At 47.1% G+C, this 142,539-nt stretch overlaps 2 protein-coding genes across 5 annotated transcripts; both read left to right on the forward strand.

The window, feature by feature from the left end:
• The first annotated feature begins 3,914 nt into the window (after positions 1-3,914).
• TNC (tenascin C) lies at positions 3,915-75,941 on the forward strand. 4 transcript variants are annotated; one of them, XM_039561517.1, is made up of 27 exons: positions 3,915-4,165; positions 28,204-28,796; positions 29,752-30,972; positions 32,240-32,503; positions 33,499-33,614; positions 33,695-33,851; positions 34,438-34,707; positions 35,730-35,915; positions 36,629-36,718; positions 37,355-37,618; positions 47,225-47,497; positions 49,460-49,732; positions 50,790-51,062; positions 53,344-53,619; positions 55,227-55,499; positions 56,877-57,149; positions 61,377-61,499; positions 62,696-62,839; positions 64,032-64,151; positions 64,690-64,833; positions 65,630-65,760; positions 66,689-66,821; positions 68,781-68,932; positions 69,767-69,863; positions 71,889-72,050; positions 73,286-73,449; positions 74,612-75,941. In XM_039561517.1, the coding sequence occupies exons 2-27, from the start codon at positions 28,334-28,336 to the stop codon at positions 74,720-74,722; spliced, it is 6,153 nt and encodes a 2,050-aa protein (XP_039417451.1). In that variant the 5' UTR covers positions 3,915-4,165; positions 28,204-28,333; the 3' UTR covers positions 74,723-75,941. The 4 variants fall into 4 exon arrangements, with proteins under 4 accessions (XP_039417451.1, XP_020440071.2, XP_039417453.1 ...); XM_020584482.2 differs by lacking the exons at positions 50,790-51,062; positions 53,344-53,619; positions 55,227-55,499 and having other exon boundaries at positions 3,927-4,165; XM_039561519.1 differs by lacking the exons at positions 47,225-47,497; positions 49,460-49,732; positions 50,790-51,062; positions 53,344-53,619; positions 55,227-55,499 and having other exon boundaries at positions 3,932-4,165.
• A 29,899-nt stretch (positions 75,942-105,840) lies between these two features.
• TNFSF8 (TNF superfamily member 8) lies at positions 105,841-128,054 on the forward strand. The gene is made up of 4 exons (XM_010397966.4): positions 105,841-106,305; positions 112,863-112,908; positions 123,518-123,589; positions 124,184-128,054. Exons 1-4 carry the CDS (start codon positions 106,111-106,113, stop codon positions 124,579-124,581), a joined length of 711 nt encoding a protein of 236 aa, XP_010396268.1. The 5' UTR covers positions 105,841-106,110; the 3' UTR covers positions 124,582-128,054.
• The last annotated feature ends 14,485 nt before the right edge of the window (positions 128,055-142,539 follow it).

Here is a 142,539-nt window from a genome sequence, read left to right on the forward strand (position 1 = left end):
AAACAATTAACTGGTCTCTTTTGGGCTTTTATAAATATCAGTATATTCCCGGATTTATCATTTATGCCTTTCCATAGATCTTTAAATTTCATCCCTAACACTGACTTGCAAGCACATAAAACCACAGCAACAAACTCCAGCATATTCAGCTCAGTATTCTTTTAATTTCTCCCTGTTCCTTTCACTTAAAAAAAAAAAAAAATCAATTTTGATCCACATTTATTTAATGAAAGAGGGCTCCGCAGGGCACAGAATCCAGCACTGGTCCTGCTCGTTAAGAGATCAGAACCTGGAGCCAAATTTCTGATTAAAATGCATTTCCCCTGTTCTTTCATGTTATCATTTGTTGCTGACTCAGTTAATGGTTCAATGTTTGCCACAGACTGTGATTAAGGATGGGTGAGCCCAAAAAGATAAAACAAGAACAAGCCTCAACTCTTACCTGGAACTTATCTCCCGTGGCACTTTTTTTTTTTTTTTTTTTTTTAAAGTCAGGTAAGTGGGTGGTGAATTATTGGGGAAAAAATTAGTTTAACTTTTGATTCAGCAGCTGTTGGTGGAAAAACTGGCATTAGCAAATGCTCCCAAAATAAATCCCACAAGTTGCCTCTCACAGTTCAACTTTCTCTTGTGCAGACTCATGTGTATGGACAGGGAAATAAAGTGTTTTTAAAATGTTTGTGAAAGAACAACTGAAATAACAGGTTCATTGTATGAGGAACTGTCTTTTCCTGGGTTCTGATTTTATTGGAAAAATTGTGTTACATCTCCCATGCAGGTTTTGGTCCTGAGCAGACTCTTCATTGAATTAAAAATCACCCATAAATCATGGAATATTCTGAGCTGGAGAGGACGGGCAAGGATCGAGTCCAGCTCTTAAGTGAAGGGCCCATGTGGGGGTCAAACAGCCCCAGGGTTATTTCACACCCTGAATTGGGGCAGGGCTGACACAGGAGCAGCTAGAGAAGATTCTGGGAATTGCACACAAAAATTGGGGGCCTCCTCACAACTATTCAACAAGCCCACTGCCTTTGAGATTGGTGGAGATGTCCAGAACAAGATCAACTTTTAAGAAATCAGCACTCAAGGAGGGTCCAATGCTTTTAGCAGGAATTAAGTGGCATTTCTGACCCTCTTTCCAACATAGGCTCATTTCTTCTCTGAGGGCATGACTGTTATGAAACACAGCATGTCACAAAATTAACACAGAAGTTGGAAATGGGAGGTCACATTTGGAAAAGACTAAAATTCGTGCCATGTGCTGGGAGAGGTGTGGGAACTTGTGCCTTCTGATCAACAACTCAATATGATTTCACAGAAGCTTCTTATTGTTTAAAATACCCCAGTGTTCACACAGCTCACAACTTTGACATCATACCTTACTTATACATTCTACCTACTTACCTTTTACTACTTATACACATCACTCTACTTATACATTTTCTTACTCATACTTTTTACAACTTCTGCATAGCGCAGTACTTATGCACTTTACTTACCCGTTTTACCTACTTTTACAGGCTACTCTACTTATACATTTTACAACATATCCATAATACAGTCCATATACATTTTGCAGCTGCTGTGTGTGAGATCTCACATTGCTTGATTGGTGTCTCTATTTTGTCCATGAGCTCCACACACACTTTTCTGATAACATGATTGGTTTTAATCCAGTGCAGCACAGTCCTTTTTATCTATTCCTTGCTGTCTTGGTATTTAGTTTTTCAACTTCTTTTTTCCCAGTTTAGCACAGTTTACCTTTCAGTCCTTGATGTATTCCTGAGGGCTCTAACAGGTGGGGCTCCCAATCCAGGCAAGCAGAGTCGAGATGATAACAGCAACAAAACCCATCCAGTGATCAGCAGCCAAGTTAGTCCAGGAAATCCAAACAAGACAGCAAAGGCCAGGGAAGCAGATATAAGCCTGTCCCACCTCTCACTTCTCTCCTCTAGCTTTCAGACTGGAGCTTAAAAGCCCTCTTGGGGCTGATGTGCTGCAGCTGAAGGTGGAAAGGCCAGGTGAAGCCGGTGAGGGTAATTCCAGCCTGGTGCCACTCTGAGGGCTCTGGTAAAAATAACTAAAGATGGTTTGGCTGGGGCACACTATCAAGGTTCAAATACTTTACAACAGGAAGGGAGCTTGGGGTGAGCTCAGTGGTATAATCAGACATAAGAGAAGGCACACAGGGGGTCAGTGTTATACATGGAAGCCACTGCTAGGAAATCTTAAGTAGCTCAGTGAGCAAAAGAGCTCTGTATTTTATGGTCTTCTAAAACAGTCAGAATTTCAGGGTTGGGGATACCCCCATCCTTTTCTAAATGTGTGGGATTGGTTGAGTTGTCCTGGTAGTGCTTTGAAGAAGCAAAAAGGAAAAATTCTAAACCACAGAACCATGGATATCCTGAGCTGGAGGGACCCACAGGATGATTGAATCCAGCTCCTGACCCTGCACAGACCCCCCAACAGCCCCACCCTGGGCATCCCTGGCAGCGCTGTCCAAACGCTCCTGGAGCTCTGGCAGCCTCGGGGCCGTGCCCATTCCCTGGGGAGCCTGGGCAGTGCCCAGCCCCCTCTGGGGGAAGAACCTTTCCCTCATCTCCAGCCTGACCCTCCCTGGCCCAGCTCCAGCCGTTCTCTCATAAAGTGATGTGCCCGTGGAGCCAGGGAAAAGCCAGCTGGGAGGAGATGTCTTCAGAGAGGAATATGATCCGAAATTCCCAGGCAATCAGTTTTACTCTCGTGAGCAGCTTGGCTCCTGAGCAGGATGCCAGGAGCAGAGGTTTGTGTTCTCCTGGCCCTCAGAGATGTTTGGGTCAGTGTTGCTTTCTAAACCATCCAACAGAAGAGTGATCTCATCTTTTATCCTGGAAGACAGACCTGAAAGTTCAAGATTAATCTTCCTCTTTCCTCCTCTGTCATCACCCCCCCAACGACAGAACCGAAAGGAAGCAGAAACCCAGAGCGCAGAGGGCTGGGGTACAGGCAGGGGAGAGTCGGGGTTTTAGTGTCAGGTAGGAGGGAAATCGGTGCTAATGAGAATCCTTTAACTGTGATCTTCTCTTTTATTGCCACAAGCCTCAGGTTCAAGGGTACTCAGAGACAACAAAGAGCCCTGGAAAGGTCCCAGCTGAGCGCTCTGTGTGTCACTGACAGCTCCGGGACTGGAAGCAGAGAAGCCCTGAGCCTCACAGAAGTGCTTGGGTTATCTTTACACACAGACAGCCATGTAATCACTTTTTATCTGATCTGAGAAGAAAGGGAATCCCTCCTGTGTTGTCCTCTTCGGGCTTTTCTCTCTCCTATTTCAGGGTTTTTTTTTTTACAAAGACTCAGGCTACGACTCTGCTCACTTTTCTCTTGAATTTCCCACTCTTCTGCCTGCGGCTCTTCAGAGCAGAAGCGCAAAAGGATGCAAAAGGGATCACAGGCTTGAAAAGATGGGAATATGCCAGATCCTCTGTGCAAATCTGAATTTTGCAGTTGATTCCAGTGCAGTGGGGTCTATTTACACCGAGATTAAACCCATTAATTTCTGTAGGAGTCCCTGGAATTTAAACCCTGCTTGTGATTCCCCTGATTTCATGTCACCTTGCTACTATTTCACAACGTTAAAATAGTGGGGGTGAGGGGATTAAAACTCCTGATAATGCACTCTGCTGATGCTGTAGGGAAAATATTCTGCTTTCTGAGTCATTTGCCCTGAGCTGACTTTCTTTTTGAATGGTTCAGGGGGTTTCCTTCTTTAGCCATAAATCGCATGCAAATTCTTTTTGTGTGTGTGTGTGCCTGTGGATGACAGCGTGTGCGAGTGTGTGAGTGTGTGTGTGCCTTTCAGAAGCCACGCCAGAGAGAGAGAGAGGCTGTTCCTTTAAAGCAAAACTGAAAAAAAAATGCCTTCAGGCGTCCTATTACAGTGGAACGAGCCAAGGATCAGGATTTGCAGCTCAGCTATATAAACCCAGCAGAATCTGGCTGATCTGACCAGTTTGCCTTGCTGTCAAAGCTCGCTGCCTTACGCGCACACACGGCACCAGACAACGCAACTCCGCCGAGTTTTGACAGGACGGCAACAAAGTCAGGAGCCCCGAGCTGGCTTTGAACAGCGTATTTATTTCATGGAGACTGCTCACAGCGGGATCTAAGCTCGGTCAGGGTCTCTAAGGTAAGTCTGCTTCCTCCCCTGAATTAAAGAGTCAGGAGCTCCTCTCGCACACAAGTTTGCAGTGACCCCGTGCTCTGGCGTCACCCTCGTGGTTGTGACTATCAGGTGAATGGGCAGGGATCCTGTCAGGGAATGGTTTTGGATTGGGGCATGCCTGCCCCGAAGTCTGTCTGCATTGTCAGGTGGAATAATGTAAGAAATGTCTCGGTGGCACCCATCTGACCCAAGGAATGAATGGAGCAGGAGCTGGTGGGATGCTGGACATCCACACAAGCACAGACAGAGGACCGAATTGACAGGAAGGGTAGGAAAGCAGATTTGGGATTTCCTCTTGGCTCCTGGAGTGCTATAACTGTTTCCCCCATCCTCACCTCGCGAACCAGACTAAATCCACTCGCAGGTTTTAACCCTCCCAGGCAACTCTTTCTGTGCTCCTGCCTGTGACCTGATGAGAGCCGGGCCCTCCCCGCTGCTAATTTGCTGTCCCCACACTTCTTTTGCACCGCAGCCTTTGTCACCTCCCTCCCAGCCCCCACTGGGCTCCGGTTTCTTTTACAAGTCCGGTAACATTAGTCTGCAGCGGGGAGCAAAGCACAAAGGAAGATTCAACTGGGTATTTTATTACCAGTGCTGTACTGGGTGGGTTCTGGGAGCGGGAGGGTGAAATTCTCCATCCTCATGGAAAAACAGAGGCACTTGCTCCGTGTCTCAGCTCCTTGCTCCCTGGTGCACTGAGATTTTCTGCATGACTGTGTCTGCACTTACCAGCGAGGCTCAAATTGGCTGAAAACAGAGCAGCTGGCTGGGAGAAGGTGAACACACTTAGATTCATTTAGGAGTTGAACCCGCTCACTCAAGACTTTGTGTTACATCACCTTTGCAGAGTTTTCCCTGCCTGATTTTCTGTCTGGCTACCAGGACAGAGAGTTTTTGGCAGTGCATTTAAACTTCTGAAAAGTCTGTCTCATACTGTGGAAAGGAATGACATGCTCAGGTTGAAATGATGGTGATGTGTTGTGTTGCACACTGGAGACATAAAATTTAAAAGCACAATAAAAATATGTATAAAGTTTTTCTTCATGGAAAAAATAGAGAACAATGAGATGGATGTGATTCTATGGTCTGGGTAAAAGCCTTGCTGTCTAGCTGTTGGGCTTGGTTTTCTCTCCTGGTTTAATTTTTTAAGATCATATTAAATATTGGGAATTCATTTTACACACTTCCTAATTAATGTTACACGTGGGGGTTGTTTTATTGTGCTGGGTTTGTGCAGTTGCCTTTTAAAGCTGTGAAATCGTGGAATGGTTTGGGTTGGATGGGACCTCAGAGATCATCCAGCTCCAACCATGGGCAGGGACACCTTCCACTAGACCAGGCTGCACAGTTCAAGGGTGCCGTAGTCCAAAAATGAGGTGGACAATGGGGACTGTCCTTTGAACCCTAGGAAAACGTGCAGAAATGTGATGTCTTTTGGGTTGTTTCTTACTGTTATAGGGAAGGCAGGGGCAAATCGAATCTGAAGAAGTTTGACCAAATGGAAGTATTTAGCCAAGAGGAGATAGCTCATCTGTCTGCAGCTCAGCTTCCCTGGCAGGGAATTTGGGAAGCAGCTGGAAGAGCTGTCAGGGTGTTCCTGGTGCAGGTGCTGCCCGGTGCTCAGGGAAGGATGAGCACCTGAACTGAGCAGAGTGGTGGGACAGGAGTGACGAGGGCTGTGCCCCCCGTCACTGACCCGTCATGATCACTCTCCCAAATACCAAATTGGCATTCACTTCCCATAGTTTTTGCTCATTAATTTCATCCTCTGGCTCCTTTCAGCCCAGAGAAATTTCTTTGCACGTTCCAGCCCTTAATCCTATCACTACAGTTACTTTATCAGTGTTTCCAGAGCTGTGGAAGAGCCAAAGGATCTGCTGCAAAGCCCCCAGCCTGCAGATGAGAATGTCAGGTCTCACCTGGAGAGAAAGCAGAATTCTCCTAAAGAAATCCCTTCCAGATACATGATGGTCCTGGAAAAGAACACCAACCAGACCCAAATCTCCTGCTGAAATAGTGATGCTTAGTGATGTTAGAACTTACTGGGAACATCCCTCACCACAGCCTAAAATGTGCTCCACAAATTCTGAGTAACTGTTAGCTGGAGACTTTTTGAAATCCATCCCCTTTTATTATCCCAGCTCTTTAAAACAGGATCATTTCTCCTGAGAATTCACTCAAACTTAACTATCATGTTGCTATAACATCATTTCTAAAAGTGTTTGACATTCAGCTTATTTTCCATATCAGCGCTTTTTATAAAATATCTATAAAAAACCAAAGATTATTCATGGGTGAAGATGTTCTGACTTGCTCTAAAGAGACTGTCAAAGTTTGTTCTTGAGTATTGTCTCACTTTTTGATAAGAAAATGATGTTAAATGGCAGGGTCGGTGCTTTTTGGGACTTTCTCATCCTTTTCAAGAGTCAGGCAGAACTAAGAAGCAAATGTTCATGTGAAACAGTGATGCTGCTTTGGAGCCAGAGCTTTAACCCTTTCATCCCTCCTGGCAAAACTGTTTGGAAAACCAGCTCGGGCAGTTCTGTGCCATTTTCCTGGCACAACACCACTGTGCCTCTCCCCACCCAGCTCTGCAGGCTCTGGCCAGAGGTTTGAGTGGTGCTGAGGGCATTTAATTCTCCTGGGCTGGACAATGGGTGTGTGGTGTAAATGGACGTAAGGGAGAAACAGTGTCCATCCAGTGCTGGATTCCTTAGAGAGCCCTGCTATCCCAGGTGGAATATTACATTTGGAAGTAAGGTTAATGCAGAGGGTGGTGTCTGCTACATTATCAGCTACACATTTACCTGTCCTACCTCTGTGCCACGAGAAATCCAGAGTGGTCAAATAATTACTCTCATTTGAAGCCTGTGACTTGATAAATTCCTCCTTGGCCTCGTGCCATCACAGTCTGCTAAGCTGAAGGGCCACTGACAGTTTTAAGGTCCAGTGGCTCATAAAACTCCAGGCTTAGGAGTGGATGATTTACATCCCTGGAAAGTTCAAAATCTCAGCTTTCCAGTAATAAAAGGAATTAGTTTTGAACTGCAGCAGTTTGAGATATAGGGCTTTAAAACTGGGCTCTGATTTACCAATGTGTGCTTTCTTAGCCTTAACTTCTGGTGTGAGTTTCACACACCATGCTCGAAGACTGATCTCTGATCTAACCCTGTGGTTATAAATGGCAGAAGTCTGAAACTACTGTAAAATGTAATAGCTGCCCTTAGTGGTTTTAAGGAAGCTGCTGATGTCATATTGCAGAAAAAATCATTGTTGCTGAAGTGGGAAACTAAGGAAAACAGCAATCAAAGTGAAGTAAGTTAGTATTTTATCATCTACCAGGCTCAGAAATCTTCAAAACTGCAAGCAATTATAGGATTAGTAACTAATGAGTTCTCGACAGGAAGCACCATATCCTGAGGTCAAGGGCTGAAAAATAAGGGACGTGTACAGATTGCTTATGAGTTTTTAAGATGCAATTTAGTTCCTTAAACTGCTTGATATTGAAGAGGACTTGTTGTCCGTGGCTTTGGTTGGTTGATGTTGTAATTCCTGCTCCTGCATTTTAGGGCCTCACTGTATTAGGAGTGAAGAGGTTTAATAAATGATGCTCTCTGCCACAAAGAACCTGCAATTCCTATTATTAGCTATTCCCAAACAATTCTTTGTATAGTGAACAGAAGCAAGGAATAAGAAGGCAGTTCTTTGAGGAAAGGGAGTGCTGGAAAGCAGAGAAATGAGCAACCCCGAGGGACAATCTTGAGCCGTCGCAGTTTCCACCAAGCTCAGGGCTTCTACAAGTGTGAAACCGCCCCTCCCTCGGTGCTCGCTGTCCACTCGTGTGTCTGACCTTCTGGCCAGTCGGAGCTGGAGTTAAAAGCCTTCCACATGTGGGAAAAGTTAGAGACTGGGCATTCTTCCAGCTCCTGAAATCCCTCAATGCATGATGTAACCCCACGGTGTGGAATGGGCAGACTGGGAGGAGGAGTCAGTGGGATCCTGCCTGAAAAGAGGTGGCTCTGGAGCCTGCAGGAAGTGTCTGGGCATTGAAAGAAGGAATAGATGGGGATCCTTCTGCTAAAAGGGCAAAGTTTGAATAACTTAGTGTCACTTTTTAGCATTGAATGAATGATAGACGTGCCCTTATAACTAGAATTGTCCTTAATGTAAGATTTTCCTGGATTTCTGTGTGCATCCCTTCTCTCTCTCCTATATGCTGCCTGTCCTGTTGCTGGCAAAAAAAAACCATCAAAAAACCTCTACCTATAGCTTCAGAGAGTATATCCAGATGCAGAATTTGAATAATAGTTACTAATATAAAATATTCCTCACAACACACCCCTCCCAAACCAATGTGAGATTTTGCTGCTCAGGCTATGGAGTCAACGAGAAATAACTCCCCATTTATGTTCTTGTTTGCCTTATGCATGAGCCAATCACCCAAGACAAATCCATCCTGAGCTGATCTGGTTGCAAGAAATTTCTCCAAGCTCCCATCCTTAACTGTCTGCAGTTTCAATTAAACTAAGGTGGGATGGTGCCAAGTTTTCAGCACTTCCAACGGGAGAGTCCCGGTGCCCGAATAGGCAGTGGCATTTTGTATTCTTTGGGGAGCGGAGGGCAATGTTGCCAAGTTTGCATTCAGTCATCCATCACATATTAGCCCACTGGAGGTCCATTCTTCCCGAGCAATGGGGGAGCTCTGCTTCCTACTTTGAAAGATTACTCACACAGAAAGCCCTTTCCCCAAAACCAGGCAAGAGAAAGGAAGCTTTCTTCGACTCATACAAGCGCTCGCTTTCCAAAGTCCCCACAAAAATGATATTGTTTCATGCTCAGAAAACATATTCTCTTCAGCAGCTGAGGAGAAAGTGCAGGGTGGTAGGACAGAAATCTTAAATACAGATTTTTCCAAAAGTGCTTGCTTCAATCCTGGGCTCAACAAAGGTCTATTGTAGTGGCTGCCTCTTCCCAGGGCAGGCTGGAGCATGGACTATGTGTGGATAGATATGGGCCAGGAGCCTCCCAGGAGTCTGAAACTTAGAGCCTGGGGAAATCCCATTGTAATGATTTTGGCTTTAACTCTGCCCAACATGCACCAGAACTTGATAAGCTCATAAGCCTGAAATTGCAAATGCTAATTTTGTTATGGAATTAGGATGTTTACCAGAGTATTAATCTAAAGAGTCTTGATTCTTCTCTAAATTTACTTTCTTTTCCACCATTCTGGCAGCACAAGGCTAAAAGGGAACATAAATTTCTTTTTCTGTGTATATATGAAAATTAAACTCTGAGATCCTTTCCCTCTGTGCCCAGCAGAACTGGCTAAAGAGTTATTTCCACCATTAAGGAAAGGCTGTGAGAGGGCTAAAAAAAGCTTTATTTCCAAGAAATAAATTCACTTTCCATTGCCAAGAAATCAAAAGACCTGGAAACAGGCAGATATTGTTGGTCAGTTTGGGCTTTATCTCAAACACAGGAGGCAGGGCCAGCAGGTGAGAGAGGCTGTGGGCTGAGCACTCTGGGGACTGTGGTTTTGTGCCTCTTTGCTGTGATGAAAAGCCTTTACTTGGACAGGAAAGGGTCACTCTCAGTGTGTGCTGAGCACTTCAGCACAAGCCCTTGGTGGTTATCTCCCTCCTCAGGATTTCGCCTTGTCAGGAGCTGTTTGTTGGCCCATCAAAAGGAGCTCAGTGGCCACTTTGCACTGGCTCTTTGTTTCTCCTGGTTCCTTTGGAAAGCCAGCCTCTTTTGGGTATGCTGAATCCTCCTAAATAGCTTCTCTGTGCTGTGGGACAAAGGTCTATGCCAAGAAAGATATAAAGGTAGCTTGTGATCTGCAGGCAGCCCATTCCTCTTGGCCAGAGCCAGTGTAATGCATATTTTCCCTTTACTTGTGGCTTGTACTTCCCTCCTGCATCGCTTGTACCACAGTAATTCAGGGCTGACTCCCGATGAATGCTGCACACTGTGGGCCACAAGGCACGGGAGAACAGGATACACATGAAGGGAAAGTTCTCAGATCATTTTTCTTATTGAAGGATTTTGGCCATGTAAACAGTTTCCAGGAAAAAAAAAAACAAAAACGCTGGCATTTCCCATGGTGAGCGCTCCTTATGAATGTCCTATCTATTTTTCCAGTTTGGTGGCCAAGTGGAGTGTTTAGAGGAGGATATACCACCTACAAGCCAGGGAATTTATATTTCCACTGCCAAGTGTTAATTATGATGTCGACTCAGCCACTTTACAGGTTAGCAAGTCAATCACAGGGAGCCAGCACTCCAAGTGCTGCAGCTCCAGGCTTGATGGGAAGCCTGCAGCACCCAGAGAGTGCCATTCTCAAACACATCAGCGTTATTTGTTGCTTTATTTGGCTCCTATTTCATATAGTGTTTATTTGTCTTAGAAAAGCACATTGGGATTTGACAGGGTTGCTGGCAGTAGGAAGGAAATTCAGTTTATTACCACCAGCCGTGTGGCAGGGACACCTTTTTGGTTGTTCTGATCCCTGACCTTGAACAATTCCAGAGATGGGGAATCCACAGCTTCTCTGGGTTATGTATGTCCTATATATCCTGTATCCTAACATCCTTGTAATAAACTGAAAAATAAGGGGTGGGAGGGCTTAATTTAACTAAAAATTAAATTAATAATTTAACTAAAAATTAAATTAATTAATTTTGAGTCTGTGGTGTCCAACTCCACCTGGGGCAGAGCTCTTCCTGCTGACAGGAGCAATATTTAATTCCCTTTGATACAGGGATGTCCCTGTAACACTCCTGCTTGGCATTGCCTTAATGAGATCTTTTTGCAGAGGATGCCTTGGGCTGCTCCAGTTTGGTCTGTGCTCATATAGGTCAGGGGACAAACCCAGGCTGACAGAGAGGGAAGCAGAACCCACAGAGTGTTTTCCATGCCCAGAGTGGCCCTGCATTGTCTGCCCTGTCCCCTGTCCCCTCCAGCCTGCCCTGCTGAGGGGATGGGTTTCTCCTGGGCAGACTTCAGGGGCCGCCAGCCAAATTCTCATGTGACACAATGGCATTGATTTCACTGGGGATCTGGTGCTGGATAATTGAGCTCCACGTCCCTCCTTTCATCATCCCATAGCTCAAATTGCTGCCAGCCAAGGCTTCAGCACAGTCACAGACAGGGCTCAAGTCACTGTGGGTTAAGAGAACGAGGTCAGAGGGGTGCTGGTGGAGGGCTCTCAAGCCTCCCATTAATGTGGCAGTGCCCAATTTGCTGACATTTGAAGCAGCAGCGCAGATTTTTGTCTGAGTTCAGTCACTAATCCCTGCTCAGGGCTGTGTTTATGGCTGCAATTTCCATTACATTACATAAGTGCCTCTGCTTTGCATCAGAGCTCTGCAAAACATCCCCAGACCGGACTTTTCAGAAGCAGCCTCCTCTCTTTTTCCAAACTCCTTGCACTCAATTTGTTTCAGATCTTGTGCATCTCATTTATATTTCATTTTGCCTTGCCAAGCCATGGCTGATTTCATTCCATCTTCTCTTCACGATGTATTTTGCTCTAGTATGAGTTTGCTACCCTTCCCTGGGTTGCCAAAGATGCAAATTCTTGATGCTACCACATGTGACAGAACTAGGCCAGGCAGATCTGCAGCCTGGGGGCGATTACTGGAAGTCAGATTTCAAGGAACTCCTTCTGTGGTCTTGTGAGTTAGAAAAATGTGCACATTCCTGTGTGTTTGAGGTGCTAGTACCAAGGACAGAGGAGCTCCAGCAGGGAGAAAAAGCTGCCCAGGGAAACTAAGGATTGGTTTAAAAGCAACAAACTGCCTGGTGAGGGGTTACCCATCAGCTTCCTCAGCTTCTTTTCAAACCATACTCAAAGTCTGCTAATGACAGGAGGCAAGGAATGATAATTCTGGTCCCCAGGAATAGTGCAGGCTTTTATGGCCTGCATAAAAGTCAGTTTTAGTGCTTGAATAAGTATATGGTTAAATCAAAGTAAAATTAGAAACCACATGCAAATATTCATAATGGATTCTGAAAGTATCCTGCTGCCTGCTGACCAATATCATCTGCAGCAATCCATACAATTAAATACTTTCTGTTACTCCAGACCAATATAAATGTAAATTGTCCGTGCTCTCAATGACAGCAAAGCCATTGAAAGAGAAGAATTCCACCTCTCTTGCCTCTGGACGTGACATTCCTTCAGCTAAAATGATTTTAAATATGGAAAAGTGTGAGGCTGGGTGTGTGGAGCAGAATTTTGGCTAATCTCTTGCTCCTGACCTCCAGGAGAAATTTGAAAAACAGCTTCCTCAGAGGTGCTGTACAAAGCAGTGCTGTGTCAGTGCCTGTTCACTGTGTATTTGTTTAGTATGTCAGTAGTTTATGGTTCTTATAAAAGATCCTTATTTCTACTGCACAGACCCCACCAATAGTTTTGGTAAATGCATTAATTTGGCATCTGGTTTTTTATAGCAGATCAGCTATTCATTCACCTATTGTTATTATATTTATCAAGAGTATTGATGGCTTATTTCCTATGTCTCATTATCAGTAACAAAGATGGTGTTTGATACCTAAATCATGAATTTCTGAGACAAATGACACTGGCCAAGTTCCCATCCCCAGGACTGGCTGCTGCTTTTTTCTCCGCAGCTCCTGCTTGGCGTGAAAGGAGTGGGAAGAAAATTCAGAAGTCTTGCATTTCTGCTCTTCCCATCTCATCCCAAAACCACCTAAAACTTTGAGAAATGGGCTCTGGAAAACATATAGGTGGTTTTGGAAGCAACAGCATGGAGAAGGGCCCGGAAACGAAGCAGAGCTTTGTGTGTGGAAGGAACACGAGTCGCTGTGATTCATGCGAGAGAGCACACGAACCCCGTGGTCTGAAACTGCAGCAGCAAAGCCCTCAAAATATTTCAAAGCAAAGTCTCCAGCGTCTACCCAGAAAATAATGAGCTCCTGACAAAGTGTAACTTGGCAGAGAAACTTTCCAAAGACAAGTTTAGAAAACCGTAGATCTTTTCCAGCTCTGCGTCTTTGCTGCGAGCAGGGAAAAGCCAAGAGCCCGAGCGAATGCTTTTGCTATTAGCAAAGGCTTTATTAAAAGGTACAGGACGTACTTAAGAGGCAGGAGGGGTTTCTGCTGGGAGACTGTGCACAGAAGTTGCTTTTGCTGTGAAAAGGGGTTTTTTTTATATTGGAAAAGGCACTAATTGAGGCTTCTGTGTCTGTGGCAACTCTGCCATGGCCCGCATTCAATTCCCTGTTCAGCAGCCCAGAGTTCTGCTCGTGTCTTCAGAGAGGGATGGGAAAAAGTCACTCCTGTGCTGGAAATGCAGACAGGGGGTTCAGGCAGAAGCCAGGCAAAAGGAAGGTGTGACCCATCCATTCTGCTTTCCACGGAGTCCCTCGGATCTGACCCATTTCTACAGCTCTGCTTCTCTTTTTAGAACGGCGCCAGTTTTGCTGAACCCATTGTTGTCTTTGCCCTTCCCATCTCTGGTGTGTCCTGCTGTTTCTAATCCACAGTTTTTGTCTAGGCTGTATCTGCCATGGGCTTTTTCTTCCCCCTCTGACAGCTACAGCAAGAACAGAGGTTGCTTTGCAGATGTGAGAAAAAAGTATTTAGCAGATGGCTTTTTTTTCCCCCTCCTGAGCTTGTAGCAAATTGCTCCACTTGGCTGATTGCTGTGCCCCCTGCCAGGAGCCTGAATGCAGCTCCAGAGCACCCCACTGACCTGCTTGTTTTGTTTCTCTTTTCTGAGCTCCCACTTCCAGAAACTGATGCTCAAGTGTCCGAGCCCTTAACAAAAAAACAAGCTCCAAGGGCAGACTGAATTCCCTGTTAACTTGTGCCTCATCCCAGTCCCTGTGAGAGAGACCAGCTGGGTTTGGTGTGAGTTCTCCCATGGTAACCTCTTGTAATGCTGTTTCTCTTTTCTTTCAGTTTATATGCGACAAATTTGAATGATCTGCTCTATAAAATAACCAGGCTGTTTCTTGTGGCTGCTGTAAAATTCCTTCTGTGGCCAGAGCTGGATGAAGGATTCTCCTGCCCTTCCCGTCTGCAGGGGTGAATCACTTGGGTTGTGTAACAGCAGCAAACCTTGGCACACCAAGGTGCAGGAGGATTGTGCACATGGGTGTGGGAATCATCCCTCTGATCACATAAAATGTCTAGAGATGAAAAGGCCTTCAACAGACACAAGAGAATGAGCTGAATCCGTGAATTTTGGGTTAGCTGCAGTTTTTTTCTCGAATTCTCTGGTGTCTTTCTCTGTGGGTTTTGGTTACCTTGTAATTTATTTCCATGGATTCATCTTCTCATTCTGATGATTGGCCTGGCACATCCTCTTGGCTTCAGAGTAAGGCTGCAGCTTTCTATTGTTACCCCAGAATTCCAGGCAGTCCTGTAGCTCTGTGCATTTGTGCTGCACGTCTGGTCAGACCTCCTTCTTCAGAGCAAAAGACATCCCAGAGAATCATGGAATCACAGAATGGCTTGGTTTGAAAGGGACCTTAAAACTCATCCCGTTCTACCACCTCTACATGGGCAGGGACACCTCCCACTGTCCCAGGCTGCTCCAAGCCCCAATGTCCAGCCTGGCCTTGGGCACTGCCAGGGATCCAGGGGCAGCCCCAGCTGCTCTGGGCACCCTGTGCCAGGGCCTGCCCACCCTCACAGCCAAGAATTTCTTCCCAATATCCCATCTAACCCTATTCTCTGCCTGATTGAAGCCATTCCCCCTTGTCCTGGCACTCCAGACCCTGCTCAACAGTCTCTCTCCATGGTTCCTGTTGGCTCCTTCAAGTCTTGGAAAGCTGCAATTACCCAAAACCTTCTCCTCTTCAGGCTGAACAATCCCAGCTCTCCCAGCCTTTCCTCCCAGCAGAGCTGCTCCATCCCTCTCATCCCCCTGGAGCCTCCTCTGGCCTCTCTCCAGCAGCTCCAGGTCCTTCCTGTGCTGGGCCCCGGGGCTGGGGCAGCTCTGTAGATTTCCCTTTCTCTCCTACATTTCAGGCCCAACATTCCAGCTTTTTTCTTTTTAATTGGGTATTTATTTTCTGACAATATTACAGCACTCCCTGGGAAGATGTTTAATTATGGAAATGAGGATTTGACAGCACCTTTCCTGTGAGGTCCTTGGAATGCTTAATTCACAGGGACACACACGGTCCCTGGAGGTTTTACCAGCGGCAAAACAGAGGCACAGCAGATGATTTATGAAATAATTTCAGAACAGGATGCCTGAGTTTCAGTCCTCACTCCTAACTGTGATACTGATGCCTTAGATCTTGACCTTGTGTTTTTCAAATCCTGCACTGCCTGGTGTGTCACTCTGAAGTCTCTTGTAGCCTGTTCATTTCTGCTCTCTCGTGCTGGGCAGACATAACAAAGCCTCTCCAGGCCTGCTCTCCAAGGACACCCAGACTGTCCTAGGCCCAAAAAGTATAAACCAAAGAGCTTCTAAGGGGGGCAAGCTGAGGGGAAATTACGTCATTAAACTGAAGCTTTAATTGGAGAATGAACCCTGCTATGCCAATGAACCAAACCTATAAAAGTGTGAAGAACTCGTGACCTGGGCTCCATCTTGGGCTCCATCTTGGCAGTGGCCTCTGGCTCCCCAGGGGTACCTTTGAAGGCCTTTCAGATAAATACCTATTTTATTCTTTTACTCCTGTCCAGTCTCTGGTTTTGGGAGGCCTCTTAAGGCATCAAACCACACCACCAACCCCAAGGTTTTGGGCACTTTCTGGAATCTCTGCCAAGAGCACAAGGTTTTGTGGGAATTCCATGGGTCCAGCTCTATTTAGCTCCATTTTCTTGTTATGGAAAAGAAGACGGCAAAGGGGATGGCCGACCCTTGGTCAGGAAGGTTTTATCTCAACCTTAATTGCTGAGATGTAGTTTTGCCAAGCCTGGGGAATCCATTCATGGGAGACCTGTTCATTCCCACTTTGCAATGACACTGCCCTATTGGTTCACCTCAAACTTTACTTCCATTTAGATTTGTATTGATGCCTTGAGAGGCCTCCTAGAAACAGAGACTAGACAGGAGCAAGGGAATAAAGGCAGGTATTTATCTGAAAGGCCTTCAAAGGTACCCCTGGGGAGCCAGAGGCCACTGCCAGGATGGACCCCAAGATGGAGCCCAGGTCACGAGTTCTCCACACTTTTATAGGTTTGGTTCATTGGCATAGCAGGGTTAATTCTCCAATTAAAGCTTCAGTTAATGATATAATTCCCCTCAGCTTGCCCTCCTCTCAAAGACTTTTGGTTTATAGTTTTTGGGCCTAGGACGGTCTGGGTGTCCTTGGAGAACAGGGCCAGAGAAGCTTTGTTATGTCTGCCCAGCACGAGAGAGCAGAAGTGAACAGGCTCCAAGAAACTTCAGAGTGACACACCAGGCAGTGCAGGATTTGAAAAATATAAAAGTTAAAACCTAAGGCATCAGTATTCCCAGATTTCACAAAGGTCCATCCTCACAGCACCACAAACCCAGGCTCTGTGGTAAAGCAGAGGTGAGCTCTGTGCTCCCTTGTCTTTGCATCACCTTCCACATGTCCCTGCAGAACAAATCCAGAAGGAATTTGCTTCTTTCCTTATGCTGCCTGAGAACCAGGATCGAAATCACACCCACACGTGTGCCACTGTTGGAAATGTTAGCTGAAATACATTCTAAAAAATAAGATTACTCCAAATGAGAATTTGTTTGGCTTTTCCAGCTCAGCACTCAGAGTTTCACCTCCTCGCATCCTAAAGGGAATAAACCTAATTTGTAAGAAAAACCCTTTGCATTTCATGGCTGCAGCTTTTTCATTTCCTGGGCTTTGCACCTCTAAGAGAGAGCAACACAAACCATGAGTGAGACATTACTTCAGGCAACCCACTCCAGGCTGCATCATTCCCTTGAACTCATTCAGCAGCATCCTTTTTGCATGGCCTTATCCTTTTTCTGCCTCCAACAAAAACAGTATTTTTAAAATCATACTACACAGGCATATTTTTAGCTGCTGTGAATCCCTGCAGTGCCACGGGTCAAATCCACCAGCTGGTCTAACATGTTTGGGAGGCAAAGGGGAAGTGGAGTTGTCTAAGACACCAGAGCAGCACCATCAAATCCCAAACCTGAGAAATCTCCGTGTCTGTCTCCTCTGCTGCCCCTCCCCAGCTCTGCTCTCTTCCCTTTCCCCGCTCTTCCAGGCTGTTTGTTTTACATCTCGAGCCAAGCTGACTCCCTGCCAAACATCCTGGGGGGGCAGGGGAGTGTTATTTATCCATAGTTACAATTCTTTGGTGGGTAACAAGCAGAATCCGCCTTGGGAACAGGAGAATCCCTGTCCTTGAAGATGGTAACAAGCTGAAGGTAATTGGGCAGAGCAGCCAGCAATAAGGAGCCCTCTGGCTCCTGGACCAGCATTTTTGAAGTATCTTGCTGCCTGAAAATTCAGTTTGGTGTTTGAAAATGCATGGATGTGTTTTACTCCCCGGTGGGCACAACTCTGAGCTTTTAGAGGTGGGAGCGAACAGATTAATTCTCTTTCTTCTGTCCTGGGGTGCAGGAGAGCACAAGCACTGTGGGTTCACTTTCATAAATTTTCACTTAGTAATTGAAGGCCAGGCTGCTCTGACTTTTATTAGAAAAAGGAGCAGGAATCCTTTGAAGAAATGATTGAGGTGGTTATTCTTTGAAACAGCCCACTTGGTTCAAAGCAAGCCATTACTGGTTTCAAAGATTTAAAAGAAAGATTTGTCAGGGAATTTTTTCCCAAGAATAGGAGCCCCTGAAATGCTGCTGACTCTCTCTTGGTGTCCTTCTTGCTGAGTCCTCAGAATCAAGTGAAAAATGGCATCTTTCAGTGACCAAATATGTGTTGAGAAAAAATTTCACTTGTACCTGTTATTTTATCATCACTTGGCTCCAGTTCTTTTGTAAAAACAACTTTTATACGTTTTTATTTGGACATCCTATGGAGAGGACAGGGAAATGCTGAATGAAATTGTACAGAATGAGAGGAACAAAGGAAATTTTTTTCCTCTAATATAGGGGACCACTAGTGCCACCAAATAGCTCATCTGAAATACTGTAATTCCAGTAAGTACAGCAGATATTTCATCATTTATAAACATCCTTGAGTGCTTACAGAGAAATCAGTGCAAACCAGCCAAGTCTTTCCTCAAGTCAAATAAAAAAATGGAGTGCAATTTGTTCCATAATGGAACAAAGTCCCAGTTTTGGTGAAGGATTTCACTACTGCAGAAGGTGGGTGCTGGGTCACTCCAGCAGGGAGAGTCCTGGGATGGTTTGTGCTGTTTGGATGGTGCATTGTGACCCTCCCAGGTGGTATTTGCCACATGGATGGGTGTAACTGGTGTCTGCCACAGGGCTGGGCTCTGTGCCACTGCTGGGCTCTGTAGAAATCTTGAAAACAGGTGAAGACTTTTGTTCTGCCATCTCAGAACAATGAATCCGTTTCTTATGCCCCTTTCCCATCTTATTCCTCTCTCATTTTCCTGTTGGCCAAAATGAAAAAACCAAAAAAAACCAAAAAAAGCCCAACCAAATTCAACTTATTTATTCACTTCTCAATTCTGCCTGAGCCTGTTGTTTAAAGACCCTTCTTTTGTGAGTTCAATCAGATGCTTGATAAGAGAACAAGCGTTGCTAACTAACAGGGCTACAAAGCAGCCCCTTCAGGGAACACATGACCTCATCCCCAGGATTACTCCAGCACAGGAATTCAGCCTCCAGCGCACACCCAAAATAAACCTTTGCAGGGAGGTGCTTTATCCACCTCCCCTTGGCCCGGCATCTGCTTTGCCAATGTCCTCCTCAGTGGTTGGGACGAAAGACGTATGGAAATTCCGATTTTCCTGCTCCCAAGCAGCCTGCCCCGCTGGCTGGAGCTGCCTTTGGGCCGCTGCCCTGCTGCAGCAGCCAGCCCTGGCACAGGGATGCAGTCATGGAGCGGGGCTGGTTTTCACTCCCAGCTCCCATTGTGTGCCCGGGTTTTGTTGGATGCTCGGAGCCTTGGCAGCCGGGAACGGCTCTGGGAACGCCTGTGGGGTCACACACAGCGCTCCCAAAACTCCCCCTCTGCCAAAAGGTGGCATAAATCCCTCCCTGATGGATGAGAAGTGACACCAGTGTGTTGTCTCGGTGCCTTTAGCCCCTAACACTGGACAGCACCAATGTCCTGAGGATATCATCCCTGCTTGGGAAGCTGGTGGGTTTCCAGCCAGCTGCTTTGGGATCTCAGTCTGGGTGTCAAGACTTAGCTCCTGTTGCCCCCACGATGAGGAAGAGGACGTGGTGAGCAGCTCCCCACCCTGGCACGCTTTTGCTGGACAAGGTCTCCAAGGAAAGGCAGAAAGGACTCCTGCAGTCCTTGAAGCAAAATGAACTGAAAGGCAATATCCTGTCAGGTCCCAAGCTGGTTTAAGTCCCGTTGCCCCTAGTCAGGAGCTCATAACCATGCTGGAAGGAAACACATCTGCAGCTCACGCTGAGATGTATCATTTATTTATTTCCAATTATGCACATTTAGCAGCAAGTTACATGAAAGATTAAACACCACGTTACGAGTGTGGTCTCATTAATTCTGCACCACGCATCTAAGTCACTCAGCAATTACCTTCACTCCTTTTTAATGTGGATAATTTTATTAAATGTGGTGATAGTAAAAATGAGTTAAGAGCTGTGGATTCCTGTTTTTCATGCGCTCTCTTTCCGAGGCTGGCTGGCTATATATAATTATTGCATAATGCCACGTTGGATGCTTCTCATTTAAACAACTGCTTAAATAGCTGCAAGGCTCTGACAGGGTTCAGCAGATGCCTCTTCCTTGGCCTCTGATCTTGTAAATGTGAATTCTTCATTGTGCCTGGGATACCTGTTGGTGACAGACGTTGCAAAGCCTCAAGATTTGAGTTTATTCTACAAAAAAATCGGCCTGAAGAGTAAATTCTGCACTAAACACCACAGTGGTGGTGTCAGAGCAGCTCTGCTCCAGCCAGGTTGTACCATTTCCAAAGGCATCTCCTTTGCCCTTTTCTCCACCAATCTTGTCCCCACCTGTGACCCATTCAGAAGGTGAATGTGATTAAACCTCATTAAGAGCTGCAGCCACTTGGCTCCTCTAATTTAACATGCTTGGGGCTTCCTCTAATCCAGGTGATATATTAAAAGAATTAAGAGATTCTAGCATGAAGAGTATAGAATTCAGGCAGAAAAACTGAGAGCAGAGGAAGCCTTTTCACAGGGGTAAACTGAAGAATCTTTCCAGAGAAGCAATTAGAAACATAGAATTAGGGAGTTTAGTTATTTGTACTTTGGTTAGACTTATTAGAAATCAAGGTGAGAACTGACTGGTCTGAAATGTCAGAGCTGAGGGGTGATCTCAGCTTTCCGAAGTCCCAGCTCGGTGCCATTCCCACATTCCTGGCTCTCCCCTGAGCTCCTGCTCCTTTGCTCCCAATGGAGTAGCAATAGCAGTGGGATGTTCAGGCAGGATTTCTTTGCTTTTCTCATCATCAGCCAGGTAATTCCTAAGAAACATAAATCAGAAGAGTCCGTAGGACCCAGAATCTGGAAGGCACCTCTTGGTTGCTGAGTTCCATACCCTGTTATGGCAGGCACCTCGTCACATAATCTGTTTTTCACTTCTGTGTAATTATTGCATGTTTTCAGCAGTCATTTTCTCCCCGCTGTACCTCTGCCAGCTGATTTAATTTTTCATTTAATTAATGAGATTTGCTCAACATATTTAATATTTCATTGACCAAAGGTGTCACTGATACTGGAAGAAGCCCACCTCCGATCCCTGAACTTTCAATCTGCTTTGAAAATCAGCCAAACTCATTGTTTTGTTTGGAAGGTTCTGTTCTCTCTCTGAGATCCTGAACAAGGATAGACCTGGAGAGATTTTCCATGGCTAAGAGGACAAAACTTCTGAAACAGAAGTGGTTTATAATGGAATAATCACGCTAATTTGCCTCCAAACAGTCACTGCACAACAGAAGGTTTAGCCTCTCATGGGTCTCCTTTTATGCTTATCATTCGGAATTTACCAGAGCTCTTTCACATTTTTATGGATGTTGGCTTCACTGGGTTATTTCTCCTTGCCTTTTGTGGCACTGTCATGCTGATGGCTTTGAAATATGAGCCTTTGCTAAATTCTAAATTGTACACAAAGCAATTAATTAAAATTCCTTCCAAAACAGCCCTGGCAAAGCCCTGTCAGTGCTGCTTTCCAGCCAAGGTAGGATGGGTGGAGGCTAAAATGCATCCAAGTGGTTTTAGTTCAAGATGATGTACAGTAGGATCTGTGAACCAGAAACCCTGCAGCTTCCCCAAAGCGGGAACATCATCTAAGAGCTGTGGCCAAAGGTGAAAAGTGAACTGGAGTGAAGAGTTTGGGCTTAGCTGGGTGATATTTAATGCAGGACCTCAGGGGCCGCACAGGGCAAAAAGCATCCATGAATTGTTTTAATTGCTGTTCTTTGAAAGAGTCTGAGGTATAAATGTGATCACAATTCCAGTGATCACCAGAGACTCTTGTAGGATTTAAGATAATCTAGAATTCCTTCTGTTTTTACGACTAATTCCAGTGGCATGGGCAAGGCCCTTGGAATGGATGATGGATGCATTCTGGGCTTGAAAACTCTAATCTGTGACAGCTCAGAAATCAATCCTGAATTAACTGTGCAGAGCAGTTCCCACCTCTGCACTCAGAGTGTTCTTGGTTGTAATTGTCCTCAGTCCCACGAAGTTTCACTGCTCTGAAAGGTGCAGTGCCAGCACCAGATGGGACACAGGTGGCTTCAGGGGGCATCCAGAGCCCTGAGCTGTGGCTGCTCACCCACATCAAACACAAACTGCTGGTTGGCCCTGAAATGAAAAGAATTTAAGTCACAAAGGCAGAGAAAAATGTGCTTTTATGTGCTTTAAGTGCTATAAATGCCTTCTGGGAGCTGCTGGCGTTTGAACCACTGTGGTGGGACTCAGCAAAGCTGGATCAGCTTCCTCTGTCTTGCAGTGGGTAAAACACCTCAGCAAAAAGGCAGAGGCTCCTGGGGAGCTTGGGAGTCTCAGTGTCAGCCTCTCCATGTCCCAGTTTTCCATATTTAAAGTGGAGGACTGTGCTTTGTTTATCCATCACAATTACAGAAGCTTTCAGAGAAGAGGCTCTTTGCCTTTCTCCAGCACACGTGGATGCCGTGAGGCTCCTGCTGTGGGGCCGTGGACATCACTGAGTCCCTTCTGTGACAGAAAATGTGGATTTGTGTCACTTGTATCTCTAGACTCCAACTCTTCTACTGAAACGAGTTTTCAACCTTCCTTCCCAGCTGTTTCCTCTCTGCCTCTTTCTCCATGGAGCTTTTCCAGAGGATGCTTTCTTGCTTTTTCCCTCTTTTTCACTCCCATTGCACTCCCACAGACAGCCAGATCAGTTTGGTTAATGCTTATCTCCCTTTGTAATTTCCAGGAAGAGCTGTAGTCTGAAAATCTGGCGTAGGTGGGGTGGCAAAGGTTTTCTATTCACATGTTGCTATTTATTAAAGGGAGGTCACTGAGCCTGGATCCACAGTTTTGTGTGGGCTTTCCAGATGTGGGATTTCTTATCTAGAAAACAGCAGAGCATTTGCAGGATGTTTATTCTTTATGACCTGGCCATGGAGGTAGAAGTGAAGCTGTTTGACTGTAAATTAAAGGTAAGTCCTCAACCTGGAACCTGGATGGATTCCTGCTTATCACTGTGCATTTTATCTGTTAGAACCATTTAGAAAAAGGCAATCAGCTTCTTTCTGTCCCCTTTGAAAGTTATGACCCTCTTTTCACCTCTTCATGCAGTTGATTTAAGACTTTGAAGAAAATTGCTGAATTATGAAAATTTCCCTTTGGAGTTTCACACCCTCAGGGTCTATTCATATCTGCAGGGTCTGATTGGGGTTGAAACAATTGCCACACTTCTTTGCACCCACAATCTCCGGGAGCCTTGGGGAACACAGCAGATTTTCTGAATTACTCTGAATGCAGCTGCCCTGAAATTCCTCTCCTTAGAACGGATACAGTGTAAATAAAGAGGGGGGGGAAAAAAGGCGACAATTTGGCTTTGATCATTTCTGCTGAAAAGGTTCAGGACTGATGGCTTAGGACTGTTATGAATTTCTGCTCTCCACTGTGATTTAATGTAGTTTGACCTACACTGAGTATCCCTGCTGATTCCTTTGCCCTGTTGGAATTGGGAATGGAAAGAAAATGATTTTCTGCAGTTATGAATGTGTGGAAACAGCAGTGGAAGATGATGAAGTCAGAGCTGTTCATGTTTTGGCCTCTCATGTGAAAACTTCCAGGGCCCCCCCAGTCCCTTGCTTTGAGAACATTTCAATTGACTTCAGCCTTAATCCACTTCTGCTGGAGAAGATTCCTGGAGCCTCGGGAGTCACAAGCTCTTGGCAAAACCACAGCAGCACTTTGGCTTTGAAAGGTTGCATCTTCTGAGGCCTTGCCTTGTGGAAATGCCCTCTGGCAGATGGTCTCAGTTTAGGAGTCCTGTGTAACAGCACTGCTTGTATTCCTTGCAGAAAATGCACCAATCCCCCAGGTGTGCAGAGAGGGAAAGATCTGGGTCAGAGCCAATCCTGCTGTGGCTCTTTGGTCTTTGTGGCAGTGGATAAGGAGAGGGGCACAGTGATAACGTGGTGCCAGTGCCTTCACGTGTGCTCTGCTGGGCACCCCAGGCTGGAGGGGACACATGGAGCACGCCTTGGTGGAAACTCTGGAAATGTGAAGTTCCTGCAGTTAACAGATCACAGAAAACTATTCTGGGGTTAGCAATCGACAAACCTCAAACTGCTCCTTGTTGTGTTCCCTGGAGAGGGCTTTGGCTCTTCTCCAGCAGAGTCTTCCTCCCTGTCAGAACCCAGCCCGCTGCTGTTTTGCCCAGATTTTAACAAGATGTGCTCAAATCCAGTATGTGCTGACAATATTTGATCCCCTCCTGCTGTAATGTTGGAAGTATCTGCTTAGACAGGAATTGCTTCCTTCTTTTCCTCTCTTTTTTCCCTGCCATTTTCATGTCTAATTTCCAAGTCATGACATGTAGAGAGTGTCTGAGAAAATCTAATCAGCCTTCTGCCTTCGTTAGGAAGGACAGCTGAGATCGTTTCTAACACCTCCATTCCTTCCTTGCTGCAATCTGTTTTGATTAAAATTGCACAGGGCTCTCATCTGCATATTTATCATCCCACATACCCACAAATCATCTCACAACTCTGCCACCCCTGAACGTTCAGGAGAGACTGGATTGCTACACCAGGACTTTAAAGTATGCAGACATTAATTTAGTTTCTCACACCTGCTGCTTTCCAGCAAATATGGCTTTGGGAAAGGGAAATATTCATACATTACCTTTGCTTAGTATTCCCCAGGAGTCGGGATTCCTGGGGCTTTTTTCAAGATTGATTGAAAATTTCCTATTAAGAAACAAATTTCTAATTAAATGGAAAGGTCCTGAAAAAGTTCTGATGCCAGGAGGGGGGCGAGGGGAAGGGGGGAATGTCTAAACAAAGAAATAACCCATTTTAATAACATTTTTTCAGCTTTTGACAGCCAGATTGTGATGTGCTTTCAGATCTTCAGATGAAAGGGCTGCAGTGGAAATGAAAATTATTCCTTCCCTTTGTGCAACTGACAGTCCATCTTACTTCCACCACATATTATTACGTGTATCACCAGGCAGTGATCAGGTTTTTAAGGAGTGCTTTCTAGAAATAGCCTTTTTCTGCTCTTTGGTTAAAATCTGACTTTTAAAGTTACTGTTTATATGACAATTTTTTTTTTTTTAACCTGAATCTCCTTTTGCCCCAGCTGGTACTGCAGAGATGCTATGATTTGCTTCTCAATTCATAATCTCTATTTTTTAATCAGATATTTAAGATGTGTGAGAGGCCACAACACCTTTTCTTCTTATTTATATTGAGGTTGTACTCGGGGAGCAGGAGAGCAGGAGATAACTCTGCCCAAGGAGGGTGGAAAGGTGCCAATGATCAGATGGGGAGGACATGAGCTCCAGATTTATTGTCCTGCGTGACAAGCAGAACATTTTGCACACCATCCACATCATCGTTGCCAGGATTTTTGTACTCAGGGTAGCAGGAAGACCTGAGGGCACAGCTCATTAGGATGAGTGGTGTTCTCTATTAGACAAAATATTTGTAAAAATAGAAATACTCTGGGTCATACAAACCTACCTGAGAGGTATCAGACATCAGCCAGCTCCTCTGAGAGACCACAAAGCCAAACTCATGCTGGGAAGGGTCATCTTTTGCCAACCCTTACTGCAAGACTTTTAGGTGCCCCTAAATAATTCAGCAGTTGATGTCTGCAAAGAAAATATTGAGAGGATTTCTCCAAGAGGCAGCTTTAAAATACAATCTACACGAGCTGTTTGGAAGGGAAGATGAGGAAAAATGAAGGGACAACAGAGCCTGGCAGTCGCTGTGGCTTCATTTCTCTGCTGCTCCCGGGTGGTCCATTGTGGTGGGAGCTGTTGTTTGAGGAGTTGGGGTTGGAGAGAAGGGTGTCCTCTTTGTTCTCCCTGCCAAGACCATGGACATGTATAAATAATTGGAGGAAGGTGTCTGGTTTTGTAGATGTCAGACCCAGGAGTGGAGCTCAGCTAATGCTGCTGGGCCCTTGGCAGATGGGATGGGAAACACCTGATGGGGATGAATTAAATTGCTCAGGCATCACACCAGGTGTCAAAGCATTGGGGTCACAGAGCAGGCACGGAATGCTGCTCCTAGACCACCACAACGTTTCTCCAGAAACTTCAAAAGGACATCAGCCAAGACACATTCATTCTTCCAGTATCATCTATGGGCTGAGAGGTTTGGCTGCCTCTAATGCAGCGCCACTCAAAGTTCTGGTGTTCACGTGGATTTCATCAGTAGTGAAGGTGACAATGACAGTGGCTCTTTCCAGAGCTGGTTTTTCATTTTCCAGGCATATTAAAGAAATCAGTTTGTACCATCATTAAGTGATTTGTCAGCTCGCACCGGTCAGCAGCAGAAAAAAGTGCAATTTCCTTGGTTTGGGAATGGCCCATATTCCTGTAGGCTGGGATTTACAAAAGCCATAAGGAAATGGATGCTCAACTTCCACTAAAATTCAGTGAGAATTAGATGCAGAGCTGCCTCCAGTTTGTTCCATTTTCCATTGGTGATCCATCTGTCAAGCTGCTTTTGCCTTTAATGACTACTTGAGGGTTAGGCACCAATTTTGGCTGTAATGACCTTGTCCTGGGGCAAAAAGTGCATAGCAGCACATGGAATTGCATGGGAAGCAGTTTGCAAAACCCAGGTGGGAGTGCTCGAGACCAAAATCCCACTTCAAATACAGTCCTGAACATGTTTCATGAACTGGCAACCCAGTTTAGAGATTGAGTCAGAAATGAGACCTGGACCATGTCTGTCTCTGTTACTCTTTATTAACAACCTTGTGATCTCTTCTGGTGCAGGCAGGGCTTGCAGAAATATTTGAGCAAACGGGGTAAGTGTTAGAAATGCCTTAAAGCTGAATGGTTTTCCATGACAGGGAAAAAGCCTTCCCTTCTGCTCGTTTAGTTCTGATTTATTCTCCAGTTAAAAGGGGCGAAGTTTGCCCTTTGTGAGCTCAACGTTGCCTACAAAACCCACTAAACTTCAGTGAAGTGTCTGATGTATGATTGTCATTCCCTCACAAAAGCAGCTGGGATAGCACAGGAAGAACAATCCCTCCATTTTGGGGCAAGCAGAAGGGTGGAAGAGGCTGGTCTCTCATCTGACAGATAAATTAGCATCAAAACTATGATGTTTAGAGAATAAATTGGTGTTTCCTCCGTTACTGGCATTTCACAGCTCACAACCACTGAAAGCACAGTCACCGATCTCACCATTAAACCAAGCCTTTCTGGGAGAGGGAAGGAAAACAAACGTTGAGATGACATTTATTAAGTGTGCTTGTTCAGACAGTCCATTACTGCTTTGGCTCCTCTCTCTACATGCTGAGGGGTTATCCTGCACAGAAGTCAATGGATGTCTTTCCGCTCCCCTGGCTCACTCCACTGAAAAGGAACAAGCACAGACTGAGGAGGAAGAGGAAATATCGGAGCTAATTGAAAAGAAAGAGGTTCAGGAAGAGCTGTAGAGCCCAGCCAGGTGCTTGTAACCATACACGAGTTATTGTGTTAAGGCTGAGGAAAGATCAGACAGTGGGAAAAGCTGCCTGGTGGAAAGGGAGATTGGCTGCTAAAAAGGCATTTTTACACATGTAGTTTTATTGCTGTCTCTGTCGTTGGAGTCTCAGCTTCTCCTGTGTCTCACTACTTTTATACTGAAATATCCCTGTGATACAAGCACTGACACCAGAACCTTCCACCTGCAGAGAGCTCCATTTATCTTCATGCTCTAGATAAATCATCACATAGTGGAACTTACTATGGAGCTACAAGCCCTGGAGTTCAGATTCCGCAGCAACTGGAGTAATTTAAAACATATAGAAAAGGGATGGAATGAGCTGGTGGTGTTGATGCACCTTTTGACAATGTGTCAAGCTTCTTAAACGGTCCAACCTTCAGCAAGCTTCAAGCAGTGGAGGGGTGAAGGAAATACAGAATTTAACATTGGTTAAACCATAACAGAACATGTATTTATTTTATTTACCTCTGTTTTCAGCTGAGCTGAGACTCAGCAGGTGTCTTTGCCCCAGTCTTCTGCTTGAGGCAGTTGAACTTTCTACAACACCCTGTAGTAGCTCTAACCTGGAAATAACAGCAGCTTTCTTCATGTCTGGTGGCATTTGCTTCAGAATCACAGAGATCCTGGAAAACCACTGTTGTTATATATCAGAGCAAGCTCAGCAGCTTGGGTGAAGTGATGGTCCTGTTCTCTGAGGATGCAGCACACGAGCAGTGTCACACCTCCAATAGGTGGTGCAGCTGCAGTTCATCCCTTACACTGTTCCTTCTTCTTTTAGGAAACAAACACACCGGGAAAGAAAAGGATATCCAGCGTGGTTTGACCTGGCTCTTCAATTTCTGCTCCAGATTACCAAGGCCAAGCAGACCTAAGACTCTCTCAGCCTCGAAAGGGAACCGGGCACCACAATGGGACTCCCCAGCTGGGTCTTGGCCTGCGCCATCCTCGCTTTGCTGTCCCAGCACGTCACTGGGGGACTCATCAAGAGAATTATCAGGCAGAAGAGGGAGACTGGGCTGAACGTGACCTTGCCAGAGGACAACCAGCCTGTGGTTTTTAACCACGTCTACAACATTAAGCTGCCCGTTGGCTCCCTCTGCTCTGTGGACCTGGACACGGCGAGCGGCGACGCTGACCTGAAGGCGGAAATTGAGCCCATCAAGAACTACGAGGAGCACACGGTGAATGAGGGGAACCAGATTGTCTTCACTCACAGGATTAACATTCCCCGCCGGGCTTGTGGCTGTGCAGCTGCCCCAGACATTAAGGATCTGCTGAGCAGACTAGAGGAGCTGGAGGGGCTGGTCTCCTCCCTGAGGGAGCAGTGTGCCAGCGGGGCTGGATGCTGTCCTAATTCCCAGGCAGTAGAAGGTAAGGCAGGCTGGGGAGCTGCTCTTGGGGGAAATTCTTGTGCTGGCTGTAGATGTTGTTTAGAGTGATACTCCAATCTGTTTCAAGAATGAGCACAAGTCAACCAGTTAAATTTGAAACGTAATCAAAACTGGGAATGTGTTTGGCCAGCGTGCAAGGTACATCCATTCACAGTTCCACGGCTTTACAGACCTGTGGGTCAGGAGTTGGCCTGGGACCCTTTGTAGCTGTGGCATTGAGCATGGATGGCACTTGGGCATGGTGACAACCTGTGTCAGAGTTAAGATTAAAACTCACACAGTCCAAGCTCTTGGCTCCACTTTTTGTCCCCTTGAGGAAGCTGCCAATGTAACCATTTTTGCTTCCAAGTTTTCTTTAGTAGAGACCAATAAAAATACGGCAGGACATAAGGCAATAGACAAGCACAAATAGTTATAGAAGAGGGAAAAATGTGTCTGTCTGGTTGGTTTTTAAATTGAGGGAAGGGGTTGGTCATGCAAGAGAAGAAACACAAGTCTTCTTCAGAGTGATGTGTCCCTCTGAGCTCAGAGTGGCCTCCCAGTTGCTGATACAGCGATGACACAAAGTGCTGCCTGGCTTTTTTGTGTTCTGGGGTGAATGGAGGAATGATGTTTCATGGTGCATGCCCTAATGAAGCAGTCAGGAAAGCTGCTCAGTCAATGGAAGAGGATTTTGAGAAGGGATGAGGAATCCAGCATGCTCAATTGCCAAGTCATTGGCAGGGGCTCTTCCCTGGCATTAGAGCAAATTAAAGCTTTCCTGGTAAAGTAAATCTAGCTGGAGGAAGCAAGAGATATTCTCATTTAAAAACTTAAAAAACTGATGTCCTGTAGGGAACTAGCAAACTCAGAGTCCTTTTAGGTCATATGTGCCGCGCTGGCCTAAGGCATCTTCATGCCAAGGGAGTAATGAGTTTTTGGGATCATTGGTACAGGTCGCCTGGACACCACACCCTATTGCAGCGGGCACGGCAACTACAGCATCGAGATCTGCGGCTGCGTCTGCGAGCCGGGCTGGAAGGGCCCCAACTGCAGCCAGGCCTCGTGTCCCTCCGACTGCAACGACCAGGGCAAGTGCGTGGACGGGCTGTGCGTGTGCTTCGAGGGCTACACGGGCCCGGACTGCAGCCAGGAGCTCTGCGCCCAGGGCTGCGGTACCCACGGGCGCTGCGTGGGCGGGCGCTGCCTGTGCCACGAGGGCTTTGTGGGTGAGGACTGCAGCGTGCCCCTGTGCCCCCACAACTGCCACGGCCGCGGGCGCTGCGTGGACAGCGAGTGCGTGTGCGACGAGGGCTACACCGGCGAGGACTGCAGCGAGCTCATCTGCCCCAACGACTGCTACGACCGCGGGCGCTGCGTGAACGGCACCTGCTTCTGCGAGGAGGGGTTCACCGGCGAGGACTGCGGGGAGCTCACCTGCCCCAACAACTGCCACGGCAACGGGCGCTGCGAGAACGGGCTGTGCGTGTGCTACGAGGGGTTTGTGGGCGACGACTGTGGCCAGCTGCGGTGTCCCAACGATTGCCACAACCGCGGGCGCTGCGTGGGCGGGCGCTGCGTGTGCCACGAGGGGTACCTGGGCGAGGACTGTGCGGAGCTGCGGTGTCCCAACGATTGCCACAACCGCGGGCGCTGCGAGAACGGGCAGTGCGTGTGCCACGAGGGCTTCATCGGAGAGGACTGCGGGGAGCTGCGCTGCCCCAACGACTGCCACAGCCGTGGGCGCTGCGAGAACGGGCAGTGCGTGTGCCACGAGGGCTTCACCGGGGACGACTGCGGCCAGCTGCGGTGCCCCAGCGACTGCCACAACCGCGGGCTGTGCGTCAACGGGCAGTGCGTGTGCGATGAGGGGTACACGGGCGAGGACTGTGCGGAGCTGCGCTGCCCCCACGACTGCCACAACCGTGGGCGCTGCGTGGAGGGACAGTGCAAGTGTGACAATGGCTTCACAGGAGAGGACTGCGGAGAGCTGGCCTGCCCCAACGACTGCCACGGGCGTGGGCGCTGCGTTGACGGGCGCTGCGTGTGCCACGAGGGCTTCGTGGGCGAGGACTGCCGGGAGCGCTCCTGCCCCAGCGACTGCCACAACGCGGGGCGCTGCGTGGACGGGCGCTGTGTCTGCGAGGATGGGTACATCGGGGACGACTGCTCTGATGGTAGGTGCGATGTCCCGCTGAACTGCTTCCCCCTGGGCCATCCAGCAGCCTTGGAGGCTCTCTGAAGCTTTTCCATTAGAGCTGGGCCCTCTTGCTGCTTTTCCAACATAGTCCAAACAGCAGGAAAAGAGATGCAGCAACACCAGCAGATTTTGGCATCCCTGAATTGTCGGGACGAAGCAGTGTAGCAGTTTCTGGTGACTTTTGGTCGTTGCCAAGACAACAGGCCGATGATGGTGTTGCAGTCCCTTTGTTCTCTCTATTTCTGTTCCCACCACAATGTCACTGATGCTGTAGCCAACACTGGCTGGGATTTGTTACCATGACCCTTCAGTTTCTCATAGCACCTCTTGATGCCAGAAAAAAAAGCTGAAAGAAGTTGTTCTAGCTAAGGGGAAAAGGGACATGTTCCAGAGTCTTCTTACTCCACATGTGTGTGTGTGTGTGTGTGTTTATATATATATGTATATATGGAGCTGTGTATATTAGATCTGACAGAAGCTTAGAGGAAAATCATGAGATCAGCTGGAGTGGAAACTTAGGTATAAAGTCACATGCTTGGTTTCCCAGGACCACTGACTCTATGGAAATTGATAGGAAATTCTGGCAGCCTGATAGTGACAGGCAATACACCATAAATGAGGTCGTTTTCTTTAGTAGATCCCCGGGGAGAAATTGGGAAACTAAATTTTGGTAGAGTAATCAAAGAGTACTTTGGGGTTGGGAACACTATAAAAGACAATGAAAAGCCTTTAAAAGAAATTCCCATCTTTCATCTCCACCTTCTGAAAGATGCCTAAGCCCCACTTTGTGATCTTACACAGGCAAATCTATTGTAAGTATTTACTCAAATAAAAATATTTTATTTTACTTTGGAAAATCTGTGCAAATCCCAGGACTTGTAGCTCTACATTCACGTGCTGCTGGCAGTTGAATTAAACATCTGAATCCCTCGGGACCCAGCTACAGCAGTCTTGTGCTGCAGCCATGAGAGGAGCAGCTGGAACACAGTCAGCCAGAGGTTGTGTGCAAGTGTGAGAGCAGAAATTGGCCCGTGGGTTCTGGAAATGTCTGTAGTCTCCATCAGCTGAGCATTCCTTTCCTCAGCAGCTAATTTGTGGGACATGCCTTCCCCATTCCCTGTGTGCGAGATGAGCCTTAGGAACCGCTGCTGGGAAAATGTGAAACTGGGCAAGTCATTATTTCCTGAGCCTTGAGAACTTCTTATAACTTCACTTTGGCTTCTTTTTCCCTCTCCCATTCCCAGTGTCTCCTCCAACTGAGCTGACTGTGACCAACGTGACGGATAAAACTGTCAATCTGGAGTGGAAGCATGAGAACCTCGTCAATGAGTACCTCGTCACCTACGTCCCCACCAGCAGTGGGGGCTTGGACATGCAGTTCACCGTGCCAGGAAACCACACAGCCGCCACCATCCATGAGCTGGAGCCGGGGGTGGAGTACTTCATCCGTGTCTTTGCAATCCTTAAAAACAAGAAGAGCATTCCAGTCAGCGCCAGGGTAGCCACATGTGAGTTTAATATTTCCTGTATTCATCCTTTTGTCTATTTCCTTTGCATCCCTATTTTGGGATGTTGCTTATTTTGTATTTTCTATTTTCGGTTCCTGTATGTTGACTTGCATCCCTTTTTTGGCTGTATTTATTTTGCATTTTCTATTTTCAGTTCAGACTTGATCAGTATTGATTTACATCCCTTTTTTGGCACATTAATTCTTTTGGTTTTTTCTACTTTCAATTCAAATGTTGGCCTGGAAAAAACAGCCTTCTGCACTTTCATTTTCTACTTTTTTCCAATGCCAGGGACTGCGTTAGAAGCACAGTTCACAAGCTCTTCTGCTCTCAGTGTCTCTCAATATGGGGTCTTTGTGAATTAAGGACCTTAGCTTCTTTATTATAATGCACATTTCTTTATTATAATGCACATTTCTTTATTATAATGTGCATTTTAAAATTCTGGTAAGTCTTCCTGAGAAAAAGGTAAAAACGTAGCAGCATGTAAATGAGCAGTATGAAATCACTTGAATTCAAACTATTTTGGCTAAAATGGAGGTTATATTTGTTTTGCATCTTCACTGTTTTACTGCACCTTACCTTTTATCTGCCTGTCTGTCCTTCTGTTGTTCATCTTCCCTTTTGTTTTGTGCACATCCCTGTCATATCTAAACATCCCAATATCAAAAGATGCTCGCCTTCTGTCACTGAGCTCATTTCTAGAGAGCTGGGGCAGGATTCAGCTCTCCTGACTGCCAAAGTCCACACCAGCCTTCTTTCAAGAGGGCACAAAAAAGAGATTTCAAGGGTAAAATTCTATTCTAAGATGACATGTAAACCAGCTCAGGAAAGTCTCTCCAAAGCCACAGTAACTGGATCTGAGGACAGTTTAACCACCTCAGCTGCAGATCCTACCTGGCAGATATTTCTAGTGGTGGAAATATGTCCCACCCCAGTGCCCTATTTATGGGAATTTGCTGTTCATGTGAGGATATCCCTTTTTTCTGCCACAGATCTGCCTGCTCCAGAAGGTCTGAAATTCAAATCTGTTCGGGAAACATCCGTCCAGGTGGAGTGGGACCCTCTGAACTTTTCTTTTGATGGCTGGGAGCTGGTCTTCCATAATATGGTGAGGAAGCACTTTCACATCCAGAGTGAGAAATCCTGGATTTTTATGTTTGTACTCACTGATTGTCCCATGTGTTCCAGAAAAAGGATGATAATGGTGACATAACCAGCAGCTTGAAAAGGCCAGAGACATCCTACATGCAGCCAGGTTTGGCACCTGGGCAACAGTACAATGTGTCCATCCATATAGTGAAGAACAACACCAGAGGACCAGGACTGTCCAAAGTCATCACCACAAGTAAGCACAGATCGTATTTGGTCTGGTTTTAGTTGGCCACCAACAAAACATCTGCAGTTTGGGGGTTTTTAAACAAGAGAAAGTCAAGTTCTACACTGTAAATTAATTAAAGGGAGAGGGAAGTAGTGGAGCTGCTAATGAAGAATACATGAGGAAAAAACAATTCCTCTCCACATTACCTGTTTAAAGAAGAAAGGAAATTTATGTCCAGCTAGAAGGTAGCAGGCAGTAGGCACTTTATTCCTTTTTCAAGATGTACATCAGCAGGAACTGAATTCTTACTAGAATTCCTTTCATCCTGGTGATATTTGCATGAAGAGTGTACGAAGGTGGAGAAGCTCTTAGAGCTCCTGCTCATCTTTCCTTTGGCAGCTTCTGGTGTGAAGGAGTTTTGATGGATTTGCTTCTGATGGATTGACTCCATTTGGAACCTAAAACTATAGGAAGAAAAGGAAGAGAGTAAATGAGGATACTAACTTTAATTTTGCTCTGAATCAGCAATTAAAGGCAGAAGAATGTGTGTGTGCTTTCATGGCAAGATTTCTTTAAAAAAACCCTTTTTTTTCTCTCTTTTGCTTGGTAACAGAGCTTGATGCCCCCAGCCAGGTGGAGGCCAAAGATGTCACCGACACCACCGCTCTCATCACGTGGTCCAAACCCTTGGCTGAAGTTGAGGGCATACAGCTCACCTATGGCCCCAAGGACATTCCAGGGGACAGGACAACCATCGACCTCTCTGAAGACGAGAACCAATATTCCATTGGGAACCTGAGGCCGCACACAGAGTATGAGGTGACGCTCGTCTCTCGTCGAGGGGACATGGAAAGCGACCCTGTGAAGGAAGTCTTTGTCACAGGTAAGGGGCTGGGAAGGTGACACAGGCACCACCCATCCTCCTGTGCTGTTTCTGTCTTGTTGCTGGAGTTGGCAGTTACTGATCCACACAAAATCAGCCCAGTTTTAGAGGTACATGAAAGTAGAGAATGATTTCCTGTGCCTTTTATGCCTTGTTGGCTCACCAAAATGTTTAGACCCCCCCACAAGAATCTAAATGTATTTTAAAAACAGGAATTAGATTATTGTCTCTTCTACCCTAAATCCCTACTTCAAAAAGCAAATTCCTTGGGATCATTTGTCTGAAGAGCTAAATGTCTTCAATAGTTCTCATTCCACCTTATTTCTCTTTGCTTAATTAGTTTAGAAGCAGAGAACTGGTTTTTTTCTTCTTCAGTTCTGTAAATATTTCCTGTCATGCTTTTATAAATTTACTGTGCTCCTCAGCAATCCTGGGAATGTTTTTGGAAAGTGTGGGTCCTTTAGCAGGTTATCAAGGCTTGATGCATTAAGGGAGCTGAGAATTGCATCCCTTTTCATCATAAAATACAGTTGTTATTTTGGAGCAGGATTTGAGGCTACAGTAGGTGTGAAAAATGAAAGCTCATTGAATTTCTCTATAATATTTACCTTTTTTTTGGAGACTTAGAGTTCCTTCCAGCCACGAATGCAAGATGTTACTGAACAGAAATTCTAGAGATGACCAGTTCTTTTTTCTTTTTTCCTTTTGAAAGCTGAGGTATTTATAAAGAAAACCAGTATTTTCATCCAAATATATTTTTCCACAAGCCTGTTCTGTAATAAAAACTAATTATTACAAGTGAAAATGTTATTTTTGTCTCAGGAGATAAATTTCTTGCACTGAAGCTGGTGAACTCTGCTTTTCATGCTAAAGGAACTCTGGCTGTTGTATTTAAGACATAACAGGAATCATGTGAGAGGAAACTTTATGGGTCATTTCACCTCCTGAAAAGCACTGTCTCAAGAGACTGCTGTCAAAGAGAAATATTCCTAATTATTTCTTTATTGCTTGGTTGATTCCAGACCTGGATGCTCCAAGGAACCTGAAGCGGGTGTCCCAGACCGACAGCAGTATCACCTTGGAGTGGAAGAACAGCCACGCCAATGTCGATAATTACCGAATTAAGTTTGCCCCCATCTCTGGTGGGGACCACGTGGAGATCACGGTGCCCAAGGGCAGCCAGGCCACAACCAGAGCTACACTCACAGGTAGGGGAATGGAGAGATTGTCACCGATGTCACATTGCACAGGACACAGAGAGCAAATGGGCTTGTGGTCACTACATATTGGAGGTACAAACAGAGGTTCCAAGTGTTAAATTCGATGTTAGGAAGGAATTGTTCCCTGGGAGGGTGGGCAGGCCCTGGCACAGGGTGCCCAGAGAAGCTGGGGCTGCCCCTGGATCCCTGGCAGTGCCCAAGGCCAGGCTGGACATTGGGGCTTGGAGCAGCCTGGGACAGTGGGAGGTGTCCCTGCCCATGGCAAGGGGTGGAACAGGGTATTTAATGTCCCTTCCAATGCAAACTATTCCATGATTCTATGATTTTGAGTAGACCAAATTGAATTAAAATCCGTGTGAAATGGATTTACACACCTGCAGATGGATAACCAGCCAGCAGAAGGTATGGAACCGTTTCACTTCCATGTGCATCCCTGAATCCAATGAGTCTGTTCCCTTAATTCTAAGCAGCTTTGTGGAAGCAGCTTCACATCCTGAGCTCAAAAGGTATTTTCAAGTGCTAGGAGTGGGATTCACTGGTGCCAGTCTGCAACTTGTCAGCTGGAGGGTCAACAGAAACCTCAATTCTCTGCATAGAGGAAAGCAGATCTCTTACCTTGTATCCATTCAGCCTTCCTTACTCCAACAAATGCCTGCAGGCATATTCCATGGACAGGAACTCATATTCTCCTCATCTCATAGGTTTGAGGCCTGGAACTGAATATGGCATTGGAGTGACAGCAGTGAGGAACGACAGGGAAAGTGCTCCTGCTACCATCAATGCTGGCACTGGTGAGTGTCCTGATCCCCTCTGTGCTCTGGAGGTGGCAGCAACTCAGGTGGAACCACTCTTTCCTTTCTAAGAGATGCTGGAAGAGATATTTTAGGAAGTTCTTGATTTCATTTTGCTACATTTTCCCTCAAGGAAAAGAAAAAATGTTCCCCAAAGGTCCTGACCTCTGACTTTGACTTGTTTTTCCTGTTCCTCTTAATGTTCTGGGAGTTTCATCTCCAGGTGAGCTCCTTAATGATAATTACGCTTACACTGATTACTGTGCCCATCCTCTACCCATGAGGGTTTCTGGCAGGAATGGTGGTGGTGGCCAAAATGTTGATGTGACAAAGAGTAGTTGCAGTACTCCTGACTGACCTTCCAATCCAGAATTTTTCTCACAGTATCCCCCTTTTTCCAGGCAGATTATCTGAAGGCTTTGCTTCTGCTTCTCAAGTGTAAGTGGGACAGATTTGTTCTGGTTTTGTCTGTAAAGGAGAACATCCTCATCCTCTACCCATTTCAAAAGGTCCCGAAGGTGGGCAGACCCTGAGCTGCTGCCAGACACCCTGTGGAGATGTTACTCTGCAGATGCCTGAAAAACTGTCCCAGAACAGTTCAGAGACACCTCAACTTTGCCTTTTTTCACCCTGTAGATCTCGATAACCCCAAGGACTTGGAAGTCAGCGACCCCACTGAAACCACCTTGTCCCTTCGCTGGAGAAGGCCAGTGGCCAAGTTTGACCGGTACCGCCTCGTTTACACCGGTCCCTCCGGGAAGAAGAGCGAGGTGGAGGTTCCTGTGGACAGCACCTCCTTCCTGCTGCGGGGGCTGGATGCAGGCACGGAGTACACCATCAGCCTGCAGGCAGAGAAGGGCAGGCACAAGAGCAAACCTACCACTGTCAAGGGTTCCACGGGTGAGTAACAGCTTTTGGTGGTCACTGGGCAAGGACTAGCCCATGGATAACTTCACCTGATTTTCTAGTCCATACCTGGGGAACCTTCGGCAGAGCAGACACAGCTCTGCCAGCATGAGAGACTGAAGGGTAGCTCTGTATCTCCATCCCTGCTGTGTTCACCTCCATGTTCCCAACGATTTCTTGCTCATCCTTTGAGAGGCCTCACAAAGAACTCAGCCACTGGTTCTGCGTGGATGTGGAACTCATCCTTTGTTTTAGACAAGGCTGGGTATTTTTGTGCATCATGTCTTCTAACGTGTTTTGCTTTCTACAGCCAAAAAACTGAGAGGAAGAGCAACCAGAATGTGTTTAACATTGTTTGTTCCTGCCTAATTGATTCTCTTCACAGCAGGCCATCATCGCTCAGCAGGGCCACTGGGGCTCTGAGTTGCTGTGTTTCAGTTTTCTCATCCAAAAGTGGGAAAGGCTCCTGCCCCAGTCTGGTTCCAGCCACCATTTGCACTGGCTACTGTGACTTACATTTGTCTGTTTCTGCCATCTCCATTTGTGCAAACCACTCCCACTGACCAGTACCAGAGGACTTATTGAACAAGATTTTATCCTTTGTAAAATCTTGTTCAATAAGTTCAATCTTTGAAACACTTTGACCCAAAGTTTGTTGCACACAGAATTATATCTCAGTGTAGAACACAAGTCCTGAACCTTTAGGTTTCTCAGCCTAAATCCTGTGAGGCAAAGTTTTAACTGCTCTAAGTGAGCAGAGACAGTGAAATCAGGATTAGTTGGACTACAATTATTTGCCTTAGATAGGATATCAAGGTGTTTATCCTTTTCTCCCCAAAGACCATCTGCCAGACATTGTGGATTTTACAAATTAATAACTACACAGCTTAAATGATCAAAGCTGGGTTCATATCCCCTGGCAGTATTCATGCCAGCACAGCCTCTGAATGCTTTATGGAGACAGCAATCCATCAGAGAGCTCCATGGTCTGGAAACCATCAGTCCTGAATGAATTGTTTGATGCCTAAGTCAGGCCTGTGTCCAGTGTGGGGAAAAATTAGGAAGCCTTGAGGCACTTACAGAAGAAAGGAAGCTGAAGGTTTATGTGGCAGGAGTAAGCAGGCTGCAGTTTTCCCAACTTTCTCTGCTGGAAGACTGAGAGGTTTCAAAGAAGTCTGCAGTGCTGGTGAACAGGCAGAAACAGTGTGCTGTGGAATCTCACAGCCAGCACCAGCTTCCAGAGCTTCACAAGGTGGCTTCTTTTTCCTGGTTTGCCTTTTTCTTTTTTCTTTTCTTTAGAAATACCTTCATCTGGCCCCTGTATTTGCTTTCTGTCTTTACTCAGAGCACTGGTAAACAAAGAGGGCTCTGCAGTGGGCTCCTGGGAGCAGCAGTTGACATAACCTGGCTCTGTGACCTTTCTCCTGCGTAGGAATGGACAAATCCAAACACAGAGCACAGGGAGCAGAAATTCTCTGGAAGCCTGGGCAGTACAAGACAAGTGGTCTCTTCAGTTTGCTTTTCCATTTACCCTCAAGACACTCCTCTTTATCCATGTTCCAGCACTTGGGAGGTCCCAAGCCCTCAGGCTAAGCCAAACAATCTTGTTTTGCCCTCTCTCGCAGAGCTCTGAGGGACCTTGGGTCCATTGCACCGCTGGGGAGAGTCCTTGGAGCAGGCAGGGAGAGAGAGAAGTGGGAACTGCCAGCAGCACAGGCAGGACTGGGCTGGCTCTTTGTGGTGGGAGGTGGAGACAGTGCTGCTGCTCAGAGGGTCTGTGCCACCCCTGCTGTTCAGCCAGAGACTGCAGAAGGGCTGAGAGCTTTTCTTTGCAGCTTCCTTTGCTCCTGAACATTGCCATTTTTTCATGTCACGCTCTTCCCGTGCTCTTGGTGGTTCAGTCAGGCCAGAAGGTGTTCAGGACTTTCCCACACATCATTTTTATTTGCTTGCATAGTGGATTTTACAGCACTTGAGGGTAAAACTTCCCTTCAGCTCCAGAGCTGGGAATCTCCTGTTGGAGCCTTTTCTTCTCTCCCACACTCTTCCTACTCTCTGTTATGTCTATCAAGTCTCCCTACACAGGCAGCTGAAACATTCAGATCTCCTGAACCTCTAGCAAAGGACACATCACAAAATCTTCCATAGTGTAGGACGGCAGCCACCGTGGCTGCTGTCTCTTCATAGGAATGAAGTGTAGCTCAAGTGACAAAGTCTTTTTGAACTGATATCCCTGATCCTGCACTCAAGAGATGGCAAAGATTACAGAGTGAAGTTTACTAAGTTTTGCTGAAAAGGAAAGACTGAATATTTCACATTTCCATTTGCTTGTTTGTCTTTGCAGCTCTACAGTGTAACCCTAGTGCAGGCACTGAGTCCTGACCCAGAGGAGCTCCCTGGCTCTGGGAGTTTTCTTACTCCAGAGGCTTCAGGGATGCAGGGGAAATCCCTGAGGTCCCTTTAGTGTCTCATGGTGTGTGAATAGAGGAGCCTGCAGCAGTTTTGTGCTGGAGTACATGGAAGTGTCACAGCTGAGCCCTTCCTGCCCAGACACCCCCTGGGTGCTGGGATTGACAGCCTCCAAACCAACACTGCCTATAAAGTCAAGGTGTGTGGGTTGGCTGAGAGCAGCACTCTGCTCCTCTGGAAGCTGTGGCTGCAACAGGAAACTCCTTTCTGATATTAGTGAAGGTATCACAAGGGTCCCACCCGGCATTGCACTGAAGTTTGACTCAGAAATTAAAGAAAATGACGCATTTTAGTCCTTGGAGGGACCTTGGCTTGAGAACGTCCCAGCAGAGCAGCAGCTCATCTATAGGGCGAGCACGTAACCCAGCTCTGAGCAGCTCAGCACTCAGACTGCAGCTTTGTTCTCTCCAGCTCTGCTTCTGGAACCCTGCCTGCAGAACACAATGTGGGGCCTGGAGCAGGATGGATGGCAGTACATCAGGGCTGAGGGGCTGGGGAGATAAATGAGTGAGTATTAGAGAAACCAAGAGCCAAGCTCAAATTCCTCTGCTGAAGGACCCAGATTGTGCAGCAACTGTTGATGAATCGTGGATGTGATACTGTCTTGCCTCTGGAAGTGAGTTTGTACAGCAGAGCATGGCTTGGAGAAGTAACTTTTCCATTCTGCTGAATGTTTCTCAGAAGATTTATGCTGTTTATCAAAGGCCCTTGTCCGTGTTGTGCGTCAGCCCCTCTTCCTCTCCTGGCTTCTCCAAGGCTCAGACTGCACCACCCTTTTTTATACAAACTCAAAGAAACATCAGCAAGAATGATTAGGTGAGCCAGTTCCATGCGAAAGCGCAGTGCTGACCACTGGGAAACTAAACTTGCCAGGGAATATTGTCCATTTGTTCAGCTGAGTCCTCCTCTGAGAGCACCTGGAGCCTGAGTTCAGGATGAGGGATTTTAGTGGTAGCTACTCCAGTATTGCTGGCTTGTGATGTGCTGCAGTGGTTTCTTCATGAAATTCAGAGGTGCACAGGTGCTGTAAGCCCAGTTGAATCAGCTGATTAAGAGAGGGGAGAGTGGTTTAGGCAAAGGGGACTAAAAAGGAAACCTTGCTGGGTCATCATGTCTCACACAAGATTGGGAACGTGGCTGAGAGCCCCGCTTGGGGAATAATATAAAATCCCAGAGTCAGGAGCAAGAAGTGATACAGAATACTGCTTGCTCTATCCCAGGAAGCTGGGGAAATGTCCTGGCAGCACACGAGCATCCTTTTTTAGTAGAATCACCAGTGAAACATTCCAGTGGAATTCCTCAAAAGGCCAACACCACACCACAGACATATTCAGGCCAGGCTCAGCCTGGAGATTTTACCAAGAGATATTGAGCTGTTTCCTAAGCTGACAGTAAGAAGTATTCCAGCCTGGGAAGGAGTGTTTGCTTGTTATCCATCCAGTTTCCCTTTTACACAGCTTTCAGCTTGGTTCATTCATCTCACCACTGAATCACTCTCTGGCTGTCACCCACCCACCTAAAGCTCCCAGAGCTCTTTTTTTTTCCTGTCCATCTATTCCCCTCGTTGTTAAATCAAGTGTTTGAGCTCCACTGCTCTTGTTATTCTACAGTTTGATCATTTTCCAAATTTTCCATTATCTGTTACAGCATTCTGCCTGCTAAACAAGGAACACTGATCCTGTCTGTGGTATCAGAGTATTTTCCATGTATTCATATCATTTTCATTTTGCTTTTTCTTGTTTGTTTGTACACAAAGCCACACATTCCCCTGATACACATGAATTTAATGTGGGATATATGTGTGTTAACATCTGTGGTAGAGGGAAGCCACTCTTTCTCACCCACAAATTCATTTGTGGAGTCATTAAGTCCAAGGTAATATTCAGGATTATGTTCTCCATATTCCATGGTACAACCTGTTCATGGCAACCTCCCATGTAGCTGCCAAAGCTGGCACGATAAAATAAATCCACTTGTGAATCCAGCAAAGTACTGGATTCAAATCCCACATGGTGGTTGGTCCCACAGGTTTTTTATGACACAGCTGAGCTGCTGCTGCATTCTCCATCCAGGCTGGAGTAACCAAATCCTTGTGTGGCTGTGCTAGAACAGGCAGGGAGCTGGGAGGAATGTGGGGTAAAATGAGGGAAAAGGAGAAGCCAGTTTTGACTGATCTTGCACAGGGTTCTCTCACACACCCTCAGTACATCAGGAGTGTATTGCCACCCTATATTTTTTGCCCTCCTGTATTTTTGAATGTTTTTATCTTCCAGTTCAGGGTTCAAGGCAGGGTTTTGTCCTCAGTTTCCCCGTTCAGGGTTCAGTTTCCCAGGAGACCATCCATGCACAGAGCTGTCCCTGTGGAATCCACTGTTGCCATCTCCTCTCCACTGGGCTGCCCACTCTTGTCTTCAGCAGAACCCCTCCCAGTAAAGCCCAGCTACCTCTGTGCCTGTTCCATGGATAACTTCAAGACTAAACGAGTGCCAGTGCTCTTGATGCCATAATTTTTTGCCAGATCCCAGAACAGGAAAGATGTGCTTGGCACCTGCACAAGCAGCTGGGAGTTGCAGAATGGTTCCAAGCCTTCTTGCTTTGTTCCACGAGCTCAGCAGCCCTGGAGCAGTCAGATAACAGTTCTGGCAGTGGTTTGCTGGGACAGAGGGAGTGATGACAGAGGTGAGCATTGCAGATGTGCTGGTGTGATGGAAACATGGTTGTCTCCAGGCTGCAGCAGGTAGGGCCTGTTCAGGTCATGTCTGGGGTGATTTAAGGATAGTTATTACCTAAATCAAGAATATCAATGACATGTGTAAATACAAATATTTATATTGTATATAAATATAACCTAATTATAATATAATATAACATAACATAACATAACATAACATAACATAATATGTACTAGAAATTATAAATTATAAATTATAAATATAATATATAAAATATCATTTATATTATATATAAAATACATAATTTATATTATATATATTATATATAATTTGTATTATATATAAATATAAATCACTCTTTGCCTTACAGGCTTCCCTCCTTCCCAGAGGTGAGCAGCAAAAATTTTCACACCTGTAGTTGACCTGAGAGTGTATTTACAAAATAACATTCCTGCATCTCTTTGAAAACATTTCTAATTGATTTTGCTCCTCTGAAAAATGTATTTCTTTGTGCTGGATATATGTGTGAATTTGGAGACATGTAATGAATCCTGAGTACATATTTGTGCTGAGCTGATGGATGGTGCTCCATGACTTGCTCTCTCTTAATTGAATGCAAGTGGAGCATGAAAGCAAGGAAGCCACCGAGGTGTGAAATGATGTGGGTTCCCACTAATGAGGAGATAATTCTGCATGTCAGAGAAATCCCCTGCCTGGTGCCTTGGGGCTGGGATCACAGATTCCCTGTGATCTCCATGGCTCAGATTTCCAGAATCTGGCTGTTCTACAGGATATATCCACAGATCATTCAGCCTGTGGAAAGCCAGGGCTTTCCCCTGTCCATTCCTTGGGATCTCTCATAAGAAATATTTTTTAAGTTCTTTCTGCCCTAGAGTTTAGGTAAGGATGGGTGCCCTCTTCCACTTTTTTTTGCATGTATCACAATGGATGACTCGTCCAAGCCTGGTTTTGGTTGGATATGAGGAGCCTTAGCACGTTTCTGCTGTGATTTCGTAGCCTGGGTTTGGATGTGTTGGTGATATTTGGCACGAATTCCCCTCGTGGTTTGTATCAGGAGCACTCACTGGTGGGTGTAGGAAAGGGCGTGTTGGGTACTTAGGGTTCCAATGCAATGTAAATGAGCAAAGTTCTTTGGAAGTAACCAAAGAGAACTGATTTCCATCAGCTGAGGATGTGCCAGTTCCCTGCTGGAAGCACTGGACTTGAGGATCTCAGAGGTCTTTTCCAACCCAGTTCATTGTGTGATTCTGTGATTCCAGCTCATCTCTGTGTTTGCTGGTTTTTGCTCCGGATGTGCAGCTCAGGGTGGCTCTGTGAGAACCAGGGTGTGCTTGCTGATGCTCCCTTTGCTCCAGGCCTGGATTCAGTCTCCAAAACCAGCAGAACTCATCTGTTTTCTTTGTTTTCAGAGCTCCTCAGTGCACACAGAGAGTGCTGGAGCAGGTGTTAGCTGTTGTTTGGGGGGTTATTATCAGGAAATGTTAACTCGCAGTTTTACCTCTGTTTAGCACTTCCCATCACCACACCTGGAGAATCAATCCGTGAAACACCATTTGATCCTCCCAGCCCTGCACCTCCCCAGCTCAGTTATTTAACATCCCCCAGCCCTGGGGCTCCTGATCTGCTTTCAGTGCCCCCTCACTTGCCCAGTTCAGAGGCCACTGGGGCTCTTCATGACCTCAGCATAACCCACAGGACTTCCAGCAGTTTCGCCCTGTCCTGGGCAGCACAGGATGAGGTATTTGATCGGTTCCTTACCACTCTGAAAGACCTGTCCAGTTTAAACAGAATGCAGGAAATGTTTTTGCTGGGAAATCTTCAAGAAACAGAAATTCCCAATCTCCCAGCTGGCACACAGTTCCGGATTAACCTCCGTGGAAGTACTCAAGGCCAGCTCTCTTGGTCCCTGGAAGCTCTAGCTACTGCAGGTATTTTCCATGGATTCATAGCCACGTGTTCCTTTTCTGCTTCGAAATCCAGAACTTCATTTCCATACGGCTTTGGTACGGATTTCAGGCTTTGTGAGTGATGCTTTTCCTCTTGGTTGGTTCACTCTTTCTTTTGCATGGGATGAAACACTTCTGGAATGAGAGGCTTGGGCTGTGCAGCATGGACAATGCCCGTGGAAGGTGATGCAGCATCAAATCTCTCTTTTCAAATCACATGCAGAGAGAGACGTTGATGTGCCAGGTGTTGGTGAGGAATGTGGGAACAGCGAGATGCTGCAGATGCTTGTCTGGATTGTGGTCAAACACAGGAGGAGTTTGCAACATTGGCATGGAAGTGGTGATGTCAGAGGAAAAAAAGAAAGATTGTGGCACACTGGGAGTTTACCTTTCCAAAAACTCCCACCTCTTACCCCTCTTCCATGAATTTTGTGAGGTAACAGGGCTGAGCTCAATACTGACCAAAGTACCAGGGTGTGAGTTCAGCTCTGGAGACTGAGGGCTGTGCCTGTCCATCCCTCAAAACCAAATGCCCAACACGAGGTAAAATATTTACATAGAGACACAAAGAGCCAGAATGGTCTCACCTCTCAATGGTTTGGTCTCTTTTTTTTTTTCTAAATAAGAACCATCATCCCTTGATGTTTACCATGACACTGATTGCTTTGCCATCTGTGTTGGATGCTGGGTGGCTGAGGTTTTTGGAGGTCCCTGACAGTGCTGTTTGGTGCATGATTCCACAGGAGAATCCCTTGGTCCCTGGAGAGCACGAGGGGGTTGTTTGCGTTTCTGTCTCAGACGTGCATGAGAAACAAACGGCAAGAAAAGGAGCTCTGCATCTTGGAGGAGAATGAAACTGAGCATTTTCAGAGAACTCTGAATTGCTTTTGAGATGGTTCCTGCACTGCTTATTGTAACCAAGCTTATATTTAAAAGATTTAACCTTACTGTAGCTTTAGTTTCACTTTCATTTTAAGGAAATGTGGTTGTTTTATTTGTTTCTGTTGCCATCAACAGATCATTATTTCTGATACAACCAGTTCCCTTTCTGTTTCTCTTTCCCAGATAACAGTCCTCTTCTGACAGAATTAATATTTTACCTCAATGAATCTCCTTTCTGTTCCTGATAAGGGAAGACAGCTCTGAATTACTGAATTTCTTTTATTGTTGTTGAACATCAGCGTTATGTCATAACCAATCTCTTTCCTTCTAACAGGATGGGAAAAGCTCAACAAAACTCATGTTCCTGAACAGTAGCAATTTACTGATTTGTTAATGAATTTTACTGAAGATCATTATGATCTATGAGTGCTCAACCTCTGAAAATCCAGCCCCAGCTGCCTGTCAAGGCTTTGAGCAGTCATGCAATAATCACTCTGGTTTTACACAGAGAAAGTTTATATGAGGGATGCTGCTGAGCCCAAATTTCATTTATTCCAGAGCCCCTTAACTTCTGTATTCAAATATGCATAAATTGACAAATCAGATCCCTTTCCCTTCACGCAGCATCTCTTATGAATTCTCAGTCATGCAGAATGGGATTATTCAGAGGCACTCTGTTCTTACTGTAACACTTGTGTGTCAGCAATTCAAATAAATCAGAAGGGTGCTAGAAGCTCATCAGAGGCCGCAGGTCAGTGACAGAGCACAGGAGTTTCCAGGTAGAAAAATCAGGCAGTGCTCTCTCATTTTCCCATATGAGTGTTAATGAGAAATCAGTTGTATCGCTTTTGTAACAAGGAACTTTCCATTCTTGCTGAGCAAATGACCTCAACTTTCAGATTTAACAGCATCAGAGCTACCTCTGATGGCTCCCAGCGTCCTCAGCCACCCCTGTGGGGCGTCTGTGAGAGTGTTCACTTCTGTGAATGAACATTTTGATTTTAGATGAATATCAGTAACTCTGGAAGTCCTATCTCCACCCACAGGAAGGTTTTGTGGGCAGAATAATGGGCTAAAGGAAGACAAATCCATTAAAGACATGCAGACCTGGAGGCATTTTCCTCTTCTTTATTGTTTTGTATTAGAAATAGTTTGGAAGTATGAGCAGTGGATGCAGTTAAAAGCATAAATATCTGAATCCCAACTAATCTAAATTGTGTCCTTCCTACCCATACAACACACAGTTACTTCAGAATGGCAAACACTGAGTAAAGTTGTTATAGTAATACCTACTCATCTCATAGGGAGTTGTAATTAATGTTGACAAAGCACTCACAGCTGTAAGGTTCTCTATGAGCTGCCTTCTGTGAGCAGTCTCTAAATATTTATTAATTATTACAGTCCTTTTCTCCCTGGTCTGTTTTGCCATGTCTCCAAAGAGACTTTGTTGTAGTTATCTGGGGCAGCTGAGGATATAAATGGGGGGGAGGGGGGCATCTCTGTGGCCCTGATTATATGTGAAATTCATTAACACAGAACCTCATTAAATAATCTGACCTCAGCACCGCTCTGTAACCCGAGTAATGGATTGACTCTCTGTCCTTATCCAGAGGAGGAACCTGAGCTGGGAGGATTATCAGTATCAAAGACTGGCTGGGATGGTTTCCAGCTCACCTGGACAGCAGCCGACGGGGCCTTTGAGAACTTTATCATTCAGGTGCAGGAGTCTGGCAACCCCGAAGAAACCCGAAATGTCACAGTCCCGGGGGCACTGAGCTCTGTGAATGTCACCGGCCTCAAGGCCAACACTCCTTATAACATCACCCTTCAGGGGGTCACTCGGGGCTACAGGACCAAGCCCCTTTCTCTTGAGACCACCACAGGTATCTTTCCTCCAGCCCCACATTCTTTCCTCACAGGGATGTGAGCCAGAGCTCTTCCTAGTGCTGGGCAAATCCTGCTCTCTGGGTCAGCTTTGCGTGGGGTGCCCTGAGCTCATTAAAGCTTGGCTGGACATCTCTGGCGTGGAATTCCCTCCTGGTCAGGCTTTCCAGCCAGAGCCTCAGTGTCCTGGCGCAGCCCTTCCCTCTGTTAGGAATGCTTTTCCCTCTCACATCAGAACAGCTTTTTTTTTGTTCCCTTTCCTCACTCACCTGGCTGACACTAACAGCAAACCCCGCTGGCTGTTGTACCTGCTTGGGAAAGGCCAGTTTGCCTGGTAAAACTATAAAAAACTTTTCTCTGTTAGCCCAGATATTCAACGCCTGAGAGTGTGTTCAGTTCTTACCCTCCAGAAGCTGCCCCTGAAATTCTGCAGTAGCTTCTGTGTGAATTCAGAGTCAGCGTGTGTAAAAGCTGTGCGTATCTGACTCAGGGCAAGGACAAACACCTTCTACGTGTTCTCATATAGGAAAGGACACAAATTAATTCCTAATAAGACTAATAAAATGCATTAAGCCATCTAAGATCATTAAACAGTCTGATTGGCCTGAAAAAGATAATGCAAAAGATCAAATTCAGCAGAACTGCCCTGGCATAAAACTGGCCTGAAAGGAGGAAGGTGAGCCCTGCATTATCAGGAGCTTGCATGAAATTCATCAAGAGCCCTGAAAATAATTTTCTGGCTGATCATGTGAAAGGCAATAATTTTAAATCAGAGCTTATCACACGCTTTGACCACGAGAGATAAATGTATATTTACATCTCTGCTGTGTGGCTCTCTGGTCCTCCCAGGTGTTGTGATCACTGGTAATGAACAGAGAGTGAATTAATTGGCACTAAAGACCTTTCCTTCAGATAATTTCTTGTCTACAATTTCTGCTACCTCTGGGCTTCCCTGCAGCCCTTTGCAACCTCCTGCCACTGTGAGATAGCCAGAGCTGGCTCTGCCCAGATTCCCCCAAGCAAAATTACCCAGCACAGAAGGGGATGAAAGCACCTGGAAGAACTAATCAGAATTAAACCATGAAGTGCAGCAGAGCTTGCTTGTTTCTGTAGTGCTTCAAGCAGCCTGACTCGGGCAGGAATGTGTCTGTGCTGTGTCCCAGTAAAAGTGCTGAGCTTTGAGAGTCCTCACTGGGAGCTGGGAGCAGATGCCCACAGAAAACAGAGCAATGTGCTGGACAAAGGAGACAAAGCAGGAAACACATCACGGGTGTCCTGCCTAATATACAATGTGCTGCCTTCCTCTCACCCTCATGAAAACAGCAGAAAATGCCCTGCTGAGGTTTTCCCTTCCCTTTCTGGGTTAGGCTCAGCACCCGGCTTTTCAAAATCTTCCCTTCTGGGGACTCCCAATTGTTAAAAATATCTGAACCTTCCTGTTAACGCTACGGGGGTGTCTGAAGAGAGGAAGAAACCCCAAGGCATCTCTCCCTGTTTTGCATTTTGGCCCCAGCTTCAAAATTACAAGCCAGCTTTCATAGGCTTAAGCTGAAAGGGAAAGTGGAAGAGTAAACAAAACACCAGATTTTGCTTTGGATAAAGTAACAGCTTTGGTTTTAGCCTCTCCTAAAACTGGGAGCTCTCTTTTCCAAATGCCCCAGGGGCATTCAAGAAAGTACTTTTGCATCTGCTTTCATGCTCAGAGCTCAAAGACATGGCTGCTCCTGCAGAGAAAGGGAAATAGCCATAGTTTTAAAGCGTATTTTAATTTTTTTTTCTTATTTAACATTTTGCGACGCTTTCATTTGATTTCCTCCCCTTAGTACCTGTCTGCTTGTAGCAAGCTTTTACTCACACCCTCTTGCCCAGCTCGGAGTGCTGCCAGCATGGCAGAGAGGAGCCTTTGAGAGCAGGAGGAGGTGCAGGAGGGCTCTTCTGACCAGTGTTGTTTCCCTCCCCAGGAGAGCAGCCCGGCGTCGCTGAGCTAATGGTTTCCGACATTACTCCCGAAAGCTTCAACCTCTCCTGGACAGCCTCCAACGGGGACTTTGACATCTTTACCATTGAAATTATTGATTCTAACAGGTTGCTGGAGCCCATGGAGTTCAATGTCTCAGGCAACTCAAGGACTGCTCATATCTCAGGGCTTTCTCCCAGCACTGATTTCATTGTCTACCTCTCCGGGATCTCTCGCGGGTTCCGCACACAGGCAATCAGTGCTGCAGCTACCACAGGTACACAAAACCTACCTCAGTGCTAACTCTGCTTTTTTAAACTCTTCCTTACAGGTTGAGCCCCTTTCCCTGCCCTCAGCTACCCCACCAGCCCACCCATTTCCTAATCCTCTCCCTCTATGCCTTCCAAGGAAGAGCAGCCGGGGACATTGTGAGCTGTGAATGTTGAGCCACCATCCCATCCAGCAAAGTCAGGCACTCCCATCATGCTGTGATTTCATTCACACAATGAGTTCAAACATTAAGGTTGGGGCAGCCTCTGAGGCAGATGAAAAGCAAAGCAAATTTCCTAAGAACCAAGTGGGAGGTGATTCCTGATGTTCACCTTCCAACCTGTGTTTGCATCTGTCACACAGCACAGAGCAGACAGTTCCTCTCAGATAAGCTGATTTTTAGACACAGATTCACCCTGATTCTCCCAAAAGATGTCAGGCACGTTTCAGTCTGTGCCAGCACAATCTTGCAGGGCACGTTCACTGCTTAAATTCAGCTTCAGTGTTCAGGTTATGTTGGGTGAGAGACTGAAAAAGTCCATTTGAGTTGATGTCAGAGAATGGAACAGGCAGGCATTGGCACATTGCACATCTCAAGGTTTTACAGCTGACAGTTTTCCCAGAAAAGACAGGGAAGCCAAATGTTCAGGATGAGAGTGGAAAGTGAGGACTGGACTACAGAAAGAGAGCATTGTTGTTGTAGGCAGATAATGGCTCATGTTGCGATCATTTAACACCTCCCCCAAATTTTGCCCCTCTAGGAAAAGTTGCCATAGTGATTTGTCAGAGAAATGGAGTAATGTGGTCAGTGAAAGCAAAATAACAAATCTGAGCTATCAGATAATATAATTTCAGTTTCCAGCAGCAGCAGACTGTGAATATCCTCATTTCATGAGGGGTGGCAGGGTCAGGGTGACTGCAGGGGTATGGGAAACACAGGGAAACACAAGGCTGGGTGACCTGTGGGACCTGTGGTCATGTGAACTCGAACTTCTCTATTAATTTATTTTACTGCTTTGGCTTTTAATAATGTGATACATTTCCATTTGTTTTTCTTCCCGTAGTAGAGGAACCTCTCCTTAGCAAACTCAGTGTATCAAACGCTACCTCAGCCAGCCTGTCGCTCACCTGGGAGGCACAGGACAAGGCCTTTGACCATTTTATTCTGGAAGTCAGGAACTCTGACTTCCCCTTGGACTCCCTGGTGCTCACAGTGCCGGGGGACTCCCGGCACTCTGTAGTGACCAACCTCAAAGCTGCCACTAATTACACAGTCCAGCTCCATGGGGTAATTGATGGGCAAGGTGGGCAGACCTTGACAGCCGTGGCAACCACAGGTATTTCAGCATTTCACCTTCCAGGTTTGCTTTTTATTCTCCTTTCTCTTGCTGTCCACCCAACTGCTCTAAAACATGGCTCCAATTCATCGTCGTTCCTTCAGGGAATTATAGGGGGATCACTGTGAGGGGAGGCTGGAATGCACTGAGAGGGCTTGGAAAAAGATCTGAGGCAGTGGAAAAGGCTGAAAAAGTGCCCCCAGCATTAAGAGAGCCAGTAGAAAACCATGATTGGTTTCCTTATATATACACACCTGCCTGCAATTCAGTGTATATATAATTGCCTTGCTCCCGATGGTTGATGTGTTTCACTCAGCATCTTTGCACTTGGTCTTGAACGAAGTTGTTCATCCTGCCCTCACTTGCTTTGCTGGGGGTGGGAGGCCTTCATGTGGTTCTCAGCCTGGAGAGGCACCTGCATGTTAGTTTTGTCCTCCTTAAACCCAAATGTCTCCCAAGGCATTTGCATCTCTGGTGGGAGTTTGGTGCAGCATGTGAAATGACCAACCCGAACTGCATGGAGTGGTCTGGCCACCACCTGCTGGTTCTGATATTTTCTCTGCCCAGGATTTTTATGTTCTCAGCACAGAGCAGGGCTCAAAAAGCAAATTCCCCCTTTCCTGGTGGTCAGCCCACCACTCTGTCCCTTGCATTGCTCCCTTTGAGTCTCCATGACCTGTCTTGTTTCCCTGGGTGTCAGAGCTTTTCCCATGCTGGTGGTGATTCCAGGATGGCAGGAGATCACTAAGACTTGCCTGAGGATATGATTCCAGCTCATTTTGCATGCAGCATTCCTGGCAGTCAGGCTGTCATGATGGGAATGTGCCTGACGGGATGCAGGTGTCATGAGAAGGAATGAGGCCATGCCAGGATGAGGTTGGAAAGGCTCCGTTTGCCCTCTCTGAGCTGCATGTGGGGCTGAGGGCTCCATTTTTCTGGGTTTTCCACCCAAACCTGCTTGCTTTGTGGATATTTTCTCATCTCCTTGCCTGTCTTCAGGAGCACTATGGTGGCACCTTCCCTGCTGGCCATGAAGGCATCCATGGTCACTGGTTGATAGCATGACATCTGTGACCTCTGTGTCCTTAATCGGGGCCACTTCCATTCACCTCTTCCCAGACAGTTCCAGAGAAGGAGGTGGATTACTATTTAAAAGTCTTGGAATGAGGGACGGGAGTAAAAGTTGGACCATCTTGCAGCAGTTCTTGTTTTAGCAAAGGACAAGATTTCTCTCTTTCACTGCTCTCTCTGCCGGTGGGATGCCTCTCTCTGGCTTTTCTCCCAGCATGGATCACTTTTCCATCGTTATTTTTCTGTCTCACACTGGCTGCATTTCCCAAGGTGCTCTTGGTTCCTACTCAACTGGCAACATAAAAAATAGAAAATCAGCCCAGAGAGCGAACACAGGATTCTCTGCCCCTCTGACTGTTGGGTCGTGTTTGTTCTCTCTCTGGGCTTTAATGAAACTTTAATGATTTTTGTGCTAAGTGGAGGAGGTTTAAAAGAGAATGGGTAAGGACCTCTCCCTCTCCTGAAGGACAGTCTTCTCTCCTGGCAGGGCAGAGATACGAATTTGAATTTCCTCCAGCAGAAAAGTCATTGGTTCTTAAGGAGGTGCCCTGACCACTGAACAGTCAGGCAGGAGAGCAAGAGCAGCGTTGTGGGGTTTATTGTTTATTAGACATTCTCTGATTGTGCCTGACCAGAGGATGAGGAACACCTTCTCTGTGGAGTCCAGGGAGGTTTTGGCCTGAGATTAGTGCTGAGATAATCACTGTTAGGCTTGAAATCCCTCATAAACCTCAAGGTCCAAAAATAGAAGTATCTCCAACTCCAGGCAGCAGAAACACCAAACAGAACCTGAACTGTGATTTCAAGGACTCCTGCCTGAATCCTACTTTCTCTATTTTGGAATTGCTGTGGGTCTGTATTCCCATCAAACTCCCAGTGTGGAATTCCTGCAATTTGTATGTGTATGCTGTTGGTGCTTCTGTAAACCAGGCCCACATTTCGTTAGGCAAATTGAGTTTATTTAAGAAAATTTAATGACGAAATAAAAATTAAACATCAGCACTAATTTCAGTGGCTTCTTTCCAAAACCTGAGAAAATAGCTCTTGAAATGCTGCTTTTTAAAAATTATTTTATTTCATTTTTTTTTAATTCAACCACAGCAAAACAAAGTTAAAACATTATTTTTGAGCACCTACAACGCCCCTTTGCTGATTCCCCCACCTCCCTGGAGTAAAGCTGCCTGTTCACCTATGTTCCTTTCTCCCTCAGAGGCTGAGCCACAGCTGGGCACGCTCACCCTCACAAACGTTACCCCCGACAGCTTCAACCTGTCCTGGACCACCCGAGATGGGCCCTTTGCCACGTTTGTTATCAAAATCCGAGATTCCCTGGCGGGACAGGAAGCCCAGGAGCTCACGGTGCCGGGGGGCACCCGCAGCGCCCACATCTCAGGCCTCACAGATCACACTGCCTATGACATTCACATTCAGGGGACCACCAGGACAGGTGTCCACACAGAGCCCCTCACTGCTTTGGTCACCACAGGTACCTGCTTGAAGCTTTGGAGTCCCTTTCTTGGCTCAGGGAAATGTGCATCCCAAAAAGCACAGAGTCTCTTGCCAGCAGCAATGGGTTTGTTTGGAAACCTGGTGCAAGGAGGGGTCAGAACAGGAATGTTGACCTTAAAAAAACTCCTAGGAGCAGGATTAGTTTAAAGGGAGCTAAAAGGCCAGGCTGGATGGGGCTCTGAGCAAGCTGGGATAGTGGAAGGTGTCCCTGCCCATGGCAGGGTTGGAACTGGATGAGCTTTAAGGTCCCTTCCAACCCAGATTATTCTGTGATTCCATGATTCTGTGATTCCATGATTCTCTAATTAAGACCCCTCTGGAGCTTTTCTCCCATGTCTGATAATCTTTTTTAACTGCTGAAGTTTGAGGGAGAAATTTGCCTGCTGCTCAGCAGTTGCATCAGACAGGACTGGCATGTGGAACACCTCCTGTCCCGTGATGTTCCCTTCCAGAGACCAACCCAAAATGTGAGTCTTGGGGATTGCTTGATCAGAAGTAAACAAGATGCAAAAGTATCTCTAAAATGAGTACATTTGAGCTGAATCTCTGGTACTCAAATGTATAAATATTAATACATAAGGACTTCCAAACGCCTCAGGAGGGAATTTTTATGCCAAGTTCTAACAAAATCCATTTCAGCCTTTGTGAAGTGTCAAAAGCAAACCCAAAACCCTTTTCAGGAGAAGGTTCTGCCTTTAACAAACTGGTGTTTTCTGAAGTGAGTGGAATTTGAGTGGTTGGAAGATTGGATGAATCAGCTCCTGAGTCAACAGAGCAAGGCTGAACAAATAATGTGGAGAAATACGAATCCCAGTCCTGGGATCCAGGATCAAGGCCAGGGCTTAGCAGAGCCACCTGATCTTCCTATTTCACTTATCAGATTTTTAGTGAGCAAAATACACTGAGAATCTTGTGAAACTTTGGCCTTTTTTTTTTTTTCCTCCTGAGACTTGGTGGGTAAATTTTGAAGAGTTTTCCACATCTTTTCACTTTGACAAATGTCACACTGATGTGAAACAAGGACCCCTCAGTGGAATTTCTTTAAGTTGTCAACAGAGCACAGCAGCAGCTGATTTGCACTGGCTGTGACCCTGAGTGATTAATGTTCCTGTCCTGGCACCTCTGACCCCACCAGCTCTGAAAATTAAAGCTGGAGATATTCATGTGAAATAGGTAAAAAAGCAAAATACAGGAGTTGTGAATGCCCAAATTGAGGCTTGGCCTTAAAGCATTGATGGTGGAGAGAAGTAAAAAGAAGTGAAAGCTTTCTGTGTGTCTAAAGCAGTTTTGGTTATAACTTTCTTAGAGTGCATGGGTAGCAGGAGAAATGTGCTCACACAGTGAGCCTGGGAGGAGTTTTGATGGAGTTTGTGAGAGGAGGTGCTGAGACCTTCTTGAGGAAAATTCAATATTGAGCTCCACTGAAAATCCTCATGTGGTCCTGGCTGTGTCCTTCTATTAAATCCACCCTAGGGAGAAAAATGTCATTTTTGTTTGGTGGAATCTGTGACACTTTCTAATTTGCAATGTTTTTCGCTTCTTTGTGTGTGTGTGTGTGTGTTTTTGCACCTTCCCTTCTTTTAGAGGCCATGCCCCCACTGGAAAACCTAACAGTGTCTGATATGAACCCCTATGGGTTCACAGTGTCCTGGATGGCATCGGAGAATGCCTTTGACAACTTTCTAGTAGTCGTGGTGGATTCTGGCAAGCTGCTGGACCCACAGGAGTTCCTCCTTTCGGGAGCCCAGAGAGAACTGAAGCTTAAAGGCCTAATTACTGGCATTGGCTATGAGGTTTTGCTTTATGGGTTTGCCAAGGGGCACCAAACAAAGCCCCTGAGCGCTGTGGCTGTTACAGGTATTTCAATGTGAGCAAATTGTTCCCTTCCACCCTTTTGTCTCTTGCTTTCCTTCTCACATGGAAGATGTTTCATGCAAACCTTGGCTTTTGCATCCTTCTCTGCATCGTGGCTCCACGTAACTCCTCGTAACTGATGGGTTCACCAGTGGAATTCTGTCCCCTTTAACTTGATCTTTCCCTGTGAGGGGTCCTGTGGAGGAGCATGTGGGGGCCTGAGGGGTGAAAGTTCCTTATGGTCTTGCAGGTACCTCTAACAAAGTCTTTAAAGAAGAATGGCTGCATGCAGAGCTCGTCCTGTTAACAGCTGGGCACATCAGCATTCTCCAACAGCATCATTCTCCAACTTTCCGGCCATCAGGACCTTCAGGAAGAGCCATGGGCTTCTTCCCATGGCCTCCTTTCTTTCCCTCTCCTTGTGGGTTCCACCCACAGTGGGACCATTGCCACTCCTAAAGTTGGCACCTCTCTGCTCAAGCCAGCTCATGTTTCCAACCACATCAGAGCTGCTGTTTTAGCAGCACTTGAACTTTCTTGGGAAATCATTGCAGGCTGATTCTCCAGCCCCAAAACCATCAGTTCTCATCCTGTCTGGGCAGCAGTGAAGCTGGGGGGAACTGGTGGGAGGTTTGAGAGGAAATAAATAGGAATGTGCGTGTGTGGAAGGAAGGATTGCATTGGAAGTGCTGCAGGACACAACCACTCCAGCAGCATTTCTCTAGGTAAAGGTGCCTGGCCGTACCATACTGAGTTAGAGGTGTTTTGCAGGTAATTAATAACTTACAGCTCTTGGGATCCTTTGGAATGGGTTCATTAACCAAAGGCAGCAGGTCTTGCATTTAGACTGAAGGGTGCTGTTGAAGAGAGGAATTTTCATGATTCCCTTTTGCTGTTTAGGAGCACAGTAAAGGATTCATCTGATCAGAAGCATCACAGATGCCAGAAGTGCATGAAAGAAGGGGTTTGCATGGAGAAAAAGAACAGAGGGAGGCCTGACAGTGTTCCAGGCATGCAGTTCTGTAACCAGAGCTTGTTTTTATTGGCCATAAAGGTGTCACACAAGTAGGGAAGGAGAAATGCCCAGGAAACTCACCTTTAGCATGTGTAACTCTGCATGTGGGAGACAAACCTGTGTGTCCATGCAGTGGATTTGCTGTTTCAGAGTGAAAGCTGGAATGGGCCTGCACACACTCACATTTACCCTGTTCTGTGTAACACTAATATTTATTATTTTTTTTTAATAGCTGGCAGATTGCTCCCTTGCTTTGAACTGTGGTCGGATTCTTGCAGTGTGCTGTAGCCAGACCTCGGGCAGGTCTCTGATCAACTGATTAAAAAATCATTTCTTTTCCCCACTGCTATCTTCTCCTTTTTTAGAAGCAGAACCCGAGGTCGACAACCTTCTGGTTTCAGACGCCACTCCAGACGGATTCCGTCTCTCCTGGACTGCAGATGACGGGGTTTTCAACAGCTTTGTTCTAAAAATCAGGGACACCAAAAGGAAATCTGACCCACTGGAGCTGATAGTGCCAGGCCATGAGCGCACCCAGGACATAACAGGGCTGAAAGAGGGCACTGAATATGAGATTGAGCTCTATGGAATTAGCAGTGGACAACGTTCCCAGCCCGTAAATGCAGTAGCATCCACAGGTATTGTCTTTGCAGTGGCAAAAGTGTGGCATTCCCTGTTCCTTTCAGCATCTCCTTTTCACAGCCAGCTCATGCTGTCCCTGAGGTGTCCTGGACTGTCTCCTGCATGTCCCTTGTCCAAGTCACTGGTTCAGCGTGGTGTGGTTCTTTGTAATCGGTCTCAGCTTCCCAAGTTTCGTCACTGTCTGTTTAATATGGTTTAATTGAATTACTTTAATGATCAGGAATTAGGCAGCGGAGTGTGGCAATTAAAGCTCTGTTTTTGAGGGCCAAGAAATATTGTCTGTGCACCAGCCTTTTTCAGTGATTTTCTGTGACTAATTACATCTCAGCTCTGCACAACAATTTACCTCCCTGGGAAAGAGTTATGACAAAACGAATTTACCAGAGCCATTGAGAAGTTTATTTATGGCTTGACCAGCAAAGGCCTGAGCACCATTAGCTTGGGCTGATCTTACCAGTAGCAACATGTGCTCGGTAATTCAAACTGACTTGAGTTTCTTTGCAAAACCAAAGCTTTGATTGAAGTTCATAATGGAAGAGTTTCATTTCAGCACTTCTGAATGAAGTGTTTCAATCTTTTTTTCCACACTAAAATAGTGGTTTCTTTCGGAAACAAATTTAAACCTGAAGCATATGATGCAACGTCCTGTGAGCCAAATTTGGCCTTTAAAAAATGCTGAGCTTGCTGATGTAAAAACGTGGTAATTTGAAGTCAAATTAATTATGGGAGGAAAGGAAAAGGAAGGGGACAGGAAAGTGAGGGGAGATCTCAGCGGGGGCTGCAGCTCCTCCCGAGGGGCAGCTCCGATCTCTGCTCCTGGGCCAGGGACAGCACCCAGGGAGCGGCTGGAGCTGGGCCAGGGCAGGCTCAGGCTGAGAGCAGGGAAAGGTTCTTCCCCAGAGGGTGCTGGGCACTGCCCAGGCTCCCCAGGGAATGGGCACGGCCCCGAGGCTGCCAGAGCTCCAGGAGCGTTTGGACAGCGCTGCCAGGGATGCCCAGGGTGGGGCTGTTGGGGGGGTCTGTGCAGGGCCAGATTGATGATCCTGGTGGGTCCCTTCCAGCTCAGGATATGATTCTAAGTCCCAGGAGTGAGCAAACCAGCAGAAATTCCTAAAGGAGGCATTTCCCTGGCTGTACTCCAGGCAGCACCCAGGAACAGGGCAGCAATAACTCAGCATTGAACAGCTTCTCCTGGAAGAGCCTCCCAGCCCTCACCCTCCACCCTGCTGTCCGTGGGGTCAGCTGCAAGCACAGAAAGGCCCCAGCTCCACTCCTGCCATCACATCCCTGGAATAACCAGCCAGGCCACCTTCACACTGCCCCAGACACTTCCATGAAGCAGAACTGCATCCACCAGCAGCCCCTCTTGCCCAGGCTCCTGCACATTGGCTCCTAATGGAGAGGGATGTTTAAAGTCCACTGCACTTGTTAGCAGCATGTCCCCACTCTCACTGACTCCCAGGATATTTGTGGGAAGCCACTGAGAGTTGTCATTTTCCTCATGACTACGTCCCTGTGCAACCCTCGCAGGGAGATTTAGCACATGTCACCTCCCGGAGCCAGTAGCCCAAGAGATGTTTGTCAGCTGTAAATAGCCCATGAATAATGGACAATAGAGCCACAAGAGTCCAGCTAAATAATTTGGGGGGCAGGTTACACCACGCTGGGTGGGTGGCTGCCAAGGAATCCAGCTAATTTCTTTTTTAGGAGTGGATTATTGCACAAACATATGGATATTTATAGCATTTCCAGTGTGGTTGCAAGGAAATATTTCTATCCCCAAAGAGGGAATTTATCCACTGCTGCTCTCAGAGTTGGTGTCTTCTAGAAATTTATCTGTAAAATCTCAGTTAAGGTGCAATTTAACCCCCACTGGGAGACCACGACACATCTATGGGCCAATTAATATCCTTGTGGGAAGTGTGGGGCTCATGCTGCTCCTTTCCTTTTCTTCCAGTGCTGTTTTGCCACACTGTGACAGCGTGGTTTTTTCCTGAGAGGATCACAAAACACTTCACATGCTCTTGATATGTGATAAATGCAACCTGCTGCCTCCTGCAGATTAGGAGAAGAAAGCCAGGGAACCAGGGAACGTCCTCCTCTAGTCTGTTAGGAATGAAAGAGGAATTAGGAAGAAAACATCGCTAAAAAACCAGCAGCTCTAAGGTACCAAGGGTGCTTTAGCAGCCTCTCAGGAGAGTTCCTTGTCTCTCATACAGCTCTGGGGATGATGCTGGAGGGTAAAGACAATTTACCTGTGCCTGCCCAAGAGATGACCTGAGATTCTCTCTGAGTGCCAGGTCAGGAGCACCCCGGCTGCTTTCCCTGCCTGCTCAATTCTGGCTTTCAGGTAGCCCAAGAAGATTATTTCATTTGCTTCTTTTTCATTTCCCTGTGCTCAAAGGTGCAAATCTCTCCCATCTCTGGGATTCATTCCAGGACAGATTCTCTGATGGTCCATTATATTTCTTGCCAGGTTCTCTCCCAGGAAAGCTGCAGTTGGGGGACTTGGGGATGCAGAAAACTCACATCAAAGCTCTTCTTACTGCTCCTTGTCACGCAGCTCACCTGGGGCAGAAAACACACCTGGGGCCCATGGAAGTGGTTGCACAGCAGAGTCCAAGGGGGATGGATTGGGTATTTTATTTTCTGGAAAAGGCTGAAATTCTGCATGTGTATGAAAACGAAGTGCTGGGCCATCTGTTTGGTCTCCAAAATCACCACTGGCCCTGTTCTTCAGCCACCCAGGGCACCTATAATGTGAAGCAAAACCAATGTGATTTTCATTTCTCTCTCTTTCCCAGATTTTCTTTGTTTTCTCCAGTTTCCTTCAGTCTGTACCCAAATCAGCAGCACCTTTTTGTGCCACGTAGCTTTTCCAACCCCACCTTGCTTCCTTTGTCATCTGTAATTCTTTTCTTCCCTTGGCTTTTCCACATGAGCAAACCCCACAAACACAACACTTCTAGTGAGCTCCGAGATATATTTTACATTTCTCTTGAGAGCTCGGTTGTTTTTCTTTCCTTGCCTTTCAGTTGATTTAGTGCCCTGCTGCTTTGGGGACACATGGAACAAACAGCCTCTGACTCCTTTCCCGCAGGCACGTTCTTTCCAAGCTATTTCAAGCCCAGTCCCTATTTTTTTTGCCTCCTCTTGCCCCCCTTCCCCTGCTCTCAGCCTGTCTCCACTCCTCTTCATGTGGATGTTTGGGATCTCTCCTCTTCATGCTAATGGCCTGCTCTGTGTGTGCTGTTTGTTTTTTAATACCTCAGGGTTGTTTTGGTTACAGCCAAAAAAGCTGGAAAGATTGGAAGTGGGATGCTCAATGTAAACCTGGAAGTGGAAGCTCTCTTTACCACGTCCTTCCAAAGCCCTTTCCATGCCTGTTTTGCAGGATCTTAATTAAGCCTCCAAGTGGAATGTTTCAGATATGTGTTGGGTTTAAGTTTGGGTCATTTTGGTAAAATCTGGGCTTTGTTTGCCCAGCTGACTCACTTAATTTATGTGGGCAAATGCAGTGCTCAGGTCTGGACAGGGAAAGGCTGAGTTTTATGGCAAAGAGCTGCAGTGGAGCCTTCCTCATGGTGGTTGTACTTGGATATTCTCTGGATGGATGTGCTCAAAAGAAAAACCATGGGCTCAGAGAGAGATTCCAGCAGGAAAATCTTGTTGCTTCTGGTTTGACACCAACAGAAGTTCCAGGAGTCAGTGCTTGATGGACTCCCACACCTGAGTCCAGGTCTCCTTGGAGCATCCTGCATTAGGAACTTTATGCTCAGGAAGGGAGATCTGTCCATGGCTGTCATTGCCGTGTGGGACTCAGTCTAAAAATCCTCCAAGTGAAACGGGGGTAGAAAAAAAATTCCAAATGCAGCATCTCCTGCGTAGCAGAATGTCATTTCTGTCCATGCTCCTCCCTGCTGTTCTACAGCACTGAAATCTCTGTTATTTCTATGTGTACACACATGTTGGGTATTTTTAACCTTTGCACTACTGGACTGCTCCTGAAAAAAGGAAAATTTGGACCAACCAGGCTGTTGCTGTAATAAAAGCCTTCAGTTTTTTGTACCCCCTGCATTAGTGTTGCTCAGAGCAGAACATTGACAGCACCAGCTCTTGGTTTAGGGTGATAAAACAAATCAGTTTTCCAGTGCTAAGGACTGATAAAACAAATGATTTACCTTTTCTTCCTGTGTGGTGTGTCCTCTGTTCTCCCCTGGCAGTCGTTGGCTCTCCCAAGGGAATTTCTTTCTCTGACATCACGGAAAACGCCGCCACAGTCAGCTGGACCCCCCCTCACTCCCGTGTGGAAAACTTCCGGATCTCCTACGTCCCCGTCACGGGAGGTGAGGAGGGACAGGGGCGGGCAGGGAGAGCAGGATGGGTTTGCTGGGCTGCCATCCCTCCTTTCAGTGCGTCTCCCAGGTGATCTTGCACAGATCATCTCTTTTTTCCTTCAGGAATGAGGGTGTGTAGCCAACCTTTGGACACAGTGTCCACATCCCAGGGGCAGGGCTTGTAAGGGAGCTCAGAGGTGGAGGCTCGAGTGGTTGTACTCCTAAGTCTCTCTCTGAGCCTTTTCATCAAGGATTAGTTTCCAAACTGTCATTATTTTGTAGACATTTCATGAGCTGAGCACACAGGAAAAGACAGCCCTTGGAAATAATAATCATTATCCATGGTTATAAGAATTTTTGAAGGCAGTGGTTTACTCAGTGCTCCCCAATGTTGTCTCATTCTGGTTTAGCGTTCATCTTCAAAAACTTCCTCTACTTCAACAGATTTTTAACCTAATTTAGGGACCTCTCTGAAGGGAAACAGCTAAAGAAAAAATACTAAAGACCTCAGCATGAAAAAAAGTCCTGCTGTTGACTGAGACAAGGAAAGATTTAGGCTTTTAGACAACACAGCCTGGAAGAACATGTGCAGCTGTAAATATACAGCGGTCCCAGAGAAGAAAAGGAATCTAGTCATAAAGTTAGGCATTTGTCTAAGTGCTTTCCTGGAATAAACCTAGGATTCAGAGTGAATATGGGTGCTAAGTCCTCAGCCACACACAGAGCACCTTTTAAAATAGCATTTACTGTATCTTAATTCTAAATGAGGTGGGTGGAGGAGAATCTTCCAGCCCTCACCACAAACAAGGCAGATCTGAACTGCAAGTCCTGTCCTCAAGGTGTTTGAACTCCCATGGAGAGACTGCTGTGGTTTCTGCTTACATCTTGTTTATGAAATTATATTTTTCTGAACAGAAATCACAGAGTCACAGAACAGTTTGGGTAGGAAGGGACCTTAAAGCTGCTCTCATTCCAACCCCGTGTCACAGGGACACCTTCCACTAAAAATGTTAACTTTTCTTATGAATACAAACCAGTGATTCAGATTTAGGTGTCACAGCAGCAATATTTAACACCAGTGGCTGTAACTAACTGAGGAAAATTCATCTCCTGCTGTAGAAGCACATCTTTAACTTGAAAAACACCCTTCAAGCATTTCCTGGAGTATTGTGTCACTCATCCTGTGGCATTTGGCCTCATCCTAGGTACTCCAAATGTTGTCACAGTCGACGGGAGCAAGACAAGGACCAAGCTGGTGAAGTTGGTCCCAGGTGTGGACTACAATGTCAGCATCATCTCTGTGAAAGGCTTTGAGGAAAGTGAGCCCGTCTCTGGCACCCTGAAAACAGGTAATAATATAAAACCAGGAAACAGCAGCTTTCCAAATGGATCATCTGGGCCACAGGAGAGACTCAGGGACTGGAGCTGCCAAGATCCCATTTTTGCTGTCCACACAAACTGTAGGAAACTCTTTTTCCCACTCCTTCTTTATATGTTTGTATTTTGGATGAGGATAGAACTTTTGAGTTTGGTCAGGCTCCCATTTGCTAAATGCTAAACAAACTTATGAGACACAGACAATTCGTTTATTTACAGTTCTAATTCATCAGAGAAAAAAACCCAGAAGTTTATTTGGTTGGTTTTTTAATTAATTCCATTTTTGAGTTGAAGGAGCAAATGGCCAGCTCAGCTGAGCACTTCAGACCAGTTTCTGCTGTGAACTCCATATCTCCCATGTTCCAGACTGGGAAGCTTTTCTAAGCACAAAAACATTCTCTCTCCTGATTTTTTCTTCAATATTCTCTCAATATTTTTTTCAATATTCTGTCTCCTGATTTTTTCTTTAAATATCCCTGCAGGAAATGAGGGTCCACTTTGCTCCTGCTGACCCCTCGCTGCATCCTCCATTCATTCTTTTTGGGGGCTAACAAGCATCCAGAGAGCTGAGGCAAGGAACGAGATGATGAGTATTGGATGACAGGGGATTTATAGCCCATTCCAGCTGTTCTGGAGGAAGATATCCATCAATTCAGGGAGAGCATAAACCCCTGTGAAAAGTAGAATCCTTTGAGGAGGCAATGCAGGACGTGTGGGGATTTTGGATGCCTGGCTGGCTGTGGGATTGGTTTGTTCCAAACAAGCTGCTGGAAGGTCACAGTGGCCATCAGCTGCTGTCACTTTGGTTATTTTTCCCAGCTCTGTCTCCTGAGTTTGCTCTAAAAAACAACCCAGATTTGAGGGTGTGGAGAGAAATACGTCAGCTCTGACAGAGCTGTTGAGATTGATGTATCAAGAGTGATCTGAGAACGTGGCTAGTTCTGTTTGCTCCCAGACTTTAATCTCTTCCAGCACTGACCTCCCTTTCCAGTGGAGGCTTTTGGTGTCTCTTCATAGGCACTGACGTCTTTCCTGATAAACTCCACTATTCCAAAGGGACTCATAAAAGCTGCACTGAGCTTTGGGCATTTTCTGTATTTACAGCAGAGCACTGCACAGAGCTGAGAGTGTTTGTCAAATTCCTTCAACCTGTTTTTCTTCCAGCTTTGGACAGCCCGTCAGGCCTGGTAGTGGTGAACATCACAGACTCAGAGGCTCTGGCAACCTGGCAGCCAGCAATTGCAGCTGTGGATAACTATGTGGTGTCCTACTCTTCTGAGGAAGGTGAGAGCAGTGAGGGATGGGTCAGGGAGCTGAAGGGTTAAAGCTCTCAAGAGGTGCTCATTGTAACTCCAGCAAAATCACAGAAGATCCCAAGTTGGAGGGACCCAACTGGACCCATCAAGTCCAGCTCCTGTCCCAGACACCCCAACAATCCCCTCCCTGAGAGCATTGTCCAAACGCTCCTGGAGCTCTGGCAGCCTCGGGGCTGTTATTTGGAGGAGGAGCATTGCTGGAAGCATTTAAAAAATGATCCTTTTTTATTCAGCACTCTCAGTTTGGCCATGAAGAGAGAGAAGGGAGATTCCCGGGAAGCAGAGGCGGTGCTGTAATTCCCGTGAACACTAGAGAGAGCTCACACTTTTAGATAAAAGGCTCTGGTGTGACTCCGAGCCAGCAGAGGTGTCAGCACGGGCACGGGCTCCGGGCTTTTATTATTCTGCACTTGCACCAACCAGGAATAAAACAAATGAGTGAGTGGAGCATGGAGTTGAGCACATCATGATGCCGACACGTCCTTTCTTCTGTGTTTTCCTCTCAGAGCCAGAGGTGACTCAGATGGTCTCAGGGAACACCGTGGAGTATGACCTGAAGGGGCTCCAGCCTGCCACCGAGTACACGCTGAGCGTCCACGCGCTGAAGGACACGCAGAGGAGCGAGACCCTCTCCACCCACTTCACCACAGGTGCCACTCCCCACCTCCCCAGAGCTGCCATCCCTTCTAGTCCCACCTGCTCTGTGCTCCTCTGATGCTTTTTTTCCTGGAAACCTGAAGTTTGTTAGTGTTTGCATCAACCTTTCTCCGCTGGGAGCCCGGCGTGGCTGAGCAGAGGTGGTTTTCCATCACCAGCTCTGCAGATTCTCACACAGAGCTGGAGCAGGAGCTCTTCTCCGAGAGCTGGTGTTGGCTGCTGAAGGTGCCCAGCTGGTTTCATGCTCATGGTTTTCCATGAGAATCAATGAAATCAGGGCTGTTTCTCATTTTCCTGGCTTGGCTTGTCCCAGGGTGTTAATTAGGGAGCCAGGAGCTGAGCCACACCAATCCCGTGCCATAATCACAGAGGGCAAGGGCAGCTGGAGCTTGGAGCCAGACCAAGTAGGAAAAGTTTTCCTATTCTAAAAAAACATCATCGGAACCAAAGTTTTATTTCCTGGGAATATGTAAATACAAATCACCTTGTGAGAAATAATAAAATGCACAATTTTGTCTCAAAGAACATTTCAGTGGAACTGCTCATAAAATAAAGTGCCTGGAACAAGCCAATATTTTAACTTAGATAAAGTTAACACCTTTATTTTAAACTACCAATGGGAAAATTAATCCTTAACCACAAAATATAGGTTGAAGTGGTTTTTTCATTTCAAATTTCTCTGTAGAAAAGGTTTGTTTTCCCGGCTTCTTTTGATGTATGGCCCACAAGATAACCTGTGTAATTAACTTTGTATGGATGTGATTGTAATTGCTCTGGTTTCTTCTGCAGGGCTGGATGCTCCAAGAGATTTGAGTGCCACTGAGGTGCAGTCAGAAGCAGCTGGGATAAGCTGGAGGCCTCCCCGTGCTCCAGTCACTGGATATCTTCTGATCTATGAATCCATTGATGGCAGAGTAAAGGTAAATAAACCAGAGGGGCTGTGCCTCCAATCTGGGCAGTGGAGATGCTCTGAAGTGTCCAGCAGTGCAACATAATTAATGTTCCTTAATTTGAATACTTAATTTTAAAATACTAATTGCCTCTTTCAGTGCTAGACTGAACACAGATGCATTTAAAAGGCCTTACCTACATTACACCCTGAAACAGAAGCTCTGTTCCAGGCTGAATTTTGCCTTTCATCCCTCTACAACACAGGAAAAAGCACAAACATTTTCCTTCATTCCAAACCTGTGCCATGGATTAAACTCACACCCCCCAATGGATGTGATTCCCTTCTCTGAACTCAGGAGAATCCCTGTGCAGTGGGGTATCTGAGGCAGAGGGAGCTGCTTCTGGAAGTGCCTCTTATTTTCCTATAGTTTTATTCTGTTCCTACATAATCAGATCCCACTAAATGCTTAAATATGAATCAGGTGAATCCCAGCAAAAAGAAAATTTTGGATGCCCAGCCTGGCACATTGGAGACGATTCTGATTTTCAGGAAGGCAAATTCCCCAAGCACACTGAAAATCAGTGTTTTAATGTCACAGCAAAACAGCCTTTTGAAACCTGGAGTGCAACACTTCCTTGTCCTAAAGGATGAGTCTTCCCCGTTTTTTATGAATTTCACAATCTGTACATTCAGGGCATGTAAACATTTATGCTGCCTTGCTTTTAAACCCCCAGTTTGGACATTATGATGGTAAACACTCATTTCCAGGCAGGCTTTATTGAACTTTTTAAGATTAGCTTGGTAAAAGTCTTAGAGGAATATCTTTATATTCCTTAATCTAGATGGCTAAAAATACCATCAGTAATTATGACAAAAAATAATGTGACAGACTAAAATATGCACCCATTATGATTTATTTCTCTGAGATTTCCCTGTATTATTTCTTCTCCCCATAGGAACTCATCCTAAACCCCGAGACAACATCCTACAGCCTGACAGAGCTGAGCCCCTCCACCCAGTACACAGTGAAACTGCACGCCCTGAGTGGAGCCCTGAGGAGCAAAACCATCCAGACCATTTTCACCACAAGTAAGGACATCAGAGCACAGCTAAAATAATCTAAATCACTGCTCTCAGGACAGAGCTGAGCTCTGCAAGGAGGACACACAGACCCCTCACAAGATTTTAATCCTTTTGTAGTGTCGGTGAGAAGTCCCTATTCCCCCAGAGCTGTCATCTGTTCTCCCCTGGCAGGATGGAATTCCAGTATCCATCCACATCACCCTCACAGTCCTTTCTCTGATGAAACATCCTGCCTTTCCCCTGTGAAATATCAGCAGGAATTCTTTCAATTTCGGCTGACACCTCGATTTCCCCCTGTATCGATCCCAGCGAGCTGGGAAAACAAATCAGAGTTTGGAGCTGGAATGAAGCAAAGTACACACACACAGATCGGTGCAGGGGGCTGAGGACATGAATTTCTGGGTGGGTTTTTCTCCTCTCTCTGAGATGGGCTGTCTCAAAGCCCCTCTGCACATCAGCTCCAGCCCTAACAGGACAGCTCTGCAAGGATAAATTGGCTTTTCTGACGGTCACTTCACAGCTGACATTAAAAAAAGAAGTTGTTCAGTATTAGCTGTGACACTTTGCCTTCATTTGTCTCACTTGTCCCAGTTTCCAGCCTTTCAGGCCCAGCAGGATCTTCAGTCATTCCCATTCCTCCTCCTGCTGCTGGTACCAACTCCAGCCTAAGGACTGCCAGAAGTCACCCAGCCCCGAGTTTGCCCTGTCACTGCTTGTGTAGAGCAGGATGAACTCCACCAACACATCCAGAAATAGGAGAGGAATTAAAGCTGGGTCTATTTAGGTGATTTTTGGCAAATTGACCAGGAGCAGGGACAGACCAGGTGCCTTCAGCCATGTGAACAGTGTCAGACTCAGGCAGAGGGTTAAGCCTGGCCTTAACTCTAAAAATACATTTGTGTCTATTTAGTGACAGGGAAACACTGAAGGAACTCCCTGCAGAGAATCACTTTTTTCCAAATCCCAAAGCTGATGGAAACTTGCATGGCCTTAAGTTACACCAGAGGAGGTTCAAATTAGATACCAGGAAAAATCTCTTCATGGAAAGAGTTGTAAAGAATTGGAATAGGCAGTGTTGGAGTCACCATCCCTGGAAGTACTCAAAAAAACCTGTGGAGGTGGCACCTGGGGACCTGGCTTAGTGGTGAGCACGGCAGTGGGACTGTGTTAATGGTTGGACTTGATGATCTTAAAATTCTTCTCCAACCTTAACAACCCCATGATTCTGTGGAATTCTCTGGAGCTGAAGCACAGGCAGGGGTGTGTAACACTGGCAGGGACCGGCAGCCACCCTGTGAGAAGTCACAGTTGAAAACTCTGCTATGGACACACCTGCAACCACACTGAATTGGCTGAAAAAGTTAATGGCCTGAGTGAATGAGAAGAAACAAAGGAAATCTTTTTTGGGGGGTTAGGAATTGTTCTGACTGCAATGATTTTATTGGCTTGTCGTCAGAAAGAAAAGATGAACAATATTTTCCTGCAGTTTCAGCTGCTGCTGTTGCTTTGTTTTTTTAAAGTGTAGCTTTATAACACATTTAATATTCTCCTTGCTAGCAAAACACTCCCAGTTAATTTATTTTTGATTGAAGTCCTGTCTTTGTATTCCCCCTCCTTTTTCTGCCACATGATCAGAGATTGGTAGATTTGGTTTTCCCCAAAAGCTGCTGTCACACAGCTCACGAATTTCAGTCTTTAGCTGGAGGATGCACTCCCATCCTAGCAGGGTTATCTGGAATTCCCAGCACTTCCAGAAGTGTAGACAGATGTGACAAAATGCATTGAAAAGAAGAATTCACCTCATCAGCTGTATGCTGTGAATGTTCTGTGTGCTGGGTGTAAGTACAGACCTGTTCTGGGATCTGTACCTGACCCACGAGGGCATTTCCTCAGTCATCTGCATTGAACACATTCCTTGTAACTGCTGATTTCCTAAGGAATGCTTTCTCTTCCTTGTGTGTGCAGCTGGGCTCCTCTATCCCTACCCCAAGGACTGCTCCCAGGCCCTCCTGAATGGAGAAGCCACCTCTGGGCTCTACACAATTTACCTGAACGGGGACAAGGCTCAGCCTCTGCAAGTGTTCTGTGACATGGGCGAGGACGGGGGAGGATGGATCGTGAGTATGGGGACAGGGGCAGCACATCCCATCCCTGCTCAGCCCAGGCACCCCTCAGGGTGTTGTTATCACAGTAGGGCTGTCTTGTCTACAAATGCAGGGAGTTTTGTCCTGGGTAGGACACTCCAGTGCCTAGAAGAGGGAGCAGCTCTTTCTGCAGTTGGAGGAGAGAGAGGAGTCTCTGAAGGATGGGGCACACCAGTGGTTTCAGCCCTGATCCCTCTCCACTGGTGAAATGCTGAAATGACCATCTCAGATAACACATTTTCTAAATAATCACCAAGGAAAGGGGAGGGTGAACTGACTCTGAATGAGAGAGGGAGTGAGAGAGATTAAAACCCAGCCCAGGGGAAGCATTTGTTCAGCAGCCACGGGGTGCAGTAGCTTCCAAAGCCACTGTGCAAGGGCCACATCCCACCCAGGCAACAAAGGAATGGCAATAAAATGCCACCTCTCCAAAGTGACATCCTCAAATTTGAACATGCCAGAGGGACCCAGGGCACAGAAAAGCAGAAGGAGCTGGAGGAATGCTTGGCTAGGAGAGTAGGGGATGGAAATCCTGGGAAATCCAGAACTGCAGGATGGGTTTTAAAAGGGAGAGAGGAGAAACTGAAAGGCCCCATCGTGCAGAAGAGACTGGGAACCCAAAAGAGAAATTGGAGACTTAAAAAATACATGGAGCATCCAACAGCCTGGGTGGATGCAACTCAGTCATTGCAGTGACACTCTGCTGGGAGGGCTAAAGGCAGGGCAGGAGCAACACTGAGTTCTGTGTTTGTAAAAGCTCATTTCCTCTGGCCAGGGCAGTCTGTCCATGACATTTCTTGCTTTTAGGTGTTCCTGAGGCGTCAGAATGGAAAGCAAGATTTCTACAAGAACTGGAATACTTACGTGACAGGGTTTGGAGATCCTAAGGATGAATTCTGGATAGGTAAGTGCAAAGAATTTGTCTTTTTGGAAAAAAAAAAAAAATCACAAAACAGAAATACAGCCTGAAAGTCCAGGAGCCACTTAGAGGCCTCCATTTAGCTGGCAGGAGGATTTGTAAAGGGGAACAGGAGAAAAGGAGCCAGGGACACCCTCTGGGAGGGAGACTGAAAGGGCCAGACCAGCCAGTCCCTCCAGCTGCAGTCAAAGGATGTCATGCTGGGGTCACCAGCTGTACCCACCCCGTGCTCAGTGGGGCTCTGGGAGAAGTGGGAGGTAACCTGGGGAGCAGGTTGTTCTTCCTGTCCTCCTGGGACACCCCCAGCAGCAAAGGCTGATGATCCAGAGAGGAAAAACAGGACAATAAACCCACATTTTGGTAAAATAGAAGTAAAACCTCCACATTTTCAAAGGTTGTGCTGTGTTTTTCTGGTTGTAAATGAAAGATGATGATGATGATGATGAGACAGCACAAGTTTGGTTGTTTTGCCCAACCAGTTCCTATGATTTGAAGGGAAGAGCTCTCCCAGTCAGCGTGGAATTATTTACTTGCTTTTGTGCTGACAGCTGATGTAGCTCAGTGCCCTGCTCTATTTGTACAATTCAGTATGGCCCTGTTTATGGAATAATGGGATGGTAGAGAAAAAGACATGGAGAGACTGATGTCTTAAGGAACCTGGAAATAAAACTACACATTTTTGAGATAGTATCAGTGTAGGAGGTAATGTAAAGGTTGGTCTTTATTGGAGGCCTCTAGGGACAGACATGGAAAATGCCCACAAAATGCCCACAGGGTGAATAGAGGTTTATAAGTTTAGCAAATTAGCATAATTGACAAAAATTCCCAATTGTCGCTGTTGAGACGGACACGACACATACAGACCCCACACCAGTTCCAGGCAAAAAGCCATTTATTAAACAAAGCAGCTTCTTTTATACACTCTTTGTATGTTATCATTCGTGTTACATATTCACTGGCTGCTGAACTACTACAGTAGACTCATTGGCTATTTGTTGTAACCATTGGACTCTGGCTAGCAGGCTGCAGCTCCCTGGAAGCTCAGCGAGGGTTTCCTGGGGCCATGCCATTAATCACATCCCAGAGCCCATTTCAGACAGCCCCACGGTCTGGCTCCGGCACACAGCAGCGTTACAGCACAGTGGTGGTAAAGAAGGCAGAGAAGGGGCTCTCACGAGGGTTTGAGATGGCTTTAATCACACCTCGTCCCCACGATGTTCAGAGGTGGAGAGACAGCGTGCTCTGAGTGTGGGCTGGTTTTGTCAGGGGCCCAGGGGCGGTCCCTGGGCAGGGTTGGGGTAGAGAAGCAAATCAGGAGAAACCGAGGGAGCGGCCAAGGCGAGGGAGGGAACAGGAGGAACATACAGGGTCAGGGGGTAAATAGGCCACCACAGCTATTGCTAACTACAGCATTCTACCATTGGCTACCTATGGCATAAGCATTCAAGCATTCAGAAAAATAACAGGTGCGAATATGTTGCTGTTTTTCTCCTTCGACTGTTTAACTTTCTTGCTTCTGCTGATACTACATTCTCTGCATAAAAACGAATTGTTTTTCTTCTCATGGACTTTTCTCACAGTCCTTCTCTAGCTGAAGTAACAGGCCTGAGCCATAATTTTACACAGGCAACAAGGCCTTCATTTTATAAGGTTTTACTTAAATGCCACACCCAATTAGTAGCACAAGAGGTGATGCAATTCCCCCCCAGTTCAAAGCCCCTTCTAAATCCTCCCCCCTCAGATGGGACTGAACTTTGTTGATGAAAATGTGTCTGGAAGAGCTGGTTTTGGCTTTGGTTCCCGAGGAGAACCGAGATGGGATAGGGGCTTTGGAAGGTGTTTTGTCTTTCTGCTTAGGGAAAAAGTAGGGAAAAGCACCGGGAGAACTAGCCATGGATACACCAGGCTACAGAGCTCCAAATGTATGTGTGAAGAATACAGAGGATATATAAAAGAAAAAAGGCAATAAAATCATCCGGCATCAAGACAAACATCCCTTCCTGCCCACAGGTCTGGAGAACCTGCACAAAATCACTTCTCAGGGCCAGTACGAGCTGCGGGTGGATCTGAGGGACAAGGGGGACGCGGCCTACGCCGTGTACGACCGCTTCAGCGTCGGAGACGCCAAGAGCCGGTACCGGCTGCGGGTGGATGGCTACAGCGGCACAGCAGGTGAGAGCAAAACTTGACTTCTTCTCCTGTTCATGACCAGTTTCCTCCCCGCTGACTCAAGGTAACCGTGTGAATGTTGCAGAGCAGCAGGTGCCTCTCCTGTGTGAGGTGCTGGAAAATCAAAGGTATCGATATATTTTATGAGTCCGTTTTAAATCCTCCAGGCACTTTGGTGCCGTATTTTATGGCCTGCTTATGGCAGGATTGAAACAAGCGTATTAAACCACAGTAGATCTCATTTGGCCAATCTTGGCTGTCATTTATACAGCCAATAATAGCCTGGCACAGCCTCTTTTCTTGTCAGGAGAATTTGCAGCAAAGCCCTGCTGTAATGTGATTTATAATTTTGCTGAACAAATCATCTGCCTTTAGTAATCATAGTGGGGTGAACCCTGCAGCCCTTGTTGAGCCCTCTTCAGGGCTTCAAAGGATTAAGAGATAAATCCAGTTTAACAACATGTCTTAAAAGGAGATAATTTCACAGTGCTGGGTGCATAAACCAGAGCAGAGATGTGGGTGTGGGCTCTGCCCTGTGACCAGCACAGGAACTTTTACCCAGATTACAGAGATACAAAGGAAATGCAGCAGCAGAATTAATGTCTATTTAATTTAGATGGGATATTGGGAAGAAATTGTTCCCTGGGAGGGTGGGCAGGCCCTGGAACAGGGTGCCCAGAGCAGCTGTGGCTGCCCCTGGATCCCTGGCAGTGTCCAAGGCCAGGCTGGATGGGCTTGGAGCCACCTGGGCTACCTTGCCCATGGCAGGAGGTGGAATGGGATGAGTTTTAAGTTCCCTTCCAGCCCCAACCATTCCATGATTCTGTGAATTAAGGGAAATATTCTGGTGCAGAGTAGTTGTAGCTGCTACCACGAGTAGGATTCAATCAGTGTGGAGACTCCTTTGGTCTTGATTCCTTCTTTGTGAACTCCTCTTTGGTCTTGGCTTGTCCACACTGTAAAATTCAGCTTTCAGCAAGAAGTGCAGAAATTGAGCTGCATGAAAAAAAACCACTTCATATTCATTGGGGATTAGAGATCACCTGGAAAAATATTTTGACCTGCCTGCAACAACAACAAAGTTGTATATTTGCTGTATTAAAGCAAGTCAATTTAAAAAAATTTAGATGCAGACAGGGCATGGCACAGTCCCAATATTTTCTGCAGAATGGGCATTGCCATGAAATCTAAACCAGGCAAACACTGAGCTTGCTCTTTGTTTTGTCCCTCCATTCCAGGTGACTCCATGACCTACCACAATGGAAGGTCCTTCTCCACCTTCGACAAGGACCATGACTCTGCCATCACCAACTGTGCTCTGTCGTACAAAGGAGCTTTCTGGTACAAGAACTGTCACCGAGTCAACCTGATGGGCAGATATGGTGACAACAGCCACAGTCAGGTGAGTTTGGGGTCTGAAGGCTTCTGTAATGCATGAGAGGAAGGGGAATTGCAATTATGGATCTATCTGATGGTTCAGCCAGCCAAAAATCACAGCATCCACTCCTCCCACTCTCCAGGATCATAAGCAGCTGCTCACAAAACAAGAATTTAACAGCAGCTGGTGAAATCTTGTTGGCTTTGTCTGATTTTCCAAAGGAATATCCCAAGTGTGCAGGGAATAATTGTAGTTTTCAACACGTGAAATAAAAATGTTCTTCCTGCCATGAAAGCCAGGCAAGGAGGGACAGACAGCTCTGGGGGAAAGAGGTTTAACAAGGTGCTGCTCCTGGGTCAGGGCAACCCCTGGGATCAATCCAGGCTGGGATGAGCAGCTGGAGCAGCCCTGGGAGAAGGACCTGGGGGTGTCCTGGGCTGAGCCCCAGCATGGGCAGCAGGGGAGGGGGATTGTGCCCCTGTGCCCCTGTGCTCAGGTGAGACCCCACCTGCAGAGCTGCCCCAGCCCCGGGGCCCAGCACAGGAAGGACCTGGAGCTGCTGGAGAGAGGCCAGAGGAGGCTCCAGGGGGATCAGAGGGATGGAGCAGCTCTGCTGGGAGGAAAGGCTGGGAGAGCTGGGATTGTTCAGCCTGGAGAGGAGAAGCTTTGGGGTGACCTCAGTGTGGCCTTGCAGGGCCTGAAGGGAGCTGACAGGAAAGATGGAGAGAGACAATTTCCAAGGGTTTGGAGTGACAGGACAAGGGGGAATGACTTTCCACTGACAGAGAATAGGTTTAGATGGGATATTGGGAAGGAATTCTTGGCTGTGAGACTGGTGAAGCCCTGGCACAGGGTGCCCAGAACAGTTGTGGCTGCCCCTGGATCCCCAAGGCCAGGCTGGACGGGGCTTGGAGCCACCTGGGCTAGTGGAAAGTGTCCCTGCCTATGGCAGGGGGGAAACTAGACAGTCTTTAAACTCCCTTCCAACCCCATCCATTGTGTGATTCCATGATTCTGTGACCTCACGTGGGTGGGTTTGTACAGGTTGGACATTCCACACCCCCTGTGCTTCCCAAAGCCCCTCCCCTTTGCAGTGCCTCTGTGCCCAAATCAGAAACATCCCTGGTCTGAACCAGGGGCAGCAAATGCAAGTGTGACCTCCCACCCCTCGCCTTTGCCTTCACAGGGCGTCAACTGGTTCCACTGGAAGGGCCACGAGTATTCCATCCAGTTTGCAGAGATGAAGCTGAGACCCTCCAGCTTCCGGAACCTGGAAGGGCGCCGGAAGCGAGCGTAGAGACCCGGGGGGGGCTGCGGGCAGGGGATCGGGGGGATGGAGAGCGGGGTGTGGGGAGACCCTCTGGCATCGCTGGCCTGGGGGTGTGAGGAGCTGTGACTGGGACCAAAGCATCGGTGACCCGTGGCCCGACAGAGGCTTTGCAGCATTCCAAACAACAAAAAGCCTTAAAGCATCCCAGAGTTTCCAGCAGAGCAGCTCCAGCTGCCCACCAGGAACGTCCTCCTCCACACCAAAGACAACGATCTCAAGGGTTCTGTGTTGTTTTATCAATTTTTTTTTTTTATTGTTTTTGCCAGAAAGCGTCTGAGATAAAGTTCTTCCGACGTCTGACGATCTCTTGGGTGGCCCAGGGGAGGGGAGGGAGAACAGCTTTGTACATTGGTAGTTTGTTTTAGAACCAGCCATACACACAGAAATGGTGTAAGATGAATTATCATTATTATTATTATTAGTTATAAGTGGAAATAATTGGTGGTTTGAATGCCTTTTTTTTATATATATATCAAGTACCACAGAGAAGGAGGGAATGGGAAGGGAAAGCAGTATGTTTTAAAACTTAACCATAAGATTAATATTATTAATATAAAGACAAAGTAATAATAATAATAATGATGATAATAATAATAAGCTACATTTTGTCATTTTTAAGAGAACCATGCTTTTGGAAACACAGCAGGACAGTGTCTGATTGTAAATTTTTTTTTTTTAATATAAATAAAAGCACAATTACTTTTAAATAAATTTCTACCTTTTTTTTTTTCATCCATGTGGAGTTCATGCATGTCCAGGATATATTTACTTAGGTGGGGAAATAAAGACAGGCTGAGAATAATTAGGCTGCTGAGCCCCTACTGAAAACTGTTCCTTTTGTCAGTGACTGCGTGTAATTATTCTGGTGGGTTTGTTACAGTGAAATGCCCGTGAAGATTTGGGTTCTTTTAGAACATAATTCTCTTTATTTTTTTTTTTCCTGCCCAAAAGCTTCTCCCATGTTTTTCTAAGTGTTACTGACTCAATGTTTGCTCCATCTAGGTGGGAATAACTAACAAAGCAAAACAAAGAGGACCCAGAGTTGTTGCTAGGTACCGTGGGCAGCTTTGAACACTTGTGTAAATAAAGGGCTCTCTCTTTTTTTTTTTTTATATGAATGAAAATCCGTGTAGTTCCTCTGTATCACACTCTGCAGTTCAAGACAATAAAAGATCTCTTGTTTTAATCCCGTCTCTCTGCCCTGCTTCAAGGTTGCATTTTGCAAACATTTTGCAAACGTTTTGCTAATGTTTCTCACCTCCCTCCCGGCTGAAGTTACGCTCCTGAACATCGTTTGTGTTGCACGGGGAACACGAATCTCCTCTGACCCTCCAGAGCACTGGCAGCACTATATTAAATTAATTCTCTGTAATTAATTGCCCTTCCTTGGTGTTTATCACAGTAAATGATAGGCAGGGTAAAAGAGAACAAACCCAGTAATGCAGGAACACGCTCTGCTCTCCAGATGCTTTCCAAGCTATTAGGAAATGGCACTGGCTCTGTGTTTCTGGGCGCTGGAAAGCTCTTGCAGTCTGTTTGCAGACATTCAGGGGAAGAAGTGACATTTATGGAATGATTTCCTCATTTCTAGCAACATCCCAGAGCTGCCTGGCTCTGGCTCTGGTGTCATTTACCTTGGCAGCTCCAAAGAGCTACTGGAGACAGGCTCAGGTTTGTGCCTCGCCCCAGACACGACTCAAACACCCTGCATAAAAGGAAGATGATATTTCCTGTAATTACTCACTGACAGATGCCCTGCTTGGTGTTCTCCATGACTGCCCCTGTGAGAGGGAAGCTGGCAAATCCTTGGAGTCAGACCTGCCAAAACACCCGTCAGAGCTGACACAAGCTTGATTTGGTACCAGCAGCTCCACCACGGGCTGAAGGGAAAGTTACTGGCTTTTCCCCCTTTCCTGTCTGTGACTTGTGAGAAGAGTTTAAAAACACGCTCAGATTTGAAATCTGTCCGTGAACCTGCCAAACCTCAGCGCTGGTGTTCATCTGAACGTGATGAAGCAGTTTGGGAGCCTCAAGGGGGCAGGAGAGGAAGGGCTTCAAAAAATATTTCCTCCGCCGGGTTTAAGGTCCTAAAGGCACTGGAGGGGATATCTGGGGGCATGAGAGGGGTTTGTGGGGTTAGGGCTGTATCCATAAGGTATTTTTGAGAAAAGTGGATGGAAAATTCCTTTTCTAGTGTCACTGTCCCAACCTTAACTAAAGTCTGAGCAAGACCTCAGGCTTGGATTTCTTAGTTAGGTTTGAGTGAGGTGAAAGCTCCAAGCCAGGTGGGCAAAAGTCAGCTGGATGGATAATTTGGGGGAGTGAGGATGGAGCTGATGGCAGCTTTTAAGTTATTACATCCCCTGGCTTTCTGTGAGACTTGGACTCCTGAGTGATGTGGTTTTCTCTGACTCCAGGCATGAGTGTGCAGCCACCCTGAGCGAGTGATTAGAGCACTCCAGAGTGATGTGGGAGATGACAGATACCTTAAATTCCTCCGACAGAGTAACACCTTGGTGTCAGCTCAGCTGGAGCACCCACATCTGCTGCATCACCTCTGGGTGCAGCTCCCTCACCTCCTCTCCTGATGCAATTCCAGCCAAGGGAACTGATGTCACCCATTGCTGGGCTAAATGCCACCACAAAGCCAGGGAATCCTACCTGAGCCTGCAGTAGTGAAGAAGTAGCCCAGTGACTTGTGACAGAAAACACAAATTTCCCATCTTTCCTGCACAAGGATGTCCTGTCATTCAAAATTACAAGTTTGGCTCGGTTTGCTTTAAGAGCAGCTGAGCATAACTGAGGGTTAGAGAGCGCAAAAACAAGAAATTGAGCACACAGTGATCCAGTGGCTGCCCCTGCTGCTCATTTGGTTTCAGTCTTCACTGCCTAAACCCAAAACTGCAGCCTTGAAAAACCTTCTTGCAGCTGCCACGTTAATCCTGGGGGGTGTTAAACTCTGAAGGAGCAGGACTTTATTTCTTTGTTCTTTTCTTTTTTTCCTTCTTCTTCTCCTTCTCAACCCTCTTTGTGCTTAACCCACTGAACATTCTCTACCAGACCTTGATTAGAAAGGAAAGCAGGATAGAAATGTTTAGGTGTCATCAATAAGCAGCAGCTTGATCCCAGAAAATGGTGAGGCAGTGGCATCAGCCCCACAGATACCTTGGCACTTCTTATTTCTGCCTTCCAGGGATGAGGACAAGATGACCCAGGGCACTGGAAAAAAATACAGCTGGGATTGCTGAGATGGTGCTTAGCTGGTTGCTGCTGGTTCTCTGCACCCCATCAGAACCTCAAGGCAGAGTGGAATTCTCCACAGAGTGTTACAAATACAGGGGATTGACAACATGATAAAATTTATTTAGTGGCAAGTGGGAAAAAATAATGTAAAATGAAAATAAAGAAGACATTAACCTCCCAGCAGCTTTGGAGCCTCTGTTTAGCACTGCCTTAGCATTTTCTTTGAAAAACCTCTGCTCCAGCCTTTGTTCCTCTGCCTTTTCCGCGGTGATTTCCCCGGCAGGTACAGAAATCTCAGCCTGCAGAGCTCCAGCAGCTCTGTGTGTGTACAACATATGTTGGTGCTGATAAACAAGGTGTGGTTTGTCAGCAGGAGACTGCGAGCAAAGCTCAGCCAGAGCTGCACCGATGATCTTTATTCTTGGAGGGCCCTGTAAAAACACACATCTTAATCAGGCCTACAATCTAAAGGTGAAGGAGTTGGTGTAGGTGAGAGAGAAAGACAACTCTCAGCAAAAAAAAAAGCAAAAAACAAAAGCCAAAACCAGAATAAAAGATGATGTAAGAACCGCTCTGGCTTTCTGGGTCACCCTCGCCTGCTCACAAGCTGTTCCTGGCTCCATCCCAAAAGGTTTAGGAGTAGAAACACAACCTGATGATTGTACAGTGAGGTTTTCACTTGACTTGCAGCCTTGGCCAGGAATTTCCACAGGGCTGAGAATGAGTCTCCATCCAGGCTTGCATCAAGCACGCTCCTGCTGCAAAATGAATCAGGCCTGTTACATTTTGCAGTGGAACTGAGATCCCAAGTGGAGGCCGGAGCAGGGAAATTTAACCACACACAAGCATTTCAAGGAAGGTTTCCTGGAGGGGGTAGGAGTTATTGGACAGGAAAAGTTATTGCAAAATAAAGAGGCTGGTGCTGTACCCAGCTGTGCCATCTCTGTGTCCCTTCCACTCCTACATTTAGGCCCACTCAGCTGAACAATCCACTTCAGCTTTAGTCACTCGTGCAGTGTGGGGAGCTCATGGTCTCTCCGAGATGGTATCTGCAGGGTTACTCACTTGTGCCCTTTCAGCTGACATTGAGGGTAAGGGTTTGGGGTTTTTTAGGGCAAAAGTCCCCTTTCAAGACCTCTGAAATTGCAAAAGTCTGGCCTGAGCTTTTCCAAGGGGTCTTGCAATGGTGGGGGCCCAGGTCTCACTCCTGAGTGCTGCTGTTTGGCTTTCCCAGCTTGGCTTCTTGGCAGCCTGTGGGGAAGGGACAGGTTTGGAGTGGCAGCTAAAATGTGCCTGTCCCTCCCTAAGTACCCTCTTTGTCCCTCCCCAGGGCCATCCTGGCAGCCTCACATTCCCTGGATGCACAGAGGGGCCTCCACAGCCACTGTGGGCAGAGTGACTGTGGTTAAGAGGTTTTTGGTGTACGAGGTGCAGCATCACTGATAAATATCTGCTGTAATTCACAAGTCACTAACAGCTGCTGTTACTCACAAATTAGTTACACAAAGTTACTCACAGGACTCCCTTTTCCCACAGGGAAAAATCCAATCCCCCTGTACCAGCCTGCCTGACGTGGCAAAAAAACCACTTCAAAGGCATCTCTTCCAAGGCAGCACCTGCCTGAAACCATCAGTGCATGGGCAGGGATGGACTCAAAGGGCCTGATGATTCTGCTCCTTCACCTCTTCGTCATGTACTTTCCTCAGAGGAAATCATTCAGCTTCCTGTGTTTTTACTGTAAATTCTGTGCTGCAAAGAGGAAAAAGAGAAAGAGACCAACACAGATAGAGAGACTGGGGGGAGGAAAACCAACACAGGGTGGTTTCAGTGCTGATAATCCCTTTCACTCCCACTTTTGTGGCTCCCTCTGCCAGAGGCATCCCCCTGTTTTAGAGTCATAGAGAGGCTTAAAAACAACATCTAACCTGAAAATTGGTCCCCTGCTTAAACTGAAACTACTTTCAGGACTCAAAGTGCTCATTTCCTCCCCACCCTTCCTCTGCCTCTTTACTTTTACTTTACTTTGTGCCTTGTCCTTCTGTTTCTGTGATTCTGTGAAAGTGAGAGGAGAAATAATGTGAAAAAGGCTGGGTTTTGTCCAAGTGAAAGAAAAAATGCCTGGCTGTGTCACTAGAGAGCACAAGCATTCAGATTCAGTCTGAGAGATAATTTCCACTTTGTCATCACACCAATTGCGAAAGTCACAGCTTTAGGAAGAGCTGGGACTTTTTTATTAACAAGATATTCTAGGCTTTCATGCAAATAGGATGCTGCTTGCAAAGAAGGCACTCAGCAAAATAAACCACCAGGTCTTCCCTAGAAAAAGGTTTTAAAGGACAATTTTGAATGTTTCAACTCCATTATGACCAACCAAAGAAGTGTAAATGGCTGAGAGAAATTGAAACAAAAATAAAAAAAATTGTATTCTGAGTTGCCTTATATCCTGAATCATTTGACTTCTCCCCAGAAAATAAATAGTAAAAATTAGGTTGGAGCCCTGACATGATAATTTTTATTTGCTTTCAGTGTAATTTATGTGCTTTATAGTAACCAGACTACCTGGAAATTACACCCCCACCGCAGCACTGGCATACAGTCAAATTAATTGCAATTTTTTCGTGATAAAAATTACCTTCAGGTGGCAGCTCTGTGTTTTGGCAGTCTCACATCAGCCCTGAGGAGTGTCCTCTGAAGCCCTTCTCCTGAATATATCCCAGCCTTGGCTATACCTGGATTCATGGATTCTGCTCTTGGCTTTCCACAGGGCTTTTCAAGCACTCACAGCTCCAGCCACTACTTCAAATCTTCTCACTGAAATGGGGAAAAGCCTCTCAGCCACCAAAATTTCAGTGTCCCTGAGCAATTCTAAGCCCAAACCATCTCCCCCATGCCAAACCCTTCTCATCTCACTTGGCCTTGCAGGGAAAAGCAGCTCTGGGTTGTGATGCTGAGCAGGGAGGTCCTGTTCCTGTTGTTTTCAGGGAACAGGATTGCTGTGAGTGCATCACCCCCGCAGCAGAGCTGCCACGAGGGAGTCTGTGTGTGCCAGGGCCCCTCAGCTCTGCCCTCCTGCCACCAGACCGGGAGCAGGACTCGGACAGGAAACTGCCCTGGTGAAACCCCATGTGCTGGAGGATGTAAGAAGTCACCTCAGGTGACACAGCCCCGGTCACTCCTGCACCATCCCCTGCTGCAGAACATTCCCTTTGGGTTGTTTTCTTCCTGCTTGCCTCAGGAGAGCTGCTGTGGGTTGGGAGAGGCCTTGGGGCTGTGGCTGTGCCAGGGCAAAGGCATCTCCTGGCGCTGGGTCACACCTGCCCTGTGCCAGCCTTTGCCTCCTGGGATTTAAATGATGCCCCAAGAGCAGGGGAGGCACTGCTGTGAGCTGCCAGATGGGGACAGCCTCCAGTGGGGCAGCTGGGCTTCCCCAGGGGGATGTGTGAATGGATGGATGGATGGATGGATGGATATATGTATGTATGAATACATGAATACATGGATATATGGATGTATGGATGTATGGATATATGGATGTATGGATGTATGGATACATGAATACATGGATATATGGATATATGGATGTATGGATACATGGATGTATGGATACATGGATGTATGGATGTATGGATGTATGGATACATGAACACATGGATATATGGATGTATGGATACATGGATACATGGATATATGGATGTATGGATACATGGATATATTGATGTATGGATACATGAATACATGGATATATGGATGTATGGATACATGGATATATTGATGTATGGATATATGGATGTATGGATGTATGGATGTATTGATGTATGGATGTATGGATGTATGGATACATGAACACATGGATATATGGATGTATGGATATATGGATGTATGGATGTATGGATGTATGGATGTATGGATACATGAATACATGGATATATGGATGTATGGATACATGGATTTATGGATGTATGGATATATTGATGTATGGATGTATGGATGTATGGATACATGAATACATGGATATATGGATTCATGGATACATGGATATATAGATGTATGGATATATGGATGTATGGATATATGGATTCATGGATATATGGTTGTATGGATATACAGCTATATGGATGCAGAGCCGTGCATGTACATGTAAAAACGATCCATGTCTGTGTTTGCCCACAAACAGCCACATATAAATACAAATATAAAAATAAATCTGAATATATACAAGAATGATAAAACTATAATCATTTCCAGGCTCATACTCAGGCCCCACGGCGCTGCCAGCTCAGCAGAAATGCCAGTGTTTCCTGCAGCTTAGAAAGCGAGAGGAAACCACGGAGCTTTCAGGTGGCAGCAGGTGCTGATCTCAGAGCTGACAGCGCTGCCTGGGGCTGCTCTGGCCCTCAGCCCCACACCGAGGCAAACAGGGATCACCAGCACTCTCAAATATTGTGGTGGATCCCCCCCTTCCACTCTATTTTAGTGTGTGATAAAAGCACGATGGCCTGTCTTGTTCAGGTGTGATTATGAGTAGGAATTCTCTGATTCCTGAGGAGTCACTGATGTCTGTGCTTCAAAGGACATGAGAGGAAAAGACAGGGAGAACCAGAGAGTGTCTGTGTCCTGGGAGGGATTCAGCCCAGATCAGAGCTTGTGTTGTGTGCCTCAGGCCCAAGCAGGTGGTGAATAAAATTAAAATAAAGGAACAATAATTGTGTGCTCCCAGCTTTAGTGCTCCTAGAAAAGTTGTGCATCTCCTACAGAAAATTTTCAACAATCTGTGCCCTCAGAGCTTCCTTCCTTGCTACAGTTGGCACTTCTCAACAAATTTCCCACCTGTCCTGGGTTGCAGTGTATTCTATTACCATCCTCATGAGCCGTTGAAATCAGGTGGGGCAGTGTTTCCTTGCCTCCTCCCCCCAGACTATCTTGCTGTTCATGGCCCATCATTGTCCTGCCGCCTGACTCCCAGATAACTCCCTCCAGACTATCTTCTGTTAATGAGCCTAATCAACACTTGGCCTCATGACTCATTACCCCATTGTGAGATGCTCCACCCAGAGGGAGGAACCAAGAATCCCATCGTGGATATAATCTGAGACTCTGAACACCAGAGACAACCCTTTCCACTGGATCTCCAGAGGACAGGAGCTACACAGCCACCACTGGACCTTCTGAGGAAAAGCAGACCCCTTTACTACAGGATCACCGCTTCAGAGGACTGTGGCCACCCTTTTATCGGACTGCTACCACCACCCTGACTAACAGGGTGCCACATTGTATCCTAACTCTGTCAGTTTAACCCAGTGTTATCTGCCTTTATTTTTTCTTCCCCCCTCCTTTTATTTCCCTATTAAATTGTTATTCTGACTTGGTGTCTCCCACTAGTTTGTTTTCAAACTAGTACACCACCTCAGCAGAGCGTTGATTTGGGAGGCTTTGTGACACCCAGGCTGCTGGAAAAATCTGTTTTCTTCCTCTGAACTGAATGCTGAACAAACACCATCTGATCAGGTACCTCTGTGGGCACCCAGGGAATGCTGCAGTGCAGCAAAACTGGGGACACACAGCACCTCTGGAACAGGAGAGCAACTTTTCATCTGCAATAAAAATGAGGATTTTCCCTCAGCTCCATCCCAAAGGCAACAAAAGCAGAAGCAGCTGCCAGGGCTGGGCTGTCTGGAGTTGGAACAGAGCAGGAAATCAAATCGTGGGCACACTCAGCTGTCTGAGCAGCAAGGGCTCAGATGAGAGGGAGTAGCTGTGTGTTCACCTTGCTAGACCATGGATCTGGAGAAGAAATAGCAGCAAGGATGCAGTGGCTGGCAAGGGACTTTTATTCCAACTGCAAGGTGACAGTACGTGGGGAGAATTCAACGTTTCTGCAGCAAAAAAAGCTCTGAGTTTTGCATTTGTTGCTGGCCAAACAAACTTCAGCTTTGTTTTTCATTTCCAGGCTGCAGGACCAGCTGCAAAGCCAGGACCTTTGCCAGGGCTTTGCTCCCTCCCAGGTGGTCAGACTGACTGTCCAGGTACTGCAGGTACAGCAGGTTTCTGGGCACTGTTCTGCACTCAGCATTTCTGCAGCAAAGATCACCCTGTCAAGAGGCCATGTGGAGATCTGAAAACCCTCACTGAGAATCTTGCTTTGTGTTAGTTCACAGAATCACAGTCACCAGATGGGTCAGGCTGGAAGGGAACACAGGGGCTCCTCTGGTGCCACCTCCCTGTTCCAGCAGGGCCATCCCAGAGCACAGGGCACAGCATTGTGTTCAGATGGTTCTGGAATATCCCCAGGGAGGAGACTCCACAGCCTCTCTGGTCGGTGTTCAGGCCTCAGGCACTGCCCAGGGCAGCAGTTCTGCCTCCTGTGCAGGGGAATTGCTGGGATCAGTCCCTGCCCGTGGCTCTGGTGCCGCTGCTGGGCCCTGGAGCAGAGCCTAATCCACGCTCTGTCCCCTCCCTGCAGCCAGGGACACCCAGGGCTGAGGACCCCTCAGACACCTCCTGAGATAGGTGTGGATGTGCACACAGACATGGAATCACATGGAGAGTATAGAGAAAGTATCCACTTTCTATGATTTATTTCTATGATAATAATGTGTTGTTTCTTCTCATAAATCATTTCAATTTCAAACAAATTGGTTTTTAAAAGTGGGGTTTAAATCTTTTATTGGTGACCTGACTATGTGGGTATGTGTGGCTATATATATTTTTATATATATATGTATAGGAGAGAGATTATTTTCAAGAGTGTGTTGAGACAGGACAAAGGGGAATGGCTTTAAGTTGGCAGAGGGGAAATTTAGGTTGGATATTAGGAAAAAATCCTTCCCTGTGAGGGTGGGGAGGCCCTGCCACAGGGTGCCCAGAGCAGCTGTGGCTGCCCCTGGATCCCTGGCAGTGTCCAAGGCCAGGCTGGACGGGGCTTGGAGCAACCTGGGATAGTGGGAGGTGTCCCTGCCCATGGCAGGAGGTGGCACTGGATGGGCTTTAATGTCCTTGCTCACCCAGACCACCATGTGACTCTGAGCATGTCACAGAGAGCTGTTCTGTCTCTCCTGTAAATAGCCCAAGAAATGCCCCATCAGCACAACCATGAGCAGCACCAACAGCAGCCGCTGAGCCAAGGACAAAGTGTGCAGAGCAAACATTTCACAGAAGGCTTTGGTGATGATTGTTGTTATTTGCCCTGCAGAACTTCCTAGAAGCCCTTGCCATGGAGAAGATGAAGCTGTTCAGCAGGGCTGCTGTGGGAGCTCCTCACACCCTGCCTGGCACTGGGCCCAGCTGCCCTTTTCTCAGAACAGCACCTCTGGAGAAGGAACGCTGAGCATCCCGAGTGCTCTGTCCAGGCCATCTCTGCCCAGGTGTTTTTCCACTGACAGATCACCCCAATGCCTGGGCTGGCATGTGCCACGAGCTGGGAATGTTCAGCGTGGAGAAGAGAAGGTTGTGTGGACACCTCATAGCCATGTTTCTTTGAAAAACAACCCCTCCTTCTTGAAAGTCCAGTGATGTCAGGGGTCAAACACTCCTGAAAAACCAACGGGCCAAGAGTGTTTGTGGGATCTGAGTGGAGAAACCTTTTGTGGTCATCCTTGCTGACCCCAGGAGAAAACAGCAGAGGAGCTGGCAGGTGTTGGCATCTGCAGTGGGCAAAGTGAGAAAATAATAAAGGAAGGCAGGCTGTCAAAGAGGATTTTTAGCACCCGGTACTCATGTTAATCCCCTGACCTACTTTCTGAAAGGCCTATATAAGGAAGAATACTCTCCACTGAGCAAGCAACTAATAAGCAGTGCCAGCATTTAAGAGTTGGGAGCGCATCAGTTCTGAGATTCAGTTATCTCTTCCTGGAAAAAATTAAAGCAGAGAAAACAAACACTCTTCAAATTAAAAAAAAAAAAAAAAATCCACCCGCAGGTCTATTTCTAACGAAAGCTTTGTACCTCAGCAGGGCTGGGAGTTGGCACCATGGCCCAAAAATGTGTTTGTGGGTGAGCTGCCCAACGGGGCCTCACCAGAAAGAAAAATTCCTGCCCTCAAATTGCCACGGCTTATTTTACTGGAGTTGTTGCAAACATCCGTTGAGCCACAGGCAGCCACAGTGCTGGCAGTCACTGTGTCTTGGCACCGAACTCAAGTTGTCTCATGGACTTGGAGCAGGTCCAGAGGAGGGCATGGAGCTGGTGAGGGGACTGGAGCACCACCCCTATGGAGACAGGGTGAGAGAGCTGGGAGTGTTCATCCTGGAGAGGAGAAGGTTGTGTGGACACCTCACAGCACCGGGGACAGAGAGAGACCCTTCATCAGTGATGGGACAAGGGAGGATGGGTTCAAACTGAAAGAGGGGAAACTTAGGTTGGATATTGGGAAGGAATTGTTCCCTGGGAGGGTGGGCAGGCCCTGGCACAGGGTGCCCAGAGCAGCTGTGGCTTCCCCTGGATCCCTGGCAGTGCCCAAGGCCAGGCTGGATAGGGCTTGGAGCAGCCTGGGATAGTGGGAGGTGTCCCTGCCCATGGCAGGGGTGGAATGAGATGAGAATATGTGGGGTATGCCCAGCCTCTGCCCTGGAGGGAAAGCCTGCTGAGATAAGGAGAGTGCTTAATCTCCCAGCAAAACTCCCCTGGAAAGGCAGCCACTTTTCAGTTACCGTGAGAAGAAGACAAACCCAGAATCCTCTGGGAGACCCTATGCAGATCCTTTGTAGCCCATTGGCCTCTACCCTCTGACACCCACCCCCTGTATCCCTATAAGATCTAGCCCTCTGCCCCTGTGAGAGCGGAGAGAGCTCGTCCCTGGCCTCCCCTTTGCGGGGTGCGGACTAATAAAGCTGCCTCGTACGGAACTGCTACACGGGTCTGTTCGTCTCCTCCTGGTCTGGCCTGGAGATTGCCCTGCAGAGCAAGAGGTGAAATCACGAGCTGACAATCACTAAAGAGCTGACAGCCTCTGCACGGGCCCTCCAGGACGGCTGAGGGAAGACACCGGGCCCTGGGAAGACGGTTCCTCACGGGACCATCTCTCCGGACCGGTCACAGTTTCCTGGGTCTGACCTACTGACCCCACGCCAGCCGCCTCAAGATTAGATGAGCTTTAAAGTCCCTTGCAGCCCAAACCAGGCTGTGATTTTTTTCTTTCTTTCCTTTTTTTATGATTTCAAACTGTAAACACCTTTAAGCCTACAGACCTGTAGGGGAGGCCCACGCTGGGCACAAAGGGCTCTCACTCAGCCCTTGTGACCATCCTGGCATTTTGGGAGCTTTCATTTCCACTTGGCCAAGGTGAGATGTTTCAAGGGTTCTTTCTTCAGTCTTAACGACAGGACCTCCCCTTTGACTTCCAGTGGGGCTGAAGGTACTCAGCACATTGATATGAGGTTTATTGGACTTCAACCAGCAGGATATGTAGAGCTGTTGTCAAAATCAGACATCTGGCACATTTCACACCTGGCAGCTCTCATTTCACTGCTCATGCTGCTTCTAGTGAGGGGACAGCAATAAATGGCACTGGGGTTGTTTATATTTTGATAAGTTGAAGGCTACACCCTTAGTCCTTGTAAGACCCACAAGATTATTTTCACCTCTTCATCCTTCCAAGAGCTGTTTCATATGTTCTGGTGTAGGACGTCACAGTGTTTCAAAGCTCCTTGCCGTCATTCAGGAAATAAAAATACTGGAAATTTTCCAGAAGTGCCTTCCCTGGTGAGAGCACAGTCCCCTTCTGAGCACAGAAACATCAGCTCGAAGCATCCTGGCCCTCAGGATGTTTGGGAGGCCCCTGGGGGAAAGTGAAAGCCCATTGTGTGGTGCTGTGGTTGGGGCCAGACCGATGGGTTGGTTCATTAATCACCCAGTGTTGTTGGCTCAACACCTTTCTGGCATTTGGCTTTCTTCTTGCCCTCCTCCACACAGGGAAGAGTGTTTTCCTTATGGAAAAAGTCTTTCCTTAAATCCTTGCTTGTTTGACTTCAAAACAGCACAGATGCAGGTGTCCATGTGGGCATGGGGAGCCAGGCAAAATGAATGTTCCTAATCTTTCCTCTTCTTCCATTAAATTTTTCTTCTCACAGAGAGATCGGCTCGATAGCACTTCCTGTTGGATCCCCTCAAACTCACCAAATCCTGGGATTTCTGTTTTACCTGTGTCAAAACCTGAGCACAGAGACACAAACCAGCCAGTTCAATGCACAGAGAAAATCACTGCCAGAACCCAAAGCATCATCCCCTTCCTCCCTGCACTGCCATCCCCGTTCCTTCGCACCCTCACTCCTCGAGGCACAGGGGTGGGGAGAGCTCAGCTCACAGGCAGAGCCTGCCTGGCTCCTGCTGTAATAATTTCCACCCAATGTCCTCTGTGAAAGAAAACAAAAAAAATCAAAAAAACAACAGAAAGTACCTTAAAGCTTTTTTTTTTTTCTTTCTTTCAAAACTAAACTCGCCAGCCCCAGGGGAACATCTGACACAACCAGCTCCCTCCTCCTGTTCTTTCTGCATCGCTGTGTGCACACAGGGTGCCCTGTGGGAGGCTCTGAGATGAATTTGCCACAGGTGCTGGTAAAGATGAACCACATTGTCCTTGCAGCTCCAGAACCTCATTGGCACATCCCAGGCCCTCAGGGGCCACCAGGGACAGGTCCTCAGGGGCCACCAGGGACCTTGGCGTGGGTTTGTGCCAGGGGTGAGCAGATGAGCTGACCAGGGCAGAGCCACGATTTGTGCCCCCAGGTAACCTCTCCCCGCACTGACCTGTTTGTTAGAGCACCAAAGCACTCAGGCACTTGTGGCTTTTTGTAAAGCTGCAAAACAAGAAATGTCCCCTGATTCTCAGGAAACCTTACAAAACCACACCAGAACTCTGTCAGGCAGCCTGAGGTGTGTTCTCACTGTGCCTGCATCTGTAGGGATGGGAGAACTAACATGTATCAAAATTAAAAATGACCTGGCATCCGCTGAAATGAAAACAAACCTAAAAAGCTGCCTCAGCTCTTTTAACGAACAAATAGTGTTTCATTTCAGTTTTTCTTCATGATTTTGGAGTTTTCTGCTCTCAATAAACCTCTCAAGGCCAAGCAGAGCTGCTCAGTGCCTCCCTGCCGGGCTGGCCTCGGGAAGGGCTGCATCCCTGCTGGCTCTTCATGCAGGGGATGGGTGCAGCTCTGATCTCCCATGGGACAGGGTCCTGCACCTGCCTGTGCTGCTTCATCCTAGAAACCAGCAGAGACATCTGCACCTTTCACCATGCTCACTTTTAGTGGCTTTTGCTCCAAGATAAAACTCAGGTTTTCTCTTTGATCCCTTCCTCTCCTTGTCCCACAGGGGTCACAGCCCGCCAGGTCTGGCTGCCCTGCAGGGTTTGCATGCAGAGCACACCTCGCTTCTGATTTTCCTTCTTCTTTCCCATTGTCTGAGACTTCAGGCAGTGCTGCCCTGTGCAGCCAGGCTGTGTTTGCCCAGGCACTGAAGTGTCCCAGGATGGAGCTGTCTCAGCTAAAGCCGATGGCAGCAGAGTCTCTGGAGAGGGACAGGACATGAGCAGTGCCCTCCTGAACCAGATGCATAAAATAAACTGGACAATCCCCTTCGGAAAAGTTCTATTCCTCTCTCTTGATTTCAAAATAAAGAGGTATGAAAGATCCCTATTAAATTTTGACTGAGTGGAGACAGCAAGCCAGAAATGAATCCAGGCTCTAATGCAACAAACCTAAGGAGTACGCCGGGAAAACAAACCCTTCAGCATTTAAAATAAATTAAAAGAATCTTTGTTTTCCACATTGCACAATTAAATCATGGGTGTCACTGTCCCAGGGTGTAACTCTAGTCAAACAGGAGTTCACTCCAGTGAATGGCTGCTGTATTTTAGCTGTTGCTTTGCCTCTCTCCCAGAGCATCTTGCACTTAATTATTGCTGGTGGTACACTGGGCTGGGCGGGCATTTGGGCTGGCCCAGCACAGTGCTCTGGCTCATTGCAGGGATTAAAGACAGTGGCTGGTGACCCTGGAAGTGTCCAAGGCCAGGCTGGATGGAGCTCTGAGAACCCTGCTCTAGTGGAAGGTGTCCCTGCCCATGGCAGGAGGTGGAATCATTTGATCTTTAAGGTCCCTTCCAAACCATTCCATGATTCCAGTGATTAAGTGGCTCTGGACAATCTGCCCCTGCTGGGCTCCAGAATGGAGCCTTGGACCTTGGACCTTGGACCACCAGGTGTGGAACACACCTTTCTGTGCCTATTGCTGCTCCTGGCATAAAAATAAAGATAGAACTTTAAGCCGAGACAGTTTCAGCTTTACTCAGCTAATATTGGAAGGGTTGTTGATCTCCTGTAGAGTCCAGTGGCTGAATTCACAGACTCCTCTAACAGGTACTCATTCAGGGAGGGAATTTTAGCCTGCAGTTTTCATGGAATTATTATCAGGTATTTTCCTGTGCTTTCATTCAGTTTATGGTATTCTAATTTGTGCATGCTGACTCAGTCACGATTTCTTGAAGATGGGGGAAGATTGCTCAAATCAGTGCTCTGAATTACTCAGAGAGGGAGATTACATCTGTTATTATGGCATCCACTGGTAAATTAATCAGCCTGGTAAAGGATGAGGAAAAATACCTCCATCATCTGTCTCAGGTTTCGGCAAGAACCAAACCAAGCAAGTAATCTTGGATCTAAACCACTGCTTTATCTTGTCTAATTCTGGTGCCTCAGCACTTCCAAAACTTGTGGTTTCACCTCACCCATTCAGCAAAACCCAACTCAAATTCATGAACAGGCTTGGTCAACCTGAAAGTGCTTTTTCCAATGAATGATGAGTCACTGAACCATTTTCTCCCAGTTTTGGAGCCCCAGCATCTCATGGCAGGCAGTTCTGTGCTCACAGAGATGGCTATCACAGCCCATTCCACCGTAGGAGTGTTGAAAGCTCGGGCTGTGGGCTGTGCAGCTGTCTAGGACTGTATCCTGTGCTACCCTGAGCTCTCAGGACACCTCCTCCTCTATCTCTCAATTAATCCAATAGATTAATTGCCATTCAGTGGCTGCACCCAGTGAACTGCTCGCTGGGGTTGAGGTTACCAGACTCTGCTTCTGACTGGGATTTGCCCTGACTTGCAGGTCCCTAATGTGCTCTGTCGTTCTGGTTTCCACCTTGCTGCTTTCCTTTCCTTTGTGCTGCACCCTCAGCTGGAGGCCAGACTAAATATTTAGATTTTGATTTAAATATTTAGATTTAGATTATAAGAACAGAGACATAAAAGTCTCAAAGGCTGCCTATAGAAAATTCCTCTTTCTGTGGAGAATCCAGGCCTGATCCAGCTGCTGGCTTTAATCAGAAAAATGGTGCCCAAGATAATTTCCTGAAGAAATCCAGTGCAGTCACCAGTGTTAGTTTGCTGGAGCTGCCTGACCTCCGCCTGGCTCCATCCCCTGTGACAGTGCCCTGCAAGGATGGGCACCTCTTCTCGTGCCCAGATCCCATGAAACCTTCATGACAACATCCTTCCCATTCCCTTGGACCCACAAATCTAACCTTTCAGCCACCTAATCCCTCATCTATCCCTACAAATCTAACCTTTCAGCCACCTAATCCCTCATCTATCCCTACAGCTCCTTCCTTCTCCTCCTCTTCCTGTAATCACCTATTTTTCTTGCCTGACAGTCCCTGCCCCCTCTTGTGCATCATCATCCAGTCCTTGCTGCACTGAGGAATTCTTTGTTTCTTCAGGAAACAAAACAAAACTGATCCTTTTCCAAAGCGTTATGAAATCCATTAGATTGGCAGTCAGGGAAGGCTTCCTGAATTGCTGAATAGAAGTGCTGACAGAGTTTGCTATCACTGGAAAACCACCAGTGATGCAAATATTTCATCAGGAATTAAATAGCTGTTGTGTTTGGTTTGTTATGAGGCAGCTCAAGAATAAATTCTATTTAGAAAAAAAAATCTCAGAAATTTATCACAAAGAAAAAGTCCCTTTCTCCACCACTAAAATATAGCAAACAGAGATCAAAAGGCTTAATTTTTTCCCACAGTTTCAAGCTGAATAAATACATTGAATAAATAAAATAATAACCAGTGGAGAGTTCCAAAACAAAACATCATTTTTATAGAAAAAAGAAATCATTCTATTCCCCAAATGCTGAACTTGTGTCTTTCGAGCTTATTAAAATATAAGGGGTTTTTTTAATTTCTGAAAAGCTTTATCAGAATGATCATCTTTCCAAAATCCGGTTTTGCTTTTAGTGAAACGGCATTTCTGAGAGGAGGGGAATCCACTGCAGCATTTCACAGAATCCCAGGAGGGTTTGGGTTGGAAGGACCTCAGAGCCCATCCCATCCCACCCCTGCCATGGGCAGGGGCACCTTCCACTGTCCCAGGCTGCTCCAAGCCCTGTCCAACCTGGCCTTGGACACTTCCAGGGATCCAGGGGCAGCCACAGCTTCTCGGGGCAGTCTGAGAAGCTCCAGCTGGTTTCAGGCCTGATGGTTGAGGTTGCCCTGAGGGCCACTCTAAGCCAGGTATATCCCCAGTACACCCCAAATATGCCATGGCACCCACAGGGTTTAGGTTATCTTGGGTTTGCTGATCCAGCTGGCATGGATTTACCAGCTGGAACTTACTGGGTCTGACCCCATGGCCACAGCCCACCTGGGCATGCAGAAATGCCTTTCCCTTTTCTCTCCCCAAAGCCAGATCCATCCCCTGCAGGACCAGCACTGAAGGCTTTGCTGCCCACTCCTAGGGATGCTCCAGGAGAACAAGGGCAGTCCCTGTCCCCAGCCTGGGAGACAGAGCCTCAAACCCCAGATCAATGTGCTGTGCTTTTGCTCCTCATCAGCCTCTGCAGCACCTGATCAGGCTGCTCTCACCAGGCTGCCTCGGAATGTGTTTGTGCAGCACCTCAGACCACAGGTTTCCATTGCTGGTGTCACCAGCCAAGGCTAAAACACTTCCTCAAGTGCTCTGCTCACCCTGTCCAGCTGCTTGTCAATGCCTTTATGTCTCACTTCTAGTTTTTAGGCTTTCAGGTCTTTGTGTGTCTGCCTAAGTTGTCTTTTGGCAAAAAAAAAATGCTGGTAGGGATATAAATAATATCACAAAGCAGCAATAATCACAGCCCCAGAGCAGCAGAGTGGCTGTGCTGTCTCTCCCTCACCTATATTTGGGTTTTGATAAGCCCAAACTTGGTTCTTCTCAGCCTCAGCCCCTGCCCTCCCCTGCTTCATATCGATTAATAATAACAACAACTTCTCCGTGGGTTACCACCCACAGATATCCACCCCCAAAAAGCCCCGGAGGAAAGAACATGAGGTAAGTTGTTGTGTTTTTTCTATTTATAAACAGAAAAAGATGATTCCCAGCCATAAAAGAGACTGAGATGTTTATCTGCTATGGCAGAAATGTCGAGTCGACTTTTTGAAATTCCAAATGTGAAGTTTCCTCTGCTCGAGTCGATGCTGTGTTGTGTTCTCTCACAACCTACACCACCACCTCCTCATGATCTTCACCACATACCTCCCTCATTCCTTGCCTTGCCCAGCTCAGGCTCAGCTGGGACAACAGGGACAACCCCCTGTCACAGGTGCTTGTGGAGCTTTTCTCTGGCCAGTGATCCTGTTGGAATTCAGGGAAGAATCCCACTGCAGCTCCATGGATCTCATTTGCCCAACTCATCTGGCAAAGCTTTTGGGGAGTCTCTGCTCCATCAGTCACTTCTCCACCCCCCTGCCTGAGATTTTCTGTCTGTAAAACGGTAAAAATTAAGAAGATTTTTTCTTCCAACAGGATTTGAGCTGTGGGGTGAAAACACCTGGACTTAGGCCCAGAGATTTTATCATTAGCAGGTGCTTCTGCTCAGAGCTGGGTTAAACCCTGCCCAAGGTGTTCACGGAGCAGCTCAGAAGTGCAGAGCACATCTTGGTGGCTTTCCTTGGTCCCTGCCACTCTTTTCCCTCGGGCTTCTGGCCTAAGAAACTTGAGGCAAAGTCCTGAACATCTCCTCTAAAATAATGCTCCACTTCCAAGGGATGCTGACGCCCTGCCGGGGGGTCATGCCATGGCCCTTTCTCCCAGAGCCACCGGGGCGGGACATGGTGGTGACACAGCCCTGGGCAGAGACCAGATGTGAAACCAGACTTCCTTCCAGTCTGGCTTTTACCCACAGGCCAACCTCCTCTAGCAAACAGCTAAAACCCAACCAAACCAACCAAAAGCAGCTGTATCAAGACACATTCTGAAACCGCCTCGTTACATTTAGCAGTGGCCACGGAGAAAGGGGATATTTTTTGCATTTGAGTGGGTGCCTCAAACTTTCAATTATTTGCTGTGTTTTTATTTCATTCATTCAAAACACTCTTTGAAGCTGCGTTTTCCCATCCTGCGTGTTTTGAGAAGATGAGCAGGGGAAATTAGGTAGAGATTTTCCCTGCTCAACAGGAGCAGGAGTGAACAAGTGATTTGGGGTCTAGAAAATATCTTTACTCAGAGAAATTTGAGCAATTTGGTTTAATTGTTTATTTATTCCAGCTGGGGAAAGAAGGAAATCTAAAACTGGGTCCATGTGAATTTAGATTAAGACAAAGAAAGTTTTGACCAGTGAAAACGAGAGTTAATGACAGCTGAGGGAAAAGAATCCACAAGATTTTCCTATTTTCTCTCTGGCTCTGTCAATCCAACAGAAAAGAGAAGCACATCCATGAGACTGGAATTAGTTAAACGTTGTCGTGACTCCTTGGAAGAAATGGCAGGTCCATCCTGACTGGAAGTCTTCGAGCTGAAAGCTGGCTGGCTTCTAAAATGAAATCTTCCAGTCTAGTTGAGTTTCCTGGGTCAGTTGTGCTCAATAAGGCAATTTCTGAGGAATTCAGTGTAATGGATTAGTGCTGATGTATCCTGGATGACAGAATTGGCTCAGCAGATGAGACACAGCCTTTGGAAGCGTATCCAAGAAAAATACCCACATGTGCTTGTCTATCACTAAAGATGAGTTCTACTTCAAGACAAATTTTCTACAGATTTTCTCTAGTACTTCCCACCCTTCTTCTCATTCATGTTTTAATTTTTCTACGTTTAGATTGTCACAAATTCAACGCTGAAGTTTTCTTTCACGTGCACCACACTCACATGAGTGTGATACCCTGAGTTACCAAGTGCTTGATTGTTCCTGTGACCCAGCCCACTGGGGCAGTTGAATGCCAATCAATCAGGGCTCTCCCTTGGGTGGAATTCCCCACCCAGGACAGTGACGATGAGGGTGGGTCGATGGGCGGCACAGAAGCCTAAGCCACGTCCCCCTGGGCAGTATCCGGGTTCAAACCACCTCCCCCTGGTCGGGAACATTCTCTGTTCCTCGGTTGTTCACTGGTTCTTTGTTGTATCTCCCGCCTCTCATTTCCCCCATTGGTTCTTGTTGAATTGTATCCTCCCCCTGGCGTGTAACTCATTGGTTGTTTTCCCCTTTCCCCACGGTTTTCAAACCCCATAAAACTGAGGGAAAAGCCTCTTGGCGGGATCCGAGATTAAGATCAGTGCCATGTTCTGGTTGCTGAACTTCTGACAATAAACCTGTTGGAAGCCAGAGCAGAGGCCCCTCTCTTTTCCTTTGCCTCCGGATTAATGCGAGCCCAGACCATCGGCCCTGAGGTTCTTCCTCTGTGAAGGATCCAGCACGTGTGCCCAGCCAGCGCCTTTCTGCTGCCAAAGCCGGTCCAGAAAGACATCACATAAGTAATGCTTCATTTTCTTCTGACTGAGGACATTTCAGAGCTCCTGGAAACAAGCCAGGGACAGTGTTACTTGATGATTTCCCTGACCTAGAAATAATCCAAGTTTTAATCTCTCCTGGAAGAAGCCGCTGTTAATTGATAGGAGAGAACAACACCAGAGTCTCAGTGTTTCCTAAATCTCTTTAAACCCTGAAACATACAAGATGTAGGCTTGGCTGTGCCATGCCTGCACTGATTTCCCACCATGACAAAGAATCCATGATTTTTTTGTCTTCCAGACATGGACTGAAACCACTCTGAGAAGACCAAAGCAAGGGTCAAAACCAAGCCCAAATCTCAGGAGCAGAGGAGGCCACATAAATCAATCAATTTTCACTTAAAACCAACTGGGGAGCACAGAAATGTCTCTCTGCAGCAAAGATTTCCATCACCAACCATTATATTCCCAGTAGGCAGGAGTGGACAAGTCACAATTCAAAGCTTTGTGCTTCTTCTTTTTCAGACTCCATGAAATTTTCGTAATGAAACCCCAAAAAACAAGGTGAAGTGCATGGTTTGGTCTGGAAACCATGAGCAATTCTGTGGTTTTGCTTAGGATTGTACTGCATCTAGTCCAAACTGGGGAGTTTCTCTTCGCTGAATATGACCTAAAGAGATTGAATTCATTCACAGCTGAAACTGAGAGCGAAATTTAGGGGGCATGAACCCACGCAGACTAAAAGAAGGAAAAAGGGTTTGCATGAAACCGCAGGTCAGGTTTGTTCACTGAGTTCAGCATCACCTTGAGTTGCTCTGGGAGGTGTTTGTTGCTGATTCACCAAACCACAGCTCCTGGACCCCACAGGGCTTGAGCTCCTCAGGAATTGTCAGCCAGCTCTGGGAACACACACAGGTCCCCAAGTGCTGCTGATCTCAGGGTGGCACCTCTGAAGGCGTGGCTGAGTTTCCCCTTGCAGCATTCCTTCCTCTGGGAGAAGAGAAGGCTCTGGGGAGATCTTAGAGCACCTTCCAGTGCCTGAGGGGACTCATGAGAACATTGGAGCAGGACTTTCATGAGGATAGGTCGTGATGAGACAAGAGGGAATGGCCTTAAGCTAAAGGAGGGCAGGGGTAGATGGGACATTAGGAATAAATCCTTCCCTGGGAGGGTGGGGAACCCAGAGAAGCTGTGGCTGCCCCTGGACCCCTGGAAGTGTCCAAGGCCAGGCTGGATGGGGCTTGGAGCCACCTGGGACAGTGGGAGGTGTCCCTGCCCATGGCAGGGCCATGCCCATGGGACTGGGTGATCTTTAAGATCCCTTCCAACCCAAACCATTCTGTGATCTATGTAGGCTGGCAGGCCTCCGGAAAATCTAGGGAAAAAGTTTGGAAAAGTAGAATTGCCAGAGAAACACTTGCTGTTTGTTACAGTGGCTCATGTTGATGGGTTCTCTTGAGTGTCCTTCGGGCATCTCAGTGCCCAACTCTTCTGCACAGGGGAAAATCCTACTTTTCCACCAGCAAAACCTGCTGTGTGTGGTGTGCCCAAAAAGCCCCGAGACATTTGCATGAAGGCATCAAAGCAAGGAATAAGAGAGGAGCAGAACTCAAGAATGGGCAAGATTAAATTTTTAAGCCTGCATGAATTAAGAGTGACATTGCAAAGATTCTGGGGTTGCATTAATTCAAGAGAAGCTGGAGTAGGAATGACATGAATATCAATGGGAATGCACAGAGCTTTTGTACGCCCTGATTGGAATCAAAGAAAGAAATGCCAAACTTAATTCCACGGAGGGCAAACCACCCAGGATCCAGAGTGGAGGTGTCCTTCTTGTGGGTAAGAAATGCAGCTCTGAAAAGGCTTTGGATAATTTCAGAGTAACTGTTCCAGAGACAATGCTGGCAGATGCAGGATTTTACCTGGCAATTATCTCTGTAGGAACAAACAAAGACTGTCACTCAAGGCTGAATATTTTGATTTTCCTTTCCCATTCTCCTGTAATTTATACATTTTGTGGCTTACAGAAATAAACAGGCAGTGGTGATGCCCTGGCTGCTGTGTGACACAGGGATGCCTCGATTCCCTTATCCCACTGTCACTGCTCCTCCCTGGCTGTACCTGACAGTGATGGCTCCCAATCCCTGGATCATCCCTGTTCCATGATGGCCTTCCATAATTTCACTCCCAGGCAGGGTCCATTATGCTTATTTGATGACTGCCACCCTCAGAAGGGTGATGTCAAAATCTGGGGGTGATTTTTCACAAGAACCATAATAATTAACCTCCCATCCTCCACCTACTAATGAGGCTCCTGCTCTCAAATGAGCTCCTGCTCCCAAACGCCCTCAATCATTTTCCCTGCCTGTAGCTATCTCACAGCTACCTGGACAAGAAACTTGTCTGGGCTGTTTCTATAATCAGCCCTGGTATGGGCTGGGGACACAAACATTCCCAGACTGATCCCTCAGATACACCAGGATGAACCACTTACCGAGAAAGCACCTCAGAGCCACCTTCAGAATTGGCCTGGGGAGCCCAGAATTACTTAATCCTACATATTTGTGAGAATCTTGCCCCTTGTCAATGAGCAGAGCCTGGGAGAAGCCCAGCAAGTGTGAAAAAGCACTGCACACAAACGCTCACGCAGAGCTGTGCATTGGCACACCCCAATTAGCAGGATCATCAGCTGGGGAGGGTTGGGATCTCCACAGCTCTCTTTGGAGATGTTGGTCAGCCAAGTGCTGCACTACTCCCAGGAGGGAACTTCCAGCTTTTCTTTTGGTTTTTTTTTCTGGAGATTTTTGTCGTTAACTGTGGGGACAGGAGAGCAAGAAAGCAGCTACAGCTTGGAGGTGTCCCAGGCCTCAGCTCGTAACCAAAAGCCCCCAGCAGCTTCAAGCTGAACTTGTTCCAGTCACCGTGAATAAAAAGCTCCAGCTGACTTCCATGCTTTAAGGCATTTTGGAACATCATTCTTAAGGCTTTTACCAGTTTCACACCTGGAGAGAAAGCTCCTGTCACCCTGAGGAGACAGGTTATATTGCCTTCTTTGAACACTGATTTTTGGGGGGGATTTTGACAGCGCTCTGTCCTTTGCTGCAGCTTTTCTGTGTGTGCTCATGCTCCTGAGTCATTTGCATCAACTTTGCAGAGTCCTGGGGACTGCTTCAGGGAGTCTTTAGGGGAACAAACCTAAAAAGGGTCCCCAGGCTGGAGGGCACAACTCTGTTTAACCCCTGAGGTTAAACAGAGGCACTTTCACCTTCTGATGCCTCGTTTCTTTCATTAACAGGGAGGTAGGAGAAGAACACCAACATTGACCCGCCTCAGCAGCTGCTGTGAGGATAAATCCATCCCAGACTGAGTGACAGAAGGTAGCCCTGGCCCCTAAGGCACTCTACACTGGGAATTTTGCAAGATCTTTCCTTATTTGCCCTATAGGGATGGAAAAAATAAACGACTTCACAGTTTCTTGCCTGAGAAGAAGAGTGATGGAGCTTTCTTATTTTGAGAAAGGTGAACTAACAAAGCCTTTCGAGCTGCCAGAATTATAAATAGACTTTCACCCCACATTCCTGCACTTCCCTGGATGCACAGACTGCATCTCAAGCTAGTGAAACTTTGATTTTTCAGTGGTTCTCGTATGATTGCCCAGTAGGGTTCAGTGCATGGATGCCACACTGAGCAGAGCCTGTTTATGAGCCACAGGGAGATTTAGGAGCTGTCAAGTGCTGAATGCCAACTTTTGTGGGGTTTTCATTTCTAATCTAGGTACCTTATGGTGCCAGGTGAATTCAGTTGTAACTGCTCTCTCAGTGAAGTCTAACCAGAGGTGATGTCCCGAGGAAGGTTTGGTTATTTTCAATCTGACCTCAGATCTCTCATCTCTCTTTTATCAAAAGCTGTCAACACTTACGCACAGGGAGCACAAATAACAGCTTCTCCCCTAAATCAGACTGACCAATCTTTAGTTCACAATTCCACTTCTTTCCATGGCCGTTATTGACATTTCACACTCACACAGGGGAAAATCCTGATTATTACAGCTGAGCCATTCCAGAGCCATGCCTGTCCCAGCCCAGACCCTCAGATCTGTGTCTCAAAGACACCCAAGCTGCCCTTCCCAGTGTCATCATTTCCAAAACCACTGCTCATCCCCACCCCTGGGTGCCCACAAGCCTCACACTTAGGGGGGTGACAGGGCCAGATGCTGCTCCAGGCCAATCCTGCCCCACGGCTCAGCCCCCACCTGATGCTTTTTTCCCATCCCAGCAGCATTCTCATTTTCCAGGGGTTTGGGATAAAGCTCTGTGCCCTTTCCCAAACAGAACATCAAACTATCTGACCTATAGGGCCCTTTCTGACTTAAATTCTGTTATTTTCCTGCAGATGTTATGGGGAAGATCCTTTTCTGTGATGCTGTTGTGGTGCTGCTGCCTCTCTGTGCCAGCCCTGGTGTGTGTGACACTGTGCCAGTGTCAGTGCCCCTCACACCACAAGGTCCTGGCGTGGTCTCTGCCAACCTCACCCAATGTCCTGCACGATGAAATGGAGCCTTTCTCTTCATTTCCGTGGGTTTGAGTGGTTATTTCTTCCTGCTACCCAAATCCATACATTAGGGTTATTTTAGGATTATTTTACTATTATTATTATTATTATTATTATTATTATTATTATTATAATATTAGGAATCCATCCATTCCTCCTTCTGACCCAAATCCACCTCATGGTTTTTCTCAGGCCAACATTTTCAGGTGTATCCAGAGATTTTAGGAGCCACACTCACACCAGCAAGTGTAAATGTTCTTTTTTTCTCTCTTAATGAACTTGAAATTGACACAATCTTCTTCTTCTTCTTTTTTTTTTTTTATTATTAATTAGATCCCACAGTATGCATGAGAATATATTTCTGAGTGGCTCAATTTTTTATTATGCTGCTGGAATCACACAGAAATAGCCTGCTTTTCAAGAAATTATGAGATCCTTGTGGGAAATGAATGTCTTGCTGGTGTTCCATAACAGAATAACTGGAGTTTCAATGATTTGAAATCTCTAGGGGTGCCTGAAAATCTCATTCTGAATAACTCCGAGTATATATATATTTTTTTAATTTAAACAATATTAATTTTTCCATTTCTTCCAGCTTTGCAATTCATGCATTATTTTCTTCTGGTCATTAACCCGAACACAGAGGGGTTTAATACCCAGAAATGGATTTTCCACTTGGATTGACCTCCCAAATGCTGCTGAAAGGCACCACAGGTTTTCTAGCTCCCCAGTTTGAGGAATGTCACATGGGAACAACTCTGGGTGTGTTTGGGCTGACAATAATTCCACTGAGTAAATGCTGTCTCTGACAAATTTGTGGAAGTTATTGCACTTTTATAACTGTTCCATTGTATTGTTTTATTGTTGCATTTTATTATCTCTCCTAACGCCTCTGCTTTCTACCTGCACTCCAAAGGAGATGGATGATGCACATCCACTACAGTGTCAAGAGGTGGTTTTTTCCCCCATACCCAATTTTCAGCTAATTTAATACACCTGATTTTCCATCTTCTCACAAGACCGAGTGATGTAATTCTTTTGAGCAAGGGAGGCAGCAGCACAGCACGAATAAACCCTCTGCAGCTTCCCAAGGAGATGATACTGCACAGTGGCAGCTTTAACCTTTCCTTTTCCCCCCTCATTTTCCTCCTGTCTGATGTCTATTTTTATCCAGTGATCTTATTTGAGAAACAAAATGAGGAAAGAACATTGCTATTCTTGGGAATCCTCCAAGAGGCTGGGATGAGAGATGGGAGATAGGCAGCATGTCCCTGCAAAGAGTGTTTTGTGGTGGCCGCCAAAGGTGTCCTTGCAGCACGGTTGGGAATGAGATATCGGAGTGTCATTTCCTTCAATCAGTGATCAGCTTTGCTCAGGACCACGTGAACGGGCAGAGATTCTAATCAAAGAAGTTAAAAACTAGACCCAAACAACTTTTTCAGCCTTGGCAAGGGCTGAGGTGTGGATGTGAGCACAACCCCGCAGTGCGGCGCGGGAGTGATTCATGGGAGGAAACGCAGAGCCTCCGACGATGAGGTGATTCATCCTCTGGGCGCTCAGGGTGTTTTGCAGCAACCTCAGTTTACTGATTTTGCATTTCCATATCAAATGATCTCCACATGTGCTCCCATGTTCATGTGTGTGCAGTCAGCTGCAGCTCACAGCAGGCTGGAGAACCCTGCATCCACTGGGGTCTCTCACTGAAGATAAAGGATCTTGGAAATCATCTCATTCCAGGCTGGGTGGAGCTCGGAGCAACCTGGGATGGTGGAAGGTGTCCCTGCCCATGGGATGGGATGATCTCTAAGGTCCCTTCCACCCCAAACCCCTCTGTGATTCCCCGATTCCACAAGAAGCCCAAAAGCATCCTTGCTATCAATGGCCCTCAGGATGATGGCAGGAATCATTTGATTGAGCTTCAGGGCTGGGACCAAATGAGACTCCCCAAGCCAGGCCAGATGTGAAGGAACAGATCAACCTGCTCATGCCTTTGCCCAGGTTGACAGTGATATTTATGGAGAAGCTCCATGGTGTTTTCCAGCTCTGCCAGCCATCAGGGAGGTGGCAGCCACAGCTGGGATGATGTTGCTCACCCCGTGGTGTTTAGAGCTGTGTAGGGGCCAAAATGACCTCGTGAGCTCCCAACTGTTTATTTCCTTTTCCTTCTCTGTGCCACGCCTTGTGTTTTCTCTCCCCAGCCAGACGACAGCTGCCAGGACCAGGCAGCCCAGGGCCATGAAACAGACATTACGGTTCATTTTCTCTCGTAGATCTTGGATGAGGTTCTGGGAGTGAACCACATGGACATAAACACGAGTGACGGCTTTGACAAGAAACGGGCACAGTTCATATAAACCCAGAAACTTCTAAAGGCACCTACACCCTTCACCCCCCTGGATTTCAGTGGCAGCTGGGTTCCTACACATCTCTCAAAAACTGGGCATTAATGTCTTTGGTAAAGGTTTCAGTTATCACAGCTTCGGCCAAGGGTGAATTTCCAGCGAGCACATGGATGGTGCTCATCTCTCATGAGTTCATTTCCTCTCGGCCCAGGAGTAGAAGAGTAAGTACTAACAATGGGCTGGGATATTTTGTATTTTTTTCTGACAAAGGCAGCCGCTTGCAATATCTACCAAGAAATAATTAGAGCTGCTGGTTTTGTGGTTCGCTTGTTTTCTGCCTCCCTGCCCTTTTATGCAAAGCTCTTTGCTGCAGAGGACACAGCTCGTGCTGATGCAAATTTGGGGCAAGCACCTATTTAACCTCTTGAACCAGAGCTGGGGAACATTGATGCAACCTTTGGCAGAAGACATGAAACAGTGAACTGTGCTCTGGGAATCAGCTCCATCAGGCAGGTGAGAGTGTGAGAGGGTTTGCAGGGTGGTGTTTTCAGGGATTAGTAACAGAGCATTGCACTAAAGTTATGTTTTGAAAGCACATCAGCAGCACCAAGCCAGAATATACAGCCAGAGCACCCCAAAACACCTATTTCATGGGGGGTGCCCCATCCCTGGAATGTCCAAGGCCAGGCTTGGAGCACCCTGAGATAGTGGGAGGTGTCCCTGCCCATGGCAGGGGGTGGGATGGGATGATCTTTAAGGTCCCTTCCAACACAAACCATTCTGGGATTCTGTGATTATGGGACCTTCCCAGCAGATTCCAGCATTTCCAGCTCACCCTGTGGGTTTGCAGTGTGTGGGCTGACCAGATTTATCTCAGAAAGCACCAGGCCCGGTTTGATCCGGACTGCCCTTCTTTGCACACATTTCTCCCATGTTTCCTCACTGACATTCAGTGATCTCTTTTCCTTTTGCAGCCATCAGCACCACCTGGTTGTTCTTGGTAAGTTTAGCACAGGTGTTTTTCTGTTTGAAGAGCTGACCTGCACGCCAGGTGTGAGTGCCAAAGCCTGAGAGCTCGCTGAGAGCTGGGCCCTCCTCATGACACCACAGCAGGTGACATCCTACAAACTACACCACCATCACTCTCTGGAATAACCTCCACCCCAGTGAGGGACGTACCTGCTCAGTCATGAGCAGGAGCTGCTGAACTGCCTGTTCTAGAGTCACTGCAAGACCTTGGGAATTTGGATTTTCCTGCATTTCAGAGATGTCACATTGTTGAGGAGGGCTGGGGAGAAATTACTTTGGTAGGGGATCTCCATGTGCTGCTTCCCAAAGGGTGGATTTGCTGCTCTGAACTTGCTGCCTTAAGGGGACAAATGGCCTTTCACAGGCAAGACTTTGTAAATCTGTCCTTTATAATCAAGATTAATTTGCAGAATGAGAACCTCTGCTGCTCGTGGCTGTCCAGAAGCTCTGCATCCACCAAGAAGGACCCAGCAGGTGAGGATCCACCTCATCCAACCTGCCAGGCCTAACCAAGGGAGAGCATTTTCTCATCCCTTTGTCTCTGGTTCAAACAGGTTGTGCCTGTTCCCATGGTGATAAGGGATGCTCTGAAAAACACTGCTTTGCAAATCTCTAGAAGCCTTTGTAGTGCTGTGCTCCAGTGATTTTATTAAAGATAGTGGTAATGATAGGAAAATGCCACAGCTCTGCAATGTCAGGGGTGTAAAGAACAATTGGACTAAAATTGAAAAGTTCCACCTTTTAACGGGGAGGCCACGAGCCCAAACCAGAGGGAACTGGAGAATTGCACTCAATAAGTGCCTGGTTTTTCTGTTCTGATGTTCTTCCCAAGGAATTTCTTGCTGCACTCTACTGAAGGCAAGGTGCTGAGCTGACTGGATCATTGGTAGGATCCCCTTTGCCCTCCCTGATGTCCTCCTTGTCTTATCAGACTGGGAATAACTGACACAAATAACCCAGGAGCTTGTTCCTGGTAAATAAATTAACTGGCTTGCCTGGATGTGATTCAAAAGGGAACACACATCCAGCTGGGAACATTTTCAGAGACACTGAGGTGTCTTTTGACTTGGACTGGCCAGAAAGCCAGGAGTCATCCCACAGAAAATATGCAGGGTTAGGAATGAGTGGTCCTTTAACACTGGAATAGAGTAGGAATGTTTCCAGATAAACAAATCTCACCTGAGCTCTGTGCAAAGCCAGGGTGACAGTCCCAGGCCAGGCCAGGATAGAAGTGAGCAGGAATTCCCTGACTGCAGATAAACCTGGGATTACAGACACCCTCTGTGGGCACATCCCAACCTCTGCTTTCAGCTACTTTGGTGTCACCGCTTTCTTTGTGCCTGGAACTTTGCACCCTGCATCGGAAATGTATTTCTGACACATTTCTATGAAATTCTTCAATGAAAATCTCACCCAAATATCTCCAGAACTCCACAGAGAAAAGTAATCATAGACTGTCTGGAGTTGGAAGGGATCCATAAGGATCGAGTTCAACTCCCTGCTCCTCCCAGGAGTGCCCAGCGTGAAAACATACAACCAAGAGGATCCTCCAGATGCTCCTTGACCCTTGGAGAGGGTTAGTGCTGTGGGGAGCCTATTCCAGTGATCAACCACCCTCTCAGGGAAGCCTTTCCCTAATGTCCAGTCTGAACTTCCGCTGGTGCAGCTCCATTCCCTTTCCTCCTGTCCTGGTCACCAGAGAGGGGATCAGCAGCTCCTGCCCTGCTGCCTGCAGTGAGGAAGGTGTGGATGGCCATGAGGTCCCCTCCTCAACCTTCTCTTCTCCAGCCTGAACAAACCAAGTGACCTCAGGTGCTCCTCACAAGTCCTGCCTTGGTGCCTTTTTCACCTCCCCTGGACGCACCCTCAGAGTCTGATGTCCTTCTCCTGCTGAGGTGCCCAAAACTGCTCCCAGGGCTCGAGGTGGGGCTGCACCAGTGCAGGGCAGAGCAGAACCATCTCCTCCCTCCCTCCCTCACCTGCCTGGGGACGCCGTGCTTGGGGCACCGCAGGGCACACCAAAGGTCACCTGTGGGCACAGAGCTCTGCAGGTCGCTCCCTGTCGGGAGGCAGGAGAGGTTCCAGTGCACAGCAGGAAGGCAGAGCTCGGGGAGACTCCCTGAGCCCGAGTGTAGCTGCACTGAGTATAAAATGAAAGAGAATTTGCATATCTGCCCATTTCACAGAGAGCCGGCGGCGGGGCGGGGGCCTGGGGCGGGGGATCGCGGTGTCTGTTCACCTTCTGACATCGGAAAGCTCGGCTGCAGCGCACGGACCTCGGCGGAGAAATCCCTGAGCAAGAACATGAAGCTCCTTCCCCTGCTCACAGCTGCGTCCTGCCTCACGCCCCCGGGGCCCTCTTTCTTCGTAGAGCAAGTGATGAAGTTTTTTTTCCAGATCACATGAGCCAGGATGAAGGGGGAAAATCCTGCCAGGAGCAGAGATGGGCTGCAACTTGAACCCAATCGAGGGGAGACCCAGAGCAGTGCCTCGAGAGCTATATAAGAATGTGCCAGGCACAGGAGCAAACACTTTCTCAGGTGAAGGACTCGCATGAATCAGCCATGAATGTGAATGAAGACACAGTTCCCAGGAGGCTTGGGGCCACTAACAAAGTCTGTTTATATTTCATCATCGCCACGCTGGGTGTGTTGCTTGTCTTTGCCTTGGCCACCATCATGGTCCTGGTCGTCCAGAGGACGGTAAGAGATTGATTCATTGACTTTCTATTTTCTTTTCTTTTTTCTTTTCTTTTCTTTTCTTTTCTTTTTCCTCTCCTCTCCTCTCCTCTCCTCTCCTCTCCTCTCCTCTCCTCTCCTCTCCTTTCTTTTTTCCTATTTCCTTTCCTTTTTCCTTTCCTTTTCCGTCCTGAAGAACAGTTCCTACCTCTGTTATAAATGCACACACATAAATTTGGGCAAAAGATGAAACACATGGTAAAGAACTTAAGAAAAAGAAGACCTTTCTCCACAGACAGCATTTATTCTTTGCACACAATTCCTACTCTGTAAATGGAAAGAGAAAGCTCCTGATCCAAGGTGCCAAGCAGCCTCTGTCCTGCCTAGTTTGATGTGTGTCTCCTGTTGCTTTTTTGAGACAGCCACAGTTTGAGATGGTTTGGTCTGCTCTGCTCCTCTGAAATAGTAATGGGCTCCAGCAGGAGACATGCCACAGCTCTGTGTGACACCCTGTGGTGCTGCTGCTGCTGTGGTGAGGCAGAGCTGTCCTGAAGCGCCCAGAGCAGTGCTGGGGGCCAAGGAACTCCCTCCTGTCCCCTGTCCCCTCAGTCCTGCCTTGGGTGTGATCTTTAATGCACAACCAGAGCTGTAGAAAGGATGTGAGCGACACAAAGTCACACAAAAACAACTTTTCCCTCTGCTTACAGGCATTTTTAAGTTCTTAAAATAAAAGATTGCTCTTGGATGGAGCTGGGGTTGATGGGGAACCAGTGACAGCCAGAGCAGAGATACAGATGGCTGTGAGGATAAAAAGTGAATTTCTGACCTTGTAAGGGCATTGCCATTAACTTTACCAAGGTACAATGCCAGAGTAGAAGTCCCATAGGCTGTGGAATCTTATTGCAAAAACCAAAGTGCCAAGGTACCTTAATTCATAGAGGGAAAGCTCCAGCACGGGGCTGCTGGGGGAACTGCTATGGAAAAAAAAACATGATCCTTTGACTCAATATTTTCTCCTGCTAAATTTACCCTGTGCAATTTGTGTGCCCACGTACAAACATTAGCCAGAAATTAAACCAGGAAGGCTTGACTGATCCTCCTTCAAGAGAGGAATCATTTACCTGTAATCAGTGTTCTCCCAGAAGAGAAGCACTTCGAGGACACTTGCCATGAGACATGGGGTTTATAAGTGAGAAATAGTGGGATATCAAGGGAGATCTTTAAAAGAACAGTCTGGGTAATTACAGACTTGCCACAGCTTTGCTGTATAATGAGGCTTTCATTTGTAGTTATCATGGAAGTGAGCATTAAATCACCTCTCCATCAGGATAAAGCAGTTATAGGAGTTGCCAGAGGAACAAGATTACTGAAAGAGGCAAGGTTTTGACTTAAAAGAGTAACGACACCATTGCAGCTGCTTTGAAAATGAACTTGGCTGAAGGAGGGAGTAAGAAGCTGAGGGGTGTTAGGAACAAATAAAACCAAGCAGCAATTTTATGCTCTGAGGAGAATTTGGCAGTAAAAACATAAATCATGGTTTGCTCTCAGGGAGTTCAGAAGGTCCTGAATTCCCAGAGCAGAAAAGAAGTGTTGGTTCTGTGGGACAGGTTCTGTGGGGAGCTCCAGGCCTGCTCCCAAAACACCTCAGCTCTTGGCTGCACTGTCCGAGCAAGGCTGGGCACAGAACCTTTTGGGAATCACGGCTGTGGCTGGGCTGAGCATCTCCAGCCTTGACTGCAGCAGCTGCCAGGACCTGAGGGGCTGGGGAATCCTTGGAGCCCTGTGGACCCTGAGTTGCTGTAGGGATCAGAGCCTCACCAGCTGACTTCATTATTTTCTTTATACCTGTGACAAAAGGAGCAACATTTTGTGTGATCATCCCCTTGGGACAATCAGGTTTCCCCTCCAGATGTTATCAGCTGGATTGTGTGAGTGGTCCCTGAGTTCAGGGGCCACTCCGCACCCTCCTTCTGCTGAGCTGAGAGAGAAGCTTTTATTTCCCTCTGCCCAAGGGGTGTTTGAGGGTCACAGGGACAATGCAGGGGTTGGACCCTTGGGTGCCACAGCATTCAGAGGAGGCTTGTGGTGGCAGGATCGCACTGTCCCTGCCCCCATCACAGGCACAGGATGCTTGTCTGCCTTTTGACCAATTCATAATTGCCTAATTTAAGACGAAGGAAGACAGACTGGAAAAGAAAAATCAAAATCTGCAGAAACCAGGCACTTGCAACACCCACAACCTGGGTGCTCCAAAGGAGGGAAACACGACATGAAAGGCTAAATGAAAAAGGCAACTATGATTCAAAGCTGCTTCTCTGAATCCTACAGTACCTCTAATAGACATTATCACACCTCCCCACTTTCCAGCACCCCAAGAAATTTCCTTTACGCCTTGTTTTCAAGAAGGGTAGCACAGCACATCAGTGCCACATCTGGCAAGGGTCATTTTTGGAGCTAAACTCTGGTTTTTTGGAACTCTTTGCAGTGCTGAAGTCAGTTCATTTCTTCAGCTCTCATCTGCAGAACCACCTGGCTTCAGGCCATTGCCAGTCTTTTACAAGTGACTTTGTTTTCCTCTGGAATGAGATTAGTCCCTGTAAGGTTGTCTGGAGCCATCATTTTTCTTCTTAACACTAAGTGTGTTAAACCCTCTGCCCTTCTGCCTGCTGCATCCTCTGCTGCTGGATACATGTACAAATACACATCTCTACAGATATTTAGGTGTATAGAGAGAGAGAGCCGTGAAACCAGTGACAAGGAATGGGACAGGAAGGGCTGGAAAATGTCATTTTAAGGCACACAGACCTTCACAAGTCTGGTGCTGTACAGGAAGGTTCATCAGACACCTGAGCCTCCCGTTAACAAATTCTGTGTGAATGTCCAGAATCCCTGATCTGGGTTAGTCCATCACTGCTCTGGATTTTGTAGCCTTCACATATTGAACCTCTAAATTGTATGGGAAAACCTTTTTATCACCAATGTGGCAAATACTAAAGGTCAGAGCAGGTTTTTCTGTTTGCTGCTCTGCTCTTCAAGGCTGTTAAAAACCTTTAGCAGTAGATTTGTGAGTCACTCCTACAGCAACCAGCACGATCCTGCATGATTTATTGGGGTTTTATGGCTCCTTAAAACTCATTGTGGCTCCAGGTGCCCCAATAGGGACCTGTTGGCCCCCTCTGGTGGCAACCTTGACAGAAAGAAAAATAAAATAAAATTAAAAAAAAAAATTAAAATACTGAAATTTCCCCTAAAAGCAGATTTCCCACTCGTTGAGCACTACAGGAAACCCACTGAGGCATTTTAGAGGAAACTGCACTGGCCCAGCTCTTGCTGTGGGTGTTCTGGGCAGTGACAGCCACCTGCTGTCTGGAGGTGCCTCTTTAATACCTTTGGTCAGCACAGGAGAAACTGATTTTCACCCAGGGCTGTGTCTCCTGTCAGGCTCGTTATCAGATGAGCTGTGGGGGCAGTGCTCTGTTTTCTGGAGTTTTCATGTCCAGCTTCAACATTTGCCCCCACCTTCCTTCCTCCCCAGCCAGAGTCAGGTCCTAAAGTAAATCCCAGGGTCATTGAGGCTGGAAAAGCCCTCCAAGGCCATCGAGACCAAGCTGTGCCTGATCCCCTCCTTGTCCCCAGCCCAGAGCCCTGAGTGCCACCTCCAGGCCTTCCTTGGGCACCTCCAGGGATGGGCACTCCAAACCTCCCTGGGCAGCCCCTGCCAAGGCCTGAGCACCCTTTCCATGGGGAAATTCCTGCTGACATCAGGATGGTTTGAGGCTGAGCAGGAGCACGGGAGAGCCTTGAGGTTCCTTTTTAAATTGAATAATTTCCTTTGAGAGGACCAAAGAGCTCTTCCCCACGGAGCTGCCACGTGGATGCACTCTTGAGCCCAGGCCCGTTATGGGGACTGTGGTTTGGGGGGATTTTCTTGGACTTTCTAGAGATAGATGAAGACTTCACAGTATCCCAGCCTGGCTTGGGTTTGAAAGGACCTTAAAACTCATCCCATTCCCACCCCCTGCCATGGGCAGGGACACCTCCCACTGTCCCAGGCTGCTCCAAGCCCTGTCCAGCCTGGCCTTGGACACTGCCAGGGATCCAGGGGCAGCCACAGCTGCTCTGGGCACCCTGTGCCAGGGCCTGCCCACCCTCACAGTGGTCAGAGGTGTCTGGTTCAATGAATATTCACTGTTGTGACACAGGAATTTAGAATGACCCTTTATTCTGTCTCAGCTTGCGAAAATTTCTTGTAAAACAATTAAGGGAAAGAAGAAATAAATCATTTTTACTGGCACCTGATTATCATTCTCTCTAATAAAGCAAACTCAAATTATTCTGCTTGCTGAGTAAAGACTGAGCTCCTTCATCATGAGCCCCCAGATCACTCCAGACAGGGTGAAATTCGTCGTCTTGAATTCTCTCTGAGCTGGCACTGTGGAATTTCATCTGTTTGGGTTCCTCATGTGTGCCTCCTTGCATTCCAAGTGACAGCATTACATGCAATATTCTTGCTGCTGGAAAAGAAAGAAATAACACCAGTAATATTTCAAAGGAAGTTGTAAAGGTTTGTTTCAGTACCTACTCAGTTGTCACTAAAATAAATTGCATTGGTGTGTGCTGGTTTGACTCACTGGGAGCCCTCCCAGGTGAGAACACAATGCCTTTAGTCCATTTTAATTTTGTTTTTATGCCCTGAGTGCAGAGCAGGCTCTGGGTCATCAGCAAGGCTCCCTGGCTGCCTGATTTCATGGAGTGTAATCTCACTGGGGGCAGAGCATCCTTTTACTGTCACCTAAAATATCTTGAATTCTCCACAGAGAGCAGGAATGTTTCGATATCACATCGAACAGCAACGCTTCCCCGTGCCCTGAGTGTGTGAGAGGGGCAGCCCAGGGCACGGGGCAATGCAGGGGCTGAGAGGTCCTGGCAGAGATCCCTGGCAGTGTTTTCAGCCCAAACCCTTCTCAGTTTTACATCTGGTGAGATCCATGAGAGTTCCCAAGGGAGGATGTCAAGTCAGGGACAAAAAGCTGGGAAATATCTATTTTTAAAAATGACATCTCTGGGTTCCTGTTCTGCTGCTGCCCAGCACCTTCCTGCCCAGCTCAGGAATGTCACCTGGAGAAATATTGGCTCAACAGGTGACTCTGCCTGCCTTGCACAGCTGTGGGGAGAGAAAAGGAACAACTTACAGATCTCCAAATTCCCCGAGAATCAGAGAATCATTTAAATTGGGAAAGAACCCAGAGATCCATGAGTCCAACCATTAATCTGTCACTGCCCAGTCCAGCTGGGAGCAGCTCTGCCACCTCTGCAGGACACAGCACCTGGCATCAGACCAGAGGGGAACTGCTGGGAGCAGATGCAGCTCCACACTTCACTGTTGTTCAAAACAAGGCCACATGAAGCCAAAATCGAATTAAAAACCTTCCTAAACATTTAAGACTAGAATATGAATTATGACAAACAGACCCAACACGGCTTCCCTCACTGCCCAACCACCTTCCTTCTCCCCACACCACCCATCTATCCACGTCACACACAGAAATGAGGGGTTTATGCTGTAACACCACTATGGACGAAGCTGTTCCCCAGCAAAGGAGTGCCTCATTTCTCCCAGGAGATATCAGATGTTAAAGCTGGTAGAGCTTCCCAAATTTCTCCTTCCTGGACATCCCACTGGGTCACTGAACAGGCTCCCCAGGGAAGTGCTCAGGGCACTGAGTCTGACAGGGCTCAAGGAGCAGCTGGAAGAGGTTTTTAGTCCTGTGGTTTAATTTTAGGTAAGTGAGGAGCAGGGAGAAGGACTTAATGATCCTCATGGATCCCTTCCAGTGTGCTAAGCTGGGCCTGGCCTGATTAGCCTGCACAATTAGCCTGGGTAATTTGTACCAGGTAAAAGGAGCTGGTTCAGCCCAGCCTGAGCCAAACTCACTCCCTGACACTGAAACCCCTGTGGGGTCACCCAGTGTGAGAGTGAACGGATGGGACACACAGTGAGGAACTCCGAGTGCTTTCCTCAGCTGTTGGGAGAACATTTTGCTCCTTGAGGGCATTGCTGGACATTTATGAGCTGCCAGTGCCTCAGGGTTGTGTGTTTGGGTGACAGGAAGGTGTCATCAGAGGAATCCGGCTGCACTTCACTCCCAGAGCTGGTTTTCTGGGAATTTCTCATGTCATGCTGATTGAGGACAATTTCCTGTGCCATTTCCACCCTTGGCTTTACATCTCAGCAAGAAGTAGGAGGAGAGGTGAGGCAGGACATCACTGTCCTGCTCAGACCTCAGCTCTACAACTTCAATGCTCTTTCCTGGGCACTTGGCTCTCCAGGTTGTCCAGTCCCACTCTGTCCTACTCTCTCCAAGCTTTGCAAGCCACAGACTGGGAGTTTTAGGACTTGTCCTTCTGAAACAGCCCCAACAGAACCCACACAAATTCTTACTGCACTGAGAGAATCTGGCTGTGTCAGAAATGTTCTGAAAAGGGAAACATTTCAGATCCACTTTTAAAGCAGGGTTGCATGTGGAATGGATATTCCCCGTTCCCAGAATAATCCCTCTCTTCTCTCTGTTCTCTTCCAGCCAGATGATCCTGCTGTGGAGGGCATCAAAAAACCCATCAGGACAGGTAAGACCCCTAAACAATCCATGCAATTTGTCACATCTGTAATGCAAATGTTGCCCAGGGTCACAAATAAGCCAATTGTGCACATCTTAACATTTCCCATAAAGACTCCTCTTGGTGAAGAGCCAAAGCAGTGGGGAAAAAAAATGAAAATAAGCAAAAAGCTTTCAAATTATTCAGGAGCCCATGCACGGCTGAGGAAATAACAAATATTTCTGAATGTGCCCTGGGGTGCCTGTTCAGAAGAGCTTTTTGCCAGGAGATGGGAACATCACTCTGATTTTAAGGTCTTATTTTAAGTGCCGGCTCTTGCAAATGCGTGGAAAGTCCTCGTCTTCACGAGGCAGGGGTGAAAATGGGCTCCACGTATTCCAAAACAACTCCTGGTTTGTGGGGAAAAGGGAGAAGGGAATGGATGGGTCGAGAAGGGACAAGGGGAGAACAGCAGCAAAAGGCACAGAGCAAGGAATTGAAACAGGCAGAGTGCGAGCACAGGGATCCTAAAACAGGAAAATCTAACAGAGACAATTTACCAAGATTCGGCTTTTCCTCAGCACAAATCAGGAGCGCTGTTTATGTCACTGGCAGTGCCTCACATGGCTCTCGGCACCAATATTTGATTCCTTGCAAATGCAAGTTCATACCCAGGCCCAGAGGGCAGGAGGTGCCATTGCCTCCCACCACAGACGGGGAAATGAAGCCGTGTTCATCTGGAAGTGGGGCAGAATGGGAGTGGAGGAAACTGGGATTGTTCAGCTGGAGCAGACTGAGGGCAGAGCTCCCCGGGGGCTGCAGCTCCTCCCGAGGGGCAGCTCCGATCTCTGCTCCTGGGCCAGGGACAGCACCCAGGGAGCGGCTGGAGCTGGGCCAGGGCAGGCCCAGGCTGAGAGCAGGGAAAGGTTCTTCCCCCAGAGGGTGCTGGGCACTGCCCAGGCTGCCCAGGGAATGGGCACGGCCCCGAGGCTGCCAGAGCTCCAGGAGCGTTTGGACAGCGCTGCCAGGGATGCCCAGGGTGGGGCTGTTGGGGGGTCTGTGCAGGGCTGGGGCTGCACTGGATGATCCTGGTGGTCCCTTCCTGCTCGGGATATTCTGTGATTCCAGAATTCTGAGTAACAGGAGCCCAAGGTCTGGACAGTCCCAATCCCCAAATCATCTTTTCTGCAGCTGCCTTTTTGCAGCGTTTGGGCACCATTTACTCCATTTTGGGTAACTTTTGAATCTGTGACTCTCCCATACCTGGCTTGTTCCACAGCCCACAGTTCCCAAAGCAATCCCTGCGTGTCTCTGTATCCTTCCTGAGAGCTTCACATCTTGCCTGAACACCATTTTTTATGTTTTAAAATTCCTGTAACCTGGAGGAATTTTCTTTTCCCCTTAGGCTCCCCCTAGGGCACCCTAAACACACACACTGCTTCCTTTCTATCAACCTAAGCATGCCTTTACATCTTCTTAAGCCTTTCTCAAGTCTTTCTGTGCTTTATTTCATATCTGAGGAGGCTCAGAAATGTGCAGGATCTGAAGGTGTGGAGCCTTCTGATCCACAGAGGAGGAGCCACAGAGGTTGTATCTGTAGGTCAGCGCTTTTCAAAGCAAAGCACAAGGGGTAGGGGCATTCCCAGGGCAGGGAGAGAGATGTCACTAGTCCAAAAGTCCATTTATATTTATATTATTTATATTATTTATATTATTTATATTATATATATTATTTATATTATTTATATTATATTGTTTATATTATATTATTTATATTGTTTATATTGTTTATATAATTTTCTATATATATTGTTTATATTGTTTATATTGTTTATATTTTATATATTTATAGGTATATTATTTCTATTATTTCTATTGTTTATATTTATAATTTTTGCATATTGACATGTATATTTCTATTTTTATATATTTATATGTATATTTATATTTACATTTACATGTATATTTGCAGTTATATTTATATTTGTATGAAAGAAAATCATAGATATATACACACATATATACCACATATAACTATATATAAATCTTACATTTTTCTTTATATATATATGTATATATGATTTTATTTCAGTTCAAGCAACCTGTGCCAATTGTTTTTTCCCCTCACCTGCAGCTGGCAGGTGCCAAGAAGGAGCACTGTGCTCTCTCCAGGAATGGCCAGGATGCTGTTCCATCAGCCAGAACTTTTTTGTCTTTGGGTCCATATCAACCCCAGGCATCCTCTTGCTCTGAATTTCTGAATTCTGCTGCTAAATCTGAGATGATGTCGTTAGTGAAGGACAAAAGGGGGGCTGATGGTGAGATGCCACATCAGGAAGAGCTGCTGAAAGCTGCTTTTAGTGGATTTAAATACTGTCCCAGCCCACCCCTCAGCACCCATCAGTCTGTATTGGAGGGTAACAGAGCATTCAAATATGCTCAGGGTCCTTTATTTTCGTCTTAAAATGCGTAAAGCAGTGCTAATTAATTAATTAATTTATATATCCAGTGGGTAAATTACTGAGGGCCCTTCCCAGGGAGCTCTGTCAGCTGCTGCCTGCTGGCAACCAAGCAGGGACTTGTGGCAAGTGCTGCAAGGTGCCACCCGGAGACAGGAGCAGGAGAAACATTCAGGAAGGGGACTCTGGTGGGGCTGGCATTGGTGTGGATTTAGATTTGGATCCATTCTGCCTCCCAGGCAGCCCAGATGGAAATTGGGCTTTTGTACCCATGAACCAGGGCTCCAGCATTGTCAAAACGGGCAAGGGAGCAAAAAACCAGCATTGCCCAGCTGGCAGCTGAGCCTGGCTCCAGCCCTGTGCCAGTGCCAACATCGCAGAGATGCCCCATGGGGACACAGCCCCATCCCTGGAAGTGTCCAAGGCCAGGCTGGATGGGGCTTGGAGCAACCTGGGATAGTGCAAGGTGTCCCTGCCCATGGATGAGCTTTAAGGTCCCTCCCAGTCAAAACCATTCCATGATCCTGTGACACAACAAATCTGTGCTGGGCCCAGCTGAGGTCACTTGGGCAGAGACTTCGCTGAGATGCCCATGGGCAGCAGCCCAGACCCAGCCACAACACTGAATTAATGGTGTCTTATTAAAGCAGGAAAGTGCAGTGATGTAATTGAAATCTCCAATGAGATTATGTTCTATTGTTAGCTAAACACCAGCGGGCACTAAAGCAGATTTCTGGGAGGTTTCCAGCCCTGACTCAGCTGTCAGACCCCAATGGATGGGCTGCAGGAATCCACAGGCTCAGGCTGAGAGTGATGCAATGTCAGCTCGTTAAATGTTTGCGTGAAAAATGGGATGAGTCTCCTCAAACCCTCCGGGCCACTGTCAGTGCAGTACCTGAGCAACAGGGGAAGGAATTCAATCCATCACGAGCTAAATGTTTGTGAAATGTTCTTTCCATGGAAGCGTTTCTCTGCAGAAACTCATCCCCATTTCACAAATTACAAATCAAGTGTTCGTGTGGATCTGAGGGGTATTGCTATGTTCATTTTTTAGAGGGAAAATGAACTCACAGACAAATTGATGACTGCAGACTCTGGAAAGGTGCAGCCCTCATCATCTCCTTGCTGGCCTCTCCGAGCCTCATTTCCCTGGGAACTGTGCAATCCTGGGCTTTTCTTGTTATTTGAACTGCAAAGATTCGGTATCAAAATCTCTTCTCATTTACAAAAGGAAAAAAACCTTATACAAATGAACACACACACACATTATTTATTGGTGTTTTTCTCTGGCACTGGACAGACCAGGAAAAGAAATCCAGCGTCCCACTCTCAGTTCCAATGGGAAATACATTCCCAAAAAAAATCTGATTCTGAGAAATTAATATAATACAGGTGACAGTCACAAACTTGCTACTGTAGAGGAAATCAGGCTGGAGCCAATAAGCCAAGAAGCCTTTTCAGATTTGCAGCAATATCTCAGAGGGCAGTTCAGCCTTCTGCAACTAAATCTGATCTCTTCCAGCAAGGAATTGTCCCAACATTATGAGGAGAGGCTGAGGGAGCTGGGAAAGGGGCTCAGCCTGGAGCAAAGGAGGCTCAGGGGGGACCTTGTGGCTCTGCACAAGTCCCTGACAGGAGGGGGCAGCCGGGGGGGTCGGGCTCTGCTCGCAGGGAACAGGGACAGGAGGAGAGGGAACGGCCTCAGGCTGGGCCAGGAGAGGCTCAGGGTGGACACCAGCAGGAATTTCTGCATGGAAAGGGTGATTAAACATTGGAAGGGGCTGCCTGGGGAGGTTTGGAGTCCCCATCCCTGGAAGTGCCCAAGGAAGGCCAAGGTGGCACTCAGTGCTCTGGGCTGGGGACAAGGTGGGGACCGGGCACAGCTTGGATTTGACGGCCTTGGAGGGCTTTTCCAACCTCAGTGATGCTGTGATGACGTTGCAGGCTGTCAGACCCCGATCTCACGGCAATGGGTTCCCCAGAAATGGATATTTCACTCTTTGACCATAAAGGTTTTTCCGTCTCAGCCTCAGCCCGGGGCGCTGTCTCTGTGCATAAATGCGACCCTGCCCGAGGTCTGTCTGCCCTGGGGGGCCAGGGCAGAGGAGTTGTGTTTCTCAGTTTGAAAAATTTGGGCAAGCCTGGGCTTGCAAATGCTAGAAAGTGTGCGGAGGCCTCCTCCAGGCCAGCATCCGGGGGAAATGCACCACGCACATCCACTGAGTCACAGCAGGGGCTGGAGGCTTAGGTCATTGTGGATGAGGTGATGGGTATTGCTGAGAATGCTGAATGTTGGATCTGCCCTCTCTCCAGTACTTAAAACACGATCTAGAAATAAATATATATAAAAATATGTGTATTTTTTAATATATTAAAAATTATATACACACATTTGTATATATAAATATACATAAATATATATAATATACAATAACAATAACAATATAAATATAAATACATAAAAAGAAATAGAACTAATTTAAATATAAATATAGATACAGATATAGATATAAATATGTGTCAATATACATATACATATACAGAAATAGAAATAGAACTAATTTAAATATAGATATAGATATAGATATAGATATAGATATAGATATAAATATAAATGTAAATATAAATATACCTATATAGAAATAGAAATAGAAATAATATAAAGATATAGATCTAGATCTAGATCTAGATATAAATATAAATATACCTATAAAGAAATAGAAATAGAAATGGAAATAGAAATAGAAATAATATAAAGATATAGATATAGATATAGATATAAATATAAATATGTACACACATACACACACACACATATATATATGAGTAGCTGATGCCATTATGTGCCCTATGCTACACTGACAAGCAAGCCGAGATTTGAAGAGTTTTGACCTAAAACTCCGCAGGTTTCGCAGTACTCAGGTGTGCAGTGAGGAATTCAGAAGAGGTTCTTCCTAAATTTGGTGGGGAAAAAATGGATATTGCTTTAATTTATGGCTTTGGGAGGAGGTGAAGTTGGCAGCTGAGTTCAGTTGCCTTCAGACCGGAGTAGCAGTCCTGGGCTCTTGAGCACTGAAGGCTCTCAGTGTGTGTGTGACAGGCACAGCCACCAGCAGAGCCCAGAGCTCTGCCCCTGAGCCCAGCTCTGTCACGGAGCTCAGGAGGGGATGTCACCCAGCTGCCACTTGTCACAGCATGACAAGGCTGGGCCAGTCCTTTGGCTGCTGTTTGCAGGGCACTGAACTGGCAGGAGAGAGTTAAAATTAGCTACAGGCACTTCAGGGAGTGGCTGCTGTGAAATAAAATCAGGTAAATTCTGCTAACTCTGGCTTGCTGACAGAGAGGTGTGACATCACCTTGCCTAATTCCATGAGCACTTAAATCCAGGGAGGCTACAGAGGAATCAAAAGCTCCCCAGTTTATTGCCTGCTTTTACTTCTTTATTTCATAAAATAATTCAGGGTTTTTCCCTGCTGCTGTGCCTGCCCACACTCAGCCCCCAGCCAGGGGTGATGCCATCCCCACGGCAGTGAAATGTCACCAAGGGATGGTTGGGACCAGGACAAGCCTCAGGAGACCCACTTGAGGGGCTTTCCATGTCTGGGTAGCACCACCTTCCATGCTGACAAAGCCACTTTCAGCTCGTGGTTTCAGTGCCCTTTGTTGGTGCTTCTGTCAGACCCACCTCAGAGCTGGGGAAACTGAGGCAGCTGGCACAGAGAACTTTCCCCGGCACAGTCACATCCTCCTGGACCTGTCTGGCAGCTGCCCTTGTGTCCTCGTGTCCCTGAGCCCTTGGCTTCCTCCTGGCTGGACAAGGTGCTGTTGTGTTTTGATGCTCTGAGAGAAACTCAGTGGTTTGTTTTGCACCTCAGGGGGAAATCCTGGGGGCTCAGTGAAGTTGCAGCTTCTCTGAGGTCCATTTCACAGCCTCATTTCCCAGTCCCATTTCCCAGCCCCTTTGGCTTAGTGGGGAAAAGCTCCATGAAGCTCCTGGAAAAAGTCAGGCTCTTTTCCTCGGGGCTGCACCCTCTGGATGCCCATCCTACAGTAAAAGGGGTCAAAAAGACAAAAATAAGTTATCCTGATATCTTCCCACTGAGACCCGTCCCTCATCAGCAGCTTTCCTTGAAGCAGAAGATCTGCAGTGCCTGTGCCTCACAACATGCACTGAAACCCTCCTTGGTCCTTAGCCCCAAGTGTAGCTTTGTCTTTCGTCCTGCTCGCAGTGTTTTTAAGCTCATCTAATCCCACTGATTGCAGAGGGATTACCTCTGATTTACACCGTGACTCGTGCAAAGCCAATTAGGTGATGCAAGCACATCCATCGATCAGTCCTGAAGCTCTGGTAATTTCAGCCTCTCTTGGCTTGAGCCGAAACGTTCCAGATAGAAGAATTAACTTGAGAAATAAAAGTGGAAAACAGTTACCAGCTGCCTCAGCAGAGAGAGAACCAGAGCTGTCTCTGTAAAACAATTTTTTTTCCGTAATTTGCCTTCTGAGTAATGCAGCTGATGTCACCCAGTAAATGGTTTAAACGCAGGCACATCAAACTTGCTGACACCTATAAATGTTAAGTACAGCTCTGGAAATGCAAAGTGCAGGCTGGTCAGCGAGGGGAGATCTTTAGAGATGCCATGAACACCCTGAGCCGCACAGGCCTGGCCAGGTTGGGGCAGCTCTGGGCTGGTTCTGGGCAGGCTCAGCACTTGGCTGGCTTGGCAGGGCTTGCAGGGCTGCGGCCTCCAAAGGCTGCTTGTGCAGCAGGGGATTTTCAGCCTTTGGAGAGTAAACCCCTTCAAAGCCACAGAATTTCTGTAGATAACCTCTTCTTTCCTGCAGGACACTCGGAGTGTGAGCAGGCTCAGGGTGCTGATTGTGTTACCAGACACTCGTTATCACCATAACAGCTTTAGCTGAAATAAGCCTGAAGGGTTTTTGCCCATTCTGTGCCGTATCTCCGCATCTCTGCAGTGCCTGTGCCCTCACTAGAGCACTGTATTGACATGACTAACACCAGGAAAGCAGGCTTTGGTTTTTCTTCGGGGATTTCCAGAATGGTGAAGGGACTTCGGTACATGACTTACTCATTCTTGGAGAGCAGTGAGCTCCTGCTCTCTCCAAAAGCCTTTAAACTACTGAAATCAGAGAAATATTACAATTTTTTTCAAGATATCCACAGCCTCTGTCTCCAACAGAGAGTGCAAAAGGTGCAATACACACCACAGCAACCCCCTCCAGCCAGGGGAATTTGGGTGGGGGACCAGCTTCTCCCTGATTTATCCATCCTCCTTATTAAGACCCCCTTAGAAATCAGGCCATGTAGATACAGCAATAGTCTGGAGATTTGAATCTCTTATCATGACCTCAGTTTCAGGAATCTTAGGAAACTTAAGATCCTTATCCCACTCTGCATTTAGAGTTCTTGTTAGAATCATGGAATCACAGGATATGATGAGTTGGATGGGACCCACCAGGATCATCCAGTGCAGCTCCTGGCCCTGCACAGACCCCCCAACAGCCCCACCCTGGGCATCCCTGGCAGCGCTGTCCAAACGCTCCTGGAGCTCTGGCAGCCTCGGGGCCGTGCCCATTCCCTGGGGAGCCTGGGCAGTGCCCAGCAGCCTCTGGGGGAAGAACCTTTCCCTGCTCTCAGCCTGAGCCTGCCCTGGCCCAGCTCCAGCCGCTCCCTGGGTGCTGTCCCTGGCCCAGGAGCAGAGATCGGAGCTGCCCCTCGGGAGGAGCTGCAGCCCCCGGGGAGCTCTGCCCTCAGTCTGCTCCAGCTGAACAATCCCAGTGCCCTCAGCTGCTCCTCACGGGCCCCTCCAGACCCTTCCCCATCCCCGTGTCCCTCCTCTGGGCACTCCCTCACAGCTTTAGGTCTTTCTTATATTGTGACTCTCAAAACTGCCCCCAGGACTCAAGGTGAGGCCACTCCAGCCCAGAGCAGAGTGGGACATGTGAGGATCATGACACACAACATCCGAGGTCAAGTTTTAGTAGGATTTAGTTTTATGCATTAGTTGGTCCTTCAGAGACCCCTGTAGGGTCGGGGATTCTGATATCAGTTTTATAAACTGAGGCACAGGAAAACTTCAGAGTTTTGTGTACCCTGGGAGAGGGAGTATAATTTGATAAAGTTTTACTGAAACCCCTTCCTGCTTTATTCTTGGTGTTCAGCTGTGCAAGGAAACACAGAAAAATTCCCAATTTGCCATCTGAGCTCCTGTGCACTTCCACAGCCACAGCAGGGCCAGGAGAGGTAAAGGTGAGCAAATGCAAGGAGAAATAACCCTTCACCTGTCAGTTGCAGCACTGGGATATGCACTGCTTTCCTGAATCCATATCTTGTCTGTGTGTCTGTTCCCTGTGGGCTCAGGGGGCAGCACCGACTCTGGGCTATGCAGAATAAAGGAGGAATAGTCACAGAATCAGGGAATGAATCCCAGACTGGTTTGGGTTGGAAGGGGCCTTAAAGACCATCTTGTTCCAACCCTCAGCCATGGGCAGGAACACGTTCCACTATGCCAGGTTGCTCCAAGCCCCGTCCAGCCTGGCCTTGGACACTGCCAGGGATGGATAGTCAGTGCCATTAGCTGAACATCCAGTATGGTGAGAGGAGGAAAAACTTACACAGAGGGGATGGAAGGCGGGAAAGTGGATGAAAAGGAGGTGAAATGCAAGGGGGAGAAGTGGGGAGCGCAGGGTCTGGGATGCAGGAACTGGATCAGAGGCGTGCGGTGCAGGGATGCAGGGGATGGGACACCGGGATGCGGTGCCGGGATGCGGTGCAGGAATGCCGGGGATGGATCGTGGCTCCTCGGTGCGGTGCGGCCGCCTGCAGTGCCGGGCACGGCCGTGGGATGGAGCCGTCCCCGCGGCCGTGGGATGGAGCAATTCCTGTGGCCGTGGAATGGAGCAGTCCCCGAGGCAGTGGGAGGGAACAGTCTCCGCATCCCGTGAGATGGAGCCGTCCCAGCGTCGCGTGGGATGCAGCAGTTCCCGCATCCCGTGGGAGGGAACAGATCTCTCGTCCCGTGGGATGGAGCCGTCCCCGAGACTGTGGGAGGGAACAATCCCCGCGTCACATGATGCAGCAGTTCCCGAGGGATGCAGCGGTTCCCGAGGGATGCAGCAGTTCCCGTGGGATGGAGCCGTCCCCGCGCGGCTGTGCCGGGGCAGCCCCAGCACTTCCCCGACTCGGCGCTTTGGATTTGGGGCATTCCCGGGACCTCGGCTGCCCTGGGATGTGCGGGGGGAGCGGGGGCAGGAGCAGGGCAGGCTCAGCCCCTCCAGCAGAAGCTTTGGGGTCCCTGGTGCCCAGAGCAGCTGTGGCTGCCCCTGGATCCCTGGCAGTGCCCAAGGCCAGGCTGGACATTGGGGCTTGGAGCAGCCTGGGACAGTGGGAGGTGTCCCTGCCCATGGCAGGGGTGGCACTGGATGAGCTTTAAGGTCCCTTCCAGCCCAAACCACTCTGGGATCATATGAACAACCTAAAGTCCCAGCGAAATCCACATTTAAACTGTGAGGGAACAGAGCAACATTCCAAAAGCACCCAAAGAGCCATTTTCAGAAGTAAGTTCTATTTAAATGTTTAAAAGCTTTCTGTAATTGCACCACAAAAATAACTTGGTTAAATTAATCTTACCTGCACATAATTTCTGTTTCATAGAATCAGAGAGTCCCAGAATGGTTTAGGTTGGAAGGGGCCTTAAAGCCCATCCAGTGCCACCCCTGCCATGGGCAGGGGCACCTTCCACTGTCCCAGGCTGCTCCAAACCCCATCCAACCTGGCCTTGGACACTTCCAGGGATGCAGGAGCCTCCCCACCCTCACTGTAATTCCTCCTTTTATCTATTCCAAACGCACCCTCTTTTAAATTAAAACCATCACCCCTGTTTTTAAGAAGCAGGGTAAGGAATTTAAGTTTGCTTGGCTGAGAGCTGCAATCTGCCAGAGCTTTAGGTTGTTATAGATTTACCGGTTGAGTGACACTGCTCTGAATTCCCTGGGCAGATCAGATATTCTCAGCCAAGGAGTAAGAACCAGCTGCTACATGCTGGAAGTGGGGTACCAAGTGCTGACTGCATTTTACAGTACCAAAAAAAAAAAAAGAAAAAAAAATGCTCAGGAGCAATGAGTTAATCTGTTAATCTGAGTTCATCTGTTGCTCTCTTCAGGGAACACCTTTGAAGACTATTTGAGGATCCTACAGCGTGTCCCAGACAAAGGAGCTGCTGCCTACATGAGAGGTCAGTGGGGAGTCCAGGGTGGGGGAAAGAGCTGGGAAAAGGAGATTTCAGAGCTGTCTGAAGAGCTGCTCGTGTTGTTCACACCAGGTTAAGTGGCAAATAGGTTTTCTGGCTGAATGGGCATTTCCTTGGAAAAAAATTCCTTTGCTCTCCTGGAATGCAGTTGGCAAACCCCTATCTGATCCTAGAGACTTCTTTTTAACTTGACAAAAATAAAAGGAAATAAAAGATTTACCTTCTGCACACCACAGAGGAATGTACATCTCCACAAACTGTACAATCCCCATGAACATGGAAAAACATTAATGTACATCTCCATGAATTCCCTTCAAATGCCAAGTGGGGAAGTAATGGAGGTGAACATTCACGTGTTTCTGTCCTGGGTTTCCTGAGGACTGGGTAAATCCTTGGAAGTTTTAGTGCCCCACTTCCACGTGTGAGCTCCCAGCTGTCTGACCAGTAGTTCTCCTGGAGTTTCCTGCAGGAAACCACTGAGCAGGTCTCTCCTTTTACCAGGGAGCACTGCTGGAAGTCTCCTAGGGCTGAACTGCAGTCAGTGGAGCTGAGTTAACACCCCTTTGCTTTGCTTCCCAGTGTCCAGCGCCGTGAACAGCTCCAAGCTGAGCCTGGTGGAGAAGGGGGTCTGTGAGGCCATCCAGTGCAAGAGCCAGGAGCTGGTGATCATGAAAGAAGGCCTCTACTTGATCTTTTGCCACTTGAACTTTCACTTTCCCAACTGCTCCAAGAGCCCCATTGACCTCAAGATCGAGCTCCTGGTGAACGACAGGGTCGACAGGCAGACGTTATCCACGCTGTGCGCCTCAGACACGTGCCAAGACAAGACTTTTAAGACCTTGCTCCAGCTGCACCTGACGCACCTGAACGTGGAGGACCGAGTATCAGTAACACTGAACCACCCCGAATTCCTGAATGACGTTTCCCTTCCCAATGAAAACGTTCTCGGGGTCTTGAGGTACAGCGATGGAATGTGAGCAGCTCCCTGACTTCCCGCTGCTGCCCAGGCTCTTCCTCTGAACACCAGTAGCCTGCTTTCACTAGGCACCACCTTGGTTTAAATTTCCCACCTTACCTCATCCCTAGGGTGAACAAGGAACTTTGTGAGTGTCCCAGAAAAAAACACTGCAAGAGCCACAGCTGCCAGGTTCCCTGGCTTGGCTCCGGGTGGGATTGTTGGAGTATCCAGCACAAAACTCACAGACCCACCAAGGGCTCCTCGAAACAAACACAGATTAAAACACAGCCAGATCATGGGAAGAATCTACAATATGGAGACTTTTAGGGTCACAAACTGCTGGCGCAGCACCTGCGCTCAGGACAGGGGGAAATCTGTTTAACTCTGTTTTACAGAGTAGTGTTTTAACCTGGTCTTTCCAAAAAAACAACAGTCAAAGCTTGCAGTCAAGGCTTTTCTTTACCACAGGCACACAACGACAACTCTGGAGTAGTAATGATGAAATTATTGACTCTCGGGCTGGTAGCTGAAACTCTGGGGCAGGACATAGGAGATACGGGATTTACAGGATATTTCTGTGCTGCATTCTGCTATGGACTTTATGCCATTTCCTTCAAGTGTCTTCCTTGTCACTATTTATCCATCTTTTCTATTTAAATATAAAGCTCTTTGGGACAGAGACTTTGTCTAAGCAGAGTGCTCAGCCTCTGTTCTCCCCTGGGCTTCCCAGACCTTTTCATATTAAATATTAAAACAGCAACGGAGTTGCGAATCTGGCAAATTGCAAAGTTCATTAGGGTGCATTTTCCTCGAGTGCTGCCCTGCCAGTTTGGTGGTCCCTGTGTGACACAGACCACACTGGCTGAGAATCCTCCTCCAGCACCAGCACTTTTTGGAAAGCCAGGACTCCAGACTTCCCCAAAGTCCAGACTTTCCCAAAGATGGTTTCAGACTGGCCCTCAGCTGAGAGCTGAGATGTTTGGGCAGGCCAGAGGATGGGTGGTATTTGAGCTTCTTTGATTCCTGGAATGTTTAGAGAATGCAGGATAAAAGAGCAATCTCAGCCCCTCTTTTTCCATGAACTGTCATAACCCAGGAATTTATTTGCAATTTCATTCTTACAGTGTGGGGCGGGAAGGGATTGAGATGTTCCCAAAGCTGGTGCCAGTTCAGTCCTTCCCCTTTTCCCTTCATCTCTGGGATCCCAGCAAGGCCTTTTCTCACCATTATTGGAGTTTTTCCCCTTGCACAACTGACATTTTTCTATGACTGGAGCTTGGCAAACTCTCCACAGCAAACATTTAGTCATAGATTGAGTTTCTGGCTGCAGAAGTCCGGTGGTTTATCACCCAAGCTCAGTGGATGCTGGTGACTGATGTAGCTCCTTTTGTGTGCTCACGCTCCAAATATTCCTCAGAGCAGTAATTTGTTTCTTGTTTTACATGACCAGAAACTGATGGTGCATATCAATGAGGTTTTGTCTCGTCGACCAAGTGACTTCAAAATACACCAGACACTTTCCAAAGGTCAGGAGGAACTGATATGATTCACTGCTAGAGATACCTACTTTCTATTTGGATAAACATCGATGCAACAAAAATTCCTTCTGCTGTTAATGACTCAGCAAAAAAGAAAAGAAAACTAAATCTAAAAGAAAAACCCAAAACACATGGATTTAGTTGTCTTTTCTTCCTTTTTCCCTTAGCGAAGAGAAATTTATTTTTATAAGAGTCAGCTGGCCCTGCCTATGACTTTGTCACGTCCTCTGGGATCTCCTCACCCCTCTGGGCCCTATAAATCTCTCATGTCTCTGAACAGGGATTTTAACTCATATTTGCCTCCACTTTGACACGCACAACCAACTTCCAGAGAAGTTAAAGCAAGCCTGGCAGTGAGGGATCACAGCTCCTGAATATAGCAGCAGTCAGTGAGTGAGAAGATGCATCTCCTCACACATCCCACCATTCCTCCTCTCGCTTGAGGCTTTGAACTGAAAGAGAAAGGGCATTCTTTAAAACATAAAGCAGCTCTCCCTGCACAGGCTGATTTTATTCTATTATTTTGCCAGATGGAGAAAACCCTGACAAAGCAGTGCTAAGCTGCTCAGCCCCAGGCTTTTTAATACCTCTGGGTATAGAAATCTGGCCTCTACCCCATTGCCTCTGAGGAATAAGAATAAATTATAGCCAGAAAGAGAGCCCATTAATAGGGGCCAATTTCTCCACCAGTTACAAAAATGTTAAATGGCTTTTGCTGAAGCAAGGTCCCGAGCCAGGCAGACTCCAAGTCACTTCATTCTTTCATCCCTTTTCCTTCTTTATTTTTTTTTCCCCTAAGTTTTTTTGAAGCAGGTCATTTCAACAACAAACTTGCACTTAAAAAAATATCCAGGCTGGTCCTTCCCATGAGGATGTGTCATTCCAGCAGCATCAGGAGCAATTCCCTGTGGGGAACAGCCCTGTTTGCAGCAGGAGAGTCCTGGCTCTGCCCAGGAGCATCTCCTGGGGCACCACACCTTGCTATGGTTCCCCGTCACAGGGCTCAGCCCAGGAGAGGAGAGGGATCCTAAAAGCACTGAAGTCATGGAAAAATTGTGAAAATTCCTCCCCTGGTCCTCAGATGTGGCAAATGTGGGGTTTTCTGTGCCCGTGTGTGATTGCCAACTCCACCAGACCCAGGGAGCAGCAACAATCCCATAGCTCTGTTCTGTAGAGGGGTTTGGACCCTTCCCAGACACTGAGAAAGCTGTGCTCTTAATCTGCTATCTGCTTGGCCATGGGGCATCCATAGGATTTATCCATAATCTTGGTTGATAGGAAAAAAAATGCCTAGTATTGGCTTAATTCAGTCTGTTGTTAATTGCTGTGGAAATTTGTAACAGGGACTTCAATAGCAGTCAAGCTGATGTAACACATTCCCATCCCAGCTCACCCAGGGGCAGCAACCCAAAATCTGATCAGGTTTAATATCAGAGATCACAGAGCTGGATCTGAGCTGTGCTGGAGCTGTGAAGGCTTTGAAACCACGGGTACAATCAGATTTCACAAGACTCAGTGACACCTCCCATGAAATTGGCCCAAACCCAAACTCCTCAAAGCTCAGCTCTGAAAATTAGGCCACGGCTTATCTGACACAGATTCATTATTCACGGAGGGACTTTCACATTCACTTCTGGGTTTGTTTCATTTTTTGCTCAGCACAAGGGAAAAACATCACAGACATTTAGAAAGAAATCCCTTCCTGTGCTGAGGGCCAGCCAGGGGCTGTTGGCAACCTAAAAATGCACAGAGGTCCCTATTTAAAGATCCCACTTGGATCAATAGGGCACTGACCTGTGCAGCAACTGCCTGACTCTGCACTGCTCTGATCCATCCAGATTCCTCAGGAGAGCAAGCAGCAGTCTGCAAAATCCTTGGCTAATTGCTCAGGTTCTCAAATTAACATTATGATTATTATGATGATTATTATTCTTTATGTTACTAGATAAAAAAATTCAAAACAGCTCCACTGTTTCCAGCACCCTATCCTGAAGATGACATAAGAAAGGGACTACTCAACACAAATAATCAACCTAAAAAGCAAAATAAATAAGAAACTTTTATTTTTGGGACCTTCAAACAGGTCTCTAAAGAAGATACAACTTGTGTTTGGTGCGAACAGCAAGAGAAAACCTCAGAGCAAAGGCAGCTTCTGGAGGGAGAATGACTGAAATAAATGCAAATTCTGATGAGCAACACTTGAGGCAGCAGGAGCTGCACATAGTGACCTCAAAACCTCGTCCACCCTCCACTTTTAATGGTTTTAATTGGCTCAGTTTCAAGGAACGTGAGGATATGGGGTCTTGGAAAAATGTTTTGGAAGAGCACATTCTGCAGTCAGACCTGGAACCCCCCGCCCCCATCCCCCACACTTTAAATTCCCAGTTTTTCTTTTCACTGCTGACCCCAGGAGCTTGAAGATTTGGGATGGAGGAGGGTGGCGTCCCAAGAAGGACAGCATGGCACTGTCTGAAATTCAGGCTCAAGGAGAAATTCAGGTGCTTCCAAGGAGAGGGAGGATTGTGAAACCCCAGAGCTGGACATTTCCATGGGGGCAGAGCCTTCTCCATGCTCAGCATTCCCTGGGATTGCAGCAGCCTCGCTGCTCTGTTGCAATCAGGGATGCTGCACACCAAGAGTGAAGCCATCTGTTTTTCCTGAGTTGCCATATCCCGCAGTCCTGACATTCCATTTCCCTTCATGTCAACAGCTTCTAAATTTAGGCTCTCTAATTCCTTCTTAGAGGCAATGTGAAACAGGAAGCTCCAGGTGAGTCAGAGCACCCAAAATAGCTGCCCAGAAAAGCCAGGCTCAGCTGCTCAGTGAGTCTTTACTCAGTCCAGCCACCTCAGGCTCAAAAGCCGCACTCAGTTCCAGAAAAAGAAAAGATCATTTAATGTGTGGATTGATAATTTATGGCCACTTTCCAGGGATGATTTATGAACTGAGGCCTCCAAGCAGGACGCATCTGTGAGGTAAAACACGATGACAGCTGAGCAAGTTGGTAGATTTATGGACACAAAAGAATAAGATTTTACAGTTTAGGTCATCTTTATTCCACTTATTCCTTGGGCTCTTCCAGACCTGACAGAGGGAGAGCCACATTTTGAAATTAAACTCCAATTCAGTACTGGAAGTCACTTTTGAAGCTACTTTTCTCATCTAAAGCTGTGTAGTAAATATTTGACAATTTTTTTATTCCTTCAAGTTTGTGTATTTTTAATTTCCTTGGGTTTTTATCATTCTACTTCTTCCTCTCTTTGCTTCTATTTTTATGTCTCTATTTTTGTATGAAAGTGGATGGAAAAGGAAATCAAACAGAAGGTAAAGGGGAAAAATGAAAGAAAGCAGAGTGTGAAGAATTGGGGAAAAATACCCAATACTGTTGGAACAGTTAAATGAGCTCCGAGAAGCTCTGACTCCAGGGATGTGAGGGAATGTGACTCCAAGGCCAGGTTGGACAGGGCTTGGAGCAGCCTGGGATATGGAAGGTGTCCCTTCCCGTGGAATGGGGGGAATGAGATGAGCTTTAAGGTCCCTTCCAACCCAAACCAGTCTGGGATCCTTTGATCCCACCATTGACACTGATCACAGTCTGAAGTGGGCAATTTCTACATCTTGTGCTTTAGAGGAAGGAGAAGTTTAATGGTGAAAAATGCTAAGTATATGCAACTTTAAAATACTTTCTATGAATGTAAGTCCCGGGGCTTCAACCAAGTTCCTCAAGCTTGTCAGTGGTGGCAGAGCAGGACTTTTGCCTCTGGCAGGCAGAATTATGAGCAGTGTTGCAGAGCCTTTATATCTAAAGGGTATTTTTCATGTTTAAACCAGGCTGTGTTGTGAGCATTCACTGGGGTTTTAGCAATGATACCTAAGAAATGCCAAAACAAATGAAATGGTGTTGTGTTAATTATTGCAGTTTAAATACTGGGGGCACAGGTGTTTTCCTGAATAAACACACCTGGTTCAGAGCACGGTGGTGAGAGCGTCTTTAATTATCTTCAGACAAATCACAGGGCAGATTTTAGGGTAGAGACAGGCACAGGCTGACCCTGCAGCCCAAGAAACACAAATATTCCTTATGGGAAAGGAATTCCTGGTGCTGGACCACAGAGCCCTTTGGACAACTGCTTGGGCTGAGGGCTGCAGGGGGGATCTGCCCTTCTCCCATAAAGCTGTGAGAGAATCACAGAATCCCAGACTGGTTTGGGTTGGAAGGGAACTTAAACCTCATCTCATTCCCTGCTTTCCATGGGCAGGGACACCTTCCACTATCCCAGGTTGCTCTAAGCCCCGTCCAACCTGGCCTTGGAGCCACATTCCCTCACATCCTTGGAGCCAGAGCTCCTGTACAGCTCATTTAACTGTTCCAACAGCTGGGGTTTTTTTCCCCAATGCTTCACACTTTGCTTTCTTTCTTTTTTCTCCCTTCACCTTATGTTTGATTTCCTTTTCCCATCCACTTTTATGCAAAAATAGAGATGGAAAAACAGAAGCTATCCCAGGTTGCTCCAAACCCCGTACAACCTGGCCTTGGACATTTCCAGGGTTCCAGGGGCAGCCACAGCTTCTCTGGGCACCCTGTGCCAGGCCCTGCCCACCCTCATGGGTAAGAATTTCTTCCCAATATCCCACCTAAATTTCCCCTCTGCCAGCTTAAAGCCATTCCCCTGTCCCATCACTACATGCTCAGGTTGGACTTGATGATCTCAGAGGTCTTTTCCACCTAATTGATTCTGTCATTCCCTGTGGTTCTGTGATTTATTTCAGGGCTGCAGAGATGTTTACAGGATTTGCCAGTGCTTGGCAGGTTTTTGGTTTTCTCCCACGAGGATAAAATGTCTGTATGAAGATTTACAATTTGAACAGCTCAGCTGAGTGCTAGTCCAAGTTTTGGAATTCAGTCCTGGAAAGAGCTCATACTTTTGCTCTGATGCAGAGGAACACTTCAGTGCAGACCTTGCTCCCAGCAGGTGTTTAATAGCAACCAAGAGGCTCTGAAAATACACAACCACTTAAATTCTGGAGTGGTTTTAAGCAGGAACAGTCACAGTGCAGGAGTTGGGGTGCTGAAGCACCCAGGGTCACGGCACTGGATCAACCTTTGAGTAAGATACCTTCCTTTAGCGCCAGTGTTTTTAATGAGTCACTTGATCTTTGCCTTCAACTTTGATCATGGAATCACTGAATTGTTTGGGTTGGAAAAGACCTTAAAGGTCATTTCATTCCCCTGCATTCCACGGGCAGGGACACCTTCCACCATCCCAGGCTGCTCCAGCCTGGTCTTGGACACTTGCAGGGATCCAGGAGCAGCCACAGCTTCTCTGGGCACCCTGTGCTGATCCTTCACTACAAAACACATTAGGGGTGTTCTGAAATCCAAATAACTTCATTTTAAAGGGTATAAAATTCACTAAGCAACAAGGACTTCAGCGTGCATTTTGTTTAGGTGTCACATAAATTCATTTAAAGGATAACAGGACAAGGGTAAAAAAAATTCTTAAGCTAATTTTTGTTTAAAAATATTAAACAAAACTGAAAAGAAAACTACAGTAACTATGAAGAAAAAACACAACAGACCTGACTCATTCTACAAGTCCTCTTATGTTAAATTCCACAAAGATTAGATAAAGTAACTTCCTTCTTGTAGTGGACAAATTAGAAAATAACTTTATTAATTACCCGCCCCAGGAGGTACATGCCATGTACAATTCCAAATATTTTTGTTTGTTTGTTTTTTATTTCCAGTCAGAGATTTGCTTTCATGAAGGAAGGATGTGATTTATGGAAGCAGCTTCGTTAGGATGTTACTGTCAAGGGTGCATTTCAGCAGCAGCACTGCCAGCTGAAGGCTGAGCCTTTCAGAAGTGAAGTGAAGCTGATTTAGGCACTGCAGGGGAAAGCAAAACCTGCTGGTCTTGAGCCAAAACCTGCTGGTTTTGAGCCAAAACCTGCTGGTCTTGAGCCGAAACTAGGAGTATCCAGCAGGGAAAGGGCAAGGCCTGCTCTGATGCCTTTTCCTGGTCTTAAAATCAAGAATCAAACATGGTTAGAAGGGAAAAAGGGGTTTTACCTCTATATTTATTTTAAGGATCCTTAGATGCACCACGTCCAGGTGGCATGCACCCAAATGCACACCAAAATGCACACACATGATAGATTGGGTATATCATTATAGATGTTACTAATTAGCAGATCTATCAAAGATTCCCCAATGAGAGGCTCGAGTGAGCCCCCCTCCCCAAGGAGCCTTGCCCTGGATGGTTCTATCTCAGTTTACAAAATGTGTTCTGGAGAGGACCTTGGGGTCTGGGGTTTCTAAGATGTTTGGTCTCCTAATTTAACAAATAAGAATGTAGGCTAAAACCCACTAAGAATACTAAAAGCTATAAAAAAGTTTATAAAAGGGGTATAAAAGAAAAGGCAAAAAATCATCATGGCATCAGTCCCATTCCCCATCCAATCCCACCAGGAGATCCTCTGGAGCTCTGACACAAGATGTCTCAGCTCTTCTGGTCAAGATGTATCAAGAGAGATCCCACTAAAAACTCACCAATCCAACCTCCTGAGGTGCAATAAGCACAGACTAATTAATTATTCAGCAATGTGAAGGGGAAATCACTCCTCTGGGTTGTTTGAAATTAACGACCTTTAGGTCAGAGTGAGCCATCACTACTTGGCTTTCCTCACCAAACAGAAATGACTCACGGCCCTCACTCAAGGTCACATGGCTGATTTTGTTCAGTTTTGAAAGTTTTCCCTCCTCTTGCATCCTGAACCATCCACAAAAACCAGGGAAAACACATAAATCCAGGGATCTGTAACCCAGCCGATCAGAGAGGAAGCTCGAGGATGAAAAGAAAACAATGAAACTCAGTGTGAAAAGGAGCCAAGTCCCCTGTGGAATTGGGAGATAACTCAGCTAATCTCATTTCATACCTCTTAAAGGCTTCCTAGAAACTTTCTATTTTTACCATTCTTCCCAAATCCTATCAAATGGGCAAAGTGAGTGCGTTGAACAGCAGTCACTCCAACACATAATCCAGGAAAGAAAAATCCACTCCTGTCCATTAGCAGGAATTCCAGCTTCTAACAGGAAGGAGTTTTTCTCTGATAATTTTTAGAAGTTTATAGGCTGCAGTTTGTTTACATTATAGGATTCTAAAATAGCCTGAGCCTACTCAGACCAAATAACCCTTTAATCCCCTTTTAATGGGGATCTGTATTACTGAATATGTTAACTCATATCATTCCTGAGTTGTTTTTTTTCCAGAAAGATCATTGTCCAAAGGGGAAGAAAGAGATTTGTTTCTCCACCCTTCATTAGCAATTGCCCACCAGAGAATGAAAATGAACAGTGTATGTTAAAGACAAAAGGGAATATCACAGAAAAGAAACTGAAACCAAAATTTTTTTGCTTGTTTTTCCCAAAGCTCAGCCCCACGAGGAAAACCAATGTCCCAGAAAGTGCAAGCCATGAAGTTTTGCACCAAGACACCTTTTTTTCTCACTTTTTCTGGAAAGTACCAGTTTCACTGGAGCTTGTATCGACAGGGGTTGCTAAGAGCATGGCTGGAATTTCTGATCAAAACCACAGAAAGACCAAGGCATCAACATAAAATATCCAGGGGATTTGGCTCTTCCCAGAGGCAGGAGGGGCTGCAAAGCTTCACTCCAGGTCCCTGGGCCCAGCAGGCCTCGTTACCACGACAGCACAGCCCTGATCAAATTCCTGATAATTAACACAGAGATGTGACTGTGGTTAAGAACACCCTGCTGGGGTGTCCCTCTCCTTGGCTGCAGCACTGGAGCTTCCTTGCTAATAACAGATTTTTAAAAATCCCAAAAATGCTAAGGAAGAACTTCAGTGCCAAAAACAGAATCTGGGAGCTGCTGCTGGGGATGGTCCAGTAAAACTCCTCTGCTGGAAGGGTTGGTGGTCCAAAAACCCCTGGTTTCCCCCAGGGGAACCACAATGCCTTCTCTCTGTATCAGAGGCCTAAGAAATTAGTGTCAGTTATTTGTTTTGGGGGTTTGAGACAAAAGCTCGAGACAGAGTCCCTAAAGAGCTGCAAATACTTGCCACACACAGGAGGAATTTTCATAGAATCATAGGATATCCTGAGCCACTGGATCATCCAGTGCAGCCCCAGCCCTGCACAGACCCCCCCACCAACCCCACCCTGGGCATCCCTGGCAGCGCTGTCCAAACGCTCCTGCAGCTCTGGCAGCCTCGGGGCCGTGCCCATTCCCTGGGGAGCCTGGGCAGTGCCCAGCACCCTCTGGGGGAAGAACCTTTCCCTGATATGCAGCCTAAACCTCCCTAGACTCAGAATTCACAGTCCATATTTTTTGGAGTCTTCTGGGCAAGCCCATCACTCCCCAGAGGAGGTAGCGCCATCCTTCCAGTGTTGTTCCAAACACGCCCTCAGAGCAGCACCCAGAACAGCACTGGGAAGCCAGGAGTGCTCACCCTCCCTCAAACACTGATTTTCCAGCTCTGCCTCACTGTTTTGTTGTCATCAAGCTCTTACTCGTCCCTTAAAATCAAAGGAATCCCTGGAAAACATGCACTAGGCCTTTTCTTTGGTATTTTCTCTCGCCACAGAGAAAAGCAGGAAGTGCAAGATGTTGGCCAGTGCTTCCTCTTTCCATTCCCTCCAGTCCTTTTCTCTCCTACGTTGATTTTCTGTGTTCCAGCTGCACTCTGTGACCTTCCCTCCAGCACCTTGGGGAGGGTCATGTCACTGAAAGGTGTCTTGAAAACACAGCCAGACACAAACTCTGTAGTGGAAGGGCACTGGGACACCACTGCCCACTTCCTCTTCTCACAAGAAACTCTTGTGGGAGTTGGAGAAAGAAGAAAACTGTTTTGCAAGTTGAAGAGAATGATCTGTCATCTTGCCAGAGCCCAGAGTGGATTTTGGCTGCGGTTTTCCAAGGAGTGTGAAAGAGTGAACATACAGCTTGCTTAGAAACACACTGAGATCTGGACAGCAGCTACTCGAAATTACAGCATTCCTGATCATTCCCAGCTCTGCCACGGGCTCAGGATGGCTGTGCCCACACCAGCCTGAGGGCAGAGCTTGTCTCAGGTGTGGTGCTGGCATGGGGCAGTGACAGTGTGGGATGCTGGTGGGGTTGGGTGTGACAAATCCCACACCAGGCATGAGGCTGGGACCATCCAGAAATGAAGCTGGGATAATCCAGGAATGATCCCGGGAGCAGTGATGCTGCTCCAGGGCACACAGAGAGACTGGCCAGGCTCTCCTGCAGGCAGGTGTTGTCCTGGCCCATGCTGAGGGTCACTTTTCCCTCCCACCCCTCATCAACCTCACACCGTGTCCTGCTGCCTGTTCCTGGCTGTCCCAGCCCCTGCACTGACAGCACGGTATGACAAAGGGATGGTAAAGCTGGGCTCAGGATCCTCTGCAAGCTCTGGCAAGTCAAGGACAATGACTCTGAGCTGTCTTCATTTCGAGCTCTGCTGGAGGTTATCCCTGCTCTCACCACCCTCCAAAAGCACAAAATGAGCTGTGATCCAAGAAAATACCTGTCCATATCTTCTCTGAGGTTTGTTTCCTGATCCACAATAAAACACACCTAAAACACACCAAACATCATTCCAACTCTCCACCATGAATGGATGCTCAAAAGCACGGGACTAATGTTATCAGAGAAACTGGAAACGATGGCAGGGGCATTTGTAGAAAGCACAGAAGGCTTTCAAAGATGTCTCAAACATCCAGCACATGCATGAACCACCCCTATGGGATACAGCCCCAGGGACTAAAGGGATCCAAGGCAGTTCCCCCATTGTTCCTGATCAGGATCCAAGTGCCATAGAAGCACAATCCATTCAGCATGGAAGTTTAGACTCAACATAGTTTGGAGGCCTTTCAGCTGTACATCACATATTGGATTATGTACTTCAACCACAAACAGATGTTTTCCAAAGAAGAAGTTTAATTCTGCTACTGTCTTCAGTTCTCAGACTGAAAATGAAATTTCAGTGCATTTCTCTGTTGAAAATGTTGCTCTTAGTCATGATTTCTGATTTTTAGAATATTTCAGTTTACTTGAAATAATTTAATCCTGACATGTGGGGTATTAGAGCTTAGGACTCATTATATTGAGATAGAAGGAATGGTCAAAAAAAATCAAACCTTATGGTGGAAAATAATTGTCTGTCTCATATAATGGAAAGTCAAATCCTTTTCTAATTATTTTCCAGAAAAGATTAAGAAAAATTAATCACAGGTCATAAGCAATCATCAACTCTCCTCAACTTCCCTGGGAAGTGCTGGATGCCCTACACCTTGGAAATGATATTTAGGCATTTATTCATGTGCATTACTCTCATTACTTTCATTTTTAGGATGAAAATTGACAAGTTCCCCTCCCTTCACTGCTATGAGATACCAAGCACAGTTTCCCAGAAGAACCATTCTGAGCTCCACGCTCCCTCAGCCTCCCCGAGCTGTGTCCTGGGATGGAGCTGCCACATTCCCTGTAGAGCCATCCCAACCCAGGCCATCCAGTCTGGCAGGGCAGCATCCCAGCCCATTCTCAGCTGAGACACAAACTCAGCACATACTGTTCAGGGCAAGGCACTCATGAGGTCATACAGCCTGATTTTTGCAACAGTCAGACCTGGACATCCCTTGGCCATGGTGAGTCAGGGAAAACCCCTGGAACTGTACCTGTCCCTTCCCTCTTTCCCTGTCACCACCCAGAGAATTTCTTAGGGACCTCTGGCACTTCTCCTACTGCTGGTGTGGCTCAAGGAGAGAGCTTTTAGCACTCTGCCCCTTTCCCAGCCAGCAGGAGCAGAGTGACAAATAGAGGTGCAAGGTTAAGGGGCAAATCTTCATCTAACCAAAGAGATCCTGCAGGTTTCCAAATAAACCAACGAAAACTCCAGGCTCTGATTCATCCAGCAACTCATTTTGGTGGGGAATGGGAGGAAATCATTTGAGGCAGAGCAAAGGGCAGTGATTTTATGGATGTTGTATCAAGCATTGAGGCAGTCAGCACCTATCACAATTCAATAGCAAGGTTTTGGTGGCAACTTGCTCAGCATGCAGGAGAGACCACTGTGAATCTGTCCAGAATCTTGGATCATCTCAGTGGTGGAAAGAGGCCTGTGACCAAGTCTTGTGCAAGCGGAAGCTGTGGTTGATCACAAGCAATACAAAACCCTGCGGTAACATTTGATGTTACAGGTACTCTCCTGCTAAAAGCAAGTGACCTGAGAATGAGTCTCATAGACAGGAGCCAGCAAGTGCTGCTCAGCCTGATAATTGGTTGATTAAATCTGTTCGCTCCTAGACTTTTTCCGAGGACAGGACAGGCAGTGATCACATCTTTGCCACCTTCTCCTGAAACTGCGCAAGGAGCTCAATTAAGGGGAGGGGAAGAGAGTGAGAAGCACCAGGGCGAAAACCACAAGCCCAGGAGCTAAACTGATTTGCCATCTATTTTCCATGCTCCCCTTTCATGCCTGGCCTCTCGCTGAGGATCAAACAAAACAACTTACATAACCTCCTGAGAGCACAGTGACGTCCTCACGGGGCCGGTCCCGCTCATCCCCGTCTCGCATGCGTTCAGACATGCCTGTGAGGTACAGCACCCAGCTTCTGCTCCTTCCACCACAGCCACAGTGCCCTGAAACAGCCTCTCTCCTACTTAAAGACCTTTAAATATTAAATAGAGATGAATTTCACTTTAATCAAAGACACAATAACCAGCAGCCCGTCGGTCAGTGTTTTACGTTGTTATTTTCATTAACGTCAGTGCAAGGCCTCAAGGTCCCATTACATTTCCCATCCTAATTTCTTTCCTTCATGCCTAACGCTGCACTGGGCATGCTAAGGAGCCCTGCACATGCTTTCTGCTGCTCTTGACCTTTTCTGAAACCCTTCTGAAACACACAGATGTGGGGTTCTTTAATCAGGAAGATGGCATGTTACCAGGCCCTGCCAGACATTGCGAAATCAGTGGGATCTCGACAGGGAGCTGAATGACTCCAGGACTTGGGCCAATCCAGTAAACAATTAGCCTGCTCTTGGCAGGAAGGGAAGACTGCTTTTTGGGAGAAAAACTTTTAGAAAAGAAAAGCAAAACAGAGTTAAACAAATTACTCATCATAGGCCTTGGGTGCAGATTTATCCCAAGCAAGGCTTGGGATGTTCTCCCACTGCACCCACTGAAAAGGAGAGGGGCAAAAACAAAAGGATATTTCAGGTCTGGAGATTTGGTTTTTCTGCTTTGTCTGACCCCAGTGGCCTTGCTGAGCTTCCAAAAACTGCTCAGCCTTTTCCACGCTTCCTTTCCTGTTGGCTTGTGGGCAACCACAGACCTGGAAGCACTGTGGGAAGGACTGGGCTTCCCCTGCCCCAGAAAACATCCGTCTCCTACAGCTCCTCTGTGCTGTCGATGACAGCCCAATCCCACATATTTCCTGGGATTCCTCCAGGTCCTCGGTCTCATTCCTGGGCTGCTGCCAGCCCTGTGTGGCACATGGGCTCCCATGGCAGGAAGGCCAGTGGCCATCACAGAGCCAGGTGAGGCCTCCTGCCTTCCTGGACCTGCGCATCCTCAGGGAAGGCTGAGTGTGCTCTACATCTGCTCAGGATCCATGAGGAGAACATCTTCCCCTGACCCAAATGAGGCAAAAAGGAGGGTGAGGTTCCCTGCCTTGTCAGCAGCTCTGCCCCACACACACCCCCAAAGGCAGAGAAACCTCAGCTGGGCCCTGGCATGTTCCCTGCCAGGGAAGGTCTGCCAGGCAGCTGTGCAGGCAGAACTCCAGAAACCCCTGGCTCTGCTGACTCACAGCAGTTGCTTTACTCTTCCTTCTGCTTTTTCCACCTCTGCTTGTGGTCATCATCTCACAATCAGAAAAATAAAACCATGACGTGCATAGAAATCCACAGCGCTGCCTACTCTGCTGGCCAGTGTTGCCTCATCCTAATCCTTGTCCCCTCTCAGGGGCACGTGGCCATCTCCCCCTTGCAGGGAGAAATTATTACCTCCAAAGGCATCCAAAGGTTTCCCCAGAAAAATCTCAGCAAAAATGACTTCTCTGCTATGTAAACTTTCATTCAGTGATAATTGGACCCATCTCAAACCAGAACTCTGTGTTGGAAAATGTTTTGCTGGTCACTTCTCCCAGTTAAGCAAAGATGGAGGAAGTTAGCTCAGGAAATAGCAGGGATTTGGCTGCATAACGAAGGATTGTTTCACTCTGCACAACATCTGAGACATGAGAAACTTGGCACTAAATGGTGCTATTTATATGATTATTAATAACATTATCAGCTTAAATTAATCAGAGTCCATGGCTGAAAGAGTTACATGTGTAAATAAATATGTATTTTGGCTGGACCAGATTTTGGGCACCTGTAGCCCACCCTCCTGCTCAAAGCAAGACTGGCACTGGCACAAGATCAGTTTGGTCATGGCTTTCCCTGACCACATCCTGACATCTCCCCAGGGAAGGGTTTTGGACACCTCTCTGAGGGCCTGTTCCTGAACTCTATTACCCTCTGAGTGAAAAAGGTTATCCTAAACTCCATCATCAAGTTCCTAAAGGCAGTTGATGGCTGCGAATCACCCCAGGTGCATTATCTGGCACTGCCAGGACTTTTTGGCTCCCCTTTGCCAAAAAACCCAGCCCAGCATCCTCAACATCTCCCAGGTTGTGCTGGGCAGGACCCTGAGCATCTCTGTAGGAAGTGGAGAGGCAGGTGCTGATCTCTGCTCTCTGGGATGGATGGGACGTGTGGGAATGGCTCAAAGCTGCATCAGGGCAGGTTTAGACTCCACACAGGGAATCATTTCTTTACAGAGAGTGTGGTCAAACACTGGACCAGAATTCCTGGCGAGGAATGGCCTGGCCATGTTTAAGAGGCTTTTGGACAATGCCCTTAAGAATTTGCTTTAACATTTAGTCAGCCCTAAAGGGGTCTGGCAGTTGGACAAGATGATCCTTGTAGGTTTTTCCCAACTGAGATTATTTCTATTCTATTCCATTCTATTCCATTCTATTCTATTCTATTCTATTCTATTCTATTCTATTCCATTCCATCCCATTCCATCCCATTCCATCCCATTCCATCCCATTCCATTCCATTCCATTCCATTCCATTCCATTCCATTCCATTCCATTCCAGTCTCCTGATCCAAAAATGGACATTACATTCCCAACACAGTCTCGCTGTCACCAAGTGCAGAGGTCTAACCATACCCCGTGGTTTTCTGGCCTCTCTTCTCCTGACTTTTAACAAGATAAAAAGAAACCACCTGGTTTTGTCATCAATTTGGTCCAATGAGGCCTGAGTCAAATCATTACTAAAAGCTGTACACTCCTTCCACTGATTTCCTTGGATTTGGAACAAGCAGTCCCAATTTTACCAGCACTGCCAGCTGCTCACAGAGCACAAGTTGGAATTCCTCTTCCCCGGATTTCAGTGTTTCCCCCTCCCTGGGAGAGATAAGCAGTGTCACCCCGCCACAGTTCTGGTGCCTCTCACTGCATTCCTTTTGAGCACAAGTACTTGGGGAAAAAAAAAAAGTTTATTTTCAATCCCTTTTTTTCCTCTGGCAGCTCCAGGTTTCCCCGGAGCTCTCCCACCCACATCATTCCTCGGTACCTCGCTCGTCAAGGAGCTGCAGAGCAGTTTCTCTGCGTGGGGGTGGCCTTCTCAGCCAGCTCCAGAAGCAGTGGAGGAGAGGAAACACTTTGCAGAGGGTGTGTCGAGGCAAGCAGTGGGATTTTTCAGCCCATGTGGTCACATGCGTGGGATTCCAGGATTTTACTTCTTTTTTTTTTTTTTCCATCTGCATCTTTATGTAAATCACATCCAGAGATGGAAGCAGGTACTTTTCACTGGAAATGTGAATAATAGTGTGTTGGGGTCCCTCCCCTGCCATGTAGCCCTGGGAGAGGGGCCCTGAGGGCACAGACACGGGGCTTCCCTGCCCCTGCTCAGCCTCGTTCCCATTGGTTGGTTTGTGTTCCCTGCGCGGGCAGAAGGACCCTTGGTCCCGTGACTGGAACAGTTCCTCGGCAGAGCTCCGGCCATGCGGCTGGAGAAATAAACATCTCTCTGAAACAGCTATCAAGAATCTGTCTGTCCATATATATTTCCTTTCCACGGGACTCCTGGTTTGATATATGCGTGTTGCAGGATCCCCACTGCAACAAATGGTGGAGAATGGGGGCAGAACGATCCCCGATCCCTAAGCGACTGATTTGTGTGAGTAAACCCTGGAAACTTTGGATTCCTCTTCTTGGTTTTGCTTTGCTATTCCATATCTAAACTATGGAGGAACCGTGGGAAGACTCTTGGCTCTCAGAGCCGCATATGGACATTTATCTTAAACTTAAAATGATTCTTGAACAACGATTTGTAAATTTTAGCTTGATTCAAGCTCAAAAAGAACTGAAACACTTCCTGGCATGGTTGTTTAAGAACTTTTTCTATGTTTCTTGGGATTTAATTCTTACCAAGGGCTTTTGGAAAACCGTTTGGACACAGTTAATACTGGAGTCAAAATATATGCCGATGGAAGAATATTTTCGTGAATATTATTTAGTTACCGAGACTGTTGAGCAATGTCAGCTGTGTCCTGGCGAAGGGAAGCCTGGCGCAGGGACCGTGCGGCCCAGGCCACGTGCACCGAGCGCTCTGCGAGCAGCAGCGAGGCAGTTCCCGCGCGCGGGCGGAGCCACCGAGCCGCAGTGTCGGTGGCGGAGCGGGAGCGGCGGGACCCGGCGGTGCCGCCCGGCCCCGCAGCAGCGCGTGGTGGAGCGAGCCCCGTGAACGCCCGCCGAGAGGGGCGGCGCGCGGGCGGCGGCGGCGGCGTGGCGGTGGAGCGGAGCCGCGCCCAGCCGAAACGCGCGCTGGAGCAGGGCGCGGGGGAGTCATCGCTCGGGGGCCCGGCCGAGACGTGGGTGCAGCGCCCGGCAGCGGCAGCGAAGCTGCGACCAGAGGAGGCGACGCACGGAGAACTGAGCGGCGCGGCCCGGCCCGGCCCGCGCAGCCCCGAACGCGACCCCGGGAAGAGCGCGCAGGCACCAGCAGCCCCGACAATTCCAACACGGGAGCGACCGAAGGAGAGAGCAAAGACGCAGCGAGACAGAAAACAGCAGCCACTCGGAAAAAGGAAAAGATCATAGTAACTAAGACCTTAGGGATAGTAAAATGGTATAATGTTAAGCAAAATTATGGTTTTATAACAAGGTGTGACAACCAGCAAGACATATTCGTGCATAGAACTGCTATTAAAAAGAATAACCCTGAAAAATGCATCCCAAGCTTGGAGATGGAGAAGTCGTGGAATTCAAAATTGTTCTAGGGAGAAAAGGGTTACAAGCATCGCAGGTCACTGGGCCTGATGGTGTTCCTGTAAAAGGCAGTATATATGCAAAA

The sequence above is a fragment of the Corvus cornix genome, chromosome 17 (assembly GCF_000738735.6).
Source record: "Corvus cornix cornix isolate S_Up_H32 chromosome 17, ASM73873v5, whole genome shotgun sequence".
NCBI lineage: Eukaryota > Metazoa > Chordata > Aves > Passeriformes > Corvidae > Corvus > Corvus cornix.

Excerpts from the sequence above, each read along its gene's own strand:
- TNFSF8 (XM_010397966.4), top strand. The coding sequence starts at position 106,111 with ATGTGCCAGGCACAGGAGCAAACACTTTCTCAGGTGAAGGACTCGCAT. Across the intron at positions 106,306-112,862 it reads TCCTGGTCGTCCAGAGGACG|CCAGATGATCCTGCTGTGGA; the intron begins GTAAGAGATTGA and ends GTTCTCTTCCAG. Across the intron at positions 112,909-123,517 it reads CAAAAAACCCATCAGGACAG|GGAACACCTTTGAAGACTAT; the intron begins GTAAGACCCCTA and ends TGCTCTCTTCAG.
- TNC (XM_039561517.1), top strand. The coding sequence starts at position 28,334 with ATGGGACTCCCCAGCTGGGTCTTGGCCTGCGCCATCCTCGCTTTGCTG. Across the intron at positions 35,916-36,628 it reads AACCAGAGCTACACTCACAG|GTTTGAGGCCTGGAACTGAA; the intron begins GTAGGGGAATGG and ends CTCATCTCATAG. Across the intron at positions 62,840-64,031 it reads CTCTGGCACCCTGAAAACAG|CTTTGGACAGCCCGTCAGGC; the intron begins GTAATAATATAA and ends TTTTTCTTCCAG.